The sequence below is a fragment of the Lampetra planeri genome, chromosome 55 (assembly GCF_965212315.1).
Source record: "Lampetra planeri chromosome 55, kcLamPlan1.2.h2, whole genome shotgun sequence".
In the NCBI taxonomy this organism is placed as follows: domain Eukaryota; kingdom Metazoa; phylum Chordata; class Hyperoartia; order Petromyzontiformes; family Petromyzontidae; genus Lampetra; species Lampetra planeri.
The window spans coordinates 1,717,095-1,858,807 of record NC_136161.1 but is presented as its reverse complement, the minus strand read 5'-3'; the positions used below and the strand labels follow the sequence as shown (position 1 = coordinate 1,858,807).

The 141,713-nt window shown below is 52.7% G+C and overlaps 2 protein-coding genes across 3 annotated transcripts; one reads left to right on the top strand and one right to left on the bottom strand.

Annotated features, from left to right (window-relative positions):
* Positions 1–11,850: 11,850 nt before the first annotated feature.
* LOC144735407 (uncharacterized) lies at positions 11,851–65,506 on the bottom strand. Of its 2 annotated transcripts, none has more exons than XM_078617798.1 (6): positions 65,072–65,506; positions 30,634–33,863; positions 29,632–29,783; positions 18,505–18,598; positions 17,806–17,889; positions 11,851–16,336 (listed from the first exon to the last, which is right to left on the bottom strand). In XM_078617798.1, exons 1-6 carry the CDS (start codon positions 65,497–65,499, stop codon positions 16,128–16,130), a joined length of 4,197 nt encoding a protein of 1,398 aa, XP_078473924.1. In that variant the 5' UTR covers positions 65,500–65,506; the 3' UTR covers positions 11,851–16,127. The 2 variants fall into 2 exon arrangements, with proteins under 2 accessions (XP_078473924.1, XP_078473925.1); XM_078617799.1 differs by having other exon boundaries at positions 65,178–65,506.
* Positions 65,507–79,658: 14,152 nt separating this feature from the next.
* On the top strand, positions 79,659–141,221 carry LOC144735476 (uncharacterized). Its single transcript, XM_078617875.1, has 11 exons — positions 79,659–79,850; positions 84,523–86,437; positions 90,966–91,210; positions 93,788–93,865; positions 94,442–94,684; positions 97,516–99,193; positions 102,628–103,035; positions 103,070–104,407; positions 115,147–115,426; positions 134,834–134,891; positions 138,280–141,221. Exons 2-8 carry the CDS (start codon positions 86,293–86,295, stop codon positions 104,335–104,337), a joined length of 4,065 nt encoding a protein of 1,354 aa, XP_078474001.1. The 5' UTR covers positions 79,659–79,850; positions 84,523–86,292; the 3' UTR covers positions 104,338–104,407; positions 115,147–115,426; positions 134,834–134,891; positions 138,280–141,221.
* The last annotated feature ends 492 nt before the right edge of the window (positions 141,222–141,713 follow it).

Genomic DNA, 141,713 nt, shown 5'->3' with positions numbered 1-141,713 from the left:
TGCCACCTTTCGTCACCTCGGGCTCCGTTGCAATTGAGGCTCGAGATCTTGACACCGGAGGTCGCCGTGGCTTTAGGTTTCGGTTGTGACATCGAGATTTTTGGGGGGGGGGCACTCTAGAAGGGAGAGGTGCTTCTTTTTAAGTTTTTGCATTAGCGCCTTTAGCCGGTGGTTTTCCTGCGGGGTGAAGTCGTAGGAGTTCGGCGTGCTCTGTATCTTCTTGGCTATCTTTAAGAAGCCTTGTAGGTCGGGGAAGGATTTTTCGGGTTTGGTCCCCCGCTTTTTATAGTTTTCCCTGAGGAATTTTTATGATTTTTCTGGGCGCGTACTCCCGTTCCTTCGTTACGTTTGAGTAGCTCTTCTCGCTTATTGTGTCGTCAGTGCCGGATTCTGACTCCTCGTCATCCGAATCCTCCCCTGCGACCGCGTGAGCCTCGGTTGGGTTGGGTCGTTCCGAAGCCCCCCCCAGCTCGAACTGGCTCCCCTTCGTGGCCTCCTCTACCAGCACCTCATTGGGTGAGGGGGTGAGGTGGTCGGCGTCCTTGGGCGCCGTGTCCCCGGCGAGTGTAGCGGTGGTCTCCAGCCTCCCTCTCTCTCTCCGGGGCTGCTAAATCTGAGTTCGGGTCTGGTGGTCGCTCGCCATCTCTGCTGTCATCAGGCAGGTCGGCTTTGTTGTTTTCCTTCGCCGCTTCCTGCGGCTCGGGCTCGTCGCCACGTTTTGTTGTTGTGTTGTGACGGTCGTTCTGCTCGTCGCTGCTGCTGTTGCTGCTGTTTTTATTTGCGTTTTGGGCGGGTGCCACTGCCTCCTCCTACTGCGGTGCTTCCTCTAGCTTTCCGTTTTCGCGACTCAACGACGGTGAAGTCCCCCTCCCCGTCGTCATCCATCGGTTGAGCGCAGCTCACAGTAACGTCGGTGGGGGGGGTGTTGCTGCTGTTGTTGTTGCTGGCTGCTCTCCACCGGCTGTTGATGTTGCTGTTGTTGCACGAGGCCTTTTCATAGACCGACACCGCCCGGCAGAGTGCGGAGACGTCCTGCGCGTCGTTGATCACAGCGCATACGTCGTCCGCGTATGCGGAGACCCTTACGACTGCATTTTCAGGACCCGGAACCTTGAACCCGGACAGAGATTTCCTTAGGTGGCGCAAGAGTGGCTCAAGGGACAAGGTGTAGAGGAGCCCCGAGAGAGGGCATCCTCGCCTGACCCCCCTCATCACGGGAAAAGGGCAGCCAAGGCGTTGGTTTATTTTAATACGGCTGGATGTGCCCGTGTACAGGAGTTGCACGTGGGATATGAAATTCTGACCGAACCCGAATGAGACGAGCAGTTTCCCCAGGTACGCGTGGCTCACTCTGTCGAACGCCTTCTCCTGGTCCATGAAGAGGAGGCCTGAGTCCGTGTCGTGCATGTCCGCGAGGGAGATCACATCCCTGACCTTGCCGATGTTGTCATAAATGCAGCGACCAGGGATGCAATACGCCTATGATACATCTGCTTTACCAGTGGCAAAATATAGTAATAGGGTTTTACCCTTTCAACTGGTACAAAAACTGACATCTTTATACAAGGCATCATGTTTGCAATAACCACAACACAAGCAGTCAAAATGCAAACAAAAATAAACAACTCTGATAATGTTTTTTTGAGTTGTACGCCTTTTGGCGTCATCTGGTCCAACACCAAGTGAGACTAGGCTCTATGAAAAGCTGTCTCAGGTGTGGACCAATCAACTTCAAGGACAGTGCATATCATTATCAGAGTTGTTTCTTTTTGTTTGCATTTTGACTGCTTGTGTTGTGATTATTGCAAACATGATGCCTTGTATAAAGGTGTCAATTTTTGTACCAGTTGAAAGGGTAAAAACCTATTACTATGCTATACGCCTGTTCGGGTTCAACGAGCTGACCCACCACCATTTTAAGGCGGTTTGCCAGCACCTTGGCGAATATTTTATAGTCTGCGCACAGGAGGGACACGGGTCGCTAGTTTTCGATGCAACGCAGGTCCCCCTTCTTAGGCAGCAGGGTGACCACCGCCCTCCCGCAGCTCTGCGTGAGTTCCCCCTCCCGCAGGCTCTCCGTCAGCAGCCCCAGCAGGCAGGGGCCGAGCTCATCCCAGAAGGCTGCGTAAAACTCCACTGGCAGCCCATCGATCCCTGGGGATTTGCCAGCTGCGAGTCCTTTCATGGCGGAGTGCAGCTCCTCCAGGGTGACGGGGCTTTCCAGACGATTGCTCTCAGAGTCCCCTAAGGTAGGGCCCCCCGTCTAGCAGTTCTTAGACAGCCTCGTCATGTATGCCCTCAGCTTTGAATAAATTGGAATAAAAATCCCTCGCGATCTTAGCAATTTCACCCTCAGCTGTGGCTATCTCCCCCTCTGGAGTTTGTAAACTTAGAATGTTGTTGTCGTTGCTCGAGGGTTTGTTACGTAATCGAAATAAATACTTGGAGGGAGAGTCCATGTGTGCCAGGCGCTGCATTTTTTTGCACACGAACGAGCTATGCGCCTGCTGGTCTGTGACGGTCCTGAAGAGCCGCTGTTTCTCCAGCAGCACCACCCCCTTGTCGTTGTGCGCGTCCTGGGATGAGACCAGCTCCGCCTGGAGTAGCAGCAGCTCGCTCTGTAGGTACTGTACCGCCTCCTCCTTGGCGGTGGCGTGCTGGCTTGAAAGCTGTAGACAGGGCCTTGATCTGTGCTTTCGTGTTTTCCCACCATCGCTGGCCAGAGCTGAAGCTGCTCCTGGTGGTCACCCAGTGTGCCCAACAGGCCTTAAATGCCTCCGTAAAGTTTTGTCTTCGAGCAGCCGCACGTCGAGTTTCCAGTAGGCGCAGCGTCGCTTCTCTCTGGGGACTCGTAGTAGTACTGAGACCAGGTGGTGGTCAGAGAACCCGGACGGGACGATTTTACTGCCACCGAGCAGATGTAGAGTCGATCCAGCCTGGCGAGGCTCATTCTCCCTTGAGAGCCAGAGCGGCACCAAGAATATTGCCGCTGGACTGGATGTTGCAGTCGCCACGTGTCGAGCAAATCCAGTTGCTGCATTATGTCGGCTAACGCCCGTGCGGATTCCGGGTGAGGCTCAGCGCTGTTGCGGTCGAGAGCCGGGTCGAGGGTGCAGTTCAGATCTCCCCCAAAGACCGTAAGCACATCGTCCGCACTACCTGCCTCCAAGGCAGCGTGCTGGAGAAGAAGCGTTTCCTCTCACGGCTCCTGCTTGGCGCATACACGTTGAAGCACCACAGCCTCGTGTTGTTGAACATAAAGTCCATTGAGATCAAATGCCCTTTCAGAATCTCCTTGAAGACCACGCCCTCCGGAAGAAACTTTGGGCCAAACACGATTGCGACCCCAGCGAGGTTGTCTTCGCCGTGACTGAAGAAGGCCTGGCTGCCCATGAGGTGCTGACGTTGGGCCTGTAGAGTGGCGTCAAGGTGCGTCTCTTGTAGGAAAGTCACATCCGCCTTTTGATGGTTGAGAAAGCAACAAACACGGTGCCACCTTTTGTCACTGCGAGCACAATTCAAACTTGAAATCCTGACACCGGAGGCCATGGCATTAGGCGTTGGCAGTGGCTGCAGGGGGCACTTTGGAAGGGAAGTGCTCCCCCTCGTTACTTTTTGCACCAACGCCTTCAGCCGGTAGCATTCTCGCGTGGTGAACGCAAACTTTTGCGGTTCGCGATAGATTTTCTGTGCAGTCTTCAAGAAGCCCAGCACGTTGGGGAAGAACGCCTCGACACCGACCCCACGCTTCCTATAGGTACAACGGAGGAAGTGGAGGATCTTGTCGGGTGCGTATTCCCGCTCCCCCTTAACTTGTGAGTCGCTCCTCTTGCTCACGTTCTCGTCGACGTCAGACTCTGATCCCTGGTCGTCAGAGTTTTCCTGCGTGCCCGCGTGAGGCTCGGGGGCCACCTCTTCTGTCGTGCCACGCAGAGCCGGGGTCGGCTCGGGCCGGCTCTCCTCTGTGGGCTCTGCAGCCATCACCTCGTCTGGTGAGGAGTTGGGCTGACTGGCACCCTCGAGCGCCGTGGCACCGTCAGGTGCGGCGGTGGTCTGCAGCGCCCCCCCCCCCCCCCCCCCGTTCTGGGGCAGCCGAGGCCGGGTCCGGTGGTCGTCCCTCTGCCTCGGCGTCGTCCGGTGGGTGGGCCTCGTCAGTGGCGTTCGCCACGTCCTGTGGCTCGGGCTCGTCGCCACGCCCTGCTGCTGCGTCTGGGTGGTCGTCCTGCTTGTCGTTGTCCTCGGCGGAGGCCATGCGCTCCGGAAGGGTGCCACTGCGCCCTTCCACTGAAGGGCCGCCCTTAGCCGTACGCGCTTCCGCGACTCAACGACGATGAAGCCATCCGACTCGCCGGCAGTCGCTGACTTCGCGTGGTCAGCCGCAGAGTCGGTGGGGTCCTGCTGCTGCTTCTGCCGCTGCAGTCCATCCTGCTTCTGCCGTTGCAGTCCATCCTGCTGCTGCTGCAGACCCTCCTGCTGCTGCTGCTGGTCCTGCCGCTGCTTGTGTTGCTTGTTGTGCAGCGGCGGCTCGTCCTGCTGCAGCGGCGACTCGTCCTGCTGCTGGTTCCGCTGCTGCTGCGGCGGCTTCTGCTGCTGCTTCTGCTGCGGCTGCTGCTGCGGCTGCTGCTTCTGCTGCTTCTGCTGCTGCTGCGCTGCTTGTATTTGCGCAGGCTGAGCCACATTTCCCTTTTCCTTGGCCGGGCAGTTTTTCCGGGTGTGGCCGGCACCACCGCACCCGAAACACCGTGGCACGGCCGTGGAAGCGTACACGGTGTAGCCGTAGCCCTCGATCATGTACTTGAAGGTCACGTTGAGGTCCGTGTTCGTGTCCTTCAGGATCATGAAGGTTTGTCGCTGGAGTGACATGCGTGCCAGCTTTGGGTCCCGTGTCCTCAAAGGCAACATGATACAGGTAGGAACAACAGGTTCCACACTGCCCACCAGGGATTATTTGGCTGTTGTGCATATCCGGAATTCCGCCCACCCATGCACCGCCCCACCGAACACCGAGCTACGCCGCGATTGGTTGATGTCGGGGAGGGTGGGGGGAAGGGTCAACATGCCCACTCATCTAACTGCCCCCCCACCCCCCGAACGCCACGCTGTCCAACCAAGTTCCTACCTGCCCACTCCGAAGGAACGTGATAATGCGCGAGACAACTGCCCAACCGCTCTAGGTCCCGCTGCAGTGCGGTGCTCTTGAGGAAGGGTGGCGCGTTGGAGATCGGCACTTTGACAGCGGGTGAAGAGAGAGGGGTGCACTGCACGAACAGCTCCCCCTTGATGTCGAGTCCCGTCTCCACGAGGCGCGCCACCAAACTCTCCTCGGTCATGTAGAAGACCTCGCCGCCGTTCTGCCGCTGGGCAATGAGGATGGATGCCCGCCAGGCCGACGCGCTCGACCACCGCTGCAATGACGACCTCGATGGCGATCTCGGGTGGAGGGAAGCAGATGACTGCGTTCCTACGAGAGAGAGAGGCCAGCTTGTCACAGCGTATGACGAGAATACTCGACCCAGAAGTAAAAATGAATAATAAAAAAAAATAATAATGATTAAAACTACAAAAAACAAAGAATATTTTTACAAGAGGGCAGGAGAAGAAAGAGAAAAGGAAAGCTGAAGCCGGACAGCAAGAGAGAGAGAGACGGAGGAGTGCTTTGATGGAATAGGTGAAACACAGAGAGAGGGGGGAGGGTAGCAGCCCCAGGCCGCGACACCCAGCACACCTGGGGCGTGGTGGTGAGCGCTGTAGGGACGGAGTCACCCGTTAAAGAACCAGATAGAGAGAAAGCTGCACCACGTGGAAGACCAACACACAGAGAAGGGGAGATGGAAAGTTTAACTCAAACACACCCGCGATGGGGAAAGAGGAACAAGGAGAGAGGATGTGGGGGAGGCTGCACGAGCAGCCCACGTGGCGCGCCGTAGGGAAGGAAGGAAACACCAAACAATTCAAAATAGGCAGCACCACGTGAAGGGGAACAAAGTACTCACAGTGAAGGGGAGAGAGAATTGTTGAACTCAAAAGACGCAATACGCGAAAAAAACCAGCGGGGTACAACGTTTATAAACGTGTCCACCCTGTCAGCCTCGGGCCTGGGTGGTGAGAAGCCTATAGGCCTCTGAGCACGCCACGTGGGGAAGCAGGAACGCCGCCATGACGCAGCCTCTTCCCAGAATGCACAGAGAGAGACCCGGGGAGAGAGAGACACACAGAGACACACGGGGAGAGAGAGAGACACAGACACACGGGGAGAGAGAGACAGACAGAGACACACGCGGAGAGAGAGACAGACACACAGAGACACGGGGAGAGAGAGAGACAGACACGGGAAGAGAGAGACACAGAGACACGGGGAGAGAGAGACAGAGAGACACGGGAAGAGAGAGACACAGAGACACGGGGAGAGAGAGACAGAGAGACACGGGAAGAGAGAGACACAGAGACACGGGGAGAGAGAGACACAGAGACACGGGGAGAGAGAGACAGAGAGACACGGGGAGAGACACAGACACACACGGGGAGAGAGAGAGACCGAGACACGGGGAGAGAGAGACAGAGACACGCGGGGAGAGAGACAGAGACACACGGGGAGAGAGACACACAGAGATACACGGGGAGAGAGAGACAGACACAGAGAGATACATGGGGAGAGAGACAGAGACACACGGGGAGAGAGACAGAGAGACACGGGGAGAAAGACAGAGAGACAGACACACAGAGACACACGGGGAAGAAACAGACACACAGAGACACACGGGGAGAGAGACGCCGCAAACTCCAAATATACAGCAGCAACAGGCGTCAGGTCGGGATCGAACCCATGACCTCCTGCGTACCAGGCGAGGTAGTCAACATCGCACCAACAATGCCACGATCAATTGTCGTCGAGTGTCAGTCGGGAATTCCTCCTCCTGAATCGCCAGGAGCATCGGGGCTGGGTTCTTCTCTCGTGTCGCTGCTGATGAAGAGCGACGAGGACAATTTGACATTGAGGCGATCAAGGCGGACCACGGCGGTCAGGAGTCAGCGGAGTGAGGGGCCGTCCATCAATGACGTCACTCACCTGGGGGGGGGGGGGTCTGACATTTGTGACGATGTGTGACGAGGGGGGGTGGTGAGAAATGTGACGTCACATCAAAATGTGCAACTTTAAATAAATACAGACAACACGTTCTACTTAATTAAATAGACTTTGTAATACATGTTTTCTCCTACAGCATCAGAGTGCAGCGCCACATTAAATACGCACTACAATGACAATAGTTTAAAGCGATTTGAAGCATCTTTTATATATATATTTTTTTGGGGGGGCAGAGCTTTGTGACGTCATATTTGAGGTGGGGGGGTCTGAATTTTTGTGACGCCGTGTGACGAGGGGGGGGGGGGGTCAAATCGTTCAAAATCGCGTGACGTCATTTATGGACGTAACAAACCTCACTGGGCTGTGTCGGGTGGTGGTGGGCTAACGACACATTTATACTCACGTGATCTAACTACAAAAAAACCCTTTCATATGCACGTTAACTATAACCTGCTTTGACGAGGTTATCTTCTAATCTGTCCACGATTTGTTCCCAGTACGGGAGCCAGGCCCACTGACCCTCAGTGCAGTGTCGTTGTCAAGCTCAAGGCAGCGCTTCGCCTATTCCAGAGTTTTGCAGTTGGCTGAGGAAGCTGTCGTAATGGTGAAACATAATAATAGGGTTCATTCTAGATTTGAAGCTTTCGTGACTGCCAGGATTCATACTCTTAGGTTTTTTGCGGTAAAGTCACGTAGGTAAAAAATAAGTAATAAAAAATATATAAATACAATAATAAATCACGACGTTTCGGAGGCAACACAAGTCTCTGTCATCAGGTGGGACCGTCACAACTAAATTTACTGTCTCAAGTGACGAAAAATTCTAAGAGACAAGCCCTTAAATACAAGTTAAGGGAGAGGGGGGAGGGGCTTATCTGAATGTGGTAGCAAGGAAATGGCACGGGGGGGGGGGTTAAAAGAGAACAATAGTGCACCTCAACTCGGGGTTGTGGCCGGTGTTGGCTGATAATCAAAATAAAAGCAGCACTGTTAAACGCTGGGGATGTCAACACTCGGTAAAGTAGAATAGTACCTGTCAAATAAGATGGTACAAATGTGTAGTTAGGGTTCACCCTCTACGGCAATAAAACCAGGAGTTGTGTTGAGATTCTTGATTTTAAGCTTTCGTGACTGCAGGAACCCATACGCTTTGGTTCTTTCGGTAAAGTCACGTGGGGGAGAAACGTCCCCCGCCCAGCCTCACGTCATCTTCCCCAAGCGCTCACGCGGCCTCTCCCCCTACCCCCTCTCTCCTCCCCCCTCTCTTACCGATATAACCTCTTGCCACGGCAGCCCTTTTTTCCCACTTCAGCAATTGTTTCTTGCTGTGGTTGTCCCAGCTGATGACGGACGCTTGTGTTGCAATCGAAACGTCGTGGCTGTTTTATTTTATTTCTACCCACCGTGACTTTACCGAAAGAACCAAAGAATGTGTCGAGATGTTCAAACGCCAAATAGTTGACCTTTTGCAAGGCATCAAGTCTGCATTAACCACACAAAGTCACGGAGGTACAATATAATCAAAATATAATACATTTTAAAATAAACAAAAACTACGACGTTTCGATCACGACAGAAGCGATCGTCATCCTCATTCCTCCTGATGGGGGTTGACTTTCTTGAAAGTGCTCGCGAATGCAGAAACCTCATTCCGAAAACCAGCGGTTTACGTTCCTTGGTACGGGTGGCGGGGGGGGGGAGAGAATTCATTCATCAGGTAGAGTCAGTGAAGGAGCGATTCGCCCCATACGTGTGACTTATCCACAAGAGGTTTTTGTTGGGTTAGATCGCGTGAATATAAATGTGTCGTTAAACCCGCCACCACCCGACACAGCCAATCAGTAAGGTGGCTGTCACATAAACAAAACGTGGCAATTAGTTACGAGTGTAGTGTATAGTGTAGTGTATACTGTAGCAGGGGCGGTTTCTTCATTAGGGCGATTGGGCGACGCACCACCAATGTCATTCAACCACGCTAGCCGTCACTGTGCCTCTGGATATAGTCCAATCAGCGTCATGTCACGTTCTGTGGAGTACCGCCTCTTTTTGGGCGATTTCACTCCGGCTGAGAATCGCCCCGAGTGGTCCCATAGACTTACATTCAAAGATGTTTTTTTTCGAACGGGGGGCGCTGCTATGCATTCTCTATGGCTTCCGGGAGGGCTCGCACTAACGTGCTTACGTCATCATACGTAAGCACGTTTCATCCAACAATATAATTTGTCGCCACCTAGTGGAATCTTTAATAAAATAAACTTGAGTGGATTGTATTAATAGTGAGTATAGAAACAAACAAGATGTATTGTAAGAGTCACTTTATTTTTCATTAATATTAAAGAAGTGAAGTTGCCTTTACATGCTTAAGCTGTTAATTTATCCATTGCATGGGTGGACCTTATCCTTATCAATCATCCAGACATTTGCCCCCCCCTGAGAGATTTTGCAGGAGCCGCCACTGTACTGTAGTGTATAGTGTAGTGTATAGTGTAGTATAGTGTGTATAGTGGTGTATAGTGTAGTGTATAGTGTGGTGTATAGTGTAGTGTATAGTGTAGTGTATAATGTAGTGTATAGTGGTGTGTAGTGTATAGTAATGTAGTGTATAGTGTAGTGTATAGTGTAGTGTATAGTAATGTGTAGCGTAATAGCGCCGGCTGGTGGACAGCAGCGGCAACTGCGGTGGACAGACAGCACACAAGCCGGTGAGGGTGGTGAGGGTGTGCACGGTGTGTGGGCAGAGCGGAGGAACTAGGGCAAGGGTCACGGAGGACCCCGTCTGGAGGCCCCTGGAACCTGCTGGTGGGTTCGAGAAGGGGGCGTGGTCAGGGGGGAGCCAGGACGCGCCGGGAGCATAAAAGGAGCCGAGAGCGGGGGGCTCAGGGCTGCCGGTGCTGGGAGTGGACTCGTCTCGTCGTTGCTGCCGTCTCCGCTAGACGTCGCGCTACAAGATAGTAGTTGGCTATCTCAGTCAGCGTCGTCAGTGTTAGACGACCAGTGTTGTGCACAGGCGACGCTGAGCTGTGGGGAGTGTGTGACGAGACCGTGAACGGTGTTAATAAAGGTGCCTCCTACAAACCTTGTCTCCGAATCACTGACACTACACTAGAACAGCACACTGGTGTGTTGGAGAGTAAACCCACGACAACGTTGACAAATCGAGTATCCCTACGTGTTCAATTGTGACCCCCTCGCGACAGAATTCACATTAACTCCTCTTGGCCGACACACGCCATCCATCTCGAGTGATTTTTTTTGAGCCACGGATCACGGGGGATGGCACCGTTCCTCAGGGAAGCGGTCCTCTCCGAACGTCGAATGCCAACTCAAGCGAGGGGAAATTTGTGCATCAAGAAATGGTAAATGTTTAATGGCGATGACTACAATTAATGAATTATACACAACCATGAGTGTTTTTTTTACCTTTGTTTAATGATGACGACGGACGTGGTGGTGAGGAATTTAGGATGACTCCTCAGGGAGATGCAGGCATCTGCGTAAACAGCTGTTATCACTTTAGTACTCAGGGGGGGTAGTGCATTGGCCGTCAAAACTTTCCCTTATTTTGAATCATTGACCCCACGGTCGACTCGTTTGTACCAAAATGTGTAGACGAGTTGATTGTAGTAAGCACGTATCAAGTTCAGAGCAGGATTACTGCGAGACTGAGGACAAAGCGGGCAGCCAAGGGGGCATTGCCTCATCTTCGCAGACAATTTCAAATGTATCCACAATGGAGTTTTTTGGGGGGTTAGGTTTTGTAACTAATTGGCACATTTAGTTTACGTGACAAACGTTACCGATTGGCTGTCGGGTGGTGGCGGGTTTAACAACACCATATCTTATATTTACACGATCTAACCCAACAAAAACCTCTTATGAATAATGTTGGTCGCGAAAACCTCCGACTACTACTGTGTGTTAAAGCTGCAAATGTAACATTCAGTGCGCACCTCCCCGGTGTCAGTGGCACTACAGTTGATCATCGATTATCCAGAATCACGCGATTATCCGGCTGCTGCTTCCAACATTATCCGGCGGTCCCGGGCCGATCCGGCAAAACCCGGCAAAACACCGCTCCAAAAGCTGTAACCAATCCGGCAATCGGCATCGTGTAGCGTGACCAAAAAAAGTAGCGACGTTTGATTTCGGTGTCTTATTGTAATGACAGGGTGACACCTGCTGGCCTGTGGGGGTAATTACGGTTGTAGCTGCATTACATAATGCCTTGTTATGAAGCGGCGTGTCTGGGGTAAAGGTCAAGGGCGGAGTCAGTCGAGAAGCTCCGGGAACCAACCAGAAGCTTCTGGAAAGGGGGCGTGGCCAGAGGTGGAGCCAGGCCGCGCCAGGCAGGTATAAGGAGCGCCGGACCAGAACTTCGGGGCTGTGAGAGTGGGGTCTGGGTCCTGGTTGCGTTGCTGCCGTCGTTATCTCTTCGTCTTCGACCACGCGGCTGTTCTTCTGCAAGACCAGCTTCGTCGCCGCCGCTACGCTCGTCAGCCAGCCAGCGTAGCTTAGGACGGAGATGGGCGACGTGTTTGGACAGCCGAAGTGTAGCCGCGTGACGAAGTGTATCGCCCCGTGGGCTCTTAATAAATAATAAGCCTTCTACTAGACGTGTCGGAAGTCACTCACTACATTATTATATTAAGTACATTATACACAACATTCAACTTAAACAATGAAAACACTGCACGTTTTATAAATATATATATATATCACTCCGAGATTGGAGTGGTATGGTAAATACGGTAACTTTTAAAATGATATTTATTTTCGTCTATTTGTATGTTTATTTAAAGCCAATTTCACATAGGAAACACATTTTAAACACTACAGAACATAAACACAACACCTACACACATGTTATGCAAGAATGTGCAAAAATTTGCTATTTTAAATAACGATTCGTCGCGATATTCCGACGTTTTTGAAAATCCGGCACCCACCACTCCGAAGCCGCCGGGATAATCGATGGTCTACTGTATAATCGATGGTCGACTGTATAATCGATGGTCGACTGTATAATCGATGATCTACTGAATGACTGATGATCTACTGGATGTACACTCGCGAATTCTGGAGTCCGGCGGGTCGCGGATAGCGAATTAGTGTCCAGGACGACATTTCGCAACTCGCGAAACATCCAGAATCCCCAACTTGTGCATGAAGCGAGGCTTTCCCGGACTCGCAATCCAAGTCGCTTCGCTCACAACGCTGCCGCTGCCGCTGCCGCCTTTGTGAAGTCACAGGAGTCAGTCACCAACCAGCACCAACCAGCACGGCCGTATTCACATTCCTGTTTAATTGCCCATGTTTCACAACGCAGCCGCCACGTTCGCCAGGGCGCACTCGGACATCCAGTACCCCCCATGCCTCAAAGCGAGCCGGGAAACTTAAATCGTAGCCGCCTATGCACCCTATGGAATGCCGTCGCATTGAATGGGTATTGCCACAATTGATACTTTGAACACCTTTTTGCCATCTTTGCAGCACTGGGAAATAATAATCAAACGCCCCCCGCCGCTCAAGTGATCTGCCACATCGGGATTACAGCCAGTTGAACACGTCGACTTGGAAAGTGTTGCAAATCATAAGTGCGGAAAGCAATCGTCAGCATTGCTGCTCAAGGGAATTGGTAGATACAATAGGACATGCCACTCGAAAACGTACACTTGATCGGTATTGCCATTGCGATCTCGTGCCCATTGCTGGAGTGAAGTGGAGGATAACGCGAGAGGTTGCAGGCCTCCATGTTTACGAACGATCGGTTTACGACGTTTTACATTCACACAATCGGCAAATTGTGGACCCATCTTCTTGGTTCTTTCGGTAAAGTCACGTAGAAGGGAAATAATAAATTATACATCAAATAAAAATTCTCACGACGTTTCGGCCACAACACAAGCAGCCGTCCTCAGGTGAAGAAACAGAGATGTCGGAAAGACAGCGTCCGAATGAACACCGCCAAGCTTTGCAGCGTATATTTAAGCTGGGTTAGAGGAGGAGAGTGCCTTGACAAAGGAATTTACATATCAACAGCGGAATTAAGCATATTGATGGAAAATGCAGATATGGGATTAGTCACTCCTTGTGGAATGTGTAGGTGGTGTTTACATATCAACCGCGGAATTAAACATATTGACTTTACCGAAAGAACCAAGAAGATGAATCCCTGCAGTCACGAAAGCTTTAAATCGAAAAATTGTGGACCGTTTTTTTTTACGATTAGCGAAATCGAATTTCACGCGGCATGCGATCATCAAACAGAGCGCAGTGCCATCCATCTGCGTCTGGGCATCTGTTCAGAAGAGCTTCATAGCTGATCAGATTCCTCCTGCTGCGGTCTCAATAAAGATTCTGATCTGCCAAGAAGTCACGGTGTCACGAAAGGGCAAGAGCAACGCCTCCACGTCGCCCCTCCAAGCATCCCAACGTGCAGCAGACATTTTGTCGAGCTCCCCTGAAAAGGTTACCACACCCGTCAACCCATGTGGTTTACCCGCATTATTGTACACGGGAATTAAGTTAACACAAATTTTACCTACAGTAAAACCTTCGATTGCGAGCACAATTCGTTCAGGAAATGTGTTTGTAATCCAAAGCACTCGTATATCAAAGCACTCGTACATCAGTAGTGATCACGTGATGCTCGGCAGACAAAGCGTCTACACGTACTGCTCGTATTGCAAGACTTCGCTCGTTTATAAATATTTATTTCACAAATTTGCTCCTCTTGCAAAACACTCGCAGACCAAGTTACTCGCAGTCCAAGGTTTTCCTGTCTGTGTTTGTGTTTCTCCCTTGTGATGGGGCTTTGTAAGATGAACGTTGAGATTTATAAGGGAACGGGGTGACCACTGAGGTCTGAGTTGGTCTGTGATGGCACTGAGGGGTTGACAGGTTTGCGTTAATTACATCTGTTTTGAATTATGATTCGATTGCTTTAATGTGTATGTTCATTATAATTATTCTATTGTAAACAGTTGTATAGGTGGGGTGTATTGTCAGAATCAGAATCTGTATTTATCCTGGAGGAATAACTGACTGTCTGAAACACAGCGCTAATTTTTAGCATTACATTGGTGGGGACTTTCCGATTTCCGAAATTTCGTTTTTGCTCGCGTTTCTTAAAACGAAACTATTTTTTGTATTTATCCAGGTACCTGGGCACTAACGATATCAGCTTAACGGAGTTGCAAATCACGTGGAAATTTACAGCAGCAGCAGCCAAAAAAATCCGAACGCACGTCGATTCTAAATGTGGACGGAAACACCAGAGGAGCCGCAGAAAAATCCACGCGACCACGGGAAGAGAGACACGCAAACTCCAAATATACAGCAGCAGGCGTCAGGGTCGGTATCAAACCCACAACCTCCTGTATACCAGGCGAGGCAGTCAACATCTCCGAGCCACAGTGATAATGATGATGAGAGAGAGACACGAAAACTCCAAATATACAGCAGCAGGCGTCAGGGTCGGTATCAAACCCACAACCTCCTGTATACCAGGCGAGGCAGTCAACATCTCCGAGCCACAGTGATAATGATGATGAGAGAGAGAGACACGCAAACTCCAAATACACAGCAGCAGGCGTCAGGGTGGGTATCGAACCCACGACTTCCTGTATACCAGGCGAGGCAGTCAACATCTCCTAGCCACAGTGATGATGATGAGAGAGACACGCAGACTTCAAATACAAAGCAGCAGGCGCCAGGGTGGGTATCGAACCCACAACCTCCTGTATACCAGGCGAGGCAGTCAACATCTAGCCACCGTGATGATGATGATGAGAGAGACACGCAAACTCCAAATATACAGCAGCAGGCGTCAGGGTGAGTATCGAGCCCACAACCTCCTGTATACCAGGCGAGGTAGTTAACGTCTCACCAACGCGTCCTTTTCCCAAGTCGGGGCTAGACCTGTGGAAAGTATTGCTTGAAAACTCACACTAAGAACCATCAGACAAAGACGGTCACCGCACCGCGCGGCGCTTGCAGATCCGCTTCTGCGGCCGTCTGGAATGCTCTTCCTTCAGATATCAGGAAGCCACTGGAGTTATGCACTTTTAAATCATCATCTACATTGACAAACGCACTTCTTTAGAACTGCTTGTTGCATTTAGTTTGTTGTCATTCCCCCGCACCTACGATGAGCACAGTAGGCTCCGTTACGGTGCGACAGAAGTTCAACACACACACACAGATACGTACTTGATAATAGGCAGCCATTACCATTTACAAATCCACACAGCATTGCTTAAACAAATTGGAATATACAATTAAACTTGGTCTCAGACAAATGCAAAAACAAACCATACAACTGGATCGGTGTGTACAGCCCTCTCATACTGTCTACTCCCCGTGTCTCCTCCCCGTGTCTCCTCCCCGTGTCTCCTCCCTCCCCGTGCTGTCTCCCCATGTCTCCCAGTGTCTCACAGTGTCTCAGAGTGTCTCCCAGTGTCTCAACAGTGTCTCACAGTCTCACAGTGTTTCCCCATGTCTCCCCGTGTCTCCCAGTGTCTCCCCGTGTCTCACACTATCTCTCCATGTCTCCCTGTCTGAATGTCTCCCCATGTCTCTCCGTGTCTCACAGTGTATCACAGTGTCTCACAGTGTCTCCCAGTGTCTCTCCATGTCTCCCCATGTCTCCCAGTGTCTCACAGTGTCTCACAGTGTCTCACAGTGTCTCCCCGTCTCAGTTTTTTCCAGTGTCTTACTATGTATGCCAGCATCTCTCAGTGTCTCAATTCGTCCCCCAGTGTCCCCCAGTGTCTCCCCGTGTCTCCCAGTGTGCCTTAAAGTATCTCCCATTGTATCACCGTTTCTCCCAGTCGCACCGCGTCTCCCCGTGTCCCCCCGTGTCACCCCACCCCCCACCGTGTCATATCCCAGCTTCACATTGTGTCTCCCCGTGTCTCCGAGTCTTTCCCTGTGTCACTCTCCCGTGTCTCCTCCCAGTGTCTCCCCGAGTCTCCCCCCCCCCTGCCCACCCCGTGTCTCCGTCCCCGTGTCTCCGAGTCTCTCCCGGTGCCTCCTCCCCACTTCACAATGGCCGGGGCATCTCACAGAGCTCGCAGTGCGGGAGGCTGCCGTGGTTGGCGAACGTGCAGTAGATACAGTCCCACGAGCCCGCCTCCAACGCCTCCACCGCTCCCACCGCTCCCACCGCCGTCACCGCCCCCACCGCCGTCACCGCCTCCTCCACCTTCGTCTCGCTCCCCCCCTCTCCCGCCTTCGGCTTCGCGTGGCCGACTGCATGTGCACACAAAGGCAAAGGTCCCCCGTGTAGCCTTGAGAGACCGTCAGGGTGCGAGTGCTGTGAGTAACAAGCAGCAGCAGCGGAGACGGTGAAAGGCGGCCACTGTGGGGGGGGGTGGCCGGCACGACACCACCCAGCCGTGGTTATGTTCACCACACACCGCGCCAGGTATTCGTTTGGGGCCGAGTCCACCTAGGGGACGGGTTAATCGCTACCATCGGTGTTGGTGGTGGCCGTGAGTGGGAATCGAACTCGGGTCTCTACCGGGTTTATAGCACAGTGCGCTCACCGCTGCGCCACCACTCCCCCCCCACACAAACACACAAAGATCCCCCGTGTAGCCTGTGACAGGCTGTAGGGGCAAGTGCTGTTAGCGAGTAGCAGCGTCTATGAAGGCCGCCACGACACACGAGGGGGCGGGTGGCCAACACCACGCCCGGCCGCCTTTGTCTCCCCAGTGGTGATGTTGACACAACGCACCAGGTACATAGTTGAGGCCGAGTCGACCCAGGGGAGGCCCAGGAATGGTTCGGAGCGGGAATCGAACTCGCGTCACCAGGTACGAGGCGCAGCACGCCGAGTGCTGCACCACCGACCCCCCATGCCGACATCCACATTCACGTCACCACGGTGCTTGTGCCAGGCCAGGTGCACTTCGAGGCCACGTGAAGCGTCAAAGGCTCTCTCCTGGTAGGAGGTCACGGGACAGACCCAGCAGGTGCCATGGGTCGGCACACTGAGATCACTGGCAGATGCACCATCTGTGCCCCCTATTGCGCCAACTCTATTGCATTTTAGCCGCCCGGCGCTCCGCTCGTTGTTGTGAGCGTCGCTCCTCCATCCTCCGTTGTTGCTGGAGGGCGACTGCCTCCAACTGCCCAGCAGCTACCTCGGTGGCCCATGAAGGTGGCAATTTCTGGTGCAGGCCAATCCGTTTGAAAGGCAATGCGGACACGATTATCAAAGCACGTTTGTTTGTGGTTAATGCAGACTTTGGTGATGCCTTGCAATAATCGGTATCGATTTGGTGTTTGAACATCTGAACACAACTCCGATGTTATTGGTGGAAAAGCTAATGCCTAATTCTTTAATCATCATCACCCCCCGCCCCCGACTGCAAAAACATTGTCAGAACCCTTCTAGAAACTTAGCGAGGCTTTTTTGGGTAACACACATGGGATAACAATCATAAAAATGAATAAAAATAATTGTCTGAAAACGTGACGCCATTTTGCGTAATTTCTGTGATGCCCCTGCCTATAGCGTCACTTCCTATGATGTCACTTCCTATGACGTCACTTCCTATGTCACTTCCTGTGTTTTTTCTCGCCAAAAGTATTGACATCGTGTGACATTATTTTAAATAGGCAAGGCCATATTTTCATCAACGGAACTTTATGGAAAATCTTACAAATGCTTTGGTCAATATTTTTTGCGTGAATCTGTGAATCGGATCGCTCACCTGTCTTCACTCGAGGTAGCTTGTGTCCAGGGTAACCCATGTTGTCATGGAAGTTTGAATTCACATCCGGGTCAAAGGGCATCCCTAAGGAATACACGGAGACATGTGAAGACACGCATCAGCTCCATCTCTGATGATGGGGACTGTGTCCAATTCTATTGAGGATTTGTGAGCTCCTCACACAATCCAGACATTAAAATAACAACACCAACAACTCAAACAAGACAAAGATGCACCGTGTAGCCTTAACAGACTGTTGGGGCAAGTGCTGTTAGCGAGCGTCTATGAAGGCCAGCATGGCACACTAGGGAGTGGGTGGCCAGCACCACTCTTAGCCACCTTTGTCTCCCCAGTGGAGATGTTTACACATCACACCAGGTATTCATTTAAGGCCGAGTCGACCTAGAGGAGGCCCAGGACCGGTACAGATAATCGTCACCGGTGTTGGCCGTGAGCAGCAATTACAGCGCACTAACCACTACACTACCACATACTCACTCGCACAGACACATAATCACACACCAAATCACTCTCACAAGTTCATAGGCTGCAAAGAAAGTCTAGCAGCCTCCTACCATTGTTATTGCGCTGATCTGGCCCATGCCTTCCAATCACTCCAGACCAGGTGTCTGCATCATGACCCGCTCGGACATGAAAGTCACCCTATCTCGAGGGTGGCGATGAAATAAAATATTGTACCTGTGTCTCCCAGGAGGTCAAGCTCTCTGCAGACACACGCCACGGAGACCTGCAGTCCCACACACAGCTTCCGCAGTCTCCACACCTCCTCCATCTGACGCGTACGTGGAGAGACACACGGGGAGAGCGGTGGCGACACGGGGAGAGAGACACGGGGAGAGAGGTGGCGACACGGGGAGAGAGACACGGGGAGAGAAGCACGGGGAAAGAGACACGGGGAGAGAGGTGGAGACACGGGGAGAGACACACAGGGAGAGAGGTGGAGACACGGGGAGAGAGACACGGGGAGAAAGGTGGAGACACGGGGAGAGAGACACGGGGAGAGAAGCACGGGGAAAGAGACACGGGGAGACAGGTGGAGACACGGGGAGAGAGGTGGAGACACGGGGAGAGAGACATGGGGATAGATCCATGGGGGAGAGAGAGGGGGACACGCGGAGAGAGACACGGGATAAAGACACGGGGAGAGACACAGGGAGAGAGACATGCAAAAGACGGAGTAGTCAATTTTCCATCCACAGAAAATTGTACTTTGGTGATGGTAGTTGTAATGGTAGTTGTTGTGATAGTAATGGTGGTTATGGTAGTTGTAGTGATGATGGTAGTTGCGGCAGTGGTTGTAGTTTGAGTAACTCTATTGGTGGTAGTTGTAGTTTTCTTCTTTTGTATTTCTGATGTAGATGCGAGGCTACAACTGCAATTTCACGTTCAGGTGGTCAAGCCAAATAACTGCGTAAGGACCAGAGGAGTGGACCGTCGCTGTGATATCTACTTCGTATTTGTGGGTCGTCGGGCATTGTGTCATTATAAATGTTGTAGTCTGTTCTGGATGACCAAAGTCGCATGCTGGAGAGTTTTTAATCTTCCATTTGTGCACCAGGTATCCACATCTGCCTCGGTTTGTGTGGATCCAATTGAGGGTGGACCATGCGCTTCGCGAATTATAATTATTTAAGGTGCAGCAAATGGGTCCACAAGGACTTGCGTGAGTTCAAGCGTTGACGAGGAGTCTTACTGAGGTCCCAGTGAATGGGTGACTGTTTGCATCGAGTCGAAGGACTTCCCAGAGGGTTGCAGCGTTGCAGCTGATGGGTGGGGTTAGAGATTTGGCGACAGCACAGGCAACCACGGAGTTGGAGGTCGTCTTGAGGGTTCCAGTCATACACCACCAAATTGCAGTGTTCAGTTGGACATTAACAAGTCGAGAGGTGATGACTTCTGGTCTACACTGGTGCACAGCGTTCGGCTACAGAGGACACAAGCGCCATCGTTGATGTCCGCGGCACTGAGCGTGCTGATGCTCTCCAGCGAGTGTTTACAAGTTTCTGGAGCAGGTTTACCCTTGAATTTGGATTTAAAGCTTTCGTGACTGCAGGGATTCATATTCTTGGTTCTTTTGGTAAAGCCACGTAGAAGGGAAATAATAAAAGAATAAAAAGAATAAAACAATAAAATTAAATCACGACGTTTTGATTGCAACACAAGCAATCATCATCAGGTGTGAAAACCACAGCAAGACAATTTTTTAAAAAGTAGCGGATTTTTTTTTCACTTTTTTCAAATTGTCTTGCTGTGGTTTTCACACCTGATGATGATTGCTTGTGTTGCAGTCCAAACGTCGCGAGAATTTTATTGTTTTATTTTTATTATTTTATCATTTCCCTTGTACGTGACTTTACCGAAAGAACCAAGAATGTGTTCACCCTTGTTATGGTCTTGGCGGCTATCTTATGCAGGTGGCCATGGAAGATTCGTGTGAGGTCCTGCTTCACTCCCGAGGTAGGTCAGAGTGGGGTCGTGACGCACGGCGTTGCCGTAGGTCACTTTCGGGGTGTGCTTCGCGCTGATATTGTCAACGTGAAATTCAGCGACGATTTGTAGTTGTAGGGATTGGACTCGAGCCTCCATTTCTGGAAGTGTTCCCCCCTTGCTGTTTAGATCTTTGTTCAGAGTGGATTCGATGTCATTACAAGTGGCTGCTTGCGTTGCCAGGGCAAGGTCATCCGGGTATACAAATTTGCATAACCCAGTTGGCGGCACGTCGCTGGTGTAGAGACGTTGAAGAGCATTGGCGCCGGTACCAAACTTGGTTGCAATCCATTGTTGAGGAACCGAGGTGAGCTGGCGCTGTCACCCATATAGACAGCCTATTGCTCAGCATCGTCCATATCAGGTTTATTGTGTCGAGGCGAAGGATGGTCCTTGCGAGCTTCAACATCAAGCCCTTAATCCAGGCTGTGTCGTAGGACAACGACAAGTCCACAAAGGCCATGCAGGTCTTGGCCTTCTTCTGGAATACGGCCTCGATCTGCGTTGCAAGGGCCCCAAACTTCGTCACAGCAGCAGCTGCTGCGTCCAGGCCGAACTCCCAATGCTCGTTCTGCAGGGGATCACGGACTCCACGAGGGGGCCGATTCTCCGGAGGATGATGCATTCCAGGAGTTTGTAGACCGTGCACAGGAGTGGTATTGGCCGATAGCTTCCCGGGTGGTGGGTTGGTTTCCCCGGTCTGGGCGTGGCCAGAACCATCGCCTCCCGCCATACTTTTGGGATGCATCCGGTTTTCATGGTTTTGGTGTACAGATATTCCAGCCATTGGTGACCCTTAGGGCCTAAGTAATGAAGGAATTCTGGGGGATACCATCTCTGCCAGCAGCCTTGCCTTTCGTCATTGCAGCCAGACCCTCACTCACTTCCACTGTGCTGATGGAGGCAGGGTCTTGTGAAGAAATTTAGTCCAATGTCCGGTGTAATTTAGCAATGGATCTCTCGCTTAATATTTGCCGAGGAGTCCTTTTGTGTTCTCAAGTGTGTGAAGTCCAGGCCTTCAATGCACTCAGTCTACCGCTGACATCTGGCTGAGAGGCAGGGCCTTTCCAATCTTTGGGTTGCCCGACTGGTCATACTGTCGGAGCAGGTCCTGGGTCTCTTTTGTCCAGCAGGAAGTGGATTGTTTCTGGAAGCCTCGGGAGATGCCCTCCTTGGCAGCTGCAGTTAGGAGGCCAATAACACGGTGATAGCATCCTGGTGCCGCAATAATTTGACTCACCACTCTCTCTACAGCCTCTTTTTACGCACTTTATACAGGTAGGAACAACAGGTTCCACACTGCCCACCAGGGATTATTTGTCTGTCTGTCGTGCATAGCCACGCCCTCGATTTGTATTCCATAGAGCGCTTCGGACGGGCTCACCACCACGTGACGCGCCGCCCCACGCAGCTTGCGCCGCCCCACGCAGCTTGCGCCGCGTGACACGGATCGCACGAATGCGTCGTCCAACCAAGTTCCTACCTGCCCACTCCGAAGGAAAGTGTTTGAACTCACTCAGTCTGTTGTTGTTGTTGTCGTATCCTCAAATCTTGTAACTCAATTTTTACCCACTTTCCAATGTGGTATCGACTGCAAACTTGGTATACTTATGTCATACTGATGACAATACTATATTCTATCATAAAAAAAAACATTTTTAAACAAACTTTTTTACATGTTATGTTTCGGCTTAGCTCTAATTGTCCACGGTAAACTGACGTTGGCTGTAATTGACCACGCGCTCCCTTACGTTATGGCAAGCTTCGGGACCACTTCCTGGAGTCGTGGAGTTCTTCCATTACTAGTACGGTACATTTCATTAAAGCATGTTTAAAAAAGTTTTTAAAAATATTACTTATTAGTGGTCCCAGTCAGCTTTGACCAGGTTCCACCTTGGCAATTGTTTAGACAGAATCACGGGGATTTCGATGATGTGGGTGATGTGGGTGATGATGTGGGCGATGATGTGGGCGATGATGTGGGCGATGATGTGGGCGATGATGTGGGCGACGATGTGGGCGACGATGTGGGCGACGATGTGGGCGATGATGTGGGTGACGATGTGGGCGACGATGTGGGCGATGATGTAGGTGACGATGTGGGTGCCGATGTGTGTGACGATGTGGGTGACGATGTGGGTGACGATGTGGGTGATGATGTGGATGTGGGTGATGATGTGGGTGATGATGTGGGTGACGATGTGGGTGACAATGTGGGTGACGATGTGGATGATGTGGGTGATGATGTGGCTGATGATGTGGGTGACGATGTGGGTGACGATGTGGGTGACGATGTGTGTGACGATGTGGGTGATGATGTGGGTGATAATGTGGATGATGATGTGGGTGATGATGTGGGTCACCCAACAAGATGACTCTGTCCCGAGTGGCCACTTTTGCCAGCACCTGTGACAGGAGGTCATAGAAGGCATCTGACTCATCGGCTTTGCCTGCATCCCTCCACGGATGTTCGTCTTCGGTGGGGGCATAAGTAACCACGACCACCACTCCTCGCCTCTGGTTGATGGGAAGGCGAGCCCAAAGTATCCTGGGGCTTACAGCTTCACACAACTCACCGCCACGCTCCCACGCCCCCTTCATTCTTTTGTTCAAAAGAAGAGCCACACCCTGTTGTTTGGCAGTCTCCTGCCCCGAGTAGAGGACTGTCCACCCCTCATGGTGGCAGGAGCCAGAACCGGTCCACCGGACCTCCTGAATGCCACAGAGATCCAGGCGGTACCGGTCCAGCTCCCGACAAAGGAGTGGCAGCCTCTCCTCTGCGGTGAGCGTTCGAAAATTCCACGTGGCCATCCGTAGTGGCTTTTCGTTGTTTCTGGAGGAGCCCCGAGGGTGAAAATTCAATCTCCTGGCTCCGCCAATTGGGGTTTGGCTAGGAGACGTCATAGACGCCTGTCCCCCCGGGGGCCTCCGGCACAAGCTTATTTGTTACAGATTTATGTTTAATTCGTAGTTTCGTGGTAATAAATTGAGGGTGGAGGGGTTACCAGCCCCTCGCACCCATCCAGAGCGCCCGTTTAGCCACTGTGGTGGTCACAGATGCCATGAGGGGAGAGGCCAATGAGGCGTTAGCCCTCCCCCACAGCACTGTCCACGACAGTGTTGCCCGTCCGGCACCGCGAGGAGGTAGGAGGTTGTTTTGCCGGACCATGCCCGAGTTGGTCATGATGCTGGCACCTGGTCTGGAGTGATTGGAATGCATGGGCCAGATCAGCTCAATAACAACGGTAGGAGGCTGCTAGATTTTTGTGCAGCCCATGGGCTTGTAATTACCAACACGCTCTTCCGGCATCGGCGCATCCACACAACATCATGGATGCATGCCGGGTACAAGCAAGAACAGCTGCTGGACTACATAGTGACGGACCAGGGGATGCAAGCACATGTCCTTGACACCAGGACCTACCGTGGAGCTGATCTGTCCTCTGACCATCGACTAGTCATCTGTAAGATGCGCCTGCCATTCTTCCGCTCCGGTGGTGGGTGTACACCCAGGACCCCATTCCAACCTAAAGTGGCCTGGTCTCAGTTAGCTGATGAAAGTTGCAAGCGAGAATTTCATCATCGCTTGCAGCTGGGGTTGGCATCATCCCCCACGCCTCCTGATGTCGAGGGTAAATGGGCGAGGTTTAGGACTGTGACTCATGCAGCTGCAATGGCTGCTTTGGGTACGCGGTCCAGACCTCCCCAGAAACCCTGGCTGACAGAGGAGGTGTTCAGGTTAGTTGAGAAAAAGCGACAGGCCCACTCTCATCGGCTACAGCATCCGACTTCAGAGAATGAGGAGGTTTACCGCAGCCTTCGCTCGGAGGTTCGGAGAGCCGTAAGGCGCTGCAAGGATGGGTGGTGGTCACGGGTTGCTGAGGAGATGGAGTCTGCCTCAGTGGCTCGCGATCACAAATCACTATTTAACTCCACCAAAAAAGTAACCTGCAGCGTCACACCTATTACCATCATTAGGGGAAAAAAACGGTGATCCAATCTCTGACCCCCAAGGAACAGGTTTGCAGATTTGCTGAGCATTTCTGTGAGGTCCTGGGGGAGGGGAATTCACTCAGCCAGGAAAACATCATGGCACAAAGTGGGGATAACCCTGCTGAGGCTGCGGTGCCTCAAATATTGGAAGAGGTCACCCCCTGTGAGTGGCTGGCTGAGGTGCCATCTGTTGAGGAAGTACTGAAGGCGATCCGGAGTCTGAGACTAGGAAAGGCACCGGGCAGAGATGATCTCCCAAGCGAAATGCTCAGGGAGGGTGGCGTTTGTGCACAGACTGCCCTACATGACATCATAACAGTCTGGACCACTGGACGGGTTCCGCAGGATTGGAAGGAAGCCCTGGTGGTTCCCCTCTTTAAGAAGGAGGACAGCACAGACTGTAACAACTACAAGGGCATCTCACTCCTCAATGTGCCGGGAAAGGTCCTGGCAAGGATTATTCAACATCGCCTTGCTAGGCACGCTGAGGAGAGGCTTGCGGAGCCCCAATGCGGTTTCAGGAAAGGGCGGTCCTGCACGGATGCCATATTTTCTGTCCGTCTGCTACAGCAGAGGTGTAGGGAATTCCAACAAGACCTACATCTCTGCTTTATTGACCTGGTCAAGGCCTATGATACCATCAGTAGGCCTGGGCTCTGGGTTGTTCTTCGTGCTTTCGGAGTCCTTGACCCTCTGCTCACGATCATTAAGGACCTTCATGATGGTGAGCGGGCCCGGGTGAAACTACGTGGCCGGGAGTCAGAGCCTTTCCCTGTACACTTTGGGGTGCGACAGGGATGTCCTCTGGCTCCCACATTATTTAACATCTATTTTGACCACGTAGTTTGTGAAGCCTTCAATAGCTGTATCGAGGGAATTTCCATTTGGTACAGATATAATGGGAGGCTGATCGATGCCCGGGTGCGATCAAGGGATGGCTCCCTATTGGTCAACCACGTTATGTATGCCGATGATTTGGTAATAGCTGCTCATTCAGAGGAGGAGTTGGAGACGCTGCTGCTGCTGAGACTGGAGCGTGCCACTAAGAGGTGGGGCCTTGCCATCAGCCCCACCAAAACTAAGCACCTGCCTGGGTATTTTGCAGAGGTGGGACAAAGTCATTGTTATGCAAGTCCAAGTCGAGTCGCAAGTCATCAAATTCATGACTCGAGTCTGACTCGAGTCCAAGTCACATGACTCGAGTCCACATCTCATAGGTGGGACAAAGTCATTGTTATGCAAGTCCAAGTCGAGTCGCAAGTCATCAAATTCATGACTCGAGTCTGACTCGAGTCCAAGTCACATGACTCGAGTCCACACCTCTGGTATTTTGTACCATCGGGCACTCCACCCCCACAACTCCCAATCGGTGATGGGGCAGTAGTGGAGAGAGTGGAGAGTTTCCCATACCTGGGCAGTGTGTTTATGACCGGCTCCAGTTTAACAGCAGAGGTCTCACTCCGAATCAGTCGAGCAGCAATATCTTTTCATCGGTTGCACAACGCTGTGTGGAAGCTAGCTGGTCTGTCGCTCCGCACGAAGCTTCAGGTCTTCTCGGCCAGTCATTCCCTCCCTTCTCTACACTTGTGAAACGTGGACCCCCCTAATGGAGCATCTTTGCCGGTTGGAAACATTTAGGCTGGCCTGCCTACGATCCATCCTGGGTTTAACCAGGCTGGATTGTGTGAGGAACTCACAAATCCTTGAAAGATCTGGGCAAAGTCCCATCGGTGAGCTCCTCCGGCAGGCAAGGCTGTGGTGGCTGGGTCACGTAGCCCGCATTCCCAGCCACCGCATGCCTAAACAGCTTTTGTTCGGCCGGATCGAGGGGGCTAAACGGGCGCGGCACGGGCTAGAGAAGAAAAGGAGTGATGTGGTACAGGAGGACGTGGAGCTGAGTGGACTTGCTGATGACTGGTATCAGCGGTGTCAAGATCGGCCTCTGTGGAGGAGGCTTGTGAAGGACGCTACTGGGCAGTTGGAGGCAGTCGCCCTCCAACAACAACGGAGGTCGGAGGAGCGACGCTCACAACAACGAGCGGAGGTGGCGAAAGCACAGCAAGTTGGTACAGTAGGGAGCACAGGTGGTGCATCAGCCAGTCATCTCGGTCATCTCAGTCAGTCGACCCGTGGCACCTGGGTCTGCCCCGTGACCTCCTGCCAGCGGGCGTTCGACACTTCACGTGGCCTCAAGGTGCACCTAGCCTGGCACAAGCGTCATGGTGACGTCACCACCACTTAGTGGCGAATGGCGGTTGTTGTTGTTGTTGATGATGTGGGTGATGATGTGGGCGATGATGTGGGTGATGATGTGGGTGATGATGGGCCAATGTTGACTTTCGGGGACACTCACGGGGAGTATTTTGCGGCATGCGTGAAGTATGCTCCCACTTTGATCTTTGGAAACGATGGCGAGAGGGGTCCAGCTTGTAGTCATGTTGCCAGCAAGCCGAGTGGAAAGTTGCTTGCTGCTTGGGATCGGCAACCAGGTGCAGATCTTCAGCGGGCATCCAGTCCGGCGAGGTCTTCGCCCTCGGCCTGATCTACTGCAGAGTCCCACATAGTACGGTAGCTGTCAAAGTCGCCAACGTATAGGGCTGGGATTGGTCCACTTGAGAGCGCCGGCTTTGGCCATTTTTAATGAGGGGCCTTGTACACGTTGGCGATGTGCAGCTCCCACCCTATCTTGATGCCGGTGGTGTAGGTGGCTTCTTTTTCAGTTGGTGGGAAGGCGTCGTGTTTACGTATATGGACAAACCATATTTCAGGTGGTAATGGCTCATCGTGAGGTTGGATCCATGGATGCGGCAGCGACTGACACGTAGGGGCATCAAGACGTGGGTTTCTTGGAGCGTCAGGACATCAATGTTGTGGGTTTTCATTACAATCGCAAGGCACTCAGTCCTTCACTTGGGAAAGTCCCTCAATGTTCAGTTGGATGATCCTTGTCCCAGGACCTATCTGATGCGTTGTTTGGCTCTGAAGAGGGCCGCTTGCTTAGTTTTTATTGTTACTCTGGAGACTGGGAGATCGATAATGGATGTTCGGTCAACATACTGATAGAATTCGTCGTGATTTCTCACCTAACGGAGTGTGCTGCATGAAGGCTGCCATATTTTCATTCCCAGTGGTACTGATGGTAGTTGTAGTGGTAGTTGATGGTGTATTCATATTCTTAGGGTTTTTTTTCGATAAAGTCACGTAGGTAAAAATTTTACATAATAAAAGTAAAATAAAAAATAAAAATCACGACGTTTCGGAGGCAACACAAGCTTCCTTCTTCAGGTGGAACCGTCACAGCACGATTGCTGTATCAAGTAAGAGAAATTCCAAGAGACCCGACCTTGTATATATACTGGTTGAGGGTGGGAGGAGCCAATGTAGGCGCCTGGATCGGAGTTTTGTATTATTATTATTGTGAGTTTGGTGCGGCTGAGGCTGCTGCTAGGAATGAGCCTTGTTGTGTAGACTGGTTGAACTGGGAGATACCAGAGTTGTTGAGGTGCGGCTGCTGTAAAGGTGCGGCTGCTGTAAATGGGACTGAGCCTTTGTTATGTAGATGAAACAGCCATTTGCTATGTTGCTGGGATTAATTCTAGATTTGCCAAACATATGTGGTAAAACTTAAAGCAGGAAACCAGTGTGTGAAAAAACAAGAAACTGTACGGTAACTGAAGAATGGTGCCTGTCAAATAAGATGGTCCAAATATGTGTAGTTACATCTTTTTTGCATGGTTAATAACATCTTTCCAATGATTACTCAGTTTGTACCCATCATCACGGTTGAAATTATGTCTGTGTTTGTATATTTGGATGGCTTCATGTACAAACCTTTGATGGTAGCCAGGAGGTTTGCAGAGTACCTTGGTCTCGGAAAAAACAATCTCATGAGAGCCCACAGCGTTGTAGCAATGATCGGCAACGGCAGAAGAATCAGTTTTGCCGTGTTTCAGATCTGACTTGTGCTTGCGGACATGATCAGAGATATGATGTTTCGTTTCTCCAATGTAACAATCACCACAGCTGCAACTCAGTTTGTAGACTCCAGGGTATTGTAAGCCAGGAATGACATCTTTCACATATGGAATTAGATCACGGATTTTATGTACTGTACTGAATCGGACTTGGATCTTATGTTTGTTTAGAATTTTGGAGATCTTTTTGGTCACGCCTGCTATGTATGGCAACGTGATAGTTTTGATCGGAGTTTCAAGTGGCTGTTTCTGTATGGTGGGAGAAACAGCTTGGCGGATGGTGCGGTCAGAGTATCCGTTCATCCTGAGGGCCCGATGTACATGTCTTAATTCACTGGCCAGGTGGTGTTGGTCAGACATGCCATGAGCTCTGTGGTATAGCGTTTTGATGAGATAATTGTTTTGAGATGGGTGGTGGTGGGAATCAGGTTTCAAGTAGGAATCTGTGTGGGTGGCTTTCCTGTAGACAAAATGTCCCAAGGATCCGTCAGGTCTCCTCTCAAACAAAATATCTAAGAATGGTAGTTTACCATCTTTCTCCACTTCCATGGTGAATCTGATGGATGGGTGTCTGGAATTGATGTGGTCCAAGAAGTGGTTCAATGCTGGGAGGCCATGTGGCCAAATGACGAAAGTGTCATCCACATACCTCTTCCACAGGGAAGGACGCAGGGTGGATGTCTGGATGGCGTCTGATTCAAACTTTTCCATGAACATGTTGGCTATCACTGGTGACAAGGGGGAGCCCATAAGGGTACCCACATTCTGTTTGTAGAAGGTGCCATTCCAGGTAAAATAAGTGTTGGTGAGGCAATGCCTAACCAGCGCAGGTACATCCGAATTTAATCCATGTTGGACCAAGTGCTCAATTATTGTAAGGGTGTCAGGTACTGGGACTTTGGTAAACAGAGATACTACATCAAAACTGACGAGGATATCATCAGGAGATAGTACCATGTCCTTGACCATAAAGACTAATTGGGTTGAGTTGAGTACTGCCGAAGAGGTCTTGCCTGTGAAGGGAAGCAGAGTATCTGATAGAAAACTGGCTAGTTTGTAGGTAGTAGAGTTGATTGTCGACACGATGGGTCATAGCGGGGTGCCTTCTTTATGGATCTTGGGAAGACCATAGAGTCTGGGAGGTCTTGCCGCTGATGGTTTTAGAGAGGGACGTTTGGTTGATGGTGGTTGTAGTGGTAGTAGTTGTAGTGGTAGTTGTAGTGGTGGTAGTTGTAGTGATAGTAGTTGTAGTGGTGGTAGTTGTAGTGATAGTTGTAGTGATAGTAGTTGTAGTGATAGTAGTTGTAGTGGTAGTTATGATTGTGGTGGTTGTAGTGGTAGTGGCATTCACCATGAGACCCATGTCTCCGCGTGTCTCCGTATCTCGGTGTCTCCGCGTCTCCGCATCGCACACCTCCAGTCTCAGCTTGTCCCGTGTCTCCCCGAGTCTCCGCGTCTCCTCCACCAGAGACTGGAAACGCAGCGTCTGGTGGCGCAGCAAAGCTGAGACACGGGGAGACACAGTCACACACGGAGACACACGGAGACACACGGAGACACACGGAGACACACGGGGAGACACACGGGGAGACACACGGAGACACACACGGAGACACACATGGAGACACACGGAGAGACGCAGTCACACACGGAGACACACGGGGAGACAGGGAGACGCAGGCACACACAGAAACACACGGGGAGTCACATGGGGAGACACACGGAGACACACGGGGAGACAGAGGGAGACAGGGAGACGCAGGCATATGAGTACAAGGGACAGAGACATGTCCCTGTGTCTCCCTATCCCCGTGTCTGCCTGTCTTACTGTGTGTCTCTTTCCACGTCTCCCTGTCTCCATGTCTCCTTCTCTCCCCGTCTGTGTGTCTCTCTCGTATCTCCCTATCCCCATGTCCAAGTGTCTCTCTGTGCGTCTCTCTCCATGTGTCTCTGTGTGTCTCTCTCTCTCGTGTGCCCCTATCCCAAGTTCCCGTGTCTCCCTGTCTGTGTGTCTCTCTCTGTCTCTCTCCATGTATTCTTGTCTCTGTGTCTCTGTCTCCATGTCTGTCTGTGTGTCTCTCTCTGTCTCTCTCTCCATGTCTTCTTGTCTCTGTGTCTCTCTCCGTGTCTGTCTGTGTCTCTCTGTGCGTCTCTCTCCATGTGTCTCTGTGCGTCTCTCTGTGTGTCTCTCTGTGTCTCCCTGTCTCTCTGTGTCTCTCTGTGTGTCTCTGTGTGTGTCTCTCCATGTCTCTCTCTGTCTCTCTCCATTTTTCTCTGTGTGTTTCTCTGTGTGTCTCTCTGTGTGTCTCTGTGTGTCTCTCTGTGTGTCTCTCCACGTGTTTCCACGTCTCACCATCCTCGTACGAGTCGCGCATCGCCATCTCCACAAGCTCCTGGTTCAAGTTCTTCTCCAGCTGCTGCTGCTGCTGACGCTGCTGTTGTAGTGTTACCGATTGTTGCCGTGTAAACTGCTGCTGCTGCTGCCGATGATGATGCTGGTACTGCAAGTACTGCTGGTACTGCTGGTACTGCTTCTGTTGCTGTTGCAGTAGTGGTGGCGGCTGTACATCCGGCTGTTGTGGGCTGTGCTTTGGTTGTGATGTCCCATGCTGCGACCGTGTGGGCGACGACTGATGGAGCGAGTGCGGCTGTGGTTGTGCGTACTGCGACTGTTGTGGTTGTAGTGGTTGTTGTAGTGGTTGTTGTGGTGGTGGTTGTTGCTGCTGTGTGTAGTACTGTTGCGGTGAAATCTGACGGTGTTGGCTGTACTGCAGCTGCTGTTCCTCCGTGTACTGCGAATGTTGAATGTGATCTGCCTGTTGCTGTGTGTACGGCTGTTGTTGAGTGTACTGGGTGTACGGCTGTTGTGCATAGGGTGGTTGTGCATACGGTGGCTGTAATTGCTGTGTGTAATCCATCTGGACATGCTGCTGTTGAGTGTACAACTGTTGCTGTTCCTGTGTGTGCTTTTGCTGTTGTGGAGATAGTTGTTGTTGTTGTGTGTGATATTGTTGTGGAGATAGTTGTTGTTGTTGCTGCGTGTGATATTGTTGTTGTGATGGTTGTTGTTGTTGTTGTGGTTGCTGCGTGTACTGCAGTGAAGGTTGTAATGGCGATTGCTGCCGTGCGTACTGCGGTGATGAATGTTGTGGTTGTTGTTGTTGTGGTTGTTGTTGTTGCTGTGTGTACTGCGGTGGTGGCGATGGTTGTTGTGTTTGTGGTGGCGACTGTTGCGCGCAATTTTGTTGTGCCTGCTGTGCGTATTGTTGTTGAGTGTACTGCGGTTGTTGTTGTTGTGGTGGTTGTTGATGTGTGTACTGCAGTGAATGTTGTGTTTGCTGTGTGTACTGTGGTGAATGTTGTTGTTGTTGTTGTTGTGGTGGTGGTGTGTACTGTGGTGATGGTTGCTGCTGTGGGTACTGGGGTTGTTGTGGTTGTTGTTGTTGTGGTGTGTAAAGCAGCGATGGTTGCTGCTGTGGGTACTGTGGCGAATGTTGTTGTTGTTGTTGTGGTGGTGTGTAAAGCAGCGATGGTTGTTGTTGTTGTTGCTGCTGTGTGTACTGCTGTTGTTGTTGCTGTTTGTACTGTGGTTGTTGTTGTTGTTGTGGGTACTGCAGTTGTTGTGGTTGTTGCTGCTGTGTGTACTGCAATTGCTGTTGATGTGTGTGTTGTGGGGATTGTTGTGGATACTGCGGTTGTTGTGGCGGTGGTTGTTGCTGTGTGTACTGCGGTTGTTGTGGTGGTTGTTGTTGTAGGTACTGCGATTGTTGTGGTCTGTACTGCAGCTGTTGTTGTGGTGGTTGTTGTTGTTGTGGGTACTGCAGCTGTTGTTGTTGTTGCCCCGTAGCTGTAAGTGTCAGGAATGAGTTGGAAGTGCCACAGGGAGCCTGCGGGAAAACTCCGGGAGACTTCTCGCGGAGCCCCAGCGGAGGGGTCGACGCTCCGGGAGACTTCTCCCGGTACCCCAGCGGAGGGGTCGACGCTCCGGGAGACTTCTCCCGGTACCCCAGCGGAGGGGTCGACGCTCCGGGAGACTTCTCCCGGTACCCCAGCGGAGGGGTCGACGCTCCGGGAGACTTCTCCCGGTACCCCAGGGGAGGGGTCGACGCTCCGGGAGACTTCTCGCGGTACCCCAGCGGAGGGGTCGACCCTCCGGAAGACTTCTCACGGTACCCCAGCGGAGGGGTCGACGCTCCGGGAGACTTCTCCCGGTACCCCATGGGAGGGGTCGACCCTCCGGGAGACTTCTCCCGGAGCCCCAGCGGAGGGGTCGACATTCCCGGATTTCTCGACGACGGTGGCGATGGCAGTGACGGCTTTCCCAACGCGGCACTCGGAATTCCGGAGGTCCACGGTGAAGCCGCCCAGAGCCCTCCCGGGGAAGGAGCAGAGATTCCTGCGGAAGTCTCGGACTCCCCCCACGCAGCGCTCGGCATTCCCCATGCGGCCGCTGCCAACGTTCCGGAGGAGGGAGACGGGAACGGAATTCTCCAGGAAGGAGGCGCAATTTCCACGGGGCCAGGAGCCGGAATTCCCACGGGGTGAGCGGCCACGTTGTCGAAGGACCGTGCCGGCGACGCTTGGGCCCAGCGTTCTAAGAGCCCGGGGGAAGAAGATCTGCGGGGGGCCGAGGCGGAAAGGGGGTCCAGTTGCCAAGGGAATGCCGGCGCCCGCTCACAACCGCCATCCGCCTGCGGTGCACGGAGGGGCTGTGGCGGAGAGGCTGACGGTGGCGTCGGGCCGTTGCCCGACTGTCGATTCCACAGTAGCCAAGCGGTCGACTGCTGGCTCGGGTGTAGCGGAGAGACTGAATGTGGTATGGGGTTGTTGTTCGACTGTAGGCCCGGCTGGAAGTCCGCGTGTAGAAGCGACGTTGTCTGTGCGTCGTAGCCCGGCTGTCGGTCCGCCTGTAGCGGAGGGACCGCCGGGTTCGGCCGCTGGTCGGGGCGTAGCACGGGAGGCGGCCACCGGTTGGGCTGTAGCGGCGAGCACGCCTGCAGTTCGTAGTTGGGCTGTAGTGGAGTCAGAGTAGGGGGCTGAGCGGCGTGGAGCGGATTTGACCGCAGCGGGGAGACGGCCTGTACCCTCGGCGACGGCCTCTCCGGCTGTAGCCAAGAGACCGAATGCGCCGACGGGTTTGCCTGTAGTTCGGAGTGCGGCGGAGAGGCCGGTCGAGAGGCCGGCTGTAGCTCGGCCTGTAGGGGACCGACCGCCTGTGTCTTGGCGACCGCCTGCTGGTCTCGGGGGAGCTTAGGGGCTGCCTGTAGACTTGGGTTCGGGGGACAGGGTGACTGTTGCGTGGGCTGTAGGCGAGGCTGTAGCGGGGACACCGCCTGTACCCTTGGGTTTGCCTGTTGGCCCGAGTGTAGTGGTGGCGATGGTGTTGATGGTTGAAGTGGTATTGTTGATAGTGATAATGGTGGTGATGTTGTTGTTGTTGCTGCTGAGTTTGATGTGAGTGTTGAGGGTGATGACGATGTTGTTGTTGTTGTTGATGTTGTTGATGCGTCACAATCCAGGTTGGGTTGCGTTTCCTTCGTGACCAGATCGGACGACGTCATCATCACTGCAGCCATCACAACGCTGAAACACAAACACACGTGTGAGTCTGAGTCTGTGTGTGGTGAATCTGTGAGTCTATAGATCTGTGTGGTGAGTCTGTGGGTCTGTGTGGTGAGTCTAAGGGTCTCTGTGTAGTGGGTCTATGGGTCTCTATGTGGTGAGTCTGTGGATCTCTGTGTGTGGCGAGTCTATGGGTCTCTGTGTGGTGAGTCTGTGGGTCTCTGTGTGGTGAGTCTGTGGGTCTCTGTGTGATGAGTCCGTGGGTCTCTGTGTGAGTGAGTCTGTGGGTCTCTGTGTGGTGAGTCTGTGGGTCTCTGTGTAGTGTCCATGGGTCTCTGTGTGAGTGAGTCTATGGGTCTCTGTGTGGTGAGTCTATGGGTCTGTGTGGTGAGTCTGTGGGTCTCTGTGTGGTGAGTATGTGGGTCTCTGTGTGGTGAGTTTGTGGGTCTCTTTGTGATGAGTCTGTGGGTCTCTGTGTGGTGAGTCTGTGGGTCTCTGTGTGGGTGTCTATGGGTCTCTGTGTGGTGAGTCTGTGGGTCTCTGTGTGGTGAGTCTGTGGGTCTCTGTGTGGTGAGTCTGTGGGTCTCTGTGTAGTGAGTCTGAGTCTCTGTGTCTCTGTGTGTCTATGAGTCTGTAAGTCTGGGTCTCTGTGTAGTGAGTCTATGTGTTTGTGTGTCTATGGGTCTCTGGGTCTCTGTGTGGTGAGTCTGTGGATCTCTGTGTGGTGAGTCTGTGGGTCTCTGTGTGGTGAGTCTGTGGGTCTCTGTGTGTGTCCATGGGTCTCTGTGTGAGTGAGTCTGTGGGTCTCTGTGTGGTGAGTCTATGGGTCTCTGTGTGGTGAGTCTGTGGGTCTCTGTGTGGTGAGTCTGTGGGTTTCTGAGTGGTGAGTCTGTGGGTCTCTGTGTGATGAGTCCATGGGTCTCTGTGTGAGTGAGTTTGTGGGTCTCTGTGTGGTGAGTCTGTGGGTCTCTGTGTAGTGAGTCTGTGGGTCTCTGTGTAGTGTCCATGGGTCTCTGTGTGAGTGAGTCTATGGGTCTCTGTGTGGTGAGTCTGTGGGTCTCTGTGTGGTGAGTCTGTGGGTTTCTGAGTGGTGAGTCTGTGGGTCTCTGTGTGATGAGTCCATGGGTCTCTGTGTGAGTGAGTTTGTGGGTCTCTGTGTGGTGAGTCTGTGGGTCTCTGTGTAGTGAGTCTGTGGGTCTCTGTGTAGTGTCCATGGGTCTCTGTGTGAGTGAGTCTATGGGTCTCTGTGTGGTGAGTCTATGGGTCTGTGTGGTGAGTCTGTGGGTCTCTGTGTGGTGAGTCTGTGGGTCTCTGTGTGATTAGTCTGTGTGTCTCTGTGTGATGAGTCTGTGTGTCTCTGTGTGGTGAGTCTGTGGGTCTCTGTGTAGTGAGTCTCTGGGTCTCTGTGTGGTGAGTCTGTGGGTCTCTGTGTGATGAGTCTGTGGGTCTGTGTGGTGAGTCTGTGGGTCTCTGTGTGGTGAGTCTGTGGGTCTCTGTGTGGTGAGTCTGTGGGTCTCTGTGTGGGTGTCTATGGGTCTCTGTGTGGTGAGTCTATGGGTCTCTGTGTGGTGAGTCTGTGGGTCTCTGTGTGAGTATGTGGGTCTCTGTGTGGTGAGTCTGAGTCTATGTGTGAGTGAGTCTGTGAGTCTATGGGTCTCTGTGTGGGTGTCTATGGGTCTCTGTGTGGGTGTCTATGGGTCTCTGTGTAGTGGGTCTGTGTGTGGTGAGTCTGAGGGTCTCTGTGTGATGAGTCTGTGGGTCTCTGTGTGATGAGTCTGTGGGTCTCTGTGTGGTGAGTCTGTGTGTCTCTGTGTGGTGAGTCTGTGGGTCTCTGTGTGATGAGTCTGTGTGTCTCTGTGTGATGAGTCTGTGGGTCTCTGTGTGGTGAGTCTCTGGGTCTCTGTGTGGTGAGTCTGTGGGTCTCTGTGTGATTAGTCTGTGTGTCTCTGTGTGATGAGTCTGTGTGTCTCTGTGTGGTGAGTCTGTGGGTCTCTGTGTAGTGAGTCTCTGGGTCTCTGTGTGGTGAGTCTGTGGGTCTCTGTGTGATGAGTCTGTGGGTCTGTGTGGTGAGTCTGTGGGTCTCTGTGTGGTGAGTCTGTGGGTCTCTGTGTGGTGAGTCTGTGGGTCTCTGTGTGGGTGTCTATGGGTCTCTGTGTGGTGAGTCTATGGGTCTCTGTGTGGTGAGTCTGTGGGTCTCTGTGTGAGTATGTGGGTCTCTGTGTGGTGAGTCTGAGTCTATGTGTGAGTGAGTCTGTGAGTCTATGGGTCTCTGTGTGGGTGTCTATGGGTCTCTGTGTAGTGGGTCTCTGTGTGGTGAGTCTGAGGGTCTCTGTGTGATGAGTCTGTGGGTCTCTGTGTGATTAATCTATGGGTATCGATGTGGTGAGTCTGTGGGTCTCTGTGTGGTGAGTCTGTGGGTCTCTGTGTGTGGCGAGTCTATGGGTCTGTGTGGTGAGTCTGTGGGTCTCTGTGTGGTGAGTCTGTGGGTTTCTGAGTGGTGAGTCTGTGGGTCTCTGTGTGATGAGTCCATGGGTCTCTGTGTGAGTGAGTTTGTGGGTCTCTGTGTGGTGAGTCTGTGGGTCTCTGTGTAGTGAGTCTGTGGGTCTCTGTGTAGTGTCCATGGGTCTCTGTGTGAGTGAGTCTATGGGTCTCTGTGTGGTGAGTCTATGGGTCTGTGTGGTGAGTCTGTGGGTCTCTGTGTGGTGAGTCTGTGGGTCTCTGTGTGGTGAGTCTGTGGGTCTCTGTGTATGGTGAGTCTGTGGGTCTCTGTGTGGTGAGTCTGTGTGTCTCTGTGTGATTAGTCTGTGTGTCTCTGTGTGGTGAGTCTCTGGGTCTCTGTGTAGTGAGTCTCTGGGTCTCTGTGTGGTGAGTCTGTGGGTCTCTGTGTGATGAGTCTGTGGGTCTGTGTGGTGAGTCTGTGGGTCTCTGTGTGGTGAGTCTGTGGGTCTCTGTGTGGTGAGTCTGTGGGTCTCTGTGTGGGTGTCTATGGGTCTCTGTGTGGTGAGTCTATGGGTCTCTGTGTGGTGAGTCTGTGGGTCTCTGTGTGAGTATGTGGGTCTCTGTGTGGTGAGTCTGAGTCTATGTGTGAGTGAGTCTGTGAGTCTATGGGTCTCTGTGTGGGTGTCTATGGGTCTCTGTGTAGTGGGTCTCTGTGTGGTGAGTCTGAGGGTCTCTGTGTGATGAGTCTGTGGGTCTCTGTGTGATGAGTCTGTGGGTCTCTGTGTGGTGAGTCTGTGTGTCTCTGTGTGGTGAGTCTGTGGGTCTCTGTGTGATGAGTCTGTGTGTCTCTGTGTGATGAGTCTGTGGGTCTCTGTGTGGTGAGTCTCTGGGTCTCTGTGTGGTGAGTCTGTGGGTCTCTGTGTGATTAGTCTGTGTGTCTCTGTGTGATGAGTCTGTGTGTCTCTGTGTGGTGAGTCTGTGGGTCTCTGTGTAGTGAGTCTCTGGGTCTCTGTGTGGTGAGTCTGTGGGTCTCTGTGTGATGAGTCTGTGGGTCTGTGTGGTGAGTCTGTGGGTCTCTGTGTGGTGAGTCTGTGGGTCTCTGTGTGGTGAGTCTGTGGGTCTCTGTGTGGGTGTCTATGGGTCTCTGTGTGGTGAGTCTATGGGTCTCTGTGTGGTGAGTCTGTGGGTCTCTGTGTGAGTATGTGGGTCTCTGTGTGGTGAGTCTGAGTCTATGTGTGAGTGAGTCTGTGAGTCTATGGGTCTCTGTGTGGGTGTCTATGGGTCTCTGTGTAGTGGGTCTCTGTGTGGTGAGTCTGAGGGTCTCTGTGTGATGAGTCTGTGGGTCTCTGTGTGATTAATCTATGGGTCTCGATGTGGTGAGTCTGTGTGGTGAGTCTGTGGGTCTCTGTGTGTGGCGAGTCTATGGGTCTGTGTGGTGAGTCTGTGGGTCTCTGTGTGGTGAGTCTGTGGGTTTCTGAGTGGTGAGTCTGTGGGTCTCTGTGTGATGAGTCCATGGGTCTCTGTGTGAGTGAGTTTGTGGGTCTCTGTGTGGTGAGTCTGTGGGTCTCTGTGTAGTGAGTCTGTGGGTCTCTGTGTAGTGTCCATGGGTCTCTGTGTGAGTGAGTCTATGGGTCTCTGTGTGGTGAGTCTATGGGTCTGTGTGGTGAGTCTGTGGGTCTCTGTGTGGTGAGTCTGTGGGTCTCTGTGTGGTGAGTCTGTGGGTCTCTGTGTATGGTGAGTCTGTGGGTCTCTGTGTGGTGAGTCTGTGTGTCTCTGTGTGATTAGTCTGTGTGTCTCTGTGTGGTGAGTCTGTGGGTCTCTGTGTAGTGAGTCTCTGGGTCTCTGTGTGGTGAGTCTGTGGGTCTCTGTGTGGTGAGTCTGTGGGTCTCTGTGTGGTGAGTCTGTGGGTCTCTGTGTGGGTGTCTGTGGGTCTCTGTGTGGTGAGTCTATGGGTCTCTGTGTGGTGAGTCTGTGGGTCTCTGTGTGAGTATGTGGGTCTCTGTGTGGTGAGTCTGAGTCTATGTGTGAGTGAGTCTGTGAGTCTATGGGTCTCTGTGTGGGTGTCTATGGGTCTCTGTGTAGTGGGTCTCTGTGTGGTGAGTCTGAGGGTCTCTGTGTGATGAGTCTGTGGGTCTCTGTGTGATTAATCTATGGGTATCGATGTGGTGAGTCTGTGGGTCTCTGTGTGGTGAGTCTGTGGGTCTCTGTGTGTGGCGAGTCTATGGGTCTGTGTGGTGAGTCTGTGGGTCTCTGTGTGGTGAGTCTGTGGGTTTCTGAGTGGTGAGTCTGTGGGTCTCTGTGTGATGAGTCCATGGGTCTCTGTGTGAGTGAGTTTGTGGGTCTCTGTGTGGTGAGTCTGTGGGTCTCTGTGTAGTGAGTCTGTGGGTCTCTGTGTAGTGTCCATGGGTCTCTGTGTGAGTGAGTCTATGGGTCTCTGTGTGGTGAGTCTATGGGTCTGTGTGGTGAGTCTGTGGGTCTCTGTGTGGTGAGTCTGTGGGTCTCTGTGTGGTGAGTCTGTGGGTCTCTGTGTATGGTGAGTCTGTGGGTCTCTGTGTGGTGAGTCTGTGTGTCTCTGTGTGATTAGTCTGTGTGTCTCTGTGTGGTGAGTCTCTGGGTCTCTGTGTAGTGAGTCTCTGGGTCTCTGTGTGGTGAGTCTGTGGGTCTCTGTGTGATGAGTCTGTGGGTCTGTGTGGTGAGTCTGTGGGTCTCTGTGTGGTGAGTCTGTGGGTCTCTGTGTGGTGAGTCTGTGGGTCTCTGTGTGGGTGTCTATGGGTCTCTGTGTGGTGAGTCTATGGGTCTCTGTGTGGTGAGTCTGTGGGTCTCTGTGTGAGTATGTGGGTCTCTGTGTGGTGAGTCTGAGTCTATGTGTGAGTGAGTCTGTGAGTCTATGGGTCTCTGTGTGGGTGTCTATGGGTCTCTGTGTAGTGGGTCTCTGTGTGGTGAGTCTGAGGGTCTCTGTGTGATGAGTCTGTGGGTCTCTGTGTGATGAGTCTGTGGGTCTCTGTGTGATGAGTCTGTGGGTCTCTGTGTGGTGAGTCTGTGTGTCTCTGTGTGGTGAGTCTGTGGGTCTCTGTGTGATGAGTCTGTGTGTCTCTGTGTGATGAGTCTGTGGGTCTCTGTGTGGTGAGTCTCTGGGTCTCTGTGTGGTGAGTCTGTGGGTCTCTGTGTGATTAGTCTGTGTGTCTCTGTGTGATGAGTCTGTGTGTCTCTGTGTGGTGAGTCTGTGGGTCTCTGTGTAGTGAGTCTCTGGGTCTCTGTGTGGTGAGTCTGTGGGTCTCTGTGTGATGAGTCTGTGGGTCTGTGTGGTGAGTCTGTGGGTCTCTGTGTGGTGAGTCTGTGGGTCTCTGTGTGGTGAGTCTGTGGGTCTCTGTGTGGGTGTCTATGGGTCTCTGTGTGGTGAGTCTATGGGTCTCTGTGTGGTGAGTCTGTGGGTCTCTGTGTGAGTATGTGGGTCTCTGTGTGGTGAGTCTGAGTCTATGTGTGAGTGAGTCTGTGAGTCTATGGGTCTCTGTGTGGGTGTCTATGGGTCTCTGTGTAGTGGGTCTCTGTGTGGTGAGTCTGAGGGTCTCTGTGTGATGAGTCTGTGGGTCTCTGTGTGATTAATCTATGGGTCTCGATGTGGTGAGTCTGTGTGGTGAGTCTGTGGGTCTCTGTGTGTGGCGAGTCTATGGGTCTGTGTGGTGAGTCTGTGGGTCTCTGTGTGGTGAGTCTGTGGGTTTCTGAGTGGTGAGTCTGTGGGTCTCTGTGTGATGAGTCCATGGGTCTCTGTGTGAGTGAGTTTGTGGGTCTCTGTGTGGTGAGTCTGTGGGTCTCTGTGTAGTGAGTCTGTGGGTCTCTGTGTAGTGTCCATGGGTCTCTGTGTGAGTGAGTCTATGGGTCTCTGTGTGGTGAGTCTATGGGTCTGTGTGGTGAGTCTGTGGGTCTCTGTGTGGTGAGTCTGTGGGTCTCTGTGTGGTGAGTCTGTGGGTCTCTGTGTATGGTGAGTCTGTGGGTCTCTGTGTGGTGAGTCTGTGTGTCTCTGTGTGATTAGTCTGTGTGTCTCTGTGTGGTGAGTCTGTGGGTCTCTGTGTAGTGAGTCTCTGGGTCTCTGTGTGGTGAGTCTGTGGGTCTCTGTGTGATGAGTCTGTGGGTCTGTGTGGTGAGTCTGTGGGTCTCTGTGTGGTGAGTCTGTGGGTCTCTGTGTGGTGAGTCTGTGGGTCTCTGTGTGGGTGTCTATGGGTCTCTGTGTGGTGAGTCTATGGGTCTCTGTGTGGTGAGTCTGTGGGTCTCTGTGTGGTGAGTCTGAGTCTATGTGTGAGTGAGTCTGTGAGTCTATGGGTCTCTGTGTGGGTGTCTATGGGTCTCTGTGTAGTGGGTCTCTGTGTGGTGAGTCTGAGGGTCTCTGTGTGATGAGTCTGTGGGTCTCTGTGTGATGAGTCTGTGGGTCTCTGTGTGGTGAGTCTGTGTGTCTCTGTGTGGTGAGTCTGTGGGTCTCTGTGTGATGAGTCTGTGTGTCTCTGTGTGATGAGTCTGTGGGTCTCTGTGTGGTGAGTCTCTGGGTCTCTGTGTGGTGAGTCTGTGGGTCTCTGTGTGATTAGTCTGTGTGTCTCTGTGTGATGAGTCTGTGTGTCTCTGTGTGGTGAGTCTGTGGGTCTCTGTGTAGTGAGTCTCTGGGTCTCTGTGTGGTGAGTCTGTGGGTCTCTGTGTGATGAGTCTGTGGGTCTGTGTGGTGAGTCTGTGGGTCTCTGTGTGGTGAGTCTGTGGGTCTCTGTGTGGTGAGTCTGTGGGTCTCTGTGTGGTGAGTCTGTGGGTCTCTGTGTGGGTGTCTATGGGTCTCTGTGTGGTGAGTCTATGGGTCTCTGTGTGGTGAGTCTGTGGGTCTCTGTGTGAGTATGTGGGTCTCTGTGTGGTGAGTCTGAGTCTATGTGTGAGTGAGTCTGTGAGTCTATGGGTCTCTGTGTGGGTGTCTATGGGTCTCTGTGTAGTGGGTCTCTGTGTGGTGAGTCTGAGGGTCTCTGTGTGATGAGGCTGTGGGTCTCTGTGTGATGAGTCTGTGGGTCTCTGTGTGGTGAGTCTGTGTGTCTCTGTGTGGTGAGTCTGTGGGTCTCTGTGTGGTGAGTCTCTGGGTCTCTGTGTGGTGAGTCTGTGGGTCTCTGTGTGATGAGTCTGTGGGTCTGTGTGGTGAGTCTATGGGTCTCTGTGTAGTGGGTCTATGGGTCTCTATGTGGTGAGTCTGTGGATCTCTGTGTGTGGCGAGTCTATGGGTCTCTGTGTGGTGAGTCTGTGGGTCTCTGTGTGGTGAGTCTGTGGGTCTCTGTGTGATGAGTCCGTGGGTCTCTGTGTGAGTGAGTCTGTGGGTCTCTGTGTGGTGAGTCTGTGGGTCTCTGTGTAGTGTACATGGGTCTCTGTGTGAGTGAGTCTATGGGTCTCTGTGTGGTGAGTCTATGGGTCTGTGTGGTGAGTCTGTGGGTCTCTGTGTGGTGAGTATGTGGGTCTCTGTGTGGTGAGTTTGTGGGTCTCTTTGTGATGAGTCTGTGGGTCTCTGTGTGGTGAGTCTGTGGGTCTCTGTGTGGGTGTCTATGGGTCTCTGTGTGGTGAGTCTGTGGGTCTCTGTGTGGTGAGTCTGTGGGTCTATGTGTGGTGAGTCTGTGGGTCTCTGTGTAGTGAGTCTGAGTCTCTGTGTCTCTGTGTGTCTATGAGTCTGTGAGTCTGGGTCTCTGTGTAGTGAGTCTATGTGTTTGTGTGTCTATGGGTCTCTGGGTATCTGTGTGGTGAGTCTGTGGGTCTCTGTGTGGTGAGTATGTGGGTCTCTGTGTGGTGAGTCTGTGGGTCTCTGTGTGGTGAGTCTGTGGGTCTCTGTGTGGTGAGTCTGTGGGTCTCTGTGTGTGTCCATGGGTCTCTGTGTGAGTGAGTCTGTGGGTCTCTGTGTGGTGAGTCTATGGGTCTCTGTGTGGTGAGTCTGTGGGTCTCTGTGTGGTGAGTTTGTGGGTCTCTGTGTGTGGCGAGTCTATGGGTCTGTGGGTCTCTGTGTGGTGAGTCTGTGGGTCTCTGAGTGGTGAGTCTGTGGGTCTCTGTGTGATGAGTCCATGGGTCTCTGTGCGAGTGAGTCTGTGGGTCTCTGTGTGGTGAGTCTGTGGGTCTCTGTGTAGTGAGTCTGTGGGTCTCTGTGTAGTGTCCATGGGTCTCTGTGTGAGTGAGTCTATGGGTCTCTGTGTGGTGAGTCTATGGGTCTGTGTGGTGAGTCTGTGGGTCTTTGTGTGGTGAGTCTGTGGGTCTCTCTGTGGTGAGTCTGTGGGTCTTTGTGTGGTGAGTCTGTGTGTCTCTGTGTGGTGAGTCTGTGGGTCTCTGTGTAGTGAGTCTCTGGGTCTCTGTGTGGTGAGTCTCTGGGTATCTGTGTGGTGAGTCTGTGGGTCTCTGTGTGGTGAGTCTGTGGGTCTATGTGTGCTGAGTCTCTGGGTCTCTGTGTGGCGAGTCTGTGAGTCTCTGTGTGGTGAGTCTGTGGGTCTCTGTGTGGTGAGTCTGTGGGTCTCTGTGTGGTGAGTCTGTGGGTCTCTGTGTGGGTGTCCTATGGGTCTCTGTGTGGTGAGTCTGTGGGTCTCTGTGTGGGTGTCTATGGGTCTCTGTGTGGTGAGTCTGTGGGTCTCTGCGTAGTGAGTCTGTGGGTCTCTGTGTGGTGAGTCTGTGGGTCTCTGTGTGAGTATGTGGGTCTTTGTGTGGTGAGTCTGAGTCTATGTGTGAGTGAGTCTGTGAGTCTATGGGTCTCTGTGTGGGTGTCTATGGGTCTCTGTGTAGTGGGTCTGTGTGGTGAGTCTGAGGGTCTCTGTGTGATGAGTCTGTGGGTCTCTGTGTGATGAGTCTGTGGGTCTCTGTGTGGTGAGTCTGTGTGTCTCTGTGTGGTGAGTCTGTGGGTCTCTGTGTGATGAGTCTGTGTGTCTCTGTGTGATGAGTCTGTGGGTCTCTGTGTGGTGAGTCTCTGGGTCTCTGTGTGGTGAGTCTGTGGGTCTCTGTGTGATTAGTCTGTGTGTCTCTGTGTGATGAGTCTGTGTGTCTCTGTGTGGTGAGTCTGTGGGTCTCTGTGTAGTGAGTCTCTGGGTCTCTGTGTGGTGAGTCTGTGGGTCTCTGTGTGATGAGTCTGTGGGTCTGTGTGGTGAGTCTGTGGGTCTCTGTGTGGTGAGTCTGTGGGTCTCTGTGTGGTGAGTCTGTGGGTCTCTGTGTGGTGAGTCTGTGGGTCTCTGTGTGGGTGTCTATGGGTCTCTGTGTGGTGAGTCTATGGGTCTCTGTGTGGTGAGTCTGTGGGTCTCTGTGTGAGTATGTGGGTCTCTGTGTGGTGAGTCTGAGTCTATGTGTGAGTGAGTCTGTGAGTCTATGGGTCTCTGTGTGGGTGTCTATGGGTCTCTGTGTAGTGGGTCTCTATGTGGTGAGTCTGAGGGTCTCTGTGTGATGAGGCTGTGGGTCTCTGTGTGATGAGTCTGTGGGTCTCTGTGTGGTGAATCTGTGTGTCTCTGTGTGGTGAGTCTGTGGGTCTCTGTGTGGTGAGTCTCTGGGTCTCTGTGTGGTGAGTCTGTGGGTCTCTGTGTGATGAGTCTGTGGGTCTGTGTGGTGAGTCTATGGGTCTCTGTGTAGTGGGTCTATGGGTCTCTATGTGGTGAGTCTGTGGATCTCTGTGTGTGGCGAGTCTATGGGTCTCTGTGTGGTGAGTCTGTGGGTCTCTGTGTGGTGAGTCTGTGGGTCTCTGTGTGATGAGTCCGTGGGTCTCTGTGTGAGTGAGTCTGTGGGTCTCTGTGTGGTGAGTCTGTGGGTCTCTGTGTAGTGTACATGGGTCTCTGTGTGAGTGAGTCTATGGGTCTCTGTGTGGTGAGTCTATGGGTCTGTGTGGTGAGTCTGTGGGTCTCTGTGTGGTGAGTATGTGGGTCTCTGTGTGGTGAGTTTGTGGGTCTCTGTGTGAGTGAGTCTGTGGGTCTCTGTGTGGTGAGTCTGTGGGTCTCTGTGTGGTGAGTATGTGGGTCTCTGTGTGGTGAGTTTGTGGGTCTCTGTGTGAGTGAGTCTGTGGGTCTCTGTGTGGTGAGTCTGTGGGTCTCTGTGTAGTGTACATGGGTCTCTGTGTGAGTGAGTCTATGGGTCTCTGTGTGGTGAGTCTATGGGTCTGTGTGGTGAGTCTGTGGGTCTCTGTGTGGTGAGTATGTGGGTCTCTGTGTGGTGAGTTTGTGGGTCTCTTTGTGATGAGTCTGTGGGTCTCTGTGTGGTGAGTCTGTGGGTCTCTGTGTGGGTGTCTATGGGTCTCTGTGTGGTGAGTCTGTGGGTCTCTGTGTGGTGAGTCTGTGGGTCTATGTGTGGTGAGTCTGTGGGTCTCTGTGTAGTGAGTCTGAGTCTCTGTGTCTCTGTGTGTCTATGAGTCTGTGAGTCTGGGTCTCTGTGTAGTGAGTCTATGTGTTTGTGTGTCTATGGGTCTCTGGGTATCTGTGTGGTGAGTCTGTGGGTCTCTGTGTGGTGAGTATGTGGGTCTCTGTGTGGTGAGTCTGTGGGTCTCTGTGTGGTGAGTCTGTGGGTCTCTGTGTGGTGAGTCTGTGGGTCTCTGTGTGTGTCCATGGGTCTCTGTGTGAGTGAGTCTGTGGGTCTCTGTGTGGTGAGTCTATGGGTCTCTGTGTGGTGAGTCTGTGGGTCTCTGTGTGGTGAGTTTGTGGGTCTCTGTGTGTGGCGAGTCTATGGGTCTGTGGGTCTCTGTGTGGTGAGTCTGTGGGTCTCTGAGTGGTGAGTCTGTGGGTCTCTGTGTGATGAGTCCATGGGTCTCTGTGCGAGTGAGTCTGTGGGTCTCTGTGTGGTGAGTCTGTGGGTCTCTGTGTAGTGAGTCTGTGGGTCTCTGTGTAGTGTCCATGGGTCTCTGTGTGAGTGAGTCTATGGGTCTCTGTGTGGTGAGTCTATGGGTCTGTGTGGTGAGTCTGTGGGTCTTTGTGTGGTGAGTCTGTGGGTCTCTCTGTGGTGAGTCTGTGGGTCTTTGTGTGGTGAGTCTGTGTGTCTCTGTGTGGTGAGTCTGTGGGTCTCTGTGTAGTGAGTCTCTGGGTCTCTGTGTGGTGAGTCTCTGGGTATCTGTGTGGTGAGTCTGTGGGTCTCTGTGTGGTGAGTCTGTGGGTCTATGTGTGCTGAGTCTCTGGGTCTCTGTGTGGCGAGTCTGTGAGTCTCTGTGTGGTGAGTCTGTGGGTCTCTGTGTGGTGAGTCTGTGGGTCTCTGTGTGGTGAGTCTGTGGGTCTCTGTGTGGGTGTCCTATGGGTCTCTGTGTGGTGAGTCTGTGGGTCTCTGTGTGGTGAGTCTGTGGGTCTCTGTGTGGGTGTCTATGGGTCTCTGTGTGGTGAGTCTGTGGGTCTCTGCGTAGTGAGTCTGTGGGTCTCTGTGTGGTGAGTCTGTGGGTCTCTGTGTGAGTATGTGGGTCTTTGTGTGGTGAGTCTGAGTCTATGTGTGAGTGAGTCTGTGAGTCTATGGGTCTCTGTGTGGGTGTCTATGGGTCTCTGTGTAGTGGGTCTGTGTGGTGAGTCTGAGGGTCTCTGTGTGATGAGTCTGTGGGTCTCTGTGTGATGAGTCTGTGGGTCTCTGTGTGGTGAGTCTGTGTGTCTCTGTGTGGTGAGTCTGTGGGTCTCTGTGTGATGAGTCTGTGTGTCTCTGTGTGATGAGTCTGTGGGTCTCTGTGTGGTGAGTCTCTGGGTCTCTGTGTGGTGAGTCTGTGGGTCTCTGTGTGATTAGTCTGTGTGTCTCTGTGTGATGAGTCTGTGTGTCTCTGTGTGGTGAGTCTGTGGGTCTCTGTGTAGTGAGTCTCTGGGTCTCTGTGTGGTGAGTCTGTGGGTCTCTGTGTGATGAGTCTGTGGGTCTGTGTGGTGAGTCTGTGGGTCTCTGTGTGGTGAGTCTGTGGGTCTCTGTGTGGTGAGTCTGTGGGTCTCTGTGTGGTGAGTCTGTGGGTCTCTGTGTGGGTGTCTATGGGTCTCTGTGTGGTGAGTCTATGGGTCTCTGTGTGGTGAGTCTGTGGGTCTCTGTGTGAGTATGTGGGTCTCTGTGTGGTGAGTCTGAGTCTATGTGTGAGTGAGTCTGTGAGTCTATGGGTCTCTGTGTGGGTGTCTATGGGTCTCTGTGTAGTGGGTCTCTATGTGGTGAGTCTGAGGGTCTCTGTGTGATGAGGCTGTGGGTCTCTGTGTGATGAGTCTGTGGGTCTCTGTGTGGTGAGTCTGTGTGTCTCTGTGTGGTGAGTCTGTGGGTCTCTGTGTGGTGAGTCTCTGGGTCTCTGTGTGGTGAGTCTGTGGGTCTCTGTGTGATGAGTCTGTGGGTCTGTGTGGTGAGTCTATGGGTCTCTGTGTAGTGGGTCTATGGGTCTCTATGTGGTGAGTCTGTGGATCTCTGTGTGTGGCGAGTCTATGGGTCTCTGTGTGGTGAGTCTGTGGGTCTCTGTGTGGTGAGTCTGTGGGTCTCTGTGTGATGAGTCCGTGGGTCTCTGTGTGAGTGAGTCTGTGGGTCTCTGTGTGGTGAGTCTGTGGGTCTCTGTGTAGTGTACATGGGTCTCTGTGTGAGTGAGTCTATGGGTCTCTGTGTGGTGAGTCTATGGGTCTGTGTGGTGAGTCTGTGGGTCTCTGTGTGGTGAGTATGTGGGTCTCTGTGTGGTGAGTTTGTGGGTCTCTTTGTGATGAGTCTGTGGGTCTCTGTGTGGTGAGTCTGTGGGTCTCTGTGTGGGTGTCTATGGGTCTCTGTGTGGTGAGTCTGTGGGTCTCTGTGTGGTGAGTCTGTGGGTCTATGTGTGGTGAGTCTGTGGGTCTCTGTGTAGTGAGTCTGAGTCTCTGTGTCTCTGTGTGTCTATGAGTCTGTGAGTCTGGGTCTCTGTGTAGTGAGTCAATGTGTTTGTGTGTCTATGGGTCTCTGGGTATCTGTGTGGTGAGTCTGTGGGTCTCTGTGTGGTGAGTATGTGGGTCTCTGTGTGGTGAGTCTGTGGGTCTCTGTGTGGTGAGTCTGTGGGTCTCTGTGTGGTGAGTCTGTGGGTCTCTGTGTGGTGAGTCTGTGGGTCTCTGTGTGTGTCCATGGGTCTCTGTGTGAGTGAGTCTGTGGGTCTCTGTGTGGTGAGTCTATGGGTCTCTGTGTGGTGAGTCTGTGGGTCTCTGTGTGGTGAGTTTGTGGGTCTCTGTGTGTGGCGAGTCTATGGGTCTGTGGGTCTCTGTGTGGTGAGTCTGTGGGTCTCTGAGTGGTGAGTCTGTGGGTCTCTGTGTGATGAGTCCATGGGTCTCTGTGCGAGTGAGTCTGTGGGTCTCTGTGTGGTGAGTCTGTGGGTCTCTGTGTGGTGAGTCTGTGGGTCTCTGTGTGGTGAGTCTGTGGGTCTCTGTGTGGGTGTCTATGGGTCTCTGTGTGGTGAGTCTGTGGGTCTCTGTGTGGTGAGTCTGTGGGTCTCTGTGTGGGTGTCTATGGGTCTCTGTGTGGTGAGTCTGTGGGTCTCTGCGTAGTGAGTCTGTGGGTCTCTGTGTGGTGAGTCTGTGGGTCTCTGTGTGGTGAGTCTGTGGGTCTCTGTGTGGGTGTCTATGGGTCTCTGTGTGGTGAGTCTATGGGTCTCTGTGTGGTGAGTCTGTGGGTCTCTGTGTGAGTATGTGGGTCTCTGTGTGATGAGTCTGAGTCTATGTGTGAGTGAGTCTGTGAGTCTATGGGTCTCTGTGTGGGTGTCTATGGGTCTCTGTGTAGTGGGTCTCTGTGTGGTGAGTCTGAGGGTCTCTGTGTGATGAGGCTGTGGGTCTCTGTGTGATGAGTCTGTGGGTCTCTGTGTGGTGAGTCTGTGTGTCTCTGTGTGGTGAGTCTGTGGGTCTCTGTGTGGTGAGTCTCTGGGTCTCTGTGTGGTGAGTCTGTGGGTCTCTGTGTGATGAGTCTGTGGGTCTGTGTGGTGAGTCTATGGGTCTCTGTGTAGTGGGTCTATGGGTCTCTATGTGGTGAGTCTGTGGATCTCTGTGTGTGGCGAGTTTATGGGTCTCTGTGTGGTGAGTCTGTGGGTCTCTGTGTGGTGAGTCTGTGGGTCTCTGTGTGATGAGTCCGTGGGTCTCTGTGTGAGTGAGTCTGTGGGTCTCTGTGTGGTGAGTCTGTGGGTCTCTGTGTAGTGTACATGGGTCTCTGTGTGAGTGAGTCTATGGGTCTCTGTGTGGTGAGTCTATGGGTCTGTGTGGTGAGTCTGTGGGTCTCTGTGTGGTGAGTATGTGGGTCTCTGTGTGGTGAGTTTGTGGGTCTCTTTGTGATGAGTCTGTGGGTCTCTGTGTGGTGAGTCTGTGGGTCTCTGTGTGGGTGTCTATGGGTCTCTGTGTGGTGAGTCTGTGGGTCTCTGTGTGGTGAGTCTGTGGGTCTATGTGTGGTGAGTCTGTGGGTCTCTGTGTAGTGAGTCTGAGTCTCTGTGTCTCTGTGTGTCTATGAGTCTGTGAGTCTGGGTCTCTGTGTAGTGAGTCTATGTGTTTGTGTGTCTATGGGTCTCTGGGTATCTGTGTGGTGAGTCTGTGGGTCTCTGTGTGGTGAGTATGTGGGTCTCTGTGTGGTGAGTCTGTGGGTCTCTGTGTGGTGAGTCTGTGGGTCTCTGTGTGGTGAGTCTGTGGGTCTCTGTGTGTGTCCATGGGTCTCTGTGTGAGTGAGTCTGTGGGTCTCTGTGTGGTGAGTCTATGGGTCTCTGTGTGGTGAGTCTGTGGGTCTCTGTGTGGTGAGTTTGTGGGTCTCTGTGTGTGGCGAGTCTATGGGTCTGTGGGTCTCTGTGTGGTGAGTCTGTGGGTCTCTGAGTGGTGAGTCTGTGGGTCTCTGTGTGATGAGTCCATGGGTCTCTGTGCGAGTGAGTCTGTGGGTCTCTGTGTGGTGAGTCTGTGGGTCTCTGTGTAGTGAGTCTGTGGGTCTCTGTGTGAGTGAGTCTATGGGTCTCTGTGTGGTGAGTCTATGGGTCTCTGTGTGGTGAGTCTGTGGGTCTCTGTGTGAGTATGTGGGTCTCTGTGTGGTGAGTCTGAGTCTATGTGTGAGTGAGTCTGTGAGTCTATGGGTCTCTGTGTGGGTGTCTATGGGTCTCTGTGTAGTGGGTCTCTGTGTGGTGAGTATGTGGGTCTCTGTGTGGTGAGTTTGTGGGTCTCTTTGTGATGAGTCTGTGGGTCTCTGTGTGGTGAGTCTGTGGGTCTCTGTGTGGGTGTCTATGGGTCTCTGTGTGGTGAGTCTGTGGGTCTCTGTGTGGTGAGTCTGTGGGTCTATGTGTGGTGAGTCTGTGGGTCTATGTGTGGTGAGTCTGTGGGTCTCTGTGTGGTGAGTCTGTGGGTCTCTGTGTGGGTGTCTATGGGTCTCTGTGTGGTGAGTCTGTGGGTCTCTGCGTAGTGAGTCTGTGGGTCTCTGTGTGGTGAGTCTGTGGGTCTCTGTGTGAGTATGTGGGTCTTTGTGTGGTGAGTCTGAGTCTATGTGTGAGTGAGTCTGTGAGTCTATGGGTCTCTGTGTGGGTGTCTATGGGTCTCTGTGTAGTGGGTCTGTGTGGTGAGTCTGAGGGTCTCTGTGTGATGAGTCTGTGGGTCTCTGTGTGATGAGTCTGTGGGTCTCTGTGTGGTGAGTCTGTGTGTCTCTGTGTGGTGAGTCTGTGGGTCTCTGTGTGATGAGTCTGTGTGTCTCTGTGTGATGAGTCTCTGGGTCTCTGTGTGGTGAGTCTCTGGGTCTCTGTGTGGTGAGTCTGTGGGTCTCTGTGTGATTAGTCTGTGTGTCTCTGTGTGATGAGTCTGTGTGTCTCTGTGTGGTGAGTCTGTGGGTCTCTGTGTAGTGAGTCTCTGGGTCTCTGTGTGGTGAGTCTATGGGTCTCTGTGTGGTGAGTCTGTGGGTCTCTGTGTGAGTATGTGGGTCTCTGTGTGGTGAGTCTGAGTCTATGTGTGAGTGAGTCTGTGAGTCTATGGGTCTCTGTGTGGGTGTCTATGGGTCTCTGTGTAGTGGGTCTCTATGTGGTGAGTCTGAGGGTCTCTGTGTGATGAGGCTGTGTGTCTCTGTGTGATGAGTCTGTGGGTCTCTGTGTGGTGAGTCTGTGTGTCTCTGTGTGGTGAGTCTGTGGGTCTCTGTGTGGTGAGTCTCTGGGTCTCTATGTGGTGAGTCTGTGGGTCTCTGTGTGATGAGTCTGTGGGTCTCTGTGTGGTGAGTTTGTGGGTCTCTGTGTGTGGCGAGTCTATGGGTCTGTGGGTCTCTGTGTGGTGAGTCTCTGGGTATCTGTGTGGTGAGTCTGTGGGTCTCTGTGTGGTGAGTCTGTGGGTCTCTGTGTGGGTGTCTATGGGTCTCTGTGTGGTGAGTCTGTGGGTCTCTGTGTGGTGAGTCTGTGGGTCTCTGTGTGGGTGTCTATGGGTCTCTGTGTGGTGAGTCTGTGGGTCTCTGCGTAGTGAGTCTGTGGGTCTCTGTGTGGTGAGTCTGTGGGTCTCTGTGTGGGTGTCTATGGGTCTCTGTGTGGTGAGTCTATGGGTCTCTGTGTGGTGAGTCTATGGGTCTCTGTGTGGTGAGTCTGTGGGTCTCTGTGTGAGTATGTGGGTCTCTGTGTGGTGAGTCTGAGTCTATGTGTGAGTGAGTCTGTGAGTCTATGGGTCTCTGTGTGGGTGTCTATGGGTCTCTGTGTAGTGGGTCTCTGTGCTCTGTGTGGTGAGTATGTGGGTCTCTGTGTGGTGAGTTTGTGGGTCTCTTTGTGATGAGTCTGTGGGTCTCTGTGTGGTGAGTCTGTGGGTCTCTGTGTGGGTGTCTATGGGTCTCTGTGTGGTGAGTCTGTGGGTCTCTGTGTGGTGAGTCTGTGGGTCTATGTGTGGTGAGTCTGTGGGTCTATGTGTGGTGAGTCTGTGGGTCTCTGTGTGGTGAGTCTGTGGGTCTATGTGTGGGTGTCTATGGGTCTCTGTGTGGTGAGTCTGTGGGTCTCTGCGTAGTGAGTCTGTGGGTCTCTGTGTGGTGAGTCTGTGGGTCTCTGTGTGAGTATGTGGGTCTTTGTGTGGTGAGTCTGAGTCTATGTGTGAGTGAGTCTGTGAGTCTATGGGTCTCTGTGTGGGTGTCTATGGGTCTCTGTGTAGTGGGTCTGTGTGGTGAGTCTGAGGGTCTCTGTGTGATGAGTCTGTGGGTCTCTGTGTGATGAGTCTGTGGGTCTCTGTGTGGTGAGTCTGTGTGTCTCTGTGTGGTGAGTCTGTGGGTCTCTGTGTGATGAGTCTGTGTGTCTCTGTGTGATGAGTCTGTGGGTCTCTGTGTGGTGAGTCTCTGGGTCTCTGTGTGGTGAGTCTGTGGGTCTCTGTGTGATTAGTCTGTGTGTCTCTGTGTGATGAGTCTGTGTGTCTCTGTGTGGTGAGTCTGTGGGTCTCTGTGTAGTGAGTCTCTGGGTCTCTGTGTGGTGAGTCTATGGGTCTCTGTGTGGTGAGTCTGTGGGTCTCTGTGTGAGTATGTGGGTCTCTGTGTGGTGAGTCTGAGTCTATGTGTGAGTGAGTCTGTGAGTCTATGGGTCTCTGTGTGGGTGTCTATGGGTCTCTGTGTAGTGGGTCTCTATGTGGTGAGTCTGAGGGTCTCTGTGTGATGAGGCTGTGGGTCTCTGTGTGATGAGTCTGTGGGTCTCTGTGTGGTGAGTCTGTGTGTCTCTGTGTGGTGAGTCTGTGGGTCTCTGTGTGGTGAGTCTCTGGGTCTCTATGTGGTGAGTCTGTGGGTCTCTGTGTGATGAGTCTGTGGGTCTCTGTGTGGTGAGTTTGTGGGTCTCTGTGTGTGGCGAGTCTATGGGTCTGTGGGTCTCTGTGTGGTGAGTCTGTGGGTCTCTGAGTGGTGAGTCTGTGGGTCTCTGTGTGATGAGTCCATGGGTCTCTGTGCGAGTGAGTCTGTGGGTCTCTGTGTGGTGAGTCTGTGGGTCTCTGTGTAGTGAGTCTGTGGGTCTCTGTGTAGTGTCCATGGGTCTCTGTGTGAGTGAGTCTATGGGTCTCTGTGTGGTGAGTCTATGGGTCTGTGTGGTGAGTCTGTGGGTCTTTGTGTGGTGAGTCTGTGGGTCTCTCTGTGGTGAGTCTGTGGGTCTTTGTGTGGTGAGTCTGTGTGTCTCTGTGTGGTGAGTCTGTGGGTCTCTGTGTAGTGAGTCTCTGGGTCTCTGTGTGGTGAGTCTCTGGGTATCTGTGTGGTGAGTCTGTGGGTCTCTGTGTGGTGAGTCTGTGGGTCTATGTGTGCTGAGTCTCTGGGTCTCTGTGTGGCGAGTCTGTGAGTCTCTGTGTGGTGAGTCTGTGGGTCTCTGTGTGGTGAGTCTGTGGGTCTCTGTGTGGGTGTCCTATGGGTCTCTGTGTGGTGAGTCTGTGGGTCTCTGTGTGGTGAGTCTGTGGGTCTCTGTGTGGGTGTCTATGGGTCTCTGTGTGGTGAGTCTGTGGGTCTCTGCATAGTGAGTCTGTGGGTCTCTGTGTGGTGAGTCTGTGGGTCTCTGTGTGAGTATGTGGGTCTTTGTGTGGTGAGTCTGAGTCTATGTGTGAGTGAGTCTGTGAGTCTATGGGTCTCTGTGTGGGTGTCTATGGGTCTCTGTGTAGTGGGTCTGTGTGGTGAGTCTGAGGGTCTCTGTGTGATGAGTCTGTGGGTCTCTGTGTGATGAGTCTGTGGGTCTCTGTGTGGTGAGTCTGTGTGTCTCTGTGTGGTGAGTCTGTGGGTCTCTGTGTGATGAGTCTGTGTGTCTCTGTGTGATGAGTCTGTGGGTCTCTGTGTGGTGAGTCTCTGGGTCTCTGTGTGGTGAGTCTGTGGGTCTCTGTGTGATTAGTCTGTGTGTCTCTGTGTGATGAGTCTGTGTGTCTCTGTGTGGTGAGTCTGTGGGTCTCTGTGTAGTGAGTCTCTGGGTCTCTGTGTGGTGAGTCTATGGGTCTCTGTGTGGTGAGTCTGTGGGTCTCTGTGTGAGTATGTGGGTCTCTGTGTGGTGAGTCTGAGTCTATGTGTGAGTGAGTCTGTGAGTCTATGGGTCTCTGTGTGGGTGTCTATGGGTCTCTGTGTAGTGGGTCTCTATGTGGTGAGTCTGAGGGTCTCTGTGTGATGAGGCTGTGGGTCTCTGTGTGATGAGTCTGTGGGTCTCTGTGTGGTGAGTCTGTGTGTCTCTGTGTGGTGAGTCTGTGGGTCTCTGTGTGGTGAGTCTCTGGGTCTCTATGTGGTGAGTCTGTGGGTCTCTGTGTGATGAGTCTGTGGGTCTGTGTGGTGAGTCTATGGGTCTCTGTGTAGTGGGTCTATGGGTCTCTATGTGGTGAGTCTGTGGATCTCTGTGTGTGGCGAGTCTATGGGTCTCTGTGTGGTGAGTCTGTGGGTCTCTGTGTGGTGAGTCTGTGGGTCTCTGTGTGATGAGTCCGTGGGTCTCTGTGTGAGTGAGTCTGTGGGTCTCTGTGTGGTGAGTCTGTGGGTCTCTGTGTAGTGTACATGGGTCTCTGTGTGAGTGAGTCTATGGGTCTCTGTGTGGTGAGTCTATGGGTCTGTGTGGTGAGTCTGTGGGTCTCTGTGTGGTGAGTATGTGGGTCTCTGTGTGGTGAGTTTGTGGGTCTCTTTGTGATGAGTCTGTGGGTCTCTGTGTGGTGAGTCTGTGGGTCTCTGTGTGGGTGTCTATGGGTCTCTGTGTGGTGAGTCTGTGGGTCTCTGTGTGGTGAGTCTGTGGGTCTATGTGTGGTGAGTCTGTGGGTCTCTGTGTAGTGAGTCTGAGTCTCTGTGTCTCTGTGTGTCTATGAGTCTGTGAGTCTGGGTCTCTGTGTAGTGAGTCAATGTGTTTGTGTGTCTATGGGTCTCTGGGTATCTGTGTGGTGAGTCTGTGGGTCTCTGTGTGGTGAGTATGTGGGTCTCTGTGTGGTGAGTCTGTGGGTCTCTGTGTGGTGAGTCTGTGGGTCTCTGTGTGGTGAGTCTGTGGGTCTCTGTGTGTGTCCATGGGTCTCTGTGTGAGTGAGTCTGTGGGTCTCTGTGTGGTGAGTCTATGGGTCTCTGTGTGGTGAGTCTGTGGGTCTCTGTGTGGTGAGTTTGTGGGTCTCTGTGTGTGGCGAGTCTATGGGTCTGTGGGTCTCTGTGTGGTGAGTCTGTGGGTCTCTGAGTGGTGAGTCTGTGGGTCTCTGTGTGATGAGTCCATGGGTCTCTGTGCGAGTGAGTCTGTGGGTCTCTGTGTGGTGAGTCTGTGGGTCTCTGTGTGGTGAGTCTGTGGGTCTCTGTGTGGTGAGTCTGTGGGTCTCTGTGTGGGTGTCTATGGGTCTCTGTGTGGTGAGTCTGTGGGTCTCTGTGTGGTGAGTCTGTGGGTCTCTGTGTGGGTGTCTATGGGTCTCTGTGTGGTGAGTCTGTGGGTCTCTGCGTAGTGAGTCTGTGGGTCTCTGTGTGGTGAGTCTGTGGGTCTCTGTGTGGTGAGTCTGTGGGTCTCTGTGTGGGTGTCTATGGGTCTCTGTGTGGTGAGTCTATGGGTCTCTGTGTGGTGAGTCTGTGGGTCTCTGTGTGAGTATGTGGGTCTCTGTGTGATGAGTCTGAGTCTATGTGTGAGTGAGTCTGTGAGTCTATGGGTCTCTGTGTGGGTGTCTATGGGTCTCTGTGTAGTGGGTCTCTGTGTGGTGAGTCTGAGGGTCTCTGTGTGATGAGGCTGTGGGTCTCTGTGTGATGAGTCTGTGGGTCTCTGTGTGGTGAGTCTGTGTGTCTCTGTGTGGTGAGTCTGTGGGTCTCTGTGTGGTGAGTCTCTGGGTCTCTGTGTGGTGAGTCTGTGGGTCTCTGTGTGATGAGTCTGTGGGTCTGTGTGGTGAGTCTATGGGTCTCTGTGTAGTGGGTCTATGGGTCTCTATGTGGTGAGTCTGTGGATCTCTGTGTGTGGCGAGTTTATGGGTCTCTGTGTGGTGAGTCTGTGGGTCTCTGTGTGGTGAGTCTGTGGGTCTCTGTGTGATGAGTCCGTGGGTCTCTGTGTGAGTGAGTCTGTGGGTCTCTGTGTGGTGAGTCTGTGGGTCTCTGTGTAGTGTACATGGGTCTCTGTGTGAGTGAGTCTATGGGTCTCTGTGTGGTGAGTCTATGGGTCTGTGTGGTGAGTCTGTGGGTCTCTGTGTGGTGAGTATGTGGGTCTCTGTGTGGTGAGTTTGTGGGTCTCTTTGTGATGAGTCTGTGGGTCTCTGTGTGGTGAGTCTGTGGGTCTCTGTGTGGGTGTCTATGGGTCTCTGTGTGGTGAGTCTGTGGGTCTCTGTGTGGTGAGTCTGTGGGTCTATGTGTGGTGAGTCTGTGGGTCTCTGTGTAGTGAGTCTGAGTCTCTGTGTCTCTGTGTGTCTATGAGTCTGTGAGTCTGGGTCTCTGTGTAGTGAGTCTATGTGTTTGTGTGTCTATGGGTCTCTGGGTATCTGTGTGGTGAGTCTGTGGGTCTCTGTGTGGTGAGTATGTGGGTCTCTGTGTGGTGAGTCTGTGGGTCTCTGTGTGGTGAGTCTGTGGGTCTCTGTGTGGTGAGTCTGTGGGTCTCTGTGTGTGTCCATGGGTCTCTGTGTGAGTGAGTCTGTGGGTCTCTGTGTGGTGAGTCTATGGGTCTCTGTGTGGTGAGTCTGTGGGTCTCTGTGTGGTGAGTTTGTGGGTCTCTGTGTGTGGCGAGTCTATGGGTCTGTGGGTCTCTGTGTGGTGAGTCTGTGGGTCTCTGAGTGGTGAGTCTGTGGGTCTCTGTGTGATGAGTCCATGGGTCTCTGTGCGAGTGAGTCTGTGGGTCTCTGTGTGGTGAGTCTGTGGGTCTCTGTGTAGTGAGTCTGTGGGTCTCTGTGTAGTGTCCATGGGTCTCTGTGTGAGTGAGTCTATGGGTCTCTGTGTGGTGAGTCTATGGGTCTGTGTGGTGAGTCTGTGGGTCTTTGTGTGGTGAGTCTGTGGGTCTCTCTGTGGTGAGTCTGTGGGTCTTTGTGTGGTGAGTCTGTGTGTCTCTGTGTGGTGAGTCTGTGGGTCTCTGTGTAGTGAGTCTCTGGGTCTCTGTGTGGTGAGTCTCTGGGTATCTGTGTGGTGAGTCTGTGGGTCTCTGTGTGGTGAGTCTGTGGGTCTCTGTGTGGGTGTCTATGGGTCTCTGTGTGGTGAGTCTGTGGGTCTCTGTGTGGTGAGTCTGTGGGTCTCTGTGTGGGTGTCTATGGGTCTCTGTGTGGTGAGTCTGTGGGTCTCTGCGTAGTGAGTCTGTGGGTCTCTGTGTGGTGAGTCTGTGGGTCTCTGTGTGGGTGTCTATGGGTCTCTGTGTGGTGAGTCTATGGGTCTCTGTGTGGTGAGTCTATGGGTCTCTGTGTGGTGAGTCTGTGGGTCTCTGTGTGAGTATGTGGGTCTCTGTGTGGTGAGTCTGAGTCTATGTGTGAGTGAGTCTGTGAGTCTATGGGTCTCTGTGTGGGTGTCTATGGGTCTCTGTGTAGTGGGTCTCTGTGTGGTGAGTATGTGGGTTACTGTGTGGTGAGTTTGTGGGTCTCTTTGTGATGAGTCTGTGGGTCTCTGTGTGGTGAGTCTGTGGGTCTCTGTGTGGTGAGTCTGTGGGTCTATGTGTGGTGAGTCTGTGGGTCTATGTGTGGTGAGTCTGTGGGTCTCTGTGTAGTGAGTCTGAGTCTCTGTGTCTCTGTGTGTCTATGAGTCTGTGAGTCTGGGTCTCTGTGTAGTGAGTCTATGTGTTTGTGTGTCTATGGGTCTCTGGGTATCTGTGTGGTGAGTCTGTGGGTCTCTGTGTGGTGAGTATGTGGGTCTCTGTGTGGTGAGTCTGTGGGTCTCTGTGTGGTGAGTCTGTGGGTCTCTGTGTGGTGAGTCTGTGGGTCTCTGTGTGGTGAGTCTGTGGGTCTCTGTGTGTGTCCATGGGTCTCTGTGTGAGTGAGTCTGTGGGTCTCTGTGTGGTGAGTCTATGGGTCTCTGTGTGGTGAGTCTGTGGGTCTCTGTGTGGTGAGTTTGTGGGTCTCTGTGTGTGGCGAATCTATGGGTCTGTGGGTCTCTGTGTGGTGAGTCTGTGGGTCTCTGAGTGGTGAGTCTGTGGGTCTCTGTGTGATGAGTCCATGGGTCTCTGTGCGAGTGAGTCTGTGGGTCTCTGTGTGGTGAGTCTGTGGGTCTCTGTGTAGTGAGTCTGTGGGTCTCTGTGTAGTGTCCATGGGTCTCTGTGTGAGTGAGTCTATGGGTCTCTGTGTGGTGAGTCTATGGGTCTGTGTGGTGAGTCTGTGGGTCTTTGTGTGGTGAGTCTGTGGGTCTCTCTGTGGTGAGTCTGTGGGTCTTTGTGTGGTGAGTCTGTGTGTCTCTGTGTGGTGAGTCTGTGGGTCTCTGTGTAGTGAGTCTCTGGGTCTCTGTGTGGTGAGTCTCTGGGTATCTGTGTGGTGAGTCTGTGGGTCTCTGTGTGGTGAGTCTGTGGGTCTCTGTGTGTGTCCATGGGTCTCTGTGTGAGTGAGTCTGTGGGTCTCTGTGTGGTGAGTCTATGGGTCTCTGTGTGGTGAGTCTGTGGGTCTCTGTGTGGTGAGTTTGTGGGTCTCTGTGTGTGGCGAGTCTATGGGTCTGTGGGTCTCTGTGTGGTGAGTCTGTGGGTCTCTGAGTGGTGAGTCTGTGGGTCTCTGTGTGATGAGTCCATGGGTCTCTGTGCGAGTGAGTCTGTGGGTCTCTGTGTGGTGAGTCTGTGGGTCTCTGTGTAGTGAGTCTGTGGGTCTCTGTGTAGTGTCCATGGGTCTCTGTGTGAGTGAGTCTATGGGTCTCTGTGTGGTGAGTCTATGGGTCTGTGTGGTGAGTCTGTGGGTCTTTGTGTGGTGAGTCTGTGGGTCTCTCTGTGGTGAGTCTGTGGGTCTTTGTGTGGTGAGTCTGTGTGTCTCTGTGTGGTGAGTCTGTGGGTCTCTGTGTAGTGAGTCTCTGGGTCTCTGTGTGGTGAGTCTCTGGGTATCTGTGTGGTGAGTCTGTGGGTCTCTGTGTGGTGAGTCTGTGGGTCTCTGTGTGGGTGTCTATGGGTCTCTGTGTGGTGAGTCTGTGGGTCTCTGTGTGGTGAGTCTGTGGGTCTCTGTGTGGGTGTCTATGGGTCTCTGTGTGGTGAGTCTGTGGGTCTCTGCGTAGTGAGTCTGTGGGTCTCTGTGTGGTGAGTCTGTGGGTCTCTGTGTGGGTGTCTATGGGTCTCTGTGTGGTGAGTCTATGGGTCTCTGTGTGGTGAGTCTATGGGTCTCTGTGTGGTGAGTCTGTGGGTCTCTGTGTGAGTATGTGGGTCTCTGTGTGGTGAGTCTGAGTCTATGTGTGAGTGAGTCTGTGAGTCTATGGGTCTCTGTGTGGGTGTCTATGGGTCTCTGTGTAGTGGGTCTCTGTGTGGTGAGTATGTGGGTTACTGTGTGGTGAGTTTGTGGGTCTCTTTGTGATGAGTCTGTGGGTCTCTGTGTGGTGAGTCTGTGGGTCTCTGTGTGGGTGTCTATGGGTCTCTGTGTGGTGAGTCTGTGGGTCTCTGTGTGGTGAGTCTGTGGGTCTATGTGTGGTGAGTCTGTGGGTCTATGTGTGGTGAGTCTGTGGGTCTCTGTGTAGTGAGTCTGAGTCTCTGTGTCTCTGTGTGTCTATGAGTCTGTGAGTCTGGGTCTCTGTGTAGTGAGTCTATGTGTTTGTGTGTCTATGGGTCTCTGGGTATCTGTGTGGTGAGTCTGTGGGTCTCTGTGTGGTGAGTATGTGGGTCTCTGTGTGGTGAGTCTGTGGGTCTCTGTGTGGTGAGTCTGTGGGTCTCTGTGTGGTGAGTCTGTGGGTCTCTGTGTGTGTCCATGGGTCTCTGTGTGAGTGAGTCTGTGGGTCTCTGTGTGGTGAGTCTATGGGTCTCTGTGTGGTGAGTCTGTGGGTCTCTGTGTGGTGAGTTTGTGGGTCTCTGTGTGTGGCGAATCTATGGGTCTGTGGGTCTCTGTGTGGTGAGTCTGTGGGTCTCTGAGTGGTGAGTCTGTGGGTCTCTGTGTGATGAGTCCATGGGTCTCTGTGCGAGTGAGTCTGTGGGTCTCTGTGTGGTGAGTCTGTGGGTCTCTGTGTAGTGAGTCTGTGGGTCTCTGTGTAGTGTCCATGGGTCTCTGTGTGAGTGAGTCTATGGGTCTCTGTGTGGTGAGTCTATGGGTCTGTGTGGTGAGTCTGTGGGTCTTTGTGTGGTGAGTCTGTGGGTCTCTCTGTGGTGAGTCTGTGGGTCTTTGTGTGGTGAGTCTGTGTGTCTCTGTGTGGTGAGTCTGTGGGTCTCTGTGTAGTGAGTCTCTGGGTCTCTGTGTGGTGAGTCTCTGGGTATCTGTGTGGTGAGTCTGTGGGTCTCTGTGTGGTGAGTCTGTGGGTCTCTGTGTGGGTGTCTATGGGTCTCTGTGTGGTGAGTCTGTGGGTCTCTGTGTGGTGAGTCTGTGGGTCTCTGTGTGGGTGTCTATGGGTCTCTGTGTGGTGAGTCTGTGGGTCTCTGCGTAGTGAGTCTGTGGGTCTCTGTGTGGTGAGTCTGTGGGTCTCTGTGTGGGTGTCTATGGGTCTCTGTGTGGTGAGTCTATGGGTCTCTGTGTGGTGAGTCTATGGGTCTCTGTGTGGTGAGTCTGTGGGTCTCTGTGTGAGTATGTGGGTCTCTGTGTGGTGAGTCTGAGTCTATGTGTGAGTGAGTCTGTGAGTCTATGGGTCTCTGTGTGGGTGTCTATGGGTCTCTGTGTAGTGGGTCTCTGTGTGGTGAGTATGTGGGTTACTGTGTGGTGAGTTTGTGGGTCTCTTTGTGATGAGTCTGTGGGTCTCTGTGTGGTGAGTCTGTGGGTCTCTGTGTGGGTGTCTATGGGTCTCTGTGTGGTGAGTCTGTGGGTCTCTGTGTGGTGAGTCTGTGGGTCTATGTGTGGTGAGTCTGTGGGTCTATGTGTGGTGAGTCTGTGGGTCTCTGTGTAGTGAGTCTGAGTCTCTGTGTCTCTGTGTGTCTATGAGTCTGTGAGTCTGGGTCTCTGTGTAGTGAGTCTATGTGTTTGTGTGTCTATGGGTCTCTGGGTATCTGTGTGGTGAGTCTGTGGGTCTCTGTGTGGTGAGTATGTGGGTCTCTGTGTGGTGAGTCTGTGGGTCTCTGTGTGGTGAGTCTGTGGGTCTCTGTGTGGTGAGTCTGTGGGTCTCTGTGTGTGTCCATGGGTCTCTGTGTGAGTGAGTCTGTGGGTCTCTGTGTGGTGAGTCTATGGGTCTCTGTGTGGTGAGTCTGTGGGTCTCTGTGTGGTGAGTTTGTGGGTCTCTGTGTGTGGCGAGTCTATGGGTCTGTGGGTCTCTGTGTGGTGAGTCTGTGGGTCTCTGAGTGGTGAGTCTGTGGGTCTCTGTGTGATGAGTCCATGGGTCTCTGTGCGAGTGAGTCTGTGGGTCTCTGTGTGGTGAGTCTGTGGGTCTCTGTGTAGTGAGTCTGTGGGTCTCTGTGTAGTGTCCATGGGTCTCTGTGTGAGTGAGTCTATGGGACTCTGTGTGGTGAGTCTATGGGTCTGTGTGGTGAGTCTGTGGGTCTTTGTGTGGTGAGTCTGTGGGTCTCTCTGTGGTGAGTCTGTGGGTCTTTGTGTGGTGAGTCTGTGTGTCTCTGTGTGGTGAGTCTGTGGGTCTCTGTGTAGTGAGTCTCTGGGTCTCTGTGTGGTGAGTCTCTGGGTATCTGTGTGGTGAGTCTGTGGGTCTCTGTGTGGTGAGTCTGTGGGTCTATGTGTGCTGAGTCTCTGGGTCTCTGTGTGGCGAGTCTGTGAGTCTCTGTGTGGTGAGTCTGTGGGTCTCTGTGTGGTGAGTCTGTGGGTCTCTGTGTGGTGAGTCTGTGGGTCTCTGTGTGGTGAGTCTGTGGGTCTCTGTGTGGGTGTCTATGGGTCTCTGTGTGGTGAGTCTGTGGGTCTCTGTGTGGTGAGTCTGTGGGTCTCTGTGTGGGTGTCTATGGGTCTCTGTGTGGTGAGTCTGTGGGTCTCTGCGTAGTGAGTCTGTGGGTCTCTGTGTGGTGAGTCTGTGGGTCTGTGTGGTGAGTCTGTGGGTCTCTGTGTGGGTGTCTATGGGTCTCTGTGTGGTGAGTCTATGGGTCTCTGTGTGGTGAGTCTGTGGGTCTCTGTGTGAGTATGTGGGTCTCTGTGTGATGAGTCTGAGTCTATGTGTGAGTGAGTCTGTGAGTCTATGGGTCTCTGTGTGGGTGTCTATGGGTCTCTGTGTAGTGGGTCTCTGTGTGGTGAGTCTGAGGGTCTCTGTGTGATGAGGCTGTGGGTCTCTGTGTGATGAGTCTGTGGGTCTCTGTGTGGTGAGTCTGTGTGTCTCTGTGTGGTGAGTCTGTGGGTCTCTGTGTGGTGAGTCTCTGGGTCTCTGTGTGGTGAGTCTGTGGGTCTCTGTGTGATGAGTCTGTGGGTCTGTGTGGTGAGTCTATGGGTCTCTGTGTAGTGGGTCTATGGGTCTCTATGTGGTGAGTCTGTGGATCTCTGTGTGTGGCGAGTTTATGGGTCTCTGTGTGGTGAGTCTGTGGGTCTCTGTGTGGTGAGTCTGTGGGTCTCTGTGTGATGAGTCCGTGGGTCTCTGTGTGAGTGAGTCTGTGGGTCTCTGTGTGGTGAGTCTGTGGGTCTCTGTGTAGTGTACATGGGTCTCTGTGTGAGTGAGTCTATGGGTCTCTGTGTGGTGAGTCTATGGGTCTGTGTGGTGAGTCTGTGGGTCTCTGTGTGGTGAGTATGTGGGTCTCTGTGTGGTGAGTTTGTGGGTCTCTTTGTGATGAGTCTGTGGGTCTCTGTGTGGTGAGTCTGTGGGTCTCTGTGTGGGTGTCTATGGGTCTCTGTGTGGTGAGTCTGTGGGTCTCTGTGTGGTGAGTCTGTGGGTCTACGTGTGGTGAGTCTGTGGGTCTCTGTGTAGTGAGTCTGAGTCTCTGTGTCTCTGTGTGTCTGAGTCTGTGAGTCTGGGTCTCTGTGTAGTGAGTCTATGTGTTTGTGTGTCTATGGGTCTCTGGGTATCTGTGTGGTGAGTCTGTGGGTCTCTGTGTGGTGAGTATGTGGGTCTCTGTGTGGTGAGTCTGTGGGTCTCTGTGTGGTGAGTCTGTGGGTCTCTGTGTGGTGAGTCTGTGGGTCTCTGTGTGTGTCCATGGGTCTCTGTGTGAGTGAGTCTGTGGGTCTCTGTGTGGTGAGTCTATGGGTCTCTGTGTGGTGAGTCTGTGGGTCTCTGTGTGGTGAGTCTGTGGGTCTCTGTGTGGTGAGTCTGTGGGTCTCTGTGTGGTGAGTCTGTGGGTCTCTGTGTGGGTGTCTATGGGTCTCTGTGTGGTGAGTCTATGGGTCTCTGTGTGGTGAGTCTGTGGGTCTCTGTGTGAGTATGTGGGTCTCTGTGTGGTGAGTCTGAGTCTATGTGTGAGTGAGTCTGTGAGTCTATGGGTCTCTGTGTGGGTGTCTATGGGTCTCTGTGTAGTGGGTCTCTGTGTGGTGAGTCTGAGGGTCTCTGTGTGATGAGGCTGTGGGTCTCTGTGTGATGAGTCTGTGGGTCTCTGTGTGGTGAGTCTGTGTGTCTCTGTGTGGTGAGTCTGTGGGTCTCTGTGTGGTGAGTCTCTGGGTCTCTGTGTGGTGAGTCTGTGGGTCTCTGTGTGATGAGTCTGTGGGTCTGTGTGGTGAGTCTATGGGTCTCTGTGTAGTGGGTCTATGGGTCTCTATGTGGTGAGTCTGTGGATCTCTGTGTGTGGCGAGTTTATGGGTCTCTGTGTGGTGAGTCTGTGGGTCTCTGTGTGGTGAGTCTGTGGGTCTCTGTGTGATGAGTCCGTGGGTCTCTGTGTGAGTGAGTCTGTGGGTCTCTGTGTGGTGAGTCTGTGGGTCTCTGTGTAGTGTACATGGGTCTCTGTGTGAGTGAGTCTATGGGTCTCTGTGTGGTGAGTCTATGGGTCTGTGTGGTGAGTCTGTGGGTCTCTGTGTGGTGAGTATGTGGGTCTCTGTGTGGTGAGTTTGTGGGTCTCTTTGTGATGAGTCTGTGGGTCTCTGTGTGGTGAGTCTGTGGGTCTCTGTGTGGGTGTCTATGGGTCTCTGTGTGGTGAGTCTGTGGGTCTCTGTGTGGTGAGTCTGTGGGTCTACGTGTGGTGAGTCTGTGGGTCTCTGTGTAGTGAGTCTGAGTCTCTGTGTCTCTGTGTGTCTGAGTCTGTGAGTCTGGGTCTCTGTGTAGTGAGTCTATGTGTTTGTGTGTCTATGGGTCTCTGGGTATCTGTGTGGTGAGTCTGTGGGTCTCTGTGTGGTGAGTATGTGGGTCTCTGTGTGGTGAGTCTGTGGGTCTCTGTGTGGTGAGTCTGTGGGTCTCTGTGTGGTGAGTCTGTGGGTCTCTGTGTGTGTCCATGGGTCTCTGTGTGAGTGAGTCTGTGGGTCTCTGTGTGGTGAGTCTATGGGTCTCTGTGTGGTGAGTCTGTGGGTCTCTGTGTGGTGAGTTTGTGGGTCTCTGTGTGTGGCGAGTCTATGGGTCTGTGGGTCTCTGTGTGGTGAGTCTGTGGGTCTCTGAGTGGTGAGTCTGTGGGTCTCTGTGTGATGAGTCCATGGGTCTCTGTGCGAGTGAGTCTGTTGGTCTCTGTGTGGTGAGTCTGTGGGTCTCTGTGTAGTGAGTCTGTGGGTCTCTGTGTAGTGTCCATGGGTCTCTGTGTGAGTGAGTCTATGGGTCTCTGTGTGGTGAGTCTATGGGTCTGTGTGGTGAGTCTGTGGGTCTTTGTGTGGTGAGTCTGTGGGTCTCTCTGTGGTGAGTCTGTGGGTCTTTGTGTGGTGAGTCTGTGTGTCTCTGTGTGGTGAGTCTGTGGGTCTCTGTGTAGTGAGTCTCTGGGTCTCTGTGTGGTGAGTCTCTGGGTATCTGTGTGGTGAGTCTGTGGGTCTCTGTGTGGTGAGTCTGTGGGTCTATGTGTGCTGAGTCTCTGGGTCTCTGTGTGGCGAGTCTGTGAGTCTCTGTGTGGTGAGTCTGTGGGTCTCTGTGTGGTGAGTCTGTGGGTCTCTGTGTGGGTGTCTATGGGTCTCTGTGTGGTGAGTCTGTGGGTCTCTGTGTGGTGAGTCTGTGGGTCTCTGTGTGGGTGTCTATGGGTCTCTGTGTGGTGAGTCTGTGGGTCTCTGCGTAGTGAGTCTGTGGGTCTCTGTGTGGTGAGTCTGTGGGTCTCTGTGTGGGTGTCTATGGGTCTCTGTGTGGTGAGTCTATGGGTCTCTGTGTGGTGAGTCTATGGGTCTCTGTGTGGTGAGTCTGTGGGTCTCTGTGTGAGTATGTGGGTCTCTGTGTGGTGAGTCTGAGTCTATGTGTGAGTGAGTCTGTGAGTCTATGGGTCTCTGTGTGGGTGTCTATGGGTCTCTGTGTAGTGGGTCTCTGTGTGGTGAGTCTGAGGGTCTCTGTGTGATGAGTCTGTGGGTCTCTGTGTGATGAGTCTGTGGGTCTCTGTGTGGTGAGTCTGTGTGTCTCTGTGTGGTGAGTCTGTGGGTCTCTGTGTGATGAGTCTGTGTGTCTCTGTGTGATGAGTCTGTGGGTCTCTATGTGGTGAGTCTCTGGGTCTCTGTGTGGTGAGTCTGTGGGTCTCTGTGATGAGTCTGTGGGTCTGTGTGGTGAGTCTGTGGGTCTCTGTGTGGTGAGTCTGTGGGTCTATGTGTGGTGAGTCTGTGGGTCTCTGTGTGGTGAGTTTGTGGGTCTCTGTGTGGTGAGTCTGTGAGTCTCTGTGTGGGTGTCTATGGGTCTCTGTGTGGGTGTCTATGGGTCTCTGTGTGGTGAGTCTGTGGGTCTCTGTGTGGGTGTCTATGGGTCTCTGTGTGGTGAGTCTGAGTCTATGTGTGAGTGAGTCTGTGAGTCTATGGGTCTCTGTGTAGTGTCTATGGGTCTCTGTGTAGTGGGTCTTTGTGTGGGTGTCTATGGGTCTCTGTGTGGTGAGTCTGTGGGTCTCTGTGTAGTGTGTCTCTGTGTGGGTGTCTATGGGTCTCTGTGTAGTGGGTCTCTGTGTGGGTGTCTATCGGTCTCTGTGTGGTGCGGCTTACGAGTCTCCGTGCCTGCGAGCAGCTTTATCGCCAGGCGGGCAGCAACAATTGCCGCAGACGGCATGGGGTGCGGTGTGGGGTGTGGGACACGCATCGAGCGACTCACGCGGAGAGAGAGAGGGGGGGTCGCTGGTGGTGCTGCTGGTGGTGGTGGTGCTGGTGGTGGTGCTGGTGGTAATGCTGGTGGTGCTGGTGGTGGTGCTGGTGTTGGTGGTGTTGCTGTTGAGTCGCTGTGGTGCTGCTGGTGTTGTTGTTGGTTGTTGTTGTTGCTGCTGCTGGTGTTGTTGTTGCTGCTGTTGATGGTTGTTGTTGTTGGTGGTTGTTGTTGTTGAGTCGCTGTGGAACGCCGCGAGTCGCCAGCGGTGCCACCGAGAACCCCTCACTCCGGAAGTCCGCGTCTCCGGGTCACGTGACGCGCATTCTCGCATCACGTGGTGTGGGCGGGTCGGGCAGTCCCCCCCCCCACTCTGCCCCCTCCTATTCTCGTGACGTCATCCCCCATCTCTCTCTCTCCTCCCACACCGGAAACAGAATCGGAATCCGATTAGCAGTGAAGCTCTTTGTGTCACTGATGTCCAGCAGGGGGCACGAGGCCAGAGCGTTACAACAACAAACAATAGGGTGGGTGGGTGGGTAGGGGACCATCCATAAATGACGTCACGCGATTTTGGACGAATGAGTTTCAAAGAGAATGCGTTCATATGATTACCAGAGCATGTTTTGTGTGCATGTTCACCACAAGAGGTAATGTCGAGTTGGTGTTTGAACATCTTGACACAACTAACTCTTTATTCTCTTAGTTTTTTTGTCGGTAAAGTCACGTAGGTAAAAATAAATAATAGAAATAATAATAGTGATGTATTATTTTATTTCTACTATTATTTCTTTAATTTGTATTTTTTATTTTTACCTACGTGACTTTACCGAAAAAACCTAAGAGTATGAATCCTTGCAGTCACGAAAGCTTCAAATCTAGAATTAACTCTTTATTGCCAGAGAAGGGCACAGAACTTGTTGTTAATTATCAAAGACGACTTCCAGTGACGTCATCGTCTCACACCCAACGCCACCTGGTGACGTCACCGATCACACGTCAAGCGCGCCACAAGCGCCGTGACGTCACGCGAACAGAGGGCCGAATCCCTTCTGTCCGTGACGTCACCGCCTACATTCCACCCCCCCGGCCACTCGGATGACGTCACCACCTTAAGGTCCCACCTCCAAAAACGCGATGACGTCACTTCCGCCCGTCGCGCACCACCTAATATGGAGATGAGAGGCAACGCGTCCGTGGTAACGCCTGGATCGATTCATCGAGTCGATTTTCTATTTATTTCCTATCGATTCCATTGTTGACGGCCCTTCAATGCAATCGATTCCTCGGCATTGAACTCTATTAGTGATTAGATGTAGATCTATTAGTGATTTTTTAAAATTAGGATTTCTGTGGGGGTTGCCGAGGGAGAATCGATTATCAGGATAGATGGGGGGAAAGCATCGTATAGAACCCACTAGAGTCCAGTATAGAACCCAGCATGGAACCCAGCACGTGACCCAGTATAGCGCCGAGTACAGAATCTAACAGAATCCACACTCACCCACACACTCAACCACACACTCACCCACTCCCCCACAAACTCACCCACACACTCACCCACTCACCCACACACTCAAAAACTCACCCAAACACAACAACAACACAACAATCGCCATTCGCCACTAAGTGGCGGTGACGTTACCACGACGCTTGTGCCAGGACATGTGCACCTTGAGGCCACGTGAAGTGTCGAACGCCCGCTGGCAGGTCACGGGGCAGACCCAGTTGCCACGGGTCGACTGACCGAGATGACCTAGATGACTGGCTGATGCACCACCTGTGCCCCCTACTGTACCAACTTGCAGTGCTTTAGCCACCCGGCGCTCCGCTCGTTATTGTGAGCGTCGCTCCTCCGCCCTCCGTTGTTGTTGGAGGGCGACTGCCTCCAACTGCCCAGTAGCGTCCTTCACGAGCCTTTTCCACAGAGGCCGATCTTGACACCGCTGGCACCAGTCATCGGCAAGTCCACTCAGTTCCACGTCCTCTTGCACCACATCACTCCATCTCTTCTCTAGCCCGTGCCGCGCCCGTTTAGCCCCCTCGATCCGGCCGGACAAAAGCTGTTTAGGCATGCGGTGGCTGGGCATGCGGGCTACATGACCCAACAGCCTTGCCTGCCGGAGGAGCTCCTGATGGCAGTGTCCAGATCTTTCAAGGATTTGTGAGCTCCTCACACAATCCAGCTTAGTTAAACCCAGGATGGATCGTAGGCAGGCCAGCCTGAATGTTTCTAACCGGCACAGATGCTCCATTAGGGGGGTCCACGTTTCGCAAGCGTAGAGAAGGGAAGGAATGACTGTGGCCGAGAAGAGCCGAAGCTTCGTGCGGAACGACAGACCAGGTAGCTTCCACACAGCGTTACGCAACCGATGAAAATATCATCCCGTCCAACTGATTCAGAGTGAAATCTCTGTTATCAAACCGGTATGGGAAACTCTCCACTCTCTCCACAACTGCCCCATCACAGATTGGGAGTTGTGGGGGTGGAGTGCCCGATGGTACAAAATACCCAGGCAGGTGCTTCGTTGTGGTGGGGCTGATGGTCAGGCCCCACCTCTTAGTGGCACGCTCCAGTTTCTGCAGCAGCGCCTCCAACTCCTCCTCTGAGTGGGCCGCAATTACCAGAACATCGGCATACATAACGTGGTTGACCAATAGGGAGCCATCCCCTGACCGCACCCGGGCATCAATCAGCTTCCCATTGTATCTGTACCAGATGGAAATTCCTCCGGTACAGCTACTGAAGGCTTCACGAACTACGTGGTCAAAATAGATGTTAAATAATGTTGGAGCCAGAAGACATCCCTGTCGCACCCCAAGGTGAACAGGGAATGGCTCCGACTCCTGACCACGTAGCTTTACCCTAATCATGAAGGCCCTTAATGATTGTGAGCAGAGAGTCAGGGACTCCGAAAGCACGAAAAACTGCCCACAGCCCTGGCCTGTTGATGGTATCATAGGCCTAGCAGACACATTCACCCACACACGCACTTATCCACACACTCACCCACACACTCATCCACTCACCCACACTCACTCACCCACTCACACACTCATTCGCACACTCAACCATTCACAAACACACTGACCCACACACTCACCCACACTCACCCACACACTGACCCACACACACACTCACCCACACACTCAACCACACACTCACTCATCTACACACACACTCACTCACACACTCATCCACGCAACCACACACTCACTCACCCACACACTCACCTACACACTCACACACCCACACACTCACATCCACACTCTCACCCACACACTGACCCACACACTCATCCACACACTGACCCACACCCTCACCCACGCACTCACCCACCCCAACACACTCACCCACACACTCACCTACACACACACACACTCACCCACACACCCACACACTGATCCACACACTCTCCCCCACACTCTCCCCCACACACTCACCCACACACACAAACTCACCCACACACTCACCCACACACACACTCACCCACACACTCTCACCCACACACCCACACTTTCACACGCTCACACACTCTCACACACTCACCCACACACTCTCACCCACCCACCCACAATCTCTCACCCACACACTCTCACCCACACTCTCACACACTCACCCACACACTCTCACCCACACACTCACTCTCTCACCCACACACTCACCCACACGCTATCTCACCCACACTCTCTCACACACTCACCCACACACTCTCACCCACACACTCACTCTCACACACCCACACTCTCCCTCACACACTCTCACCCACACACACTCACTTTCGCACTCTCACTCACACACCCACACTCTCATACTCTCACTCACACACTCTCACCCACACACCCACACTCTCACACTCTCACCCACACACTCACACACCCACACTCTCACACTCTCACCCACACACTCTCACACTCTCACCCACACACTCTCACACACTCTCACACTCTCACCCAAACACCTACACACTCTCACCCACACACTCACTCTCACACTCCACACGCAATGCGCACATAGCGATCATAGCTCACACGGACACTCCCAGCCCCACACCCAGTCACAAAGACAAAGGTCCTCGTGTAGCCTTCACAGACGGCTGGGGCAAGTGCTGGTAGTGGCAGCGCCTATGAAGGCCGACACGGAACACGATGGGGTGGGTGGCCAGCACCACAACCGGCCGCCATTGTCTCCCTAGTGGCGATGTTTACTCCAAGCCGCACCAGGTACTCATTTGAGGCTGAGTCGACCTAGGGGAGGCCCAGGACCGGCTCAGATAATGAATCGCTATCGCTGGTGGTGGTAGCCGGATCGTAGCGTAGCGCAGCGCTAACCGCAGCGCCACCGCTCCCCACACGCCGTGACGAGACGCTAACTATGCACGCAGACTCATGCGCAGGGGCAGCTGCCGCTGGGGCTGCCCCCAGGCGAGAGGCGCCACTCTCCTCGTGCTCGTGCCCTCGTGACACAATCAAAACCGCGGAGATTGAAGCGGCCAGAAACAAACAGCACGGATTTCAAATTTTTTTGTCGAATTGTGACGTCACGCATCAGGGGGTAGGGCTCGTGACGTCACGCGCAGCACGTGGGTGGGGGCGGTTGTGACCCCGGAGATTGTACGAACCGGTCCTTGGCCTCCCCTAGGTCCACTCAGCCTAAAAAAATATATCATTACACAGTACCTGGTGTGTAGTGAACATCGACACTGTGGAGACAAAGGCGGCCGGGCGTGGTGCCACAGTGCGGGCCTACACAGCTGCTGCTGCTCGCGACTAACTACAGCACTTGCCCCAGCAGTCTGCAGAGGCTACACGGGGGAGGAGGCGTGCACCTTTGTCTTTGTCACGCACCCTGCGTGACGTCACCGGTGAGGGAGGTGCCGCGGTCTGCGGGCCGCACCCCCCGCGGGAATGCGGGGGGCGAGGCCAAGGGGGAGGGGGCGGGGCCAAAGCGGGGGGGGGCGGGACCAAGGGGGGAGGGGGCGGTGCCAAGGGGGGCGGGGCCAAATGGGGAGGGGGGCGGGGCCAAGGGGGGAGGGGGCGGTGCCAAGGGGGGCGGGGCCAAAGGGGGGGGGCGAGGCCAAGGGGGAGGGGGCGGTGCCAAGGGGGGCGGGGCCAAAGGGGGGGGCGAGGCCAAGGGGGAGGGGGCGGTGCCAAGGGGGTCGGGGCCACATGGGGAGGGGGGCGGGGCCAAAGGGGGAGGGGGCGGTGCCAAGAAGAGTGGGGCCAAGGGGGAGGGGGCGGGGCCAAGGGGGGAAGGGGGCGGTGCTAAGAGGCGGGGTCTAGACTCTGAACCGGCTAACATTGTCCATAGACTCAACATAGACTCACACTGCCCATAGACTCAACATTACCCATAGACTCAACACTGCCCATAGACTAACACTGCCCATAGACTCAACACTACCCATAGACTTACACTGCACCATAGACTCAACACTACCCATAGACTCAACACTGCCCATAGACTAACACTGCCCATAGACTCAACACTACCCATAGACTCACACTGCACCATAGACTCAACACTACCCATAGACTCAACTCTGCCCATAGACTCAACACTGCCCATAGACTCACACTGCCCATAGACTAACACTGCCCATAGACTAACACTGTTCATAGACTAACACTGCCCACAGACTAACACTGCCCATAGACTCAACATTGTCCACAGACTCAACACTATCCATAGACTCAACACTGCCCATAGACTCAACATTACCCATACACTCAACACTGTTCAAAGACTAACACTGTTCATAGACTAACACTGCCCACAGACTGACACTGCCCATAGACTCAACACTGCCCCATAGACTCAACACTGCCCATAGACTCAACACTGCCCATAGACTCAACACTGCACACAGACTAACACTGCCCATAGACTAACACTGCCAATAAATTAACATTACCCATAGACTACCATTACCCATAGACTAACACTGCCCATAGACTAACACTGCCCATAGACTAACACTACCCATAGACTAACACTGCCAATAAACTAACATTACCCATAGACTACCATTACCCATATACTAACATTACCCATAGACTAACACTGCCCATATACTAACATTGCCCATAGACTCAACACTGCCCATAGACTCAACACTACCCATAGACTAACATTACCCATAGACTCAACACTGCCCATAAACTCAACACTGCCCACAGACTAACACTGCCCATAGACTAACACTGCCAATAAACTACCATTACCCATAGACTACCATTACCCATAGACTAACATTACCAATAGACTAACACTGCCCATAGACTCAACACACTGCCCACAGACTAACACTGCCCATAGACTAAAACTGCCAATAAACTAACATTACCCATATACTACCATTACCCATAGACTAACATTACCCATAGACGAACACTGCCCATAGACTAACACTGCCTATAGACTAACACTGCCCATAGACTAACACTGCCCATAGACTACCATTACCCATAGACTAACATTACCCACAGACTCAACACTGCCCATATACTAACATTGCCCATAGACTCAACACTGCCCATAAACTCAACACTTCACCATAGACTCAACACTACCCATAGACTCAGCACTGCCCATAGACTCAACACTGCCCATAGATTCACACTGCCCATAGACTCACACTGCCCATAGACTCAACACTGCACCATAGACTCAACACTGCCCATAGACTCAACACTGCACCGTAGACTCAACACTACCCATAGACTCAACACTACCCATAGACTAACACTGCCCATAGACTCAACACTACCCATAGACTCAACACTACCCATAGACTAACACTGCCCATAGACTCAACACTACCCATAGACTCAACACTACCCATGGACTAACACTGCCCATAGACTCAACACTACCCATAGACTCACACTGCCCATAGACTCACATTGCCCACAGACCAGGCGCGTCAAACCAGCGAGTTGCTTAAGATCCAAATGCACCTCCAGGGGGCCGAACAATTGGGCCTATGAAAATAAAAAGCAAGATAATGATTGTTGGGTATTCATTTACCCAACACCGGCTGCACCAAACTCGTTGCAGCTAAATCCACGTCAACAACCCACGTGACATCGAAACACGTCGGTGGGTATCGACGATACGATTAGCGCGGTTGGCTACGTACGGTGCAGAGGAAGTTCAACACACGCACACTGCAACACACATGACAGGATGTCCCATCAGTCTGCAATCGTAGGGAATAATAATAACACTGGTCAACACACTTTTTCTAGCATAAGGTATTCCAACGGTTGTAAGGTAATTTTGGGGTGCTGATTCCAAATCTGGCATCACATGAGGTTTTTGAGATATCAAATATTGCATTTTCAATAAAAAGTGCAGAAGAAAAATATTAAATAAATGTGGATATTTACATAAAATTATATTATAAACACACTATACTAAAAATACAGCACCATAGTTTAAGACTAAAGCATTCACTGATTCGCAACAACTTGCAATCATATGTGACAGAGTTAATTTCGGGTAAAATCAATGAAAATGGGGTATGCAAATAGCATAAAAATGAGATGTGATAGAGCAAATCTGAGATCATATTTAGAATCAGCACCCTGAAATTAGTCTAAAACAGATGCAAAAGTCTAGGCCAGAATTTTTTGTTGACCAGTGTAATAGAAGAAATGAGAAGAGGTTTTCCCCTTTTCTGGCAACAAAATAGTTGTGTTAAGATGTTAAAACACCAAACTGAAACCTCTTAATAGGAATCCTGTCTGCATTAACCACAATACTTGTGGTCAGAATGCCAACAAAAACCACACAGTATGATGCATTGCCCTTGAAACGGATTGGTCCAAACCAGAGACAGCTTTCTTTTGAGTCTTCTGGCGTCCTCTGATCTAACACCGTTTGAGAATCAGCATCACACTCCATCCGCAACTCTTCCGAGACCTCAAACACACGGACAGCAAACGGGTGACGAAATGTCGCAAAGTCTTCCTCGAAGATTTTTGTTGTTTAAAGTCCGAACAGCTTCCCTTGCAATGGCTTCGTCTCGAGTTTGTCGATGGTTCGCTGCTGCTGCTGCTGCTGGTGGTATGTTCCGTGAGTGTGCGTCTGCTTGTCGTCATTTGAAAATGTTGTGAAAGGGTGCAGGGATTTATTCCCCCCAAAGTTGAGTTTCTCCATAGCCGAAAGCTGCTGCCGCTGCCGCACAGCTCACTCTGAAAGGCCTCATGGGCAGTTGCATTTGGAGGCTTTCCCCCTCTCGTCTCTCCGCCTGATGAAGGCCGCTGGTGTTGCGATCGAAACGACGTCGTTTTTTGCTTTTATAAAAATAAAATTAGAATTTTTTAAATTAATTTAATTTTAATTTTATTTTATATCTACGTAACTTTACCGAAGGAATCAAGAATAAGAATATGAAAGTTTTAATCTCCCCCCCCCCACCCCACTGCATTTTTGGTTTAAAGTCAGCTGAGGTGTTCTGTCTTCTTGGTTCTTTCGGTAAAGTCACGTGGAAGGGAAATAATAAAATAATAAAAATAAAACATAATAACATACAATTCTCACGACGTTTCGGCCACAACGCAAGCAGCCGTCCTCAGGTGAAGAACCGACGTGATTTATAATAAAGGTTTTTGGGTGAGATCGCGTTATTTATAAATGTGTCGTAACCCTCCACCACCCGACACGGCCAAACAGTACAAAAATGTGTCACGTTTACAAACAGTAAGACTACCCACGTGACTCCACCGTAAGAACCGAAGTGCTCACCGGTGTAAAACGCGATGAGCGCCGCAACACATCGATGGTCGCGATTGACGGCGCGTCATCTTCCCCTTCTGTGGCACTGCCGCTCTCTTCCCGGCCACAGCGTGGTGCTCCGTCTGTTGGCCAAACCCACGGCTGTTGGAGCGGTCTACACCTACCTTGACCAGGGCACCCACCCACCCACCAAACCGGTGAAGATGTTTTCATTCTGCTGTGGTGTCTTCCGTGGGAACCACCTCCACAAAGCTCCTCTGGAGTGCGCGGCGCTTTGATCGACACCACGAATTAAAACAAAACCGCACGTTGCAACAAGCCGGTTAAATCCGTGCTTTCATCGAGGGCAAAGCGGCAATGCATCAACGACTTCACTTTGTCCGTGAGCTGCTCATTTAGATTCTCCGATGTCACCGACCGCCTCAGCGACGGTGTTTCTCTGGAGAGGCTAACACGGTATGAGCAGAGGCCCGTCTGCTGTTCTGGACATATTGAATCCGCACTGACCAGCGTGCATCTTTTGATCGTGGATGTCCCCATCCCGAAGAGAGGTTGCGATGACCGAGCAAGCGATGGTTTTGTTGCGAGCGTTCACGTCCGCTTCGCTCGCCCAATGGCCTTCTGTGAAGAGGGACCCCCACTGACTTTTCAACGATTTCCCCGAGCTCGTCAACTTTTCCAGCGCGCATCTTCCCCGAGTATTCACTGTCGAGTCGACGTCTCGATTATCCGCGCTGATTACAGAGGACGGCCGGGGATCATCAAAAATCACAAATAATCTCAAAACATAACCAATTTCCGCGGATCTCTATGCCAAAACCACAACTATAGGTATACATTTTACATATATAATGAACAAAACTAAAATATTGTAGTCAAGAATGTATTGATCTTGTTTTATTACAAAAGTCCACGCAAAAACAAACTAATTGATGCGCGTGCTCAGTGATAGTAACGTTTCCCTGCTCCCGCACACGAGACCACGAAGTGGATGATAGCAGAGCCGCGCCAATCAACATCAAACTCCGCCCCACCGTTGTAAAGATATGGCAACTACTGTACTGTAGAGGCGATCGCGTAGATTTCGGACTAACTGGTTTAAGCACATGACTTGTAATAAACATTTCCAAGAATAACAATGTTGTAGCGCTGTTTTTGGATGATTAATTTGGGCTAAAGGGATAATCCATCAGTTATTAATTCATGTCAAAATCGAACCACATGAGGATATTCTAGGGTCTGCTGCTGTATTTCTCCTCACGATCGGATTCGCAATGACTCCGATCGTTGCCACTCTTTGGGGACAGCCATTTGCTGTGCGCAGATCAAGCATTGTTGTTGTTGTTGTTGGCTTCACATTCACCTCCGCAAAGAAGTTCTAAATTCCTTCGCTTATCTCGTACGACTCTACACCCCTCGTGGACCTACCCTTTGCCTTGATAGCGTCAGGCGGCTACGCGAGTTATAGCGCACTTTAACATACGTTTAAAAAAAGTGAATTATCTATTCCCGCGCATTCTGATTCAAAATCTGAAAGCGCGAGAAAAGGGGAGTGGGTATCTTAATTGATTCATTTTCGCGGCAGGACGCTCCAAGTTCTTCCAATTTCCTGTTTAAATTCAGGATGAATTTCGGTAGAAGCTTTAAAAAAAAATACATCAAAATAAATATAAGTCGTTTAAATTAAAGCACGTGGCCGTGAAAACGAAAGTATGTTTTATTTGACCAGGCGAGGCCTACTGACATACACAGCTGTTGAGCAGAAGCGACCTGGCCACAAGTGATAGCCCAACGAAGTGGCTTCTCGTCGTCACGTGGACATTCACAGCAGCAGCCAACCACTCAAGAAGCTTTGTGATGTTCAATCTCGATTTGAAGTTTTCGTGACTGCAGGGATCCATACTCTTTGGTTCTTTCAGTAAAGTCACGTGGGTAGAAAATAAAATTAATCAAATCACGACGTTTCGGGCGCAACCCAAGCAATCATCATCAGGTTGGAAAACCCACAGCAAGACATTTTTTTTGCTGAAATTTTCTTGCAATAATTTTTTTTGCTGAAATGTTCTCTCATGTATCTGCCACTAACCTTCTACTGCAGGATCTGTTTTTAATATTTGTATTACACGCTTTTATTTAACTCACTCTGTCTGTTGTCGTATCCTCAAATCTTGTAACTCAATTTTAACCCACTTCACAATGTGGTATCGACTGCAAACTTGGTATACTTATGTCATACTGATGATAATACTATATTCTATCATAAATATATATTTTTTAACAATCTTTTTTACATGTTATATTTCGGCTTGGGTCTAATTGTCCACGCTCAACTGACGTTGGTTGTAGTTGACCACGGTCCCTGACGTTGTGGCAAGCCTCGGGGCCACTTCCTGGAGTCGTGGAGTTCTGCCATTACTAGTACGGTACATTTCATTAAAGCGTGTTTTAAAAAAAGTATTTTTTACACATTCCGTCTCGCTTGTCTCATTTTGGGAAAGGCTCTGAAATTTCAAATCTTATTTGAGTTGTTTGTAGCACTCCAACAACGCACGAGCCAGGGATCATTCGCGTGCCGGGGTCTGCAGGGGGCTGTTGATTGTCGTCACAAAAATTTAATAAAAGTCAAATTTTGTTTTTATCATTGTTTGCGTAAGGTATTTACAAAATAAAAATAAACCTATTTAAGCAATTTAACTTCACGAATCCTACACGAGTATCATTGATATCATGTGCCAGATAAAAGGGTAAAAACCAATCATCGTATTTTGCTACTGGCAAAGGAGGTTCCAATGGTGTAAATGCTTTACCCCGAGCTCTCATACTCTGATGGTGCATTGTCTTTGAGTTGTGCGCCTTTTGGCGTCATCTGGTCCAACACCACGTGAGACGAGGCTCTAAGGAAAGCTGTCTCGGGTGTGGACCAATCAACTTCAAGGACAGTGCATACATTATCAGAGTATTGTTTTTTGTTTGCATTCCGACCGCAGGTGTTGTGGTCAATGCAAACATGACTCCTTGTAAAAAAAGGTGTCAGTTTTGTTGCCAGATAGAAGGGTAAAAAAAAACCAAATATCATATTTTTTACTGGCAAAGGAGGTTCCAATTGTGTAAATGCTTACCCCGAGCTCTCATACTCTGATGGTGCGTTGCCTTTGAGTTGTGCGCCTTTTGGCGTCATCTGGTCCAACCCATGTGTAATAAAGGACTCTTTCACTGTGTCTGTCTCCGTTGTCCTTTATTCGGGTTCTTTACAACTTGTCCCACACGGCCCTCGCTCAGAGCCTCCCCGCTTGGCAGCTCGACACTGCCGTCGCTCCCGTAGCCTTTCTCCACTCCGATGCAGCTCCGCTGCAGGTTCCCCTTGTGCAGTCCTCTGGCTGCTCTCACTGCAGCTCCACTGCTGCTCTTCGTTCCTGCTTTGCTCGGTCACCGCTGGCCGACGGTGCCGAGTCTCCCCGTGTGGCGATCTCGCCACTCTCCACTCTCCGCCCTGCGTGGCCTCACTCTGTCTCTATTCCCGTACTCCCCACCCCGCTGGCTGGCGCCGTCATGAGCCCCTCAGCCACCAGGCTGAGGCACGGCGACCACCCAACGTGATCTCCACTCTTCACTCCCTCGACTGCCCCAGATGTCTTCCTGTCTCCCCGCTATAACTTCTCCCCCACGTGACCCTGACTCCTCCCTCTCGGATCGTCACATCCGACCTGCCCATTTACGCTCGCATTACACATGTGAGACTAGGCTCTAAGGAAAGCTGTCTCGGATGTGGACCAATCAATTTCAAGTACAGTGCATACATTATCAGAGTTGTGTGTTTTGTTTGCATTTCGACCGCAGGTATTGTGGTCAATGCAACCATGACTCCATGTAAAGTTTTGTTGCCAGATAAAATGGTAAAAAAACAATTATCATGTGATACCCTTTTTTCCAGTATCAAAGCATGACAAATAAGAATAGATTTTACCCTTTCTGCCAATACAACACGAGGTGTGCTAAGATGTTTAAACACCAAGCTTCGTCGCGACTCCTGGACGGGTTGTTGAAGGGACATTGAGGACGAGGCTAGGGAGGTAACGAGGTTGTTCCAAATCGTTGGTGGTGGTGGTGTGACGAGAGCTTGTTGTGTAGTTGGAGTTGGCGTCTTCTCTCTTTCTCTCCCAATGGTGGTGGCGTGGATTCTTCTCGGGGTCCTCCGGGTTTCTCCTCCATTTAAAATCAATGCGCCTTTAGATTATTTGGCTGCTGCTATAAATGTGCACATGGGTCTGTGGGTCTCTGTGTAGTGAGTCTATGGGTCTCTGTGTGATGAGTCTATGGGTCTCTGTGTGATGAGTCTATGGGTCTCTGTGTGGTGAGTTTATGGGTCTCTGTGTGGTGAGTCTGTGGGTCTCTGTGTGGTGAGTCTATGGGTCTCTGTGTGACGAGTCTATGGGTCTCTGTGTGATGAGTCTATGGGTCTCTGTGTGATGAGCCTATGGATCTCTGTGTGGTGAGTCTATGGGTCTCTATGTGGCGAGTCTATGGATCTTTGTGGTGAGTCTATGGGTCTCTGTGTGATGGGTCTATGGGTCTCTGTGTGGTGAGTCTGTGGGTCTCTGTGTGATGAGTCTATGGGTATCTGTGTGGTGAGTATATGGGTCTCTGTGTGGTGAGTCTGTGGGTCTCTGTGTGATGAGTCTGTGGGTCTCTGTGTGGTGAGTCTGTGGGTCTCTGTGTGATGAGTCGATGGGTCTCTGTGTGATGAGTCTATGGGTCTCTGTGTGATGAGTCTATGGGTATCTGTGTGATGAGTCTATGGGTCTTTGTGTGGTGAGTCTGTGGGTCTCTGTGTGATGAGTCTGTGGGTCTCTGTGTGGTGAGTCTATAAGTCTCTGTGTGGTGAGTCTATAAGTATCTGTGTGGTGAGTCTATGGGTCTCTGTGTGGTGAGTCTATGGGTCTTTGTGTGGTGAGTCTATGGGTATCTGTGTGGTGAGTCTATGGGTATCTGTGTAGTGAGTCTATGGGTCTCTGTGTAGTGAGTCTATGGGTCTCTGTGTGATGAGTCTATGGGTCTCTGTGTGATGAGTCCGTGAGTCTCTGTGTGATGAGTCTATGGGTCTCTGTGTAATGAGTCTATGGGTCTCTGTGATGAGTCTATGGGTCTCTGTGATGAGTCTGTGAGTCTCTGTGTGATGAGTCTATGGCTCTCTGTGTAATGAGTCTATGGGTCTCTATGTGGCGAGTCCATGATAAGTCACTTCGTTGAGCTATCATCTGTGGCCAGGCTGCTTCTGATAAAGAATTACAGAGCTCAGCGGGATCTTACCTGGTAAATAAAAAGGCTCAAATCCTCGTCTCTTGACCCCTCAGCTGGACGAACGAACTTGAGACTTGAGTCCAAGTGGGCGGGGCTACAGCGACGGGGGGACGGGGCTGGACAGGTACAAGGCGGGGCTAGGAAGATAAGAGGCGGGGCTAAGGACGGAGGGGGCGGAGCTAAGAACGTAGGGGGTGGGGCTAAGGACGGAGCTAGAGACGTAGGGGGCGGGGCAAGGGATGAAAGGGGCGTGTCCGAAGACGTTGGGGGCTTTGTAAGACGGGGGGGGGGGGCTAGAAATGGGCGGGGCGAAGGGAAATAGGGGGAGGGACAAACCACAAAGGGGCGTGGCTAGTTCCGTAGGGGGCGGTGCTATGTGTGTAGGGGCGTGGCTAGACGCGTTGGAGGCGGGGCTAGACGCGAGTGGGCGGGGCGACGCGCGAGTGGGCGGGGCGAGGAGTGCTAAGGGGGTGGGGCTATGCGGCAGCTCGAAGTCTTCCGGGCCGGGCACTTTAGTTAAAAAGTGGTCTCCATTAAGAAGTCAAACAAACAACAACTACCACAACAACTACCACCACAACTAAACAACAACTAAACAACCAACAAGGACGACAACAACAAGAGCAGCAGCCGCCACGATCACGGTGAGCGCCGCCCGCCCGCCCCAACTCTCCAGCGGCACAGTGGCCGTGAGGCTCCGCGGTTCTCCCTCTCCTCCTCCTCCTCTCGCTCCTCTGTGGCTCGCGGGGCGGCCTCCTCCTCCTCCTCCTCGCCTCCTCCTCCTCCTTGCCGGGGGGAGATGGGGGGGGATGGGGGGTCGACCAGAGGAGGAGGCCGAGGAGGGAGCGCGGCGCTCGACCCGGGACCTCCACCTCGCTCGCTCGCCCCCCCTCGTCAGGAGGCCGCCGCCGCCGGCAGATTAGTCGCGGTCGCGGGCACTGCGCATGCGCGAAGGCAGTGCGATTGAATGGTTGAGTGCGGCGAGGGGGGGGGGTCCGAATTTCGCATGGGGGGCAGGGGCCCGGGTGTTACATGGGGGGGGGGGGGGGGTCCGAATGTGGCAGGAGGGGTGAAGGGGGGTCCGGATGTTGCATTGGGGGTGGGGTCCGAATTTCGCATGGGGGGCAGGGGCCCGGGTGTTACATGGGAGGGGGGGGGGTCCGAATGTGGCAGGAGGGGTGAAGGGGGGTCCGGATGTTGCATTGGGGGTGGGGTCCGAATTTAGCATGGGGGGCAGGGGCCCGGGTGTTACATGGGAGGGGGGGTCCGAATGTGGCAGGAGGGGTGAAGGGGGGTCCGGATGTTGCATTGGGGGTGGGGTCCCAATTTCGCATGGGGGGCAGGGGCTCGGGTGTTACATGGGGGGGTGGGGGTCCGGATCTGGTACGCGAGGTGTTGTAGGTGAGGAAGGAGCGGTGGGATTGTGATCACGTGCCGATTGGTGACCCCCCCTCCTCCTCCTGCGAGGAGACGGGAGGAGCGGTGGGAGTGGATCCCTGGTGGCGCTCGCAACTCCACAGCACTTGCACCCTCGGGCCGGTGGAGGCTACACGGGGGAGCTTTGTCTTTGTGGTGACCCCAGATGGCGATCGTCAAATTGTCAAGCGGAACAGAAAGTGAAGTCCACGACAGCGTGGGGAGAGATCCGTGCTAGGAGTGAATGGCGGTGGTAGAGGCGGTGTGAGTGGTAGGGGTAGAGGCGGTGTGAGTGGTAGGGGTGGAGGCGGTGTGAGTGGTAGGGGTGGAGGCGGTGTGAGTGGTAGTGGTAGAGGCGGTGTGAGTGGTAGGGGTAGAGGCAGTGTGAGTGGTAGGGGTAGAGGCAGTGTGAGTGGTAGAGGCAGTGTGAGTGGTAGGGGTAGAGGTGGTGTGAGTGGTAGGGGTAGAGGCAGTGTGAGTGGTAGGAGTAGAGGCAGTGTGAGTGGTAGAGGCAGTGTGAGTGGTAGGGGTAGAGGCGGTGTGAGTGGTAGGGGTAGAGGCAGTGTGAGTGGTAGGGGTAGAGGCAGTGTGAGTGGTAGAGGCAGTGTGAGTGGTAGGGGTGGAGGCAGGGTGAGTGGTAGGGGTAGAGGCAGTGTGAGTGGTAGAGGCAGTGTGAGTGGTAGAGGTGGTGTGAGTGGTAGGGGTAGAGGCAGTGTGAGTGGTAGGAGTAGAGGCAGTGTGAGTGGTAGAGGCAGTGTGAGTGGTAGGGGTGGAGGCAGGGTGAGTGGTAGGGGTAGAGGCAGTGTGAGTGGTAGGGGTAGAGGCAGTGTGAGTGGTAGAGGCAGTGTGAGTGGTAGGGGTAGAGGTGGTGTGAGTGGTAGGGGTAGAGGCAGTGTGAGTGGTAGGGGTAGAGGTGGGGTGAGTGGTAGGGGTAGAGGCGGTGTGAGTGGTAGGGGTAGAGGCGGTGTGAGTGGTAGGGGTAGAGGCGGTGTGAGTGGTAGGGGTAGAGGCGGTGTGAGTGGTAGGGGTAGAGGCAGGGTGAGTGGTAGGGGTAGTAGCAGGGTGAGTGGTAGGGGTAGAGGCGGGGTGAGTGGTAGGGGTAGAGGCGGTGTGAGTGGTAGGGGTAGAGGCAGGGTGAGTGGTAGGGGTAGAGGCGGTGTGAGTGGTAGGGGTAGAGGCGGTGTGAGTGGTAGGGGTAGAGGCGATGTGAGTGGTAGGGGTAGAGGTGGTGGGAGTGGTAGGGGTAGAGGCGATGTGAGTGGTAGGGGTAGAGGCAGTATTAGTGATATCCCCCTGGTCTCCAGAGTGAGTGAGTGGAGTTTGTATGATTTCCCCATGCTCAGCATGAGTTTCTTCACAGGCAAATCTCTTCCCGTAGCTAAACCCACACACACAGTGGGACTGGTATTGGCCAAACATCCCAATGCAAAAAAATGTCATTAAATTGTTCAATCGGCATTGCACGTTGCTGCAGCAGCAGTGTCATTCCTGCTGACTACAATAGACATCAAACTGAATCTAAACGAAAACTATTTTAATTCTTCTAGTTAAGGCCCTCTGAGCTACAAATCTCCTTTTCAGAAGCGTCCCGGCCACAAATGACAGTTCAACAAAGTGGCTCATCATCATCAACATCACGTGGACAATTACAGCAGCAGCTATAATGATGTTGATTTGTAATGTGGAGGGAAAAAACCAGACGACCCGGAGAAAAATCCACGCGACCACCACAGGGAGAGAGAGAGAGAGACGCAGATTTAAAATCTTGAACAGGTGTCATGGTGGCTAGGAGATGTTCACTATCTCGCTCGGTCAACAGGAGCTGGTGGGTTCGAGCCGGACCCTGGCGATGCCTGCGGTGTATTTGGTGGTGGCGGCTTTCACGTCACATTTATCTCTTTACGCTCTCTCACCCACAAGACCTGCAATATGGATGGTATTGGTCGTGAAGGCCTACTTGGTGTTGAGCTGGACATTTGGAATTTGTGTCTTCTCCCTCCCTGTAGCCGCCTGGATTTTTCTCCAGATCCTCCGGTTTTTATTATTTCACGATTTTATTTAACTCACTCTGTCTGTTGTATTCTCAACTCTGTCTGTTGTTGTCGTATCCTCAAATCTTGGAGCTCAATTTCAACCCACTTCCCAATGTGGTATCGACTGCAAACTTGGTATACGTATGTCATACTGATGACAATACTATATTCTATCATAAAAAAAAATGTAAGTAATCTTTTTTATATGTTATGTTTCGGCTTGGGTCTGACATTGGCTGTAGTTGACCACGGTCTCTTACGTTGTGGCAAGCTTCGGGGCCACTTCCTGGAGTCGTGGAGTTCTGCCATTACTAGTGCGGTACTTTTCATGAAAGTGTGTTTTTTATAAAGTATTTTAAAAAGTCACTTATTTCTCTCCACGTCTACAATCGACGTCACAATGCGTTTAGGGTATTTGGCTCCTGCTGTAAATGTCCACATGATGATGAGCCACTTCACGAGCTGTCATTTAGTGTGTAGCCAGGTCGCTTGTGACAAATAGCTCCTACATAGCAGCTCAATGGGTCAAATAAAAAATACTTTGAGTAAATACGTAAAAATAAAAAAAGGCTTTATTTTCAGCTGCCAGAGAGTGGCGTCATGACGTCCAGAAAGGATTTTTGATTTAAGCCCCCGGATTGTCGCGTTGGACGTTGGCCGGATCAATGTCCGCCAGCACCGGGCGCCACGGGACACGGATTGAGGGTGCCGCTGCCGACACGCAGTGCGGTGTTGACTTCGACGACACGCCGTGTGGTGTTGACTTCGACGTCGACTCGGCGTCGTGCGAGGAGGGCCGCCACTCCGCCCCCGGGAGCCGCATCGTGGGCCAGGGCCAGGCTCGCGTTGACGGGTTCCGACGTGCTGCGGGGCGACGCTGCCCCCGCGTCCGTTTCCCGCGAGCTTCCGGGTTGTTGTTCGAGGTGGTTGACGGCGTTTGAGCGCGTGCTGCCTCGCGCCACTCCCGATGGAGCCCGCCCAGGGTGGCGGTCATGCCCGTTAGCGGCGTTCCCCCAGCACAAGTCGACGTTCGCCATCTTTGTCGGCCCGCCCGCCCGCCCGTCGCTCGGGCGGAACGGCGGAGACGGGGGCCCCCCTCTTGTCGGCGTTTGGCTTTGGGGCGCCAAGTTTGAATGGTCCTGAGATATTTTGTATCAAGAACCTTTCCCGGTGTCCTCCGTTGCCCCCCCCGGCCTTGGCTTGCCAGCGTGGAGGCGTCGTCGTCGTCCTCGTTGAGCTGTCGTCTGTGACGTGGCCCGGTCGCTTCTGACAAATGGTGATGTCACCGTCACTTGGTGGAGAATTGCGGGTGTTGGTATTGGGTGGTGGTGGTGGTTGTGGTAACAGCACTTGCCCCAACAGTCTGTTGAGACTATGCGGGGGATGTTTATCTTTGGTGGCGGAGGTGATGGTGATGATGGCTATGGTGGTAGAGGTGGAAGTTGTTGTGGTGGTGGTGATGTGTTTGTGTGTCTATGTGGGTAACCGCCATGAACACACCAAAACAACTCGTCGTGGTGGCTAGGAGATGTTAACTACCTCGCCTGGTACGCAGGAGGTCGTGGGTTCGGTCCCGACCCTGACGCCTGCTGCTGCTGTATATTTGGAGTTTGCGTGTCTCTCTCCCCATGGTCACGTGGATTTTTCTCCGAGTCCTCCGGATTTGGCTGCAATAACTTCCCGCGCGATGACAACCACCTCGCTGAGCCGTCATTTGTGATGGCCGGGGCCTTCCCTGGTAAAATAAAAACCAGTTTATTTTGAGTCTAGATGGAACCCACGACCTCCTGTATATTAGGCGAGGGAGACGACATCTCCTAGCCCCCGGGTTCATCATCGTTTCTCTCGCCCGTCTTTGTGTTCGCAGGACGCAGCTGTGCGAAGAAGCGACCGCAGAGCGAGTGAATGTTTGAGTTCACGAATTCATTTGGGGGTGTGCTGAAAGTCTGCGTGTGTGGGCGAGCGAGTCAGTCGGGTATTCCACCATGTGGCTGGGTGAGTGAATGAGCAAGTGAGTGGGTGAGTAAGTGAACGAGCAAGCGAGCGAGTGAGTGTGTGCGTGAGTCAGTGGGTGAGTAATTGAGCGAGTGAGCGAGCGAGTGAGTGAGTGGGCGAGTAAGTGAACGAGCGAGTGAGCGTGCGAGTGAGTGAGTGGGCGAGTAAGTGAACGAGCGAGCGAGTGAGTGAGTGAGTGCGTGAGTCAGTGGGTGAGTCAGTGGGCGAGTGAGCGAGTCAGTGGGTGAGCGAGCGAGCGAGTGAGTGCGTGATCGAGTGAGTGAGCGAGTAAATGAACGAGCGAGCGAGCGAGCGGTCATCGCAATGAGTGAGGCTGCTTTGCGGGGCCCGGACGAGTGATTCGCCGAGGGTGGAGGGGTGGGGGCGGGAATGATTCACGGAGCCCGCGGAACCGGGGGAAGGATTCACGGAGCGAAAGGATCCGGTGGACAACCGAACGACGCCCCGAGTTGAAGGACGAAACGAAGGAAGAAGCCAACGGAAAGTTCCCGCGAACTGACGTCCAACGGAAGGAGGGAGGGAGGGAGCGAACGAAGGAGCCAGGGAAGGAGGGGAGGGACCAAACGGAATTCACTTGAGGAATGAAAGGCGCGAGGAGCGAATGAAAAGGGGCGGACGGACCAGAGGAAGGAACGGACGGAGCAAAGGGGATTGTTCCGATGAACTGACGACTCATTCCAATTGGCGCTGAGTCATTCCTGATGAGCGCTGATTCATTCCAATTAGCGCTGATTCATTCCTGATGAGCGCTGATTCATTCCAATTAGCGCTGATTCATTCCTGATTAGTGCTGATTCATTCCAATTAGCGCCAATTCATTCCAATTAGCGCCGATTCATTCCTGATTAGTGCTTAGTCATTCCAACTAGTACTGCATCATTCCTCTGAGTGTTTCGTCATTCCTGATTCATGCATCTGAGTGGTCGACAGCTGCTGCTGCTCTCATAGCTTTACCATTTGCACATCTCGCGGGTTTCACCGACTGCTGGTTAGTGTCACTTTTACCGGCTGGTGCTGCTAGTTAGGAGAACGTTGGCGACTCGGTACTGAGCTTGTGTGTGGCTGGCGCTGGGTAGTGCGCAGACTCGCACCGTCAGCTGGTGGGCCTCGTCGCGCCGGCGGTGGTGACTGCCCAGTGAGCGGAGCTCGTTAGCAGCGCTCTCGTGCGGCCTGCAAGTGTCACAGGTTGGGCGGTGCGCTGCCGGTTAATGCGAGTTGACCGCGCGTGTTGCAATCCGTTGTTTTCTACTCCTATCGCTCGTGTCGCTAGTTAGACTCAATATCACTGGCACGTGTCGCTAGTTAGACTCAATATCACTGACACTTATCACGAGTTAGTGTCAATATCACTGGCTCATATCGCTTTTTACTTTTAATATCACTGTTACGTATCGCTAGTTACTCTCAATATAGTAGAAGTAGTGGGTGAGTGGTGGGTGAGTAGTGGGTGAGTGGTGGGTGAGTGGTGGGTGAGTGGTGGGTGAGTAGTGGTGAGTGGTGGGTGAGTAGGAGCAGTGGGTGAATAGGAACAGTGGGTGAGTAGTGGGTGAGTAGTGGTGGGTGAGTAGTGGTGAGTGCTGGGTGAGTAGTGGGTGAGTAGTGGTGAGGAGGAGGAGGAGCGATGGAGGGAGGGGCGCTGGAGAGCCGGGAGATGAAGCTGCGAGTGTCGCGTCTCGCACGCCGCATGAACGAGCTGGAGGAGGCGCTGGCCCAGCTGAGAGTCACGGGGACCGAGATCGAGACGCTGTGGGGGCAGCTGTCTCAGGGTGAGACACCACACACCATGGGGACACACGGAGAGACACACATGGAGACGGTGACACACACAGTGACACACACAGAGACACACACAGATACACAGACACACACAGATACACAGACACACACACACACAGACACACACAGACAACAACAACAACCGCCATTCGCCACTAAGTGGTGGTGACGTCACCACGACGCTTGTGCCAGGCCATGTGCACCTTGAGGCCACATGAAGTGTCGAACGCCCGCTGGCAGGAGATCACGGGGCAGACCCAGGTGCCATGGGTCGACCGACTGAGATGACCGAGATGGCTGGCTGATGCACCACCTGTGCCCCCTACTGTGCCAACTTGCTGTGCTTTAGCCACCTGGCGCTCCGCTCGTTGTTGTGAGCGTCGCTCCCCCCGCCCTCCGTTGTTGTTGGAGGCCGACTGCCTCCAACTGCCCAGTAGCGTCCTTCACGAGCCTCCTCCACAGAGGCCGATCTTGACACCGCTGGTACTAGTCATCGGCAAGTCCACTCAGCTCCATGTCCTCCTGTACCACATCACTCCGTCTCTCTAGCCCGTGTCGCGCCCGTTTAGCCCCCTCGATCCGGCTGAACAAAAATTGCTTGGGCATGCGGTAGCTGGGCATGCGGGCTACATGACCCAGCCAACGCAGCTTTGCCTGCCGGAGGAGCTCACCGATGGGACTTTGCCCAGATCTTTCAAGGATTTGTGAGCTCACACTATCCAGCCTGGTTAAACCCAGGATAGATCGTAAGCAGGGCAGCCTAAATGTTTCCAACCGACGAAAATGCTCCATTAGGGGGGTCCACGTTTCGCAAGTGTAGAGAATGGAGGGAATGACTGTGGCCGAGAAGACCTGAAGCTTCGTGCGGAGTGACAGACCAGGTAGCTTCCACACAGCGTTACGCAACCGATGAAAAGATATTGCCGCTCGACTGATTCGGAGTGAGACCTGCTGTTAAACTGGAGCTGGTCATAAGTGCACTGCCCAGGTATGGGAAACTCTCCACTCTCTCCACTACTTCCCCATCACCGATTGGGAGTTGTGGGGGTGGAGAGTCCGATGGTACAAAATACCCAGGCAGGTGCTTAGTTTTGGAGGGGCTGAAGGTAAGGCCCCACCTCTTAGTGGCACGCTCCAGTCTCAGCAGCAGCGTCTCCAACTCATCTTCTGAATTAGCAGCTATTACCAAATCATCGGCATACATAACGTGGTTGACCAATAGGGAGCCATCCCTTGATCGCACCCGGGCGTCGATCAGCCTCCCATTATATCTGTACCAAATGGAAATTCCCCCGGTACAGCTATTCAAGGCTTCACGAACTACGTGGTCAAAATAGATGTTAAATAATGTGGGAGCCAGAGGACATCCCTGTCGCACCCCTAAGGTGTACAGGGAAAGGCTCTGACTCCCGGCCACGTAGTTTTACCCGGGCCCGCTCACCATCATGAAGGTCCTTAATGATCATGAGCAGAGGGTCAGGGACTCCAAAAGCACGAAGAACAACCCAGAGCCCATGCCTACTGATGGTATCATAGGCCTTGACCAGGTCAATAAAGCAGAGATGTAGGTCTTGTTGGAATTTCCTACACCTCTGCTGTAGCAGACGGACAGAAAATATGGCATCTGTGCAGGACCGCCCTTTCCTGAAACCGCATTGGGGCTCCGCAAGCCTCTCCTCAGCATGGCTAGCAAGGCGATGTTGAATAATCCTTGCCAGGACCTTTCGCGGCACACTGAGGAGTGAGATGCCCCTGTAGTTGTTACAGTCTGTGCGGTCGCCCTTCTTAAAGAGGGAGACCACAAGGGAATCCTTCCAATCCTGCGGAGCCCGTCCAGTGGTCAAGACTGTTGTTATGATGTCATGTAGGGCAGTCTGTGCACAAACGCCACCCTCCCTCAGCATTTCGCTTGGGAGATCATCTCTGCCCGGTGCCTTTCCTGGTCTCAGACTCTGGATCGCCTTCAGTACTTCCTCAACAGATGGCACCTCAGCCAGCCACTCACAGGGGGTGACCTCTTCCAATATTTGAGGCACCGCAGCCTCAGCAGGGTTATCCCCACTTTGTGCCATGATGTTTTTCTGGCTGAGGTATTTCCCCTCCTCCAGAACCTCACAGAAATGCTCAGCAAATCTGCAAACCTGTTCCTGGGGGTCGGAGATTGGATCACCGTTTTTTTCCCTAATGATGGTAATAGGTGTGGCGCTGCAGGTTACTTTTTTGATGGAGTTAAATAGTGATTTGTGATCACGGGCCACTGAGGCAGACTCTATCTCCTCAGCAACCCGCGACCACCACCCATCCTTGCAGCACCTTACGGCTCTCCGAACCTCCGAGCGAAGGCTGCGGTAAACCTCCTCATTCTCTGACGTGGGATGCTGTAGCCGATGAGAGTGGGCCTGTCGCTTTTTCTCAACTAACCTGAACACCTCTGTCAGCCAGGGTTTCTGGGGAGGTCTGGACCGCATACCCAAAGCAGCCATTGCAGCTGCATGAGTCACAGTCCTAAACCTCGCCCATTTACCCTCGACATAAGGTGGAGTGGGGGACGATGCCAACCCCAGCTGCAAGCGATGATGAAATTCTCACTTGCAACTTTCATCAGCTAACTGAGACCAGGCCAATTTTGGTTGGAATGGGGTCCTGGGTGTACACCCACCACCGGAGTGGAAGAATGGCAGGCGCATCTTACAGATGACTAGTCGATGGTCAGAGGGCAGATCAGCTCCACGGTAGGTCCTGGTGTCAAGGACATGGGCTCGCATCCGCTGGTCCGTCACTACGTAGTCCAGCAGATGTTCTTGCTTGGACCAGGCATGCATCCATGATGTTGTGTGGATGCGCCGATGCCGGAAGAGCGTGTTGGTAATTACAAGCCCATGGGCTGCACAAAAATCTAGCAGCCTCCTACCGTTGTTATTGAGCTGATCTGGCCCATGCCTTCCAATCACTCCCGACCAGATGCCAGCATCATGACCAACTCGGGCATTGAAGTCACCCAACAAGATGACTCTGTCCCGAGTGGCCACTTTAGCCAGCACCTGTGACAAGAGGTCATAGAAGGCATCTGACTCATCGGCTTTGCCTGCATCCCTCCACGGATGTTCGTCTTCGGTGGGGGCATAAGTAACCACGACCACCACTCCTCGCCTCCGGTTGATGGGAAGGCGAGCCCAAAGTATCCTGGGGCTTACAGCTTCCCACACCTCACCGCCACGCTCCCACGCCCCCTTCATTATTTTGTTCAGAAGAAGAGCCACACCCTGTTTGGCAGTATCCTGCCCCGAGTGGAGGACTGTCCACCCCTCATGGTGGCAGGAGCCAGAACCGGTCCACCGGACCTCCTGAATGCCACAGAGATCCAGGCGGTACCGGTCCAGCTCCCGACAAAGGAGTGGCAGCCTCTCCTCCGCAGTGAGCGTTCGAACATTCCACGTGGCCATCCGTAGTGATTTTTCGTTGTTTCTGGAGGAGCCCCGAGGGTGAAGATTCAATCTCCTGGCTCCGCCAATTCGGGTTTGGCCAGGAGACGTCGTAGAAGCCTGTCCCCCCGGGCCTCCGGCACAAGCTTATTTGTTGCATATTTATGTTTCATTCGTAGTTTAGTGGTAATGAATTGAGGGTGGAGGGGTTACCAGCCCCTCGCACCCGTCCAGAGCCCCCGTTTAGCCACTGTGGTGGTCGCAGACGCCATGAGGGGAGAGGCCAATGGGCATTGGCCCTCCCCCCACAGCGCTGTCTACGACAGTGTTGCCCATCCGGCACCGCGAGAAGGTAGGGGGTTGTTTTGCCGGACACACACACACAGACACAGACACACACACAGACACAGACACACACGCAGACAACAACAACCGCCATTCGCCACTAAGTGGCGGTGACGTCACCACGACGCTTGTGCCAGGCCATGTGCACCTTGAGGCCACGTGAAGTGTCGAACGCCCGCTGACAGGAGGTCACGGGGCAGACCCAGTTGCCACGGGTCGACTGACCGAGATGACCGAGATGACTGGCTGATGCACCACCTGTGCCCCTTACTGTACCAACTTGCTGTGCTTTAGTCACCCGGCGCTCCGCTCGTTGTTTTGAGCGTCGCTCCTCCGCCCTCCATTGTTGTTGGAAGGCGACTGCCTCCAACTGCCCAGTAGCGTCCTTCACGAGCGTCCACACAGACACACACACAGACACACACACAGACACACACACAGACACTCATATACAGACACTCACATACAGACGCACACACAGACGCACACACAGACACACACAGACACACACACAGACACACACACAGACACACACAGACACACAGACACACACACAGACACACACACAGACACACAGACACACACAGACACACAGACACACACAGACACACACACAGACACACACACACAGACACACACACAGACACACACACAGACACACACACACAGACACACACACAGACACACACAGGGAGACATGGAGCTGTCTCCCCGACTCCTCACCCCCCCCCGTCCTCCCGTCTCCCCGCAGATGGAGCCGCCCCCCTGTCCCCCACGTCCCCGCCGCCGTCCCCGATGTCCCCCGTGCCGTCTCCGCTCTCCCCCATGTCTCCGCGGTCCTCCGCCTCGCTCCTGCGCGAGGTGGAGGCCCTGAGACGTCGGGCGCAGGAGGCGCTGGGCAGGGACGGGGACACGGGGAGGATGCAGAGAGAATGTGCGGAGATGTCCCAGCGGATCTCCGCAGAGACCGAGACCACCACGATTCTGCAGGGGCAGGTGAGCAAAAGACTCACTCAGGGACTCACTCAGAGACTCACTCAGAGACTCACTCACTCAGAGACTCACTCAGAGATTCACTTAGAGACTCACTCAGAGACTCACTCAGAGACTCACTCACTCAGAGACTCACTCACTCAGAGACTCACTCAGAGATTCACTTAGAGACTCACTCAGAGACTCACTCAGAGACTCACTCACTCAGAGACTCAGAGACTCACTCAGATACTCACTCAGAGACTCACTCAGAGACTCACTCACTCGGAGACTCACTCAGAGACTCACTCAGAGACTCACTCGGAGACTCAATCAGAGACTCACTCACTCAGAGACTCACTCATAGACTCACTCAGAGACTCACTCAGAGACTCACTCAGAGACTCACTCAGAGACTCACTCAGAGACTCGCTCACTCAGAGACTCACTCACTCAGAGACTCACTCACTCAGAGATTCACTTAGAGACTCACTCAGAGACTCACTCAGAGACTCACTCACTCAGAGACTCACTCACTCAGAGACTCACTCAGAGATTCACTTAGAGACTCACTCAGAGACTCACTCAGAGACTCACTCACTCAGAGACTCAGAGACTCACTCAGATACTCACTCAGAGACTCACTCAGAGACTCACTCACTCGGAGACTCACTCACTCAGAGACTCACTCAGAGACTCACTCAGAGACTCAATCAGAGACTCACTCACTCAGAGACTCACTCATAGACTCACTCAGAGACTCACTCAGAGACTCACTCAGAGACTCACTCACTCAGAGACTCACTCAGAGACTCACTCAGAGAATCACTCAGAGACTCACTCACAGACTCACAGACTTAGAGACTCACTCACTAAGAGACTCACTCACTCAGAGACTCACTCAGAGACTCACTCAGAGACTCACTCACTCAGAGGCTCACTCAGAGACTCACTCAGAGACTCACTCAGAGACTCACTCACTCAGATACTCACTCACTCAGAGACTCACTCAGAGACTCACTCAGAGACTCATTCACTCAGAGACTCACTCAGAGACTCACTCACTCAGAGACTCACTCACTCAGAGACTCACTCACTCAGAGACTCACTCACTCAGAGACTCACTCAGAGACTCATTCAGAGACTCACTCACTCAGAGACTCACTCATAGACTCATTCAGAGACTCACTCAGAGACTCACTCAGAGACTCACTCAGAGACTCACTCAGAGACTCACTCAGAGACTCACTCAGAGACTCACTCACTCAGAGACTCACTCAGAGATTCACTTAGAGACTCACTCAGAGACTCACTCAGAGACTCACTCACTCAGAGACTCACTCACTCAGAGACTCACTCAGAGATTCACTTAGAGACTCACTCAGAGACTCACTCAGAGACTCACTCACTCAGAGACTCAGAGACTCACTCAGATACTCACTCAGAGACTCACTCAGAGACTCACTCACTCGGAGACTCACTCAGAGACTCACTCAGAGACTCACTCGGAGACTCAATCAGAGACTCACTCACTCAGAGACTCACTCAGAGACTCACTCAGAGACTCACTCAGAGACTCACTCAGAGACTCACTCAGAGACTCGCTCACTCAGAGACTCACTCACTCAGAGACTCACTCACTCAGAGATTCACTTAGAGACTCACTCAGAGACTCACTCAGAGACTCACTCACTCAGAGACTCACTCAGAGATTCACTTAGAGACTCACTCAGAGACTCACTCAGAGACTCACTCACTCAGAGACTCAGAGACTCACTCAGATACTCACTCAGAGACTCACTCAGAGACTCACTCACTCGGAGACTCACTCACTCAGAGACTCACTCAGAGACTCACTCAGAGACTCAATCAGAGACTCACTCACTCAGAGACTCACTCATAGACTCACTCAGAGACTCACTCAGAGACTCACTCAGAGACTCACTCACTCAGAGACTCACTCAGAGACTCACTCAGAGAATCACTCAGAGACTCACTCACAGACTCACAGACTTAGAGACTCACTCACTAAGAGACTCACTCACTCAGAGACTCACTCAGAGACTCACTCAGAGACTCACTCACTCAGAGGCTCACTCAGAGACTCACTCAGAGACTCACTCAGAGACTCACTCACTCAGATACTCACTCACTCAGAGACTCACTCAGAGACTCACTCAGAGACTCATTCACTCAGAGACTCACTCAGAGACTCACTCACTCAGAGACTCACTCACTCAGAGACTCACTCAGAGACTCATTCAGAGACTCACTCACTCAGAGACTCACTCATAGACTCATTCAGAGACTCACTCAGAGACTCACTCAGAGACTCACTCAGAGACTCACTCAGAGACTCACTCAGAGACTCACTCAGAGACTCATTCAGAGACTCACTCAGAGACTCACTCATAGACTCATTCAGAGACTCACTCACTCAGAGACTCACTCAGAGACTCACTCAGAGACTCACTCAGAGACTCACTCAGAGACTCACTCAGAGACTCATGCAGAAACTCACACAGACTCACTCTCCCATAGGGTTCAATGTTAAAGGCTCCCAATGGATCGTTCAATGCTAGAGGCGGTGTTTGTTTGTAGATCGATTCTCTCAAGGAGAAGTTGAAAGAGCGAGCGAAGCCTGCAGACAGCAACGGAGCCAAAGATGATGAAAATGAGGTGAGTCACTCACCAACTCACTCATCAACTCACCCACTCACTCACCCACTCACTCACCAACTCACTCACCAACTCACTCACTCACCCACTCACTCACCAACTCACCTACTCACTCACTCACCAACTCACTTACCAACTCACTCACCCACTCACTCACCAACTCACTCACTCACCAACTCACTCACCTACTCACTCACCCACTCACTCACCAACTCACTCACCCACTCACGCACCAACTCACTCACTCACCCACTCACTCACCAAGTCATCCACTCACTCGTTCACTCACCAACTCACTCACCCACTCACTCACCAACTCACTCACCCACTCACTCACCCACTCACTCACCAACTCACTCACCAACTCACCCACTCACTCACCCACTCACTCACCCACTCACTCACCAACTCACCCATTCACCTACTCACCAACTCACTCACCAACTCACTCACCAACTCACTCACCTACGCACTCACCAACTCACTCACCCACTCACTCACCAACTCACCAAACCCACTTATCCACCCACCCACTCACCAACCCTCTCTGACCTCCCCTCCCCCCCCCACTCCCAGCTGCTGGAGGAGCTGGGTTTGTTACGCGAGCGGGTGCGCTCCGTGGAAAGTCGCGGGGCCGAGCACGACGAGATGGAGGCAGAGCTGCGTGACAACCTGGAGCGGCTGCGTGCCGCTGGCCGGGAGGTGCGGGCCCGCGTACGCGAAGCCGTGCGCGACCGGGACGAGGCCAAGTCGGCACTCGGGCGGGCGGAGAAGACGCGGGAGGAGATGAGGGAGCGCGTGAGATGCGTGGAGAGACTGGTACGGGGGGGGGGGGGCCTGTCTCTCTTCTGTAGCAACTACTTAGCACGCACACACACCCACACTAACACACTCACTCACCCACCCACTAACACACCCACCCATTCAAACACTCGCCCACTAACACACTCACCCAGCCACTCACTCACTCACCCAGCCACTCACACACCCAGCCACTCACTCACCCAGCCACTCACTCACCCAGCCACTCACTCACCCAGCCACTCACTCATTCACCCACCCACTAACACACACACCCACCCATTCAAACAGTCGCCCACTAACACACTCACTCACCCAGCCACTTACTCACTCACCCAGCCACTCACTCACCCAGCCACTCACTAACACCCACACTAACACACTAACTCACTCAGCCACTCACTCAGCCAGCCACTCACTCACTCACCCACCCACTAACACACACACACACACCCATTCAAACACTCGCCCACTAACACACTCACTCACTCACCCAGCCACTCACTCACTTACTCATCCAGCCACTCACTCACTCACTCAGCCACTCACTCACTCACCCAATAACCCACTCACTCACCCAATGACCCACTCACTCACCCGCCCACTAACACACTCACCCACTAACACACTCACCAACCCACTCACTCACCCACCCACTAACACACACACCCACCAATTCAAACACTCACCCACCACCCACTCACCCACTAACACTCACACACACAGTGACAACAACAACCGCCATTCGCCACTAAGTGGCGGTGACGTCACCACAACGCTTGTGCCAGGCCATGTGACTTTGAGGCCACGTGAAGTGTCGAACGCCCGCTGGCAGGAGGTCACGGGGCAGACCCAGGTGCCACGGGTCGTCTGACTGAGATGACCGAGATGACTGGCTGATGCACCACCTGTGCCCCCTACTGTGCCAAATTGCTGTGCTTTAGCCACCCAGCGCTCCGCTCGTTGTTGTGAGCGTCGCTCCTCCGCCTTACATTATTGTTGGAGGGCGACTCCCTCCAACTGGCCAGTAGCCGCGTCATTCACGAGCCTCCTCCACAGAGGCCGATCTTGACACCGCTGGTACAAGTCATTGGCAAGTCCACTCAGCTCCACATCCTCCTGTACCGGATCATTCCATCTCCTCTCTAGCCCGTGCCGCACCAGTTTAGCCCTCGCGATCCAGGCGAACAAGGTCCTTAATGATCGTGAGCAGAGGGTCAGGGACTTCGAAAGCACGAAGAACAACCCAGAGGCCAGGCCTAGTGATGGTATCATACGCCTTGACCAGGTCAATAAAGCACACGCACACACACCCGCCCACTAACACACTCACTCACTCACCCACCCACCCACTCACCCACTCACCCATTCACCCACCCACTCACCCACCCACCCATCCACTATCCCCCCCACTCTCCCCCCCATTCTACCCCCACTCTCCCCCCCACTCTCTCCCCACTCTCTCCCCACTCGCCCCCCCCCCACTCTCCCCTCACTCTCCACCCCCACTTTCCCCCCATTCTCCCTCCCACTCTATCCCCCCACTCTCCCCCCCACTCTCCCCCCCACTCTCTCCCTTCACTCTCCCCCCACTCTCCCCCCCCACTCTCCCCCCATTCTCCCTCCCACCCTCTCCCCCCACTCTCTCCCCCCACTCTCCCCCCACTCTCTCCCCCCACTCTCCCCCCACTCTCCCCCCACTCTCCCCCCACTCTCTCCTCACTCTCCCCCCCTCCCCCCACTCTCCCCCCACTCTCCCCCCACTCGCCCCCCACTCTCCCCCCCCCTCCCCCCCCCTCCCCCCACTCTCTTCCCACTCTCCTCCGCCCACTCTCCCCCCCCCCCCGCTCTCCCCCACTCGCCCCCCACTCTCCCCCCACTCGCCCCCCACTCTCCCCCCACTCTCCCCCCACTCCCCCCCCCACTCTCCCCCCACTCTCCCCCCACTCTCTTCCCACTCTCTTCCCACTCTCCCCCCACTCTTTCCCCACTCTCCCCTCATTCTCCCTCCCACTCTCTCCCCCCACTCTCCCCCCCACTCTCCCCCCCCACTCTCCCCCCCACTCTCTCCCCCCACTCTCCCCCCCCACTCTCCCCCCCACTCTCCCCTCACTCTCCCTCCCACTCTCCCCCCACTCTCTCCCCCACTCTCCCCTCACTCTCCCTCCCTCTCCCCCCCTCCCCCCTCTCTCCCCCCACTCTCCCCCCACTCTCCCCCCCCCCCGCACTCCCCCCACTCTCCCCCCACTCCCCCCCCACTCCCCCCCCACTCGCCCCCCACTCTCCCCCCCACTCTCCCCCCACTCCCCCCCCCACTCTCCCCCCCACTCTCCCCCCACTCTCTTCCCACTCTCTTCCCACTCTCCCCCCACTCTTTCCCCACTCTCCCCTCATTCTCCCTCCCACTCTCTCCCCCCACTCTCCCCCCCACTCTCCCCCCCACTCTCCCCCCCACTCTCTCCCCCCACTCTCCCCCCCCACTCTCCCCCCCACTCTCCCCCCATTCTCCCTCCCACTCTCCCCCCACTCTCTCCCCCACTCTCCCCTCACTCTCCCTCCCTCTCCCCCCCCTCCCCCCTCTCTCCCCCCACTCTCCTCCCACTCTCCCCCCCCCCCGCACTCCCCCCACTCTCCCCCCACTCCCCCCCCACTCCCCCCCCACTCCCCCCCCACTCTCCCCCACTCCCCCCCACTCCCCCCCACTCCCCCCCCGCTCTCCCCCACCCCCCGCTCTCCCCCACTCACCCCCCGCTCTCCCCCACTCGCCCCCCACTCTCCCCCCACTCCCCCCCCCCGCTCTCCCCCCACTCTCCCTCCCCCCCCACTCTCTCTCTCGCTGTGCCTGCCAGCTGGAGGAGAGCGTGCGCCTGCGTGAGGAGCACGAGGAGGCTCAGCAGGAGCTCGCCCGCCTGCGGGAGCGCCTCCTCGACACGGACGAACGCCGGCTGGAGGCCGAGTCCAAGCTGCGCGCCCTCCAGGAGGAGCGCGGCAGCAGCGAGGAGCGCCTCCGCAGCTCTGACAAGGAGCGCCGCGAGCTGGAGCAGAAGCTCGCGCTCGCCGACAGGGAGCGCCGCGAGCTCGGGGAGAAACTCCGGGATGCCGGCAAGGATTCACGCAAGGCCCAGAATGCCCCGGAGCTGGAGGAGAAGCTGCGGAGTTCCGAGAAGAAATGCCGGGAGGCGGAAGAGACGTTTGGGATTTCTGAGAAGAAATGCCGGGAGCTGGAGGAGAAATTAGGGAGTGCTGAGAAGAAGTTACGGGAGCTGGAGGAGAAATTTGGGAGTTCCGAGAAGAAGTTACGGGAGGCAGAGGAGAAATTTGGGAGTTCCGAGAAGAAGTGCCGGGAGCTGGAGGAGAAACTCCGCGATGCCGGCAAGGATTCCCGCAAGCCGCAGGAGCTGGAGGAGAAGCTGCGGAATTCCGAGAAGAAATCCCGGGAGGTGGAAGAGACGTTTGTGAGTTCTGAGAAGAGGTCCCGGGAGCTGGAGGAGAAATTAGGGAGTGCCGAGAAGAAGTTACGGGAGCTGGAGGAGAAGCTCGGCAAGTCTGAGAAGAAATCCGTGAATCTGGAAGGTCGACTTGAGAATTCGCAGAAGGAGCTGGGCGAGTTGAAAGGCGTCCAAGAGTTGAGGGTGAAGCCTCGATCCCCCCGGGAGGAGGAGGAGAGGGCTCGGGATACCCAGAGGGAGCGCCAGGAGCTGGAAGAGAAGCTCCGCAAGTCTGAGACGCAGCGTCAGGAGTTGGAGGAAAAGCTTCGGAGTTCCGTGAAGGAAGCTCCGGGGCCTCAGGCGAAGGCGCGGATTTCCCGGGATGAGCGGCGGGAGTTTGAGGAGAAGCTTCGCGCCTCCGAGAAGGAGCGCGAGGCACTGGAAGAGAACCTTCGGAATCACAAGCGGGAACGGCGGGAGTTTGAGCAGAAGCTTCGGAGTTCCGAAAACCAACTGGAGGAGTTGAAGACGAAGCCGCGATTCCCGCGGGCGGAGCGCCAGGAGCTGGAGGAGAAGCTCCGGGATTCCGAGAAGGAGCGCCAGTCCCTGGCGGACAAGCTCCTGAACGTTGAGAAGGAGGCCCAGGCGTTGAAGGCGAAGCCTCGGCCTTCGCGGGAGGAAGACAAGGAGCGCCAGGAGCTGGAAGAGAAGCTTCGGAAATCCGAGGAGCAGCGTCAGGAGTTGGAGAAAAAACTTGGGAGTTCTGAGAAGGAAATTCAGGAGTATCAATCGAAGCCCCGGTTCTCCCGGGAGGAGCGCCGGGAGCTGGAGGAGAAGCTGGGGGATTCCGAGACGCAGCGTCGGTCCCTGGAGGAGAAGCTCCAGAGCTCCGAGGCTGATCGCCGGGGATTGGAGGAGAGGCTTCGGAGTTCCCGGAAGGAGCTGGAGCAGTCCAAGGTGCCTCCGCAGGTGTCTGCGGAGACGGAGCAGAAGCTGGCGGCCTGGGAGAAGGAGCGCCGTGAGCTGGAGGGGAGGTTGGAGAACTCCGAGTGGGAACGCCGACGCCTGGAGGAGAAACTGGGACCACATTCTCCGAGCGGTGAGACGTGGTGATGTCTGTGTCCAGCTCGTCTTTGTCTCTCTCTCTCTCTGCTTGAGATGTCGCCCTGCGATGGGAATGTAGAGATTATACAAGCCTTAAACGTTGAACCCTATGGGAGCCTTTAACGTTGAACCCTATGGGAGCCTTTAACGTTGAACCCTGTGGGAGCCTTTAATGTTAAATCCTGTGGGAGCCTTTAACATTGAACCCTGTGGGAGCCTTTAACATTGAACCCTGTGGGAACCTTTAATATTGAACCCTGTGGGAGCCTTTAACATTGAACCCTGTGGGAACCTTTAACGTTGAACCCTGTGGGAGCCTTTATCATTGAATCCCGTGGGCAGGACCATCCATAGGGTGGGTGCGGGGATTAGGGCGGTCGCCCCATTCACAGTAGCAAAGGGACGGATGATGATGATGATGACGATGATGATGACGATGATGATGATGATGACGACGATGATGACGATGATGATGACGATGATGACGATGATGACGATGACGATGATGATGATGATGACGATGATGATGATGACGATGATGATGATGATTGATGATGATGATGAACACGTTGATGACGATGATGATGACGATGATGACGATGATGATGATGAACACGTTGACAATGATAAAGACAATAATTCCATGATGAAATCACAGCTCAACGACTGGTCACTCGTGCGCGTAACGGTGGCAAGGAGATGTTCACTACTCCGCCAGGTATGCAGGAGGTCGTGGGTTTGATCCCGACCCTGATGCCTCTTGTACATTTGGAGTTTGCATGTCTTTCTCCCAGTGTCTTTTTCTTTGGGTCCTCCGGTTTCCCCCACCCCCCACCTCTTGACTCGACATACGTTTAGATTATTTGGCTGCTATGAATTACAGACGATGATGATAAGCCACTTCGTTGAACTTTCATTTTAAACCAGGTCACTTCTGAAAAGAGCGACAGCTTTCCCTCGTTACTCACAAACTTGCCGGCTGCGTTTTTGTCTATCGGCGAATCGAATCTGGAACTCTAAACGATTGCTGCTGCGACGGAGAGAGATAAAGCAATGAGAGATGGTTCGGTGATGAGAGACAAAGTGATGAGTGATAATGTTACGAGATAAAGCGATGAGAGATGGTACGGTGATGAGAGACAAAGTGATGAGTGATAATGTTACGAGATAAAGCGATGAGAGATGGTACGGTGAGGAGAGACAAAGTGATGAGTGGTAATGTTACGAGATAAAGCGATGAGAGGTGGTACGGTGATAAGAGACAAAGTGATGAGTGGTAATGTTACGAGATAAAGCGATGAGATAAAGAGAATGTGACGAGAGAGAAAGTGATGAGAGATGTGTCGTTATAATAATGTTAACTTATTTAATAGCTTATTTACCTATTTAAGGTTTTCATTCAAAAGATAAAGCAGGTTTTCATCGGCCAATATCACAACCTGCAAAATGTGCAATTCACGAGCATCTCAGAAATGTATCCCTGGCAAATATCGAGGGGATACCCTATAGATGTCACCGTATACAGTGAGTGAAAAAGTATTTGATCCCCTGCTGATTTTGTACGTTTGCCCACTGACAAAGAAATGATCAGTCTATAATTTTAATGGTAGGTTTATTTGAACAGTGAGAGACAGAATAACAACAAAAAAATCCAGAAAAACGCATGTCAAAAATGTTATAAATTGATTTGCATTGTAATGAGGGAAATAAGTATTTGACCCCCTCTCAATCAGAAATATTTCTGGCTCCCAGGTGTCTTTTATACAGGTAACGAGCTGAGATTAGGAGCACACTCTTAAACGGAGTGCTCCTAATCTCAGCTTGTTACCTGTATCAAAGACACCTGTTCACAGAAGCAATCAATCAGATTACAAACTCTCCACCATGGCCAAGACCAAAGAGCTCTCCAAGGATGTCAGGGACAAGATTGTAGACCTACACAAGGCTGGAATGGGCTACAAGACCATCGCCAAGCAGCTTGGTGAGAAGGTGACAACAGTTGGTGCGATTATTCGCAAATGGAAGAAACACCAAAGAACTATCAATCTCCCTCGGCCTGGGGCTCCATGCAAGATCTCGCCTTGTGGAGTTGCAATGATCATGAGAACGGTTAGGAATCAGTCCAGAACTACACGGGAGGATCTTGTCAATGATCTCAAGGCAGCTGGGACCATAGTCACCAAGAAAACAGTTGGTAACACACTACGCCGTGAAGGACTGAAATCCTGCAGCGCCCGCAAGGTCCCCCTGTTCAAGAAAGCACATATACCTGCCCGTCTGAAGTTTGCCAATGAACATCTGAATGATTCAGAGGACAACTGGGTGAAAGTGTTGTGGTCAGATGAGACCAAAATGAAGCTCTTTGGCATCAACTCAACTCGCCGTGTTTGGAGGAGGAGGAATGCTGCCTATGATCCCAAGAACACCATCCCCACCGTCAAACATGGAGGTGGAAACATTATGCTTTGGGGGTGTTTTTCTGCTAAGGGGACAGGACAACTTCACTGCATCAAAGGGACGATGGACGGGGCCATGTACCGTCAAATCTTGGGTGAGAACCTCCTTCCCTCAGAAAGGGCATTAAAAATGGGTCGTGGATGGGTATTCCAGCATGACAATGACCAAAAACACACGGCCAAGGCAACAAAGGAGTGGCTCAAGAAGAAGCACATTAAGGTCCTGGAGTGGCCTAGCCAGTCTCCAGACCTTAATCCCATAGAAAATCTGTGGAGGGAGCTGAAGGTTCGAGTTGCCAAACGTCAGCCTCGAAACCTTAATGACTTGGAGAAGATCTGCAAAAAGGAGTGGAACAAAATCCCTCCTGAGATGTGTGCAAACCTGGTGGCCAACTACAAGAAACGTCTGACCTCTGTGATTGCCAACAAGGGTTTTGCCACCAATTACTAAGTCATGTTTTGCAGAGGGGTCAAATACTTATTTCCCTCATTAAAATGCAAATCAATTTATAACATTTTTGACATGCGTTTTTCTCGATTTATTTGTTGTTATTCTGTCTCTCACTGTTCAAGTAAACCTACCATTACAATTATAGACTGATAATATCTTTGTCAGTGGGCAAACATACAAAATCAGCAGGGGATCAAATACTTTTTTCCCTCACTGTATGTCACCGTATATATGTTAAATCTATATTCAAAACTCATTTCTTGAACACTGCTTTACGTGTTCAGTCGATTGTCCTTCCCGCGCACCTCCGTTTAGCGCGGCTGGCTACGTACGGTGCGAAACAAAGTCAACGTACACACGCTACAAAGACTCAGTCGGCCTTCACACGTGGTTAAAAAAACATAGACATTTGATGAAGTCGTTGAGTTTATTAGAACCAAAGAGTATGGATTCCTGCAGTCACGAAAGCTTCAAATCAAGATCCGGTTGTTGAGTTTATCTCCGCTCTGCCACGGCGTGCAGCAGCAGCGCGGGACCGTCTGGAGGCGAGTTTGGGCCCCGGCTCTCCACGCGCCGGCCGCGAGCTGGAGCGCCTCCGCTTGGAGCTCACCGACCTGCGGCAGCAACTGCAGCGCTCGGAAGCCCGGGCGCTCAAATTGGAGCAGCAGCTGCAGCAGCAGCAGCAGCAGCGGCGTCGCGAGGGGGAAGCCGTCGGCCCCACGCCGGCCGGCCTCCCCAACTCCACCACCGACTCCCTCCCCCTCCCCCCCGCCGCCACGTCGGCGTCGGCACGGCGCCGGGAGACGCTGCTGGCGCTGGAGCTGGAGGACGCCCGCAGCGTCCTCAAGCGCGAGCGGCAGCATGGGGAGCAGCTGCAGAGGGAGGTGGACCGCCTGCTGCTCGCCGCGCACCAGCGGGGGGGCCCGGGCGGCGGGGGGGGAGGGGCCGCGGGGGGGGCGGCCCGGGCCGGCGCCCGCGGCCTCCTCTCCCGGGACCCCCCGGAGCCGGCGAGGCCTCCCGTGGCGTCGCGGCCCCGCGCCGCCCTCGAGAGCAAGGCGGCCACGCTGCCCTCCATGGCCGCCGCGGGGGGCGACGTCGCTCGGCAGGCGGCGGCCGAGGAGCAGCATCCTCCTCGAAGACGAGGAGGGCCCGGGGGAGGAGGCGGAGGCCGCGGCGACGGTGGCGGCGGGAGGAGCGGGAGGACGGGACGCCGACACGGGGAGGCCGTCCGGAGCAGAGGTTCGGAGGGTCAGCGACGCCGGCAGGAGCGGCGGGACGTTCACGAGCAAGGCCAGCATCCCCGTGGGAGGCCCGCCCACCCACACCTCCTCCGTGAACCTGCAGCTCGGCCTGGTGCCCACTCGCAGGGGGCGCCCCGGGGCGGGCGGGGAGAAGGCGGCGGCTGCGGCGGCAGAGCCGGGGGACCGAAGCGACGGAGGCGGCGTCGGCTCCCAGCGGCGCTTCCTGCGGGCTCAGTCCTTCCCGGAGCCGCGCGAGGACGGGGCCCCAATGGACGGCCGCTCGGACTCGCGGCTCTCCTCGCTCTCCTCGCTCTCCTCGCCCGTCGAGGTGGCCGGCAAGGAGGGCCGGGAGACGGCCGACGGCGAGGCGGAGCGGGCCGAGGCCGGTCGCCACGGCGGCGCCGCCGGGACGCGGGCGGCTCCCTGCTATGGGAACGGCGGCACCGGCGCCGTCGCCGGGGAGAGCGGCGGGAGGAGCAACAGCAGCAGCGCAGACGACGGCGGCGGTAGCGGCGGCGCAGCCAGGCGGGTCACCGGCGGGGCCGGGGGTGGGGGCGCCGGTGGAGGTTCCGACGAGGGTCACGGTCGGGGCCCCGGCGCTAGAGACGGCGCCGGGGCCTTCAAGGAGAGCGGCAGGAGGAGCAACAGCAGCGTGGACGACGGTGGCGGCGGCGGCGCGGCCAGAGCGGCTACCGGTCGGGGCGCCGGTGGGGGTAGCGACGTGGGTTCCGATAAGGGCACCGGTGCCATGGAAGGCGCCCGAGACGGCTCCGGCGCCTCCAGGAGGAGCCAGGCGGGCGAACGCTCCGTGGACCTCAACTCCCTCTACCTGGACGCGGTGCGCACGGCGACAAGGGTTGTGGGAGGAGCGGAGGGAGGGGGCGGCGGGGGGGGGAGCGGGGGGGGGGGAGGGAGCGCCCCTGGAAGGGGTCCGCCAGCAGGAGAGTCGGAGATGTTCCCTCGCGGCTCGGGAAGAGCTACGAGGATTTGAGCGCCGTGGGAGGAGCGGGAGAGGGGACGAGACGCGCGGACGACTGGAGGAGGACGGGGGACACCGCCAGGTACGTGGCCCTTGGGGGGAGGGGCAGGCCGTGGTGGTGAGTCTGTGGGTCTCTGTGTGGTGAGTCTGTGGGTCTCTGTGTGATGAGTCTGTGGGTCTCTGTGTAGTGAGTCTGTGGTTCTTTGTGTGGTGAGTCTGTGGATCTCTGTGTGGTGAGTCTGTGAGTCTGTGTAGTGAGTCTGTGGGTTTGTGTGTGGTGAGTCTGTGGGTCTCTGTGTGATGAGTCTGTTAGTCTGTGTAGTTAGTATGTGGGTCTCTGTGTGGTGAGTCTATGGGTCTCTGTGTGTTGTGTTTGTGAGTCTGTGGGTCACTACGGAGGAGAGGCTTCCATTCTTATGTCGGGAGCTGGACTGGTACCCTTGGACCTCTGGTATTCAGCAGGTCCGGTGGACCGGTTCTGGCTTCAGTTGTTACTCAGGGCAGAAAGCTGCCAAAGAACAGGGAGTGGGTCTTCATTTGAACTAAAGAATAAAAGGGGCGTGGGAGTATGGAGGCAGAGTGTGGGAAGTTGTTCATTAAGTCGTTATATTATTTTTTTTAGTAAGAACTCACCCTCGCTAAACAAGGCATCGCAATACTTTACAGTATAAATTAAACAAAATGAGTCCTACCTGTAAAATCACGACACATCTAAAAAGATAAAAATGAGAGGACACACTCAAGAAAAAGATCTCAGGCGCCACACTTGAGAAGGCCCTGCTACCAACTAGCGTAGAATGACAACTTGTGGGTTGAGCTAGCAGGGCTGGAGGAGTTCAAGCTATGTATCTACCGGACGTCTGGGGGCCAGAAGGGACTGCAGGTACCGAGGGCCAAGGCCATTTTGAGCTTTATAAATCATGTTTGCAAAAGACGTTTTCTCTTTAATTGAATCACTTCAATTGAAGTCCACTCGATGTGCTCCCAGGTTCCTTGTTCAAGCAATGTGCCCCGGAACTCGCCATCATGATCAGGAACATCGCAAATGCCTGATTCTCCATGGGGTGTTTTCCGTCCAACCTCAAACCTGGCCTGGTTTCTCCCTTGTTGAAGAAACCAAGTCTCGACCCGGATGACCCATCTAGTTATCGTCCCATCACTAACCTCTCGAACCTCTCTAAACTCCTTGAACGACTAGCCCTCGCCCAGCTAAAACCACACATCACCTCCTCCGCAAACTACTGCTGCTTCCAGTCAGCTCACCGTCAAAACTATTCCACAGAAACAGCACTCACCAGAGTGCTCGATGACATTTTAACGATCATTGATTCCGGCTCAACTGTTGCACTTGTAAGTCTGGACATTTCGTCAGCCTTCGACACCATCAACCATTCGCTCCTTACTTCCCTCCTAAAATCCGACTTCGGTATATGCGGCTCAGCACTCTAGTGGATAGTTTTGTACCTTTCTGACCGCCAATCTTCAGTCAGGGTGGGCATGTCCACATCGCCTGAAACAATAGCATTATGCGGGGTTCCCCAGGGCTCTGTACTAGGTCCCTTCTGCTCGTCACAGCCTACACTTCCCCGATCGGCCGGCTCATCGCAAGCTTCGGTGTTAAGCATCACTCATACGCGGATGACACTATTCTATTCACTGCCATCGATTCCAGCAATGCATCTGGATTCGAGAGGCTCTCGGAATGTACCACCGCCGTGCAACAGTGGTTCACTACACACAACCTAGCCCTTAATCCGAAAAAGTCAGTGGCCATCATGTTAGGTACCAAGCAACGTCTCAATTCAACACACATACACATTTTCAGGTCACAGCATCAGGTTCACCGACCACTTCAGCTACCTCAGTGTCATCCTAGATTCAACTTTATCCTTCGACCGTCAAACCAACTGTATCATCAGGTCATGTAACTTTCACCTGAAGGCTCTCAGACACCTACGTCCTCTCATCTCTACTGAAATTGCCAACACATTGGCATGTTGCATAGTTGGGTCTTGCCTTGACCATCGCGACTCCGTCCTAGTCCGGACCTCCACTGGCAACCTAAAGAAAATTCAAAGACTACAAAACAACCTAGCACGCGTCGTCATTGCCCACACTCATCCCCGTCTCGACTCACTCCCCTGTCTCCGCGCTCTCAACTGGCTACCCATCGCCAGTAGGGTCACATACAAGGCCGCCTGCCTCTGCCACCATGCCTTCACATCTGCCTGCCCGCTGTACCTTTCTTCATTATTGACGACTTGCAGCTCAGCACACGGCAAATGCCTGCGCAGCGCGACTCACGACCTCCTCTTGATACCAAGATCCAGGATGGTCACGTCTATGCGCCTCCTTCAAGAGAGACTTAAAAACTCAGCTCTACAATCATGCTTTCGAGCGACTCTGAGCTCGGCTCCGCGCCTCTGAGTTGCGGTCATTACGTCCGCAAATTTGTGCGCGTTACAAATTGAATTATTATTATTATTAGTACAGCTCACTTAAATTGTATGCGATAGCTGACTGGTAGCCATTGCAGATCACGGAGGATGGGTTTTATGTGCTCGAAACGGCTAACACATCTAAATATGCGGGAAGCCGCATTCTACATTTGCTGCAGTTTGCAAACCAGTCCACAAGTCAGCTCGGCATACAGAGCATTAATCGGTGTTTCGAGATCACGAGCGGATAAGAGGGGGCACAGCCCTCTGAGCACTCTCCGGTGATGAAGCCCCGCTTTGACCACAGCTGCAACCTGAGTGCGCATGGTGAAGCTGAGACCGAACAGTACACCGAGGTTGTGCACCATTTTTACAGGGAGAGGGCGGACTCCATTAATTAATGGAGGTACTCCCCCTGTCCCATCTTCAGCCGGCTCTCTGACCCCAAAATCATCAGCAGCGTCTGGTCAGTTTTGCTGCACCTCCGCCAGGCAGTCTATTAAGCAGGCGAGGGCTGCATCTTGGCCACCTGGAAAGGAGACGTATATCTGGGTGTTATTGGCGTACTGATGGCATTGTAACCCGTGCCTCCGGATGATAGCTCCAAGCGGCCTAACATAGACATTGAATAAAAGGGGAGATAAGACTGACCCCTGAGGGATACCGTAAGGGGAGGGTCCAACAGGGGACATGTGGGGACCCAAGGCCACCTGCTAGGTCCTGCCCAGAGGTCTCAAAAGGGTTTTGATTCCTTACCCGTACCTGTACCCGGCCGCACCAGGGTCGTAAATGGGTACCTGTACCCGTACCCGGCCGGGTACGGGTACCCGTTCCCTACCCGTACCCGTACCCTACCCGAAATGAGTGACAAACGGTTACTCACCAGTGACTCACGGCCTACCCGTACCCGTACCCTGTACCCGGCCGGGTACGGGTAGCCGGGTATCGGGTAGGGTACGGGTATCGGGTACCCGGTTGCGACCTCTGGCCCTGCCTTGCCGGAAAGATCCAATCCGCTGGAAGGCGGTGCCTCCGATTCCTGCCAGGCCCCGTAGGTGCCGCAATAAAACCTCATGATCAATTGTATCAAAGGCAGCTAACAGGTCGAACTTAACAAGGGCTGAAAGACAGCCCCGGTCCATCGCCACGAGGAGATTGTCACGCAAACCAAGGCGGACTCAGTTCCATGATGGGCCCTGAAGCATGATTGAGTGACATCAAAGAAGCACGCGGCCTCGGCCTCCAGACACAACTCCAACTGGGAGGAGGCCACCCATTCGACAATCTTCCCTAAAGAGGGAAGATTGAATATCGGGTGATTGATCGCCAGGATATCAACATCCAGTGCCGTTTCTGAAAGGTAAAAGTTGACCAATTTGGTCACTATCGGGATCACTGGCTCAAAGGCGTCCTGAAGAATCCAAGAGGAATAGGGATCTAAATCACAGGTGGTCCAGTGGTAATAGGTTTTTACCCTTTCAACTGGTACAAAAACTGACACCTTTATACAAGGCATCATGTTTGCAATAACCACAAAACAAGCAATCAAAATGAAAACAAAAAGAAACAACTCTGATAATGATAATGATATGCACTCTCCTGGAAGTTGATTGGTCCACACCCGAGACAGCTTTTCTTAGAGCCTAGTCTCCATTGGGGTTGGACCAGATGACGCTAAAAGGCGTACGACTCAACTCAGGTGGTCTATTTCATCATCACAGTAGTCTGGATGAGGTCTGCAGGCAGGACTGGTGAAAAAAACCTCTCAAAGATGAGAGGAGCCCTTAGGTCCAATCTAGGATCAGGACTAATTGCTGGGCAGATGCCCTCTCTAATGCGATTGATCTTACTAGCAAAGAACTGATGGAAATCTTTGCAGCACTCTTCAGAAGGCGCAACCTTTATCGACGGACAGTTTGGGTGAATTAAACTGTTGACCATCCTGAACACCTCTTCAGGGGACAGGTTCCTTGCCGAGTCAATCCTCAAGGCGACGTACTTTTTCGTCGCCATGAAGATAGCCCGCGTGTTAGCCCGTTAACAGGCTCGTAGAGTTGATCTGCGCCAGCATCGTTCCATTTTCCTAAGTTCTACTTTCAGGGCTCTGAGGTCTCTGGTGCTCGTGGTAACTTTAGCATGAAGACAGTGGCAAGGAGCAAGGTCGTCGATAGCATATCAGAGCACTAAAATTAACTTCTATAACCAATCGTTGATGGTACCACTGTCACAGTAAGACGAAATGTGGGCCGACAAGGCAACAGAAAATCCAGAAGGGGCCGTTAGCCTTTTGGGCCGAACCCAGCTTCCCTGAAGTCCCCCAGAATGTTGGAGAGGGGTGGGGAGACCCTTGAACTCAGCGTGGATCACCGTGTGATCAGTCCATAATGCGCACGGAAATTTAATGGCGCCAATTGAGACCCCTTGGTTGAATACTAGGTTAACCGTGTGGCCGTGATCATGCACTGGACCTATATAAACTGAATAAATCCCATGGAAGCCATGGTATCCAAAAGGTCTGGAGCCAAACTATCAGATGGGTCATCCATCCATGTGTTGAAATCTCCCAGCACAATTCTGTGATGGAATTACAGGAAGAAGGGCGAGATCACCTCAGACAGCTGATACGTAAAATCACCTTTGCATCGAGGTGGTCTATAAACCAGGGTGAGATGCAGGCCCTGGTTCTCATTCAGGGGGCAATGCACGACCATGTATTCAAATGACCCAACTTTGGGACCAGGGCACATCGCACAGATATAACCGGTCTGAAAGATCACCGCCACCTGTCCGTTTATTTGGTCTGGGAATGTGCAATCTTGATTACCTATCTGGGACTAAATAAGCCAAAGGTTGGTCGATTCCCAGTCGAAGCCAGGTTTTGGTAATAAAAGCTCGATGGGGACAGCCCATAGCAATGTTGTCACGTACTAAAGGGGCACATCGCGTGACCGACCTGGCATTCGTGGGCATGAGCTTCAGTAAAGGCTCTTTCTTACTCCTAATACCTCTATTTTGCAGCTCAGTGGAACGTCGGTTTGGTATATTTATTATAACCCAAGGCCAACGGGGAAGGATCTGAGAGTCCGATGTAGACGTGAGACTACCGAATCTTACGGGTAGACAATGAATTGGAACCATCAATCCTAACTGGCTCCCAGATTTCAACCTGACCACAGGCCTCTTCCATCCACTAGTCCACCTGAAAAGTGTCAGTGTGAAGGGGACAGAGGCTCCTAAGGTCATGAATTTAGTAGTACATAAGTCACCAGAGAGGCAAGACTCAAAACACTGAAGTATACGTGAAAGGGTGTAAACCGCTATATGCTTGAGTTGCAACGCCTTAACACGGCTCATGCCTCCCTGGTGTTGGTCATACACCAGAAGCCCAGATGATGAGACAAATTGAGCTTCACCACGATGGACTGGACACAAGCCACAATGAGCAGGCCACAGGCCGAGATGGGCTGGTGCAGTGGCTAGTTGGACAGGCAGTAATAGTAGTGTCGTGTCCTCCTCGTTGTGTGTGCGTGGCGCACACACTCATTTGGAGTACAGCCCGGCCTAGACGGCGTCGACCGAGACGGCCAACTCCTGTCTGGCCGCACAATTATCGTGCGAAGGCGGCGAAGATGACAGCGACGACGAGACGAGTCCACTCCCAGAACCGGCAGCCCAGAGCTCCCACTTTCCGCTGCTTTTATTCTACTCGGCGCGGCCTCCTGGCTCCACCCTCACTCTGTCCTGGCTCCGCCCTGGCTCCGCCCTGGCCGCGCCTCCCTTCTCGAACCCACCAGAGGCTTCCAGGGGCCTCCCGATGAGGTCTTCCATTACCCTTGCCCCAGTTCCTCCGCCCTGCCGGCACACAGCCGTGTACATGCTCGACGGCGTGAGCGCAAACTGTCCACCGCAGTTGCCGCTGCTGGACAGCAGTCGGCGCTGTGCCACTACGGTAGCACTGCCGCCGCATCCACTCCAGGATGAAGGAGGCTGAGCTTCAGCTCGGGAAAGCTGGGTGCGGGCCGCAGGGGGTTAGTCATGAGCAGGAACATGCGGGTGGTCGTCCTGTTGTGCCAATCAGGTGATGAGACAAGCTTAGCTTAGACAAGACAAGCTGGTTGTAGTGCTAGGACAATCAGATCGTGGTTAATACTGAAGCACCAATCAAGAGATGAGATGAACTGGGTTTGAATCAAGGTGCAGCTCAGGCAGATCCAGGGAGCAGCAGCAGCTCACAGCTTTCCTGAGAGCAGTAGCACTGGCAAGTCGAAGGGCCACAGGGCATAGGTAGGCCCAGTGACAAATGTAAAACTAACCTAAATCTCATTTAAAAAATGCAAAGCATCTACGATGTTAAAATCAAGGAAGGGTGAATAATAGGCGTTTAATAAATATAAAATAGCTCTTAAGAAAAACAAAATGGTTTAAAATACATGGGATACAGAAGCAGCCTCGGGGGGGGGGGGGGGGGGGGGGCTCCTTCCGCCTTGGAGAGCACATACAATCAGTTGTGACTCCCAGGATACTGTGGACTCGCCTCCCCGTCAATGGGAAGAGAGGGATAGTGGTGGTCGCTTACACCCGCACAGAAGATGAACATCAGTGGAGGGATGCAGGCAAGGCTGATGAGTCAGATTTTAATGCCCTATTGGGTCTGGAGTGATTGGAAGGCATGGGTGAGATCAGCTCAATAACAACAGGAGGCTGCTCAACTTCTGTGAAGCCCATGGGGCTTGCAATCACCACCACACTGGTTTCACATCGGCACATCCACACAACATCATTGATGCATGCCGGTTCCAAGCAAGAACATCTGCTGGACTAGAAAGTTGCGGAATAGCGAATGCGGGCCCACGTCCTTGAAACCAGGATCTACTATGGAGTTGATTTTTTTACTGAGCATCGGCTTGTCATTTGAAAGATGCGCCTACCATATTTTCACTGTGGTGGCAAGCATCCATCAAGGACCCCACTCAAACCCACAGTGGCCTGGTCTCGGCTTGCTGATGAAGGTTACAAGCAAGAATTTCATCATCGCTTGGAAGTGGAGTTGGCATCCCCTCCTGACACCGAGGGGAAATGGGTGAGGTTCAGGACTGTGACTCATGCGGCTGCTATAGCTGCATTAAGTACGCAGTCCAGACCTCCCCAGAAACTCTAGCTCACGGAGGAAGTGTTCCGGCTGGTTAAAGTAAACGGCAGGTCCACTCCCACTGCTGACAACATCCCACGTCCAAGAACGAGGAGGCTTGCCGCAGCCTTCGCTCGGAGGTTTGGAGGTTCGGAGAGCCGTTCCGTGCCGTAACGATGAGTGGTGCTTACGAGTTGTTGAGGAAATGGAAACTGACTCAGTAGCATGCTGTAACACCATCAAGAAGTGACTTTCAGCACCACACCTCTCAACATCCTTCAGGGCAAGAACGGTGATCTGATCTTGGACCTCCAAGAGCAGGTTGGCGGGTTTGCTGAGCATTTCCTTGATGTCTTGGGGCAACAGAAACCCGTTTCCCCAAGACAGCGGGGCTGACCCTGCTGGTGTTGCTGTGGTGCCTCAACGAACCGACAGCCCCGACGACGTGTCGTCTATTCAGCGCAACCAGAGCCACGATCGAGGAGGAATCCGATGATCTGTGAAGCTCTTTTTGCACAGATGTCTGGGAGTGGACCGAGCACTGCAAGGAGCAGCTGCCCCTCCACGGTGGCTAGATGTCAACTCCCTCTTCTGGTATACAGGAGGTTGTGGGTTCGACCCCAGCCCTAGCCGCCTGTATATTTGGAGTTTGCATATTCTCCCTTTGGTTCCTCCGGTTTTCCCAATGTGGGGTCAGCCCGTTCAGGGGTACAGCGGACATGATCTCGTGGCCAGGCATCTGCAGCCACGGGGGGCGGAGGGGGGGCACACTGTGTGATTTGGGCACCGCGGTGGCCAGGAGATGTTAACCGCCTGGCCCGGTATACAGGGGTCGTGGGTTCGACCCCGACCCTGACGCCTGCTGCTGTATATTTGGAGTTTGCACGTTGTCTCTGCTCGTGGTCATGTGACAAACCGCCTGTGGAAGGTGTGACATCCTCATGGCTGAGGGACTGCCAACCACGCCACTCGAGGACCCAAATCGGTTTCATCTGAAACCCGAAAACGGAATCGGAGAATTCAGAATTTGTGTTGAGACTGGAGGAGGATTCCGATGAACTACAGATGTCCAGTTGGGGCTTGGGTGTAATAACATCACAACAACAACAACAATACGATAAGAGTGCAAAGTACAAGAAATGTAAACAAATCACCCAGACACATTCAAATACAACCAAACCATCCCTGTCCTACCAGGCAAAGCCCATTGGCATTGCTGCTGCATTGGCGCTGTTGGCTTCATTGGCATTGCTGCTGCAGTGGCGTTGTTGTTGCATCCCCCCCCCGTGCATCCCCAGCTCTCTCAGCCTCCCACTTCCAGCCCCGCCAACTTCACGTCTCCCTCAAAGCGTCCACGCAACGCTCCCCTCCCCCTACCCCCCTCCCTTGCCTCTCCCCCCTCCCTTACCTATATAACATCTTAACACGGCATCTCTCTCCCACTTCAGCAAAAAAATTGTCTTGCTGTGGTTTCCCCACCTGATGATGATTGCTTGTGTTGCGCTCGAAACGTCGTGATTTAATTTATATTATTTTCTACCCCACGTGACTTTACCGAAAGAACCAAAAAGGATGGATCTCTGTAGTCACGGAAACTTCGAATCTAGATTCCCACTCGGGTATCAACTTAGTTTTCAGAAGTAACCTGGCTACCACAAATGATATCTCAACAAAGTGGCCCATCGTAAGAAGTTCAACGCACGTACATACCTTGATGTTGTTGATGTTGTTGATGTTGTTGATGTTGTTGTTGATGTTGTTGATGTTATTGATGTTGTTGATGATGTTGATGTTGATGTTGTTGTTGATGTTGTTGATGTTGTTGATGTTGTTGATGTTGTTGATGTTGTTGATGTTGTTGATGGTGTTGATGTTGTTGATGTTGATGTTGTTGATGTTGTTGATGATGTTGTTGATGTTGTTGATGTTGTTGATGTTGATTATGTTGTTGATGTTGATGTTGTTGATGTTGATGTTGTTGATGTTGATGATGTTGATGTTGTTGATGTTGATGTTGTTGATGTTGTTGATGTTGTTGTTGATGTTGTTGATGTTGATTATGTTGTTGATGTTGTTGATGTAGTTGTTGATGTTGTTGATGTTGTTGATGTTGTTGATGTTGATTATGTTGTTGATGTTGTTGATGTTGTTGATGTTGATGTTGTTGATGTTGATGATGATGTTGTTGATGTTGTTGATATTGTTGTTGATGTTGTTGATGTTGATTATGTTGTTGATGTTGTTGATGTTGTTGATGTTGATGTTGTTGATGTTGATGTTGTTGATGATGTTGATGTTGTTGATGTTGTTGTTGATGTTGTTGATGTTGATTATGTTGATTATGTTGTTGATGATGTTGTTGATGTTGTTGATGTTGTTGATATTGTTGTTGATGTTGTTGATGTTGATTATGTTGTTGATGTTGTTGATGTTGTTGATGTTGATGTTGTTGATGTTGTTGATGATGTTGTTGATGTTGTTGATGTTGTTGATGTTGATTATGTTGTTGATGTTGTTGATGTTGTTGTTGATGTTGTTGATGATGTTGTTGATGTTGTTGATGTTGTTGATGTTGATTATGTTGTTGATGTTGTTGATGTTGATGTTGTTGATGTTGATGTTGTTGATGTTGTTGATGATGTTGTTGATGTTGTTGATGTTGTTGATGTTGATTATGTTGTTGATGTTGTTGATGTTGTTGTTGATGTTGTTGATGATGTTGTTGATGTTGTTGATGTTGTTGATGTTGATTATGTTGTTGATGTTGTTGATGTTGATGTTGTTGATGTTGATGATGATGTTGTTGATGTTGTTGATATTGTTGTTGATGTTGTTGATGTTGATTATGTTGTTGATGTTGATGATGTTGATGTTGTTGATGTTGTTGTTGTTGTTGATGATGTTGTTGATGTTGTTGATGTTGTTGATGTTGTTGATGCTGTTGATGTTGTTGATGTTGTTGATGTTGTTGATGTTGATGTTGTTGATGTTGTTGATGTTGTTGATGTGCGATTCGTCACGTTGACAATGGTCATTCCCTGTGGCCGTCGAGGTTGTTTGAGCAAACAAACAAAAACGACAACGCCCGGATTGGAACGGCGGATCTCCGCGGCTTGGACGCCTTAGCACCTCTGATTAGCGCCGTCGTCTACGTACGGTGTGAAAGAGGTCCCAACGCACGTACGCACGTCGACGGTGTTGATGTTGCCGTTGCGCCGTGTAACGCCGACGGTGTCGATCGCTGTGGCCGCTCAGGTTCTTTGAGCGCCGTGGACACGACGACGCCGGCCCGCGAACCTTTAACGACATCCGCCGCCTCTACGACTCGCAGCCGGCGTCCTCCACCGTTACCACCACCACCACCGCCGCCGGCGGAGCCACCACCACCACCACCACCAGCTACTCTCGCGCCCGCAGGGGGGCGGCCCTGACCGCAACCACCACGATCGCAACCACCACCCTCCGCTCCAAATCCAGCTCGGATGACGTCAACAACATCATCAACAACAACAACATCACCAGCAGGAGGCCGCGGGTGAGAAAGGGGTGGTGATGGTGGTGGTGGAGGTGATGGTGGTGGAGGTTGTGGTGATGGTGGTGATGGTGGTGGTGGTGATTGATGGTGGTGGTGGTGATTGATGGTGGTGGTGGTGATTGATGGTGGTGGTGGTGATGGTGGTGGTGGTGCATCTGCCAGACATCTCAGTCGGTCAACGCATGGCGCCTGACCTCCTGCCAGCAGTGAGCCTTGAACACTTCATGTGCCCTCAAAGTGCACCTGGCCTGGCACAAGCCCTGTGGTGATGTCACCACCACTTAGTGGTATTGGATGGTGGTGGTGGATGTTAGGTTCTCGCTAACAGCACTTGCCCCAACGGTCTGTTGAGACTATGTGGGGGATCTTTGTCTTTGGTGGTAGAGGTGATGGTGCAGATTATGATGATGGTGATGATGGCTATGGTGCTTTTGATAGTGGTGGAGGTTGTGGTGGTGTTTGTGGTGGTGGTGATGTGTCTGTGTGTGCCTCTTGTACTTCCCAATTAACCACCATGAACACACCAAAACAACTCGTCACAGTGGCTATGAGATGTTAACTACCTCGCCTGGTACGCAGGAGGTCGTGGGTTCGATCCCGACCCTGACGCCTGCGGCTGTATATTTGAAGTTTGCGTGTCTCTCTCATCATCATCATCGTGGTGGCTAGGAGATGTTAACTCCCTCGCCTGGTATGCAGGAGGTCATGGGTTCGATCCCGACCCTGACGCCTGCTGCTGTATATTTGGAGTTTGCGTGTCTCTCTCCCCATGGTCACGTGGATTTTTCTCTGGGTCCTCTGGTTCCCCCCCCCCTCTCATTTAGAATCTTGTATTTCAGGCGTTTGTCTGCGGCTATAACTTTCCACGTGATAAGCCACTTCGTTGAGCTATCGTTTGTGGTCAGAGCTACATAGCTCAGTGGACCTTACCTGGTAAAATGCAAAAATAGTGTAAATAGTAATCGAGATCTCGGGATGGAACGGCGCTGCTCAAAGACGGTACCACCACTCGTAGAACGGTGGATGATCACCTCCAAGAACTCCTGAACTCGAGATATCAGCATCATAAATATCACCTCCAGCGCTGTCCCACAACACCCTGCGGAAGGCAACCTCACAGACCCCAGCAAAACGTGTGAAAAGATTTTGTCGATTCTAGATTTGAAGTTTTCATGACTGAAAAGATCCAAACTATTTGGTTCTTTCGGTAAAGTCACGTAGGTGAAAAAAAAAATTAAACAACTAAATTAAATCACGACGTTTCGGAGGCAACACAAGCTTCCGTCATCAGGTGGAACAGCTACAGAAAAACTAGTGAGCTTTTGTCGGTGATCCCGCGGGGGGGGGGGGACACAGGCGTCTATGACATCTTCTGGTCAAACCCCAATTTTTCCAGAGCCCAACTTTGTCCCCCGCCTCTCGGTGATTCCTCTAGAAGCAGCAGGAAACTGCTGCGAGTGGCCACATGAAATGTGAGAACGCTCGTTACGGAGGAGCTGAACTGGTATGGCATGGGCCCCTGTGGAATCCAGGAGGTTCGGTGGAGCGGTTCTGGCTGCGGTCACCATGAGGGGTGGACAGTGCTCCGCTCGATGCAGGAAACTGCTAAACAACAGGGAGGGGCTCCGCTTCTGAACAATACAATTGTCATGGGAGCGTGACAGTCAGGTGTGCGAAGCTGTGAGTCCCAGGCTACTGAGGGCTCGCCTCCCCATCAACGGGAGGTGACGAATGCTGGTGGTGGCGGCTTTTACGCCCCCGTAGAAGATGAACATCAATGGAGGAATGCAGGCAAGGCTGGTGAGTCAGATGCCTTCTATGAACTGCTGTCCAAGATACTAGCAAAAGTGCCCCCTTGAGATCGTCATCTTGCTAGGTGGCTGTAATGCCCGAGTGGGCAATTGACAGACACCTGGGCCAGAATGATTGGAAGAGTTGGGCGAAATCAGCACAATAACAAAGGTGTTAGATGGAAACTACCTCCGTCACGCGCGACTGCAAAGTTTTCTTGCTGTGGTTTTCCCGCCTGATGATGATTGCTTGTGTTGCAATCGAAACGTCGTGATTTAATTTATTTTATTTTCTACCCACGTGACTTTACCGAAAGAACCAAAGAGTATGGATCCCTGCAGACACGAACACTTCCAATCTAGTTTGGGTATTAGGTTGTTGGACTTATGTGCAGACAATTTGGCTTGCAATTATCAGCACGCTGTTCCGGCAAGAACATCTGCTGGATTCGTGATTGAGGGGGGGATTGAGGGCCCATGTCCTTGACACCGGGACATACCATTGAGCTCATCTGCCCACTGACCATTGACTTGTTATCGATGAGAGAAATGCTGCCATTCCTCCACTGTGGTGGCGGGCGTCCATCTAGGACCCCATTGAAACCCACAGCAGCCTGGTTTGGGATCACCGCTGATGAAGGCTGCAAGTGAAAATGTAATTATTGATTGCAGCTGGGGTTGGCATCGTCCCCCCCCTCCTCCTCTTGGTGCCAAGGGGAAATGGGTGAGGTTCCGGACTGGCTCATGCAGCTGATGTTGATGGTGATGATGGTGGTGGTGGTTATGGCGGTCGTGATGGTGGTGCTGGTAATGATAGTGATGGTGGTCATGGGTAAGGTTCAGGACTGTGGCTCATGCAGCTGCAATGGCTGCATTGGGTACACAGTCCAGACCTCTCCAGAGACCTCGGCTAACGAGGAGTTAGCCGAAAACAGAGGTTTACCACAGCCTTTATTCAGAGGTTTTGGAGAGCGGTGCGTCGCTGCAAGGATGAGTGGTGGTCGCGGGTTGCTTGCGATGGAAACTACCGCCGTCACGCGCGACTGCAAATCACTCTTTAACTCCATCAGAGAAGTAGCTTTGCACCACCACGCCTGTCACCATCCTTCAGGGATAGAACGGCGATCCGATCTCCGACTTCCAGGTTTGCAGAGCATTTCTACGAGGTCTTGGGGGGAGGGGGGGGAATTCTCTCAGCCAAAGACACCATCACAATCGGTGATTGGGGTAGCAAAAGAGACTCCATAGAACGGTTGTTTTAATTCCGCTATGACAGCAATATTCAGGCATTGCCTGGTTATTCCGTCATCACAACCCCCGTGGTCGTAGATGGGATCGTCGTAAATCGCACCGCACGGTTCCCATAGAGCGTAGGAACAGGAGACGCATCAACTCGCCCATGCGTCTTGGCTTTGTTTTTTATCGACCGTATTTAGCGGGGGTTCAATAGGTTCAACATCCAATGCCATAACTAATATATTTGCAGTATAGTAATAGGTTTTTACCCTTTCAACTGGTACAAAAACTGACACCTTTATACAAGGCATCATGTTTGCAATAACCACAACACAAGCAGTCAAAATGCAAACATAAAGAAATAACTCTGATGATGATAATGATATGCATTGTCCTTGAAGTTGATTGGTCCACACCCGAGACAGCTTTTCTTAGAGCCTAGTCTCCATTGGTGTTGGACCAGATGACTCCAAAAGGCGTATTGATAGCTCGGGGTAAGCATTTACACTATGAGACCTCCTTTACCAGTGGCAAAATATAGTAATAGGTTTTTATCCTTTCAACTGGTTATTGCAAACATGATGCCTTGTATAAAGGTGTCAGTTTTTGTACCAGTTGAAAGGGTAAAAACCTATTACTATATTTTGCCACTGGTAAAGGAGGTCTCATAGTGTAATATGTTTGCATCGCCACACCCATCATGGCCTAGGACAGTGGTGCGGCCTAGTAACCACCACCGCCGCCACCACCACCACCGCCGCCACCACCACCACCGCCACCACCAGCGCCACCGCCACCACCACCACCAGCGCCAGCAGCAGCAAGCAGCTGTGGCACCGCCCGGCTCCGGCAAATGGTCCCCGCGTTGGCCGTGATGCAAACGCAGAGTCGGTCCGGACGGTAGCGACGTTTGTTTATATACTCTTTGGTTCTTTCGGTAAAGTCACGTAGGTGAAAGAAGAAAAAATAAGAAGAAAAATAAATAAGAAAAATAACTAAATTAAATCACGACGTTTCGGAAGCAACACAAGCTTCCGTCATCAGGTGGGACAACCACAGCAAAGAACAAAATTACTGCAGTAATTACTACAGTAATTGCTGCAGTAATTACTACGGTAATTTTGTGTTGCTTCTGAAACGTCGTGATTTAATTTAGTTCGTTTTATTCTTTATTTTTATTTTTTATATTTATTTTCACCGACGTGACTTTACCGAAAGAACCAAAGAGTATGGATCATTGCAGTCACGAAAGCGTCAAATCCAGTTTGTTAAGACCTTTTGTGGGGACGTTTTTTTTCCCTGCATCAAACTAATTATGAAAATATCAGAATGATGTTTCATACCCATCTCTGGCAATCAAACAGGAGTTGTGTGTTCAGATGTTCAAACTGCAAATTGATAATTTTTGCAAGGCACCATTAGGTCTGCATTCACCACACACACCGGACTTGTGGCCACACATGCAAACCAACATGCTCATCAACAGCTCTGATGAAGCATGCATTGTCCCTGTGTTATTGCCAGAAAGGGGAAAAAAACATTTTGTTATTTTTTTCATAATTTCTAACTTTTGTTTCAAATATTAATTAATAATTACTTACGATATTTAATTAAAAATAAATTAGCTACCTCTGATTAAACTATCATAACCCTAATATCTAAATCCCCCCCCCCCCACCCCCCGCACCTTAACATCTCATAGCCACCGTGAATGGCTAGGAGATGTTAACGTCCTCGCCTGGTATACAGGAGATCGTGGGCTGAATCCCGACCCTGATGCCTGCTGCTGTATATTTGGAGTTTGCGTGTCTCTCTCATCATCATCACGGTGGCTAGGAGATGTTAACTACCTCGCCTGGTGTGCAGGAGGTCGTGGGTTCGATCCCGACCCTGACGCCTGCTGCTGTATATTTGGAGTGTGCGTGTCTCTCTCTCTCATCATCACGGCGGCTAGGAGATGTTAACTACCTCGCCTGGTGTGCAGGAGGTCGTGGTTTGAATCCCGACCCTGACGCCTGCTGTATATTTGGAGTTTGCGTGTCTCTCTCTCATCATCACGGTGGCTAGGAGATGTTAACTACCTCGCCTGGTATACAGGAGGTCGTGGGTTCGATCCCGACCCAGACGCCTGCTGCTGTATATTTGGAGTGTGCGTGTCTCTCTCTCTCTCATCATCACGGTGGCTAGGAGATGTTAACGACCTCGCCTGGTCTACAGGAGGTCGTGGTTTGAATCCCGACCCTGACGCCTGCTGCTGTATATTTGGAGTTTGCGTGTCTCTCTCTCATCATCACGGTGGCTAGGAGATGTTAACGACCTCGCCTGGTCTACAGGAGGTCGTGGTTTGAATCCCGACCCTGACGCCTGCTGCTGTATATTTGGAGTTTGCGTGTCTCTCTCATCATCATCACGGTGGCTAGGAGATGTTAACGACCTCGCCTGGTCTACAGGAGGTCGTGGGCTAAATCCCGACCGTGACGCCTGCTGCTGTATGTTTGGAGTGTGCGTATCTCTCTCATCATCATCACAGCGGCTAGGAGATGTTAACGACCTCGCCTGGTGTACAGGAGGTCGTGGTTTGAATCCCGACCCTGACACCTGCTGCTGTATAGTTGGATTTTGCGTCTCTCTCCCCGTGGTCGCGCGGATTTTTTCTACTCCGGGTCCCCTGGTGTTTCCCTCCACATTTAGCAGCAGCGTGCGTTCAGGGTGTTTGGCTGCGGTTATAAATTCCTCGCGACGACGATGACAATTATTAGCCACTTTGTTGAGCGAGGGACTGCCAACCACGCCAGGTCGCTTCTGAATAAGTAATATTTCAAAAAAGACTTTTTAAAAAACACGCTGTAATGGAATGTACCGTACTAGTAATGGCAGAACTCCACGACTCCAGGAAGTGGCCCTGAGGCTTGCCCACAGCGTAAGGGGCCGTGGTGATTTACAGCCCAACGTCAGTTGAGCGTGGACAATTAGACCCAAGGCGAAACATAACATGTAAAAAAAATGTTTAAAAATATATATATTTTTTTATTTCTAATGATCGAATATAGTATTGTCATCGGTATGACATGAGTTTGCAGTCGATACCACATTGGAAAGTGGGTAAATATTTAGTTACAAGATTTGAGGATACAACAACAGACAGAGTGAGTTCATAAAAAAGCTACGTAGCTAAGTGGGCCTTAGCTCGTAAAATAAACGCTTTAGTTTTAGTTTTCTTGCTGTGGTTTTCACACTTGATGATGATTGCTTGTGTTGCAGTCGAAACGTCGTGAGAATTGTATTGTTTAATATTTTAAATATTGTATTATTTCCCTTCTACGTGACTTTACTGAAAGAACCAAGAAATTGAACTTTTCCAGAACCCCATGGTCTTCACGTCTTGCTGAGCATTGATGTTGAGGAATTATTGGGGGGGGGGGGGGGGACCCCCTCGGCTCAGATAACATATTGAGCCTGCCGGGAGCTGCCGTGCCTCAAATACTGCAGGAGGTAGCCGCTCTCTGCCAGTGTTTGGCCGATGGTGGCACCTTTTGAGGTGCAAAAGGCGATCTGGAGTCTTGCGACCAGGACAGAGATGATCCCCCAAGACGAACTGCTGAGGGAGGGTGGCGTTTGTGCACAGACTGCCCTCAATGACAAAGACAACAGTCTGGACCGCAGGACAGGTTCCGCAGGATTGGACGGATGCCCTGGTGACCCCCGCTTTGAGAAGGGGGACCACACAAATTGTAACAACTGCAGGGGCATCTCACTCCTCGGTGTGCTGGGAAAGGTCCTGGCAAGGATTATTCAACATCGCCTTTGCAGAAGCGCTGAGAAGAGGCTTGCGGAGCCCCAATGTGGTTTCAGTCTGGGGTGGTCCTGCACGGATGCCATATTCTCTTTGTCTACTGTAGCAAGGGTGTAGGGACTTTAAACACTACCTACCTGTCTGCTTTATCGACATGGCCCAGACCTATGATACCATTGATAGGCCTGGGCTCTGGGTTATTTTTGTGCTTTCGGAGTCCCTGACTCTCTGCTCACAATCATTAAGAACCTTCATGATGGTGAGAAGAGCCCCGGGTAAAGTTGCGTGGTCAGAAGTCGGAGCCATTTCCTGCTCATTTGGGTGTGACAGGGATGTTATCTGGCTCCCCACATAATTTAACATCGATTTTGATCACATAGTTCGAGAAACTATCCATTGTTTTACCAGAGGAATGTCCACCTGATACAGAAACAATGGGAGGCTGATCTATGCATGGGTGCAGTCAAGGGGTGGCTCCCTATTGGTCAACCATGTTGTGTTTGCTGATGATCTGCTCACTCTGAGATGGAAATTCTGCCGCTTAACCTTGAACATGCCACTAAGAGGTGGGGCTTTTCCTTCAGCCGCTCCAAAACGAAGCACCTGCCTGGGCATTATACGCCATCAAATACCTCTCCGCCCACGAGTGACAGTGCAGGTGTGGAGCGGTTTCTCTCTCCCGATCAGTCGCCCGGCATTATCTTTTCATCACCTGCGTAATGCGATGTGGCAGCTACCCCTGGTCTGTCTACTGGGGAACCTCTTTCCTGCCAAGGGCCATTTGGATATTTATATAACATCATTCGCGGGCCACGCAAAATGATCAACTTCAAAATTAGCCCGTTATATTTGGTCAAACATTTAATCAACTCGCCCCTAATGCGATGGCTGGAACTGCTTCTCTTTGGCGAGGCGTGTGGTGATGTTAGCTGGTATCGATGATGTTGCTGCTACTCTCAACTGCTTTTCGAGGTTTGCTCCTAGATTTATTGGATTTCGTGTCCTACCTGCGGTTGCCTTGGCAGGGCCACACCAAATGATTTCTCGGGCCTCATACGGCCCGTGGGCCGGACGTTCCCCACCCCTGCTCTAATGGAACATCTTTGCTAATTAGAAACACTCAGACTACCCTGCCTACTATCCATCTTGTTTTCACCAGACTGGATTGTGTGAGGAGCTCGCAAATCCTCGATAGATCTGGACACGGTCCCATCAGTGAGCTCCTCTGACAGGCTGGGTCATGTAGCCCGCATGCTCAACCACCGCATGCCCAAGCAGCTTCTGTTTGGCCAGATAGTGGTGGCTAAACGGGCACGGCACGGGCTAGAGAAGAGAAGGAATGATGCAGTACAGGAGGATGTGGAATTTGCCGATGACTGGTACCAGCGGTGTCAAGATCGGCCTTTGTGGAGGAGGCTCGTGAAGGACGCTGCTACTGGGCAGTTGGAGGCAGTCGCCCTCCAACAACAACGGAGGAGCAATGGTCACAACAATGAGCGGAGCACCCGGTGGCTAAAACACAGCCAGTGGGTACAATATTGGGCACAGGTGGTGCATCTGCCAGTCATCTCAGTCAGTCAACCAATGGCACCTGCTGGGTCTGTCCTGTGACCTGCCAGCGAGCCTTCGGTACTTCTCGTGGCCTCAAAGTGCACCTAGCCTGGTACAGGTGCCATGGTGACGTCACCGCCACTTTAGTGGTGAATGCCAATTGTTGTTGATGGTCGTGATTTTAATGAATATAAACACTGACTCAATGACCCACTCGCACACTCATTCACCCGCTCGTTCAATCATCAATCATTCACCCATTTACCCACCCACTTTCAAATTACCTCACTCTCCCATTCCCTTATCCATCCACTTACCCACTCACCAACTCTTCTCGACTATTCTGCTCACCCACCCACTCTCGCTCACCCACTCACTTACCCCCAACACGCATCTACCCAGTCAGTAATCCACCCACTTTCTCACTCACCCATGTATCCACTCACCCAACCACTCATCCACTTACACGCCTCCTTAACCAAGCACTCACCCACTCACTCACTTAGCCAATTACTCACTCACCCAACCACTCATCCACTCTCACCCCCCTTAAGCAGATACTCACTCAATCACTCACCCACCCACTCACCCACCCACTCACCCACCCACTCACTCACCCACTCACTCATCCACTCACCCACTCACTCACCTACTCACTCACACCGTCACTGTTTCACACTCTTACCCACGCACTCGCTCACCCGATTACCCACACTCCCACTGACCCACTCCATTCCCTTACCCAATCACTCACCCACCCATCCAATCACCCAATCACTCACCCACCCACTCACCCAATCATTCACCCACCCACTCACCCACTCACCCATCCACCTACTAACCCACCCACCCACTCACCCACCTACTCACCCAATCACTCACCCACTCACCCACCCACTTACCCACCTACTCACCCAATCACTCACCCACCCACTCACCCACCCACTCACCCACCCACTCACCCACCCACTCACCCACCCACTCACCCAATCATTCACCCACCCACTCACCCACTCACTCACCCACCTACTAACCCACCCACTCACTCACCCAATCACTCACTCACCCACCCACCCACTCACCCACTCACTCACCCACCTACTCACCCACCCACTCACCCACCTACTCACCCAATCACTGACCCACCCACTCACCCACCCACCCACTCACCCAATCATTCACCCACCCACTCACCCACTCACTCACCCACCTACTCACCCACCCACCCACTCACCCACCTACTCACCCACCCACCCACTCACCCACCTACTCACCCAATCACTCACCCACCCACTCACTCACCCACCTACTCACCCACCTACTCACCCACCCACTCACCCACCTACTCACAAATCACTCACCCACCCACTCACCCACTCACCCACCCACTAATTGCACACGCTCCCACACACTCGTCCATCCGCTCACCCACTCACTCACCCTCTCTCACTCACTCACCCTCTCCACTCACTGACTTAACTCAACCACTCACTCACTCCTCCACTGAGCCCTCTTACACACCCTCCCTGACTCGTGTCTGCTCTTGTGAGTCTGGGTGTGTCATTGTCTGCAGCTATTTTCATCAAACCGGTCTCTGCACGCACACTACTCACAGAGATACACTCAACGCACTTACACAATACACAGAGACAAAGATCCCCCGTGTAGCCTCTAACAGACTGTCGGGGCAAGTGCTGCTAGCGACCACCTATGAAGGCCGGAACGGCAGACGAGGGGGGGGTGGGTGACCAGCACCACGCCCGGCCGCCTTTGTCTCCCCAGTGGCGATGTTTACTACGCACCGCACCAGGCAGTCATTTGAGGCTGAGTCGACCTAAGGGAGGCGCAGATAATGGTCACTGGTGTTGGCCGTGAGCGGGAATCGAACCCAGTTTGCCGGGTTCATTGCTAGGTGCGATTATCGCTTCACTCGCACTCCCCACATGCACATAGACTCACACACAGACACACACACAGACACACTCACAGATACACACACAGACTCACTCACAGACACACACACACACACACAGACTCACTCACAGACACAGACACACACACAGACACACTCACAGACACACTCACAGACACACACACAGACTCACTCACAGACTCACTCACAGACTCACGCACAGACACATGCACAGACACACGCACAGACACACGCACAGACACAATCACTTACAAACATACACAAGACAAAGATCACCCGTGTAGCCTTAACAGACTGTTGAGGCAAGTGCTGTTCACGAGTAGCAGCGCCTATGAAGGCCAGCACGGCACACGAGGGGGTGGGTGTTCACAGCACCACACCCGACCGCCTTTGTCTCCCCAGTGGCGATGTTTACTACGCACCGGACTGGGCACTCATTTGGGGCTGAGTCGACCTCCGGACGCGGTGTGTCTGAAACGTGTTGTGGCCTGCAGACCACACAACCGTGGACCACTCGCTTCCCTCTCTAAATACCAGTGCTGATGCACGATGATTCACGTTGTCGGAACTTAATACATTCTTTTTCAGGAGGGGAGCATTTAGATGTTAGGGGTTAGGGGTATGAATTTTAGATCAGGGATAAAGCTTACCAAACAACATCTTCTATAAGTCAAATATCACGAGTGAAATGCGAATGTCCGACACATAACGGTGCGAGAAATGTTGTCGTCATTGTCCGGGACGGCTGTGCATGACCCCCGCCGTAGCGGTGGAGTGGAGAGCGGTGGAGTGGAGAGCGGTGGTGCAGCGGTTAGCGCAGCGCTGCGCTACGAACCTAACGACCCATGTTCGATTCCCACGCCGGTGACGATTATCCTAAACGGTCCTGGGGCTCCCCTAGGTCGACTCAGCCTCAAGAGAGAACCTGGTGTCGCCACTGGGGAGACAAAGGCGGCCGGGCATGGTGTTGGCCACCCACCCCCTTGTGTGCCGTGCCGGCCTTCATAGGTGCTCGCTAACAGCACTTTCCACAACAGTCTGTTTAGTCTACATTGGGAGCTTTATCTTTAGTGGTTCCAGGATCCATACTTTTTGAGAACCACCGGTTGAGATGATCACCACTGATGTCAAGCTGTGGAGGGGCACCATGGGATGTTGAGATGATCACCACTGATGTCAAGCTGTGGAGGGCACCATGGGATGTTGAGATGATCACCACTGATGTCAAGCTGTGGAGGGGCTCCATGGGATGTTGAGATGATCACCACTGATGTCAAGCCGTGAAGGGGCACCATGGGATGTTGAGATGATCACCACTGATGTCAAGCCGTGAAGGGGCACCATGGGATGTTGAGATGATCACCACTGATGTCAAGCCGTGAAGGGGCTCCATGGGATGTTGAGATGATCACCACTGATGTCAAGCTGTGGAGGGCACCATGGGATGTTGAGATGATCACCACTGATGTCAAGCTGTGAAGGGGCTCCATGGGATGTTGAGATGATCACCACTGATGTCAAGCTGTGGAGGGGCTCCATGGGATGTTGAGATGATCACCACTGATGTCAAGCTGTGAAGGGCACCATGGGATGTTGAGATGATCACCACTGATGTCAAGCTGTGGAGGGGCTCCATGGGATGTTGAGATGATCACCACTGATGTCAAGCTGTGGAGGGGCACCATGGGATGTTGAGATGATCACCACTGATGTCAAGCTGTGGAGGGGCTCCATGGGATGTTGAGATGATCACCACTGATGTCAAGCTGTGGAGGGCACCATGGGATGTTGAGATGATCACCACTGATGTCAAGCTGTGGAGGGGCTCCATGGGATGTTGAGATGATCACCACTGATGTCAAGCTGTGGAGGGGCACCATGGGATGTTGAGATGATCACCACTGATGTCAAGCCGTGAAGGGGCACCATGGGATGTTGAGATGATCACCACTGATTTCAAGCCGTGAAGGGGCTCCATGGGATGTTGAGATGATCGCCACTGATGTCAAGCCGTGAAGGGGCTCCATGGGATGTTGAGATGATCACCACTGATGTCAAGCTGTGAAGGGGCACCATGGGATGTTGAGATGATCACCACTGATGTCAAGCTGTGGAGGGGCACCATGGGATGTTGAGATGATCACCACTGATGTCAAGCTGTGGAGGGGCTCCATGGGATGTTGAGATGATCACCACTGATGTCAAGCTGTGGAGGGGCACCATGGGATGTTGAGATGATCACCACTGGTGTCAAGCTGTGAAGGGGCTCCATGGGATGTTGAGATGATCGCCACTGATGTCAAGCTGTGGAGGGGCACCATGGGATGTTGAGATGATCACCACTGATGTCAAGCTGTGGAGGGGCACCATGGGATGTTGAGATGATCGCCACTGATGTCAAGCCGTGAAGGGGCACCATGGGATGTTGAGATGATCGCCACTGATGTCAAGCCGTGAAGGGGCACCATGGGATGTTGAGATGATCACCACTGATGTCAAGCTGTGGAGGGGCACCATGGGATGTTGAGATGATCACCACTGATGTCAAGCCGTGAAGGGGCTCCATGGGATGTTGAGATGATCGCCACTGATGTCAAGCCGTGAAGGGGCTCCATGGGATGTTGAGATGATCATCACTGATGTCAAGCCGTGAAGGGGCACCATGGGATGTTGAGATGATCACCACTGATGTCAAGCTGTGGAGGGGCTCCATGGGATGTTGAGATTATCACCACTGATGTCAAGCTGTGGAGGGGCACCATGGGATGTTGAGATGATCACCACTGATGTCAAGCTGTGGAGGGGCACCATGGGATGTTGAGATGATCGCCACTGATGTCAAGCTGTGGAGGGGCTCCATGGGATGTTGAGATGATCACCACTGATGTCAAGCTGTGGAGGGGCTCCATGGGATGTTGAGATGATCACCACTGATGTCAAGCCGTGAAGGGGCACCATGGGATGTTGAGATGATCACCACTGATGTCAAGCCGTGAAGGGGCACCATGGGATGTTGAGATGATCACCACTGATGTCAAGCCGTGAAGGGGCTCCATGGGATGTTGAGATGATCACCACTGATGTCAAGCTGTGGAGGGCACCATGGGATGTTGAGATGATCACCACTGATGTCAAGCTGTGGAGGGGCACCATGGGATGTTGAGATGATCACCACTGATGTCAAGCTGTGGAGGGGCTCCATGGGATGTTGAGATGATCACCACTGATGTCAAGCTGTGGAGGGCACCATGGGATGTTGAGATGATCACCACTGATGTCAAGCTGTGGAGGGGCTCCATGGGATGTTGAGATGATCACCACTGATGTCAAGCTGTGGAGGGGCACCATGGGATGTTGAGATGATCACCACTGATGTCAAGCCGTGAAGGGGCACCATGGGATGTTGAGATGATCACCACTGATGTCAAGCCGTGAAGGGGCTCCATGGGATGTTGAGATGATCACCACTGATGTCAAGCTGTGGAGTGGCACCATGGGATGTTGAGATGATCACCACTGGTGTCAAGCTGTGAAGGGGCTCCATGGGATGTTGAGATGATCGCCACTTATGTCAAGCTGTGGAGGGGCACCATGGGATGTTGAGATGATCACCACTGATGTCAAGCTGTGGAGGGGCACCATGGGATGTTGAGATGATCACCACTGATGTCAAGCCGTGAAGGGGCACCATGGGATGTTGAGATGATCGCCACTGATGTCAAGCCGTGAAGGGGCACCATGGGTTGTTGAGATGATCACCACTGATGTCAAGCTGTGGAGGGGCACCATTGGATGTTGAGATGATCACCACTGATGTCAAGCCGTGAAGGGGCACCATGGGATGTTGAGATGATCACCACTGATGTCAAGCCGTGAAGGGGCTCCATGGGATGTTGAGATGATCGCCACTGATGTCAAGCCGTGAAGGGGCTCCATGGGATGTTGAGATGATCGTCACTGATGTCAAGCTGTGAAGGGGCTCCATGGGATGTTGAGATGATCACCACTGATGTCAAGCCGTGAAGGGGCACCATGGGATGTTGAGATGATCACCACTGATGTCAAGCTGTGGAGGGGCACCATGGGATGTTGAGATGATCACCACTGATGTCAAGCTGTGGAGGGGCTCCATGGGATGTTGAGATGATCACCACTGATGTCAAGCTGTGGAGGGGCACCATGGGATGTTGAGATGATCACCACTGGTGTCAAGCTGTGAAGGGGCTCCATGGGATGTTGAGATGATCGCCACTGATGTCAAGCTGTGGAGGGGCACCATGGGATGTTGAGATGATCACCACTGATGTCAAGCTGTGGAGGGGCACCATGGGATGTTGAGATGATCGCCACTGATGTCAAGCCGTGAAGGGGCACCATGGGATGTTGAGATGATCGCCACTGATGTCAAGCCGTGAAGGGGCACCATGGGATGTTGAGATGATCACCACTGATGTCAAGCTGTGGAGGGGCACCATGGGATGTTGAGATGATCACCACTGATGTCAAGCCGTGAAGGGGCACCATGGGATGTTGAGATGATCACCACTGATGTCAAGCCGTGAAGGGGCTCCATGGGATGTTGAGATGATCGCCACTGATGTCAAGCCGTGAAGGGGCTCCATGGGATGTTGAGATGATCGTCACTGATGTCAAGCCGTGAAGGGGCACCATGGGATGTTGAGATGATCACCACTGATGTCAAGCTGTGGAGGGGCTCCATGGGATGTTGAGATGATCACCACTGATGTCAAGCTGTGGAGGGGCACCATGGGATGTTGAGATGATCACCACTGATGTCAAGCTGTGGAGGGGCACCATGGGATGTTGAGATGATCGCCACTGATATCAAGCTGTGGAGGGGCTCCATGGGATGTTGAGATGATCACCACTGATGTCAAGCTGTGGATGGGCTCCATGGGATGTTGAGATGATCACCACTGATGTCAAGCCGTGAAGGGGCACCATGGGATGTTGAGATGATCACCACTGATGTCAAGCCGTGAAGGGGCTCCATGGGATGTTGAGATGATCACCACTGATGTCAAGCTGTGGAGGGCACCATGGGATGTTGAGATGATCACCACTGATGTCAAGCTGTGGATGGGCTCCATGGGATGTTGAGATGATCACCACTGATGTCAAGCCGTGAAGGGGCACCATGGGATGTTGAGATGATCACCACTGATGTCAAGCCGTGAAGGGGCTCCATGGGATGTTGAGATGATCACCACTGATGTCAAGCTGTGGAGGGCACCATGGGATGTTGAGATGATCACCACTGATGTCAAGCTGTGAAGGGGCTCCATGGGATGTTGAGATGATCACCACTGATGTCAAGCTGTGGAGGGGCTCCATGGGATGTTGAGATGATCACCACTGATGTCAAGCTGTGAAGGGCACCATGGGATGTTGAGATGATCACCACTAATGTCAAGCTGTGGAGGTGCTCCATGGGATGTTGAGATGATCACCACTGATGTCAAGCTGTGGAGGGGCACCATGGGATGTTGAGATGATCACCACTGATGTCAAGCTGTGGAGGGGCTCCATGGGATGTTGAGATGATCACCACTGATGTCAAGCTGTGGAGGGCACCATGGGATGTTGAGATGATCACCACTGATGTCAAGCTGTGGAGGGGCTCCATGGGATGTTGAGATGATCACCACTGATGTCAAGCTGTGGAGGGGCACCATGGGATGTTGAGATGATCACCACTGATGTCAAGCCGTGAAGGGGCACCATGGGATGTTGAGATGATCACCACTGATGTCAAGCCGTGAAGGGGCTCCATGGGATGTTGAGATGATCACCACTGATGTCAAGCTGTGGAGTGGCACCATGGGATGTTGAGATGATCACCACTGGTGTCAAGCTGTGAAGGGGCTCCATGGGATGTTGAGATGATCGCCACTGATGTCAAGCTGTGGAGGGGCACCATGGGATGTTGAGATGATCACCACTGATGTCAAGCTGTGGAGGGGCACCATGGGATGTTGAGATGATCACCACTGATGTCAAGCCGTGAAGGGGCACCATGGGATGTTGAGATGATCGCCACTGATGTCAAGCCGTGAAGGGGCACCATGGGATGTTGAGATGATCACCACTGATGTCAAGCTGTGGAGGGGCACCATGGGATGTTGAGATGATCACCACTGATGTCAAGCCGTGAAGGGGCACCATGGGATGTTGAGATGATCACCACTGATGTCAAGCCGTGAAGGGGCTCCATGGGATGTTGAGATGATCGCCACTGATGTCAAGCCGTGAAGGAGCTCCATGGGATGTTGAGATGATCGTCACTGATGTCAAGCTGTGAAGGGGCTCCATGGGATGTTGAGATGATCACCACTGATGTCAAGCCGTGAAGGGGCACCATGGGATGTTGAGATGATCACCACTGATGTCAAGCTGTGGAGGGGCACCATGGGATGTTGAGATGATCACCACTGATGTCAAGCTGTGGAGGGGCACCATGGGATGTTGAGATGATCGCCACTGATGTCAAGCTGTGGAGGGGCACCATGGGATGTTGAGATGATCACCACTGGTGTCAAGCTGTGAAGGGGCTCCATGGGATGTTGAGATGATCGCCACTGATGTCAAGCTGTGAAGGGGCACCATGGGATGTTGAGATGATCACCACTGATGTCAAGCCGAGAAGGGGCACCATGGGATGTTGAGATGATCACCACTGGTGTCAAGCTGTGAAGGGGCTCCATGGAATGTTGAGATGATCGCCACTGATGTCAAGCTGTGGAGGGGCTCCATAGAATGTTGAGATGATCGCCACTGATGTCAAGCCGAGAAGGGGCACTATGGAATGTTGAGATGATCGCCACTGATGTCAAGCCGAGAAGGGGCACCATGGGATGTTGAGATGATCGCCACTGATGTCAAGCTGTGGAGGGGCTCCATGGGATGTTGAGATGATCGCCACTGATGTCAAGCCGAGAAGGGGCACTATGGAATGTTGAGATGATCGCCACTGATGTCAAGCCGAGAAGGGGCACCATGGGATGTTGAGATGATCACCACTGATGTCAAGCTGTGAAGGGGCTCCATGGGATGTTGAGATGATCGCCACTGATGTCAAGCCATGGAGGGGCACCATGGGATGTTGAGATGATCACCACCCATGTCAAGCTGTGGAGGGGCACCATGGAATGGTTCCTGCACCCTAGGGGACGCTTCTTCCCCCGCTAGTCTGGCGCCGTGTTTTTCCAACGAGTTTTTTTTAGCCTGCGGACCACACGGCCGATGCAAACATTTGTCTCGATGCAACTCGGCCACTTCGCCATGAGCCCTGGTGACGGACCACAATCACTTCTCTCTCTCTCTCTAAATGCCAGCAATAGATCCGGCACCGTGTCCGTCCGGTGCGCGCCGGGCTGCGTTGGCAGCCAGGGCCTTATTACAAGGTCCTGGCACTCATTACGCACGAAACAATGAACCACAATGGCCTTGCTGATCTTGTCAAGAAGCATCAAGCATCATCGCGCGAACTCTACTCATTTTCGCAGCAGCAGCAGCAGTGGCTTTGTAGCTAACCGTTGAACAAAGTCGGTGGGCACCACATCGCACGCCGCTTTCAGATGCGCTTCTGCGGCCATCTTCCCTTCTGATATTGGGAAGTCACTGGGAGATATGCAATTTTAAATCATCATCAAGATTGACAAACTGACTTCTACAGAACTGATTTTGTGTTTAGTTTATTGCCCTTCCTCCACACCTCCGATTAGTTTCACACACATGCACGTGTAGTGAACATCTGATGCGGCAGTCGTCAATAAATAATAGGAGTCTTTATTTCTTCCAGCACGAGACACGGGGGTCTTCAAGGATTCCCTTCACTCCCAAGCGTCCACAAACTCTCTCGCTTCCCCTTTATCTATCCCATAAGCCCCTTTGCCGAAGGTTTCCTGCTTTCCCTACAGCCAATCACCTTCCACTCTTCCTCGCGGATTCCAACCGTCCCTCGCTGTCAATCATCCTCAGTCTTCCCGCTCTTTATCGTGTTGTAGTTCTACCTCCAATCCCTTCAATTCCGCTAACCAATCCCCTTCCAGGGCCATTAAGTTACCAATCAGAGGGCTTGTGTTTACCTCCTGACTGTCCGTGTCATCACGCACGCCGTGTCCAGTGCTGCATGATCCCAGTAGCACAAGTAGCTACATATGTAGTAGCTACATATGCTACAGTCCCTGCACTTTCAAGGGCCCCGCGCAAAATAATTTCAAGCTATTAATTCCGGTTCAGTGATTCTGCACTTGCTCTATCACTACAGTACTATACCGCCTTCAACTTTTACGAACGACTGGGTGTTTAAGGTTAGCGATTTGTCATTATCTGACTGTATAGCAAATGAAAACATACAATTACTTTACTATGCAAGTTAAACATTTGTGTTTCAATATTCGTATTTATTTATTTCGGGCCCCTTTTGATAACATCATGCTACAGGCCTCGCACTAGTTTAATCCTGAATTGGCCGCGTCCATAACGTCTGTGATGTCGGCACGGCCACCTCTTCTCCCAAGACGAACTGGCCAGCGGGGGGGAGGAGGAGTAGACCAAGCTAGGGGGCACCTTGAGGCCACAATGTGACATTGGTGAAAGGTCTCCGCTGTTGGCAGGGGGACGAGACCCAGGTGTTGTGGTTTGATGAACTTAGGTGACTGTCTCCCTCCTCCACCTCCCCGTGTCTCCCTCCCCCCCTCCCCGTGTCTCCCCCCTCCCCGTGTCTCCCCCCTCCCCCTCCCCGTATCTCCTTCCACCCCGTCCCCGTGTCTCCCTCCTCCCCGTGTCTCCCTCCCCCCCCTCCCCGTGTCTCCCCCCTCCCCGTGTCGCCCCCCTCCCCCTCCCCGTGTCTCCTTCCACCCCCTCCCCGTGTCTCCCTCCTCCACCTCCCCGTGTCCCCCTCCCCCCCCTCCCAGTGTCTCCCTCCTCCACCTCCCCGTGTCTCCCTCCTGCCCGTGTCTCCCTCCTCCACCTCCCCGTGTCTCCCTCCTCCACCTCCCCGTGTCTCCCTCCTCCACCTCCCCGTGTCTCCCTCCCCCCCACTCACCGTGTCTCCCTCCTCTTCCCCTTGTCTCTTGCAGGTCTCTGTGCTGGATAGAGACAAATTCGGATCAACAGAATTCCTCTCTTCAACCAGGCGTACGTACGTGTGTGTGTGTGCGAGTGATCATCTGACTTGATGAGTTCCCGCACCTGGGCAGTTTGCTTATAACCAGCTTCCCTTTAGCAGCGGTCTCTGAATCAGTCGGGTGGACTCATTTTCTCAGCGGCTGCGTAACGCCGTGTGGAAGCTACCTGGCCTGCCGCTCCGCACGAAGCTTTGGGCCTTCTCGGCCATGGTCATGCCCTCCCTTCTCTGTGCTTCCGAAAAGTGAACCCCGCTAATTAAACATCTGCGCTGGTTGGAAACATTCAGGTTGGCCTGCCTACGATCCGTACTGGATCGTGTGAGGAGCTCACAGATTCTTGAAAGATCTGGATAGTCTCATCAATAAACTTTTCTCGCAGGCAAAGCCACCGCATGCCAAAACAGCTTCTGTTTGGCTGGATAGAGGGGGCTAATGGGTACGACCCAGGCTTGAGAAGAGATGGAGCTGACATGGTCCAGGAGGATGTGGAGCTGAGTGGACTTGCCAATAACCGGTACTAGAGGTGTCAAGATCGGCCTCTGTGGAGGAGGCTCGTGAAGGATGCCGCTGGGCAGTTAGAGGCAGTCGCCCTCCAGCAACAGCGGAGGGCTGAGGAGCGACGCTCACAACAACGAGCGGAGCGCCGGGCGGGTAAAACACAGCAAGGCAACACAATAGGGTGCACAGGTGGTGCATCTGCCAGTCATCTCAGTCAGTCAACCTCAGTCCATTGACCTGCCAAGCAAGGGAGGCTTTCATTATATCTATAAAGAGTGGTGATCTGTCCTCTGACCCCCAGGAACAGGTTTGTTGAGTATTTTTGAGTACATCATGGGGCAAGGTGGGGGTGACCCTGCTGAAGCTACAATGCCTCAAATATTGGAGGAAGTAGGCACTCCCTGCGAGTGTTTGACTGATGGTGCCACCATCTGTTGAGGAAGTACAAAGTCTGAGACCTGGTAAAGTGCTGGGCAGAGATGACGTCCCAAGCAAACTGCTGAGGGAGGGTTGGCATCTCTGTGTAGACTGCCCTATATGACATCAATACAACCGTCTGGACCACGGGACGTGTTCCACTGGATTGGAAGGATGCCCTGGTGGGCCCCCATCTTTAAAATGGGGGTCCGCACAGACTGTAACAACTACAGGAGCATTGCCCTTCCCAGTGTGCCGGGAAGGTCCTGGCAAAGATGATTCAACATCGCCTTGCCAGGCACGCTGAGGAGAGGCTTGCGGAGCCCCAATGTGGTTTCAGGAAAGGGCGGTCCTGCACAGATGCCATATTGTCTCTCCGTATGCTACAGCAGAGGTGTAGAGAATTACAACAAGACCTACATCTTTGCTTTATTGACCTGGTGAAGGCCTATGATACCAACAGTAGGCCAGGGCATTAGACTGTTCTTCACGCTCTCGATATCCTGACCCTCTGCTCACAATCATTAAGGGCCTTCATGATGGTGGGCAGGCCCGGGTAAAACTAAGTGGCCGGGAGTCAGAGGCATGCCCTGTTCACCTTGGGGTGTGACAGGGATGTCCTCTAGCACCAACATTATTTAACATCATCTTTGCCCACTGGGAGACCGATCGATGCCTGGGTACATTCAAGAGATGGCGCAATTGGTCAGCCATGTTATGAATGCTGATTATCTGGTGATGGCTGCTCACTCAGAGAACCTGGAGCATCCCTATGAGTAATGGCGCAGTTGTGGAGAGAGTGGAGAAGTTTCCGCACCTGGGCAGTGTGCTTATGAGCAGCTCGGGTTTGGCAGCAGAGATCTCACTCCGAATGAGTGGAGCGCCATTATTGTTTTCATCGGCAGCGTGTATCACTGCTGTGGGGAAGCTACCTGGCCTGTCGCTTCACGCGAAGCTCGGGGCTTTCTGCCATCAACTAACCTTACACTTTTCAAGCGGCCTCAAACTGCACCTAGCCTGGCACAAGTCCTGTTGGCCATGCCACCACCCCTTAGTGGCAAATGGTGGCCGTTGTTGGTCCGTATGCGTCCGTGTGGACGTGTCAACACGTGTACACGTGTCTCTGCTTGTACGTATGTATGTTGAACTTCTTTCGCACCGTACGTAGCCAATCGTGCTCATCGGAGGTGCTGGGGAAGGACAAACTAAACACGAAGAGCAGTTACAAAGAAACGAGTTTGTCGATCTAGAGGATGATTTAAAAGTGCATCGATCCAGTGGCTTCCTAACATTGGAAGGGAAGAGCGTTCCAGACGGCCGCAAAAAGTGCATCTTAGAGCGCCACGCGATGCGGTGTGACCATCTTTGTTCGATAGCGAGCCAAAAGCCGCTGCAGCGAGGATGACTAGAGTTAGCGTGCTTTGTACGTGTGTGTGTACGTACATGTGTGTGTGTACGTGCGTGTGTGTGTGTACGTGTGTGTGTGTACATGTGTGTGTGTGCGTATGTGTGTGTGTACGTGTGTGTGCGTACGTGTGTGTGTGCTTACGTACGTGTGTGTGTGTGCGTATGTGTCTGTGAGGAGCGGTAGTGTAGCGGTTAGCGCGCTGCGCTATGAACCTGGCGACACGAGTTCGATTCCCGCTCACGGCCAACACCAGTGACGATTATCTGAACCGGTCCCGGCCTCCCCTAGGTCGACTCAGCCTCAAATGAGTACCTGGTGCGGTGTGTAAACATCACCGCCGGGGAGACGGAGGCAGGAGGGGCGAGGGGCTCTCCTCCCGCCCCTCGTCGTGTGCCGTGCCAGCCTTCATCGGCACTGCTGCTGCTCGCTAACAGCGCTTGGCCCCAGCAGTCTGTCTTTGTCATGTGGAGTAAGATCATGCAGTGTCACCGCTATTGGCCAACGCAATGGCCAAATGCTGAAAAATTACCCGCTAATTACTCGCAGCAGCGGCGGCGGCGGCAGCGGCAGCAGCAGCAGCGGCGTATGGCGCAAACTTGACAGGACAAAGTCTTGAGACTCGAGCTTCCCTGATGAAACGCGAGTGAATTATAATGATGTTTGCATGTGCGTGTGTCTGTGTTTGCGCGCGTGTGTGGGTGCGTGTGTGTGTGTGCGTGCGTGTGTGCGTGTGTGCGTGCGTGTGTGCGTGTGCGTGCGTGTGTGTGCCTGTGTTTGCGCGTATGTGTGTGCGTGTGTGTGCGTGCGTGTGTGCGTGCTTGTGTGCGTGCGTGTGTGCGTGTGTGCGTGTGTGTGCCTGTGTGTGCGTGCGTGTGTGCGTGCGTGTGTACGTGTGTGCGTGCGTGTGTGCGTGCGTGTGCGCGTGTGTGGGTGTGTGCGTGTGTGCGTGTGTGTGTGTGCGTGCGTGTGCGCGTGTGTGTGTGTGCGTGTGTGCGTGTGTGTGTGTGTGTGCGTGTGTGTGTGTGCGTGCGTGTGCGCGTGTATGCGTGCGTGCGCTTGTTGTCTGTGTGTGCAGGCCGGAGGATGTTGGACTAGTGTGTGTCCAGTGCCGTCTGGAAACATGTTAACCGGTTATCCGGTGAACATATCAACCACGTCAGCGGTGAACACATCGCCAACACGGTCGACATTCCGGTGCTCCACGGAGACACCAAAGTGATCTCTCTCCCTCTGCTGTCTCCCTCTCGCATGGTGTACGGGGATGGTTAATCAAAGTCTCTTCACCATGCCAAGCTAGAACCAAACCAAGGTAGCGACGCCACTGGCTCCAGGAGTTTCTACAACCAGTCTGGCTCGCGGCCAAGTAGGGCCAGAGGCGGGGCTTAATGACGTCTGTCACAGCGTATGAGTGTGTGCGCGTGCGTGTGGGTGTGTGTGCGTGTGTGTGTGTGCGCACGTGTGTGTGCGTGTGTGTAACGTGTGTGTGAGTGTGCGTGTGTGTGTGTGTGCGTGTGACGTGTGGCCTGGCACAAGCGTCGTGGTGACGTCACCGTCACTTAGTGGCGAATGGCGGTTGTTGTTGTGACGTCAGTTTCCCACGTGCATCTCCGCTCGCTCACCGCGTGCGTGTGAGTGCGTGTGTGCGTGTGTGTGTGTGCGTGTGTGCATGTGCGTGTGCGCGTGCGTGCGTGTGTGCGTGTGTGCGTGTGTGTGCGTGTGTGCGTGTGTGTGTGCGTGTGTGTGTGCGTGTGTGAGTGCGTGTGTGTGCGTGTGTGCGTGTGTGCGTGCGTGCGTGTGTGCGTGCGTGCGTGTGTGACGTGTGTGCGTGTGTGCGTGTGTGCGTGTGTGTGCGTGTGTGCGTGCATGTCTGACGTGTGTGCGTGTGACGTCAGTCGGTACGGGGCGTCACCCACGCGCTTTGCCGCTCGTTGCCCGCGTGCTAGGTATCGCCGTGTCTGTAATTTAACCTGCTGGGCTTTTGATTTAATTTAATTCGGGATGTTTGTTTGTTTTTCGCGACGTTTCTGGTGTTTTGGTTGCATCGTTTTATTCCGTGTTGGTGTTTTCGCGTTTAATGTTCGCGGGGGGGGTCATCCAGGAATGGATTGACCGTGGCTGACGATGCTGATTTTTTTGTGTTATTCCGTTGTTTTTTTTCTACTATTGGGGGTCTTTGTCCGGTTTATATTTTTGTCCTTTCGTCGGCTTTCATAATCTTCAAATGCGTGCGGTTTAATTGTTTTATCCCGTGTCTGCACTCTCTCATTAACACTACAGACTGTGTGGTTATAACACTACAGGCTGTGAGATTATAACACTACAGACTGTGAGATTATAATGCTACAGACTGTGAGATTATAACACTACAGACTGTGAGATTATAACACTACAGACTGTGTGGGTATAATACTACAGACTGTGAGATTATAACACTACAAACTGTGAGATTATAACACTACAGACTGTGAGATTATAACACTACAGACTGTGAGATTATAACACTACAGGCTGTGTGGGTATAACACTACAGACTGTGAGAATTTAACACTACAGGCTGTGTAATTATAACACTACAGACTGTGAGATTATAACGCTACAGACTGTGAGATTATAACACTACAGACTGTGAGATTATAACACTACAGACTGTGAGATTATAACACTACAGACTGAGATTATAACGCTACAGACTGTGAGATTATAACACTACAGACTGTGAGATTATAACACTACAGACTGTGAGATTATAACACTACAGATTGTGAGATTATAACACTACAGACTGTGAGATTATAACTCTACAGGCTGTGTGGGTATAACACTACAGACTGAGATTATAACACTACAGACTGTGAGATTATAACACTACAGACTGTGAGGTTATAACACTACAGGTTGTGAGATTATAACACTACAGATTGTGAGATTATAACACTACAGACTGTGAGATTATACCACTACAGACTATGAGATTATAACACTACAGACTGTGAGATTATAACACTACAGATTGTGAGATTATAACACTACAGACTGTGAGATTATAACTCTACAGGCTGTGTGGGTATAACACTACAGACTGTGAGATTATAACACTACAGACTGTGTGGGTATAACACTACAGACTGTGAGATTATAACACTACAGACTGTGTGAGTATAACACTACAGACTGTGAGATTATAACACTACAGACTGTGAGATTATAACACTACAGACTGTGAGATTATAACACTACAGACTGTGAGATTATAACTCTACAGGCTGTGTGAGTATAACACTAGAGACTGTGAGATTATAACACTACAGACTGTGAGATTATAACACTACAGACTGTGAGATTATAACACTACAGATTGTGAGATTATAACACTACAGACTGTGAGATTATAACTCTACAGGCTGTGTGGGTATAACACTACAGACTGTGAGATTATAACACTACAGACTGTGTGGGTATAACACTACAGACTGAGATTATAACACTACAGACTGTGTGAGTATAACACTACAGACTGTGAGATTATAACCCTACAGACTGTGAGATTATAACACTACAGACTGTGAGATTATAACACTACAGACTGTGAGATTATAACTCTACAGGCTGTGTGAGTATAACACTACAGACTGTGGGTATAACACTACAGGCTGTGTGAGTATAACACTACAGACCGTGTAGGGATGGAGTCCCCGCTGTGGATTTCACACGAAGCCAGGGTTAAGGGGCCGTCCATAAATGACGTCACACACCTGGGGGGGGGGGGTCAGACATTTGTGACGATGTGTGACGAGGGGGAGGGGGGGTTGGGAAATGTGACGTCACATCAAAATGCGCAACTTTAAATAAATACAGGCAACGCATTCTACTTAATTAAATAGACTTTGTAATAAATGTTTTCTCCTACAACATCAGAGTGCAGCGCCATATTAAATACGCACTACAATGACAATAGTTTAAAGCGATTTGAAGCATTTTTTTAAAAATATTTTTTGTGGGGGGGGGGGGGGGCAGAGCTTTGTGACGTCATATTTGAGGGGGGGGGGCAGAGCTTTGTGACGTCATATTTGAGGGGGGGGGCAGAGCTTTGTGACGTCATATTTGAGGGGGGGGGGGCAGAGCTTTGTGACGTCATATTTGAGGGGGGGGGCAGAGCTTTATGACGTCATATTTGAGGGGGGGTCAGACTTTTTGTGACGTCATATTTGAGGGGGGAGGGGTCAGATTTTTTGTGACGTCATATTTGAGGGGGAGGGGTCAGACTTTTTGTGACGCCGTGTGACGAGAATGGGGGGGGAGGTCAAAAATCGTCCGAAATCGCGTGACGTCATTTATGGACGGCCCCCTAACGGCAAAGTCCTCTAAGTGTCAAGAATCTTGTGAGACTCGTGGGGAGGTAGGGGGGGGGGGCACGCCGCTCAGGGTCCTGAGACTCAGGGGGAGACGCGATGTCAGGGTGGGTGTCACTGCCTCCTGTGAGAACTCCGCCATCGTGAGACCACAATCGCG

Coding starts and splice junctions, on each gene's coding strand:
- LOC144735407 (XM_078617798.1), bottom strand. CDS start 65,499: ATGCGAGAATGCGCGTCACGTGACCCGGAGACGCGGACTTCCGGAGTG. Junction 18,599..29,631: donor GCGGAGACATGGGTCTCATG/GTGAATGCCACT, acceptor CGTACGCGTCAG/ATGGAGGAGGTGTGGAGACT. Junction 16,337..17,805: donor GCTACCTCGAGTGAAGACAG/GTGAGCGATCCG, acceptor GTGCACATGCAG/TCGGCCACGCGAAGCCGAAG.
- LOC144735476 (XM_078617875.1), top strand. CDS start 86,293: ATGGAGGGAGGGGCGCTGGAGAGCCGGGAGATGAAGCTGCGAGTGTCG. Junction 86,438..90,965: donor GTGGGGGCAGCTGTCTCAGG/GTGAGACACCAC, acceptor GTCTCCCCGCAG/ATGGAGCCGCCCCCCTGTCC. Junction 91,211..93,787: donor CCACGATTCTGCAGGGGCAG/GTGAGCAAAAGA, acceptor GTTTGTTTGTAG/ATCGATTCTCTCAAGGAGAA.